Source organism: Mytilus trossulus, chromosome 1 (genome assembly GCF_036588685.1).
Source record: "Mytilus trossulus isolate FHL-02 chromosome 1, PNRI_Mtr1.1.1.hap1, whole genome shotgun sequence".
Taxonomy (NCBI): domain Eukaryota; kingdom Metazoa; phylum Mollusca; class Bivalvia; order Mytilida; family Mytilidae; genus Mytilus; species Mytilus trossulus.
The window spans coordinates 90,230,997-90,349,176 of record NC_086373.1 but is presented as its reverse complement, the minus strand read 5'-3'; the positions used below and the strand labels follow the sequence as shown (position 1 = coordinate 90,349,176).

The 118,180-nt window shown below is 31.2% G+C and overlaps 3 protein-coding genes across 7 annotated transcripts; 1 reads left to right on the top strand and 2 right to left on the bottom strand.

The window, feature by feature from the left end:
* Nucleotides 1–8,441: 8,441 nt before the first annotated feature.
* LOC134690044 (nipped-B-like protein A) lies at nucleotides 8,442–65,663 on the bottom strand. Of its 4 annotated transcripts, none has more exons than XM_063550019.1 (52): nucleotides 65,436–65,663; nucleotides 47,425–47,514; nucleotides 44,216–44,384; nucleotides 43,485–43,579; nucleotides 43,075–43,144; nucleotides 42,440–42,558; nucleotides 42,024–42,113; nucleotides 41,470–41,693; nucleotides 41,001–41,030; nucleotides 40,187–40,217; nucleotides 39,634–39,669; nucleotides 39,219–39,332; nucleotides 38,108–38,263; nucleotides 37,676–37,782; nucleotides 37,359–37,445; nucleotides 35,583–35,817; nucleotides 34,536–34,687; nucleotides 33,818–33,898; nucleotides 33,455–33,555; nucleotides 32,864–33,035; nucleotides 32,472–32,554; nucleotides 32,040–32,169; nucleotides 29,650–29,793; nucleotides 29,193–29,261; nucleotides 28,717–28,806; nucleotides 28,152–28,363; nucleotides 27,308–27,410; nucleotides 26,825–26,923; nucleotides 26,388–26,534; nucleotides 25,227–25,361; nucleotides 24,572–24,676; nucleotides 24,228–24,281; nucleotides 23,773–23,884; nucleotides 23,415–23,551; nucleotides 22,854–22,994; nucleotides 22,427–22,520; nucleotides 21,953–22,104; nucleotides 21,563–21,577; nucleotides 21,036–21,126; nucleotides 20,233–20,339; nucleotides 19,885–19,951; nucleotides 18,670–18,724; nucleotides 18,218–18,353; nucleotides 17,526–17,633; nucleotides 16,633–16,836; nucleotides 14,703–14,849; nucleotides 14,056–14,088; nucleotides 13,006–13,084; nucleotides 11,792–11,906; nucleotides 11,222–11,384; nucleotides 10,122–10,355; nucleotides 8,442–9,077 (listed from the first exon to the last, which is right to left on the bottom strand). In XM_063550019.1, the coding sequence occupies exons 2-52, from the start codon at nucleotides 47,486–47,488 to the stop codon at nucleotides 8,865–8,867; spliced, it is 5,907 nt and encodes a 1,968-aa protein (XP_063406089.1). In that variant the 5' UTR covers nucleotides 47,489–47,514; nucleotides 65,436–65,663; the 3' UTR covers nucleotides 8,442–8,864. The 4 variants fall into 4 exon arrangements, with proteins under 4 accessions (XP_063406089.1, XP_063406097.1, XP_063406104.1 ...); XM_063550027.1 differs by having other exon boundaries at nucleotides 42,036–42,113; XM_063550034.1 differs by lacking the exon at nucleotides 21,563–21,577 and having other exon boundaries at nucleotides 65,436–65,662.
* Nucleotides 65,664–65,809: 146 nt separating this feature from the next.
* LOC134690073 (sterol carrier protein 2-like) lies at nucleotides 65,810–97,260 on the top strand. Its single transcript, XM_063550050.1, has 18 exons — nucleotides 65,810–65,944; nucleotides 78,263–78,320; nucleotides 79,194–79,265; nucleotides 81,924–81,988; nucleotides 82,560–82,623; nucleotides 83,130–83,194; nucleotides 83,763–83,889; nucleotides 86,477–86,540; nucleotides 87,048–87,134; nucleotides 88,962–89,112; nucleotides 89,586–89,637; nucleotides 91,153–91,248; nucleotides 91,928–92,035; nucleotides 92,274–92,424; nucleotides 93,390–93,480; nucleotides 94,487–94,616; nucleotides 95,307–95,383; nucleotides 96,364–97,260. Exons 1-18 carry the CDS (start codon nucleotides 65,876–65,878, stop codon nucleotides 96,457–96,459), a joined length of 1,623 nt encoding a protein of 540 aa, XP_063406120.1. The 5' UTR covers nucleotides 65,810–65,875; the 3' UTR covers nucleotides 96,460–97,260.
* A 1,865-nt stretch (nucleotides 97,261–99,125) lies between these two features.
* LOC134690033 (uncharacterized) lies at nucleotides 99,126–110,002 on the bottom strand. Of its 2 annotated transcripts, XR_010101898.1 has the most exons (5): nucleotides 109,785–110,002; nucleotides 106,122–106,280; nucleotides 104,289–104,515; nucleotides 100,974–103,276; nucleotides 99,126–99,403 (listed from the first exon to the last, which is right to left on the bottom strand). XR_010101898.1 is itself a non-coding variant. In XM_063550006.1 (4 exons), the coding sequence occupies exons 1-4, from the start codon at nucleotides 109,915–109,917 to the stop codon at nucleotides 102,149–102,151; spliced, it is 1,647 nt and encodes a 548-aa protein (XP_063406076.1). In that variant the 5' UTR covers nucleotides 109,918–110,002; the 3' UTR covers nucleotides 100,677–102,148. The 2 variants fall into 2 exon arrangements, 1 of the variants encoding a protein (XP_063406076.1); XM_063550006.1 differs by lacking the exon at nucleotides 99,126–99,403 and having other exon boundaries at nucleotides 100,677–103,276.
* Between the last annotated feature and the right edge of the window lie 8,178 nt (nucleotides 110,003–118,180).

Sequence of the window (118,180 nt, the reverse complement as noted above, 5' to 3'; positions counted from 1 at the left end):
ATATAAGTCCATTTAACATGTTTAAAATAAAATACAGAAAAAATGGAGTTATCTTTTTACAAAATTTACTTCTGGATACTATCTTATGAACATAAATAAGCTTCTGTCCAAGTTTGGTACAAACCCACGATAGTTTAAGAAAGTAATTAAAATTTTAAAAACTTTAACCACAGAGTGAATATAATGTTTCCCCGCAGAAAAACTAAGTCCATTTAAAAGTAAAATACAGAAAAAATGGAATTTTATTTTTACAAAATTTACTTCTGGATACTATCTTGTGATCATAAACAAGCTTCTGTCCAAGTTTGGTAGAAATCCAGTATAGTTTAAGAAAGTTATTAAAATTTCAAAAACTTTAACCACAGAGTGAATATTTGTGGACGCCGCCGCCGACGACGACGGAAAGTAGGATCGCTTAGTCTCGCTTTTTTCGACTAAAGTCGAAGGCTCGACAAAAATCTAAGTACATGTTTAGATTCAGCATATCAAAGAAGCCCAAGAATTTAATTTTTGTTAAAATCAAACTTAGTTTAATTTTGGACCCTTTGGACCTTAATATAGACCAATTTGAAAACAGGACCAAAAATTAAGAATCAACATACACAGTTAGATTTGGCATATCAAAGAACCCCAATTATTAAATTTTTGATGAAATGATTTTGGACCCCATTTCGCACCAACTTGAAAACTGGGTCAATAATCAAAAATCTAAGTACATTTTTAGATTCAGCATATCAAAAAACCCAGAGGATTCAATTTTTGTTAAAATCAAACTAAGTTTAATTTTGAACCCTTTGGACCTTAATGTAGACCAATTTGAAAACTGGACCAAAAATTAAGAATCTACATACACAGTTAGATTCGACATATCAAAGAACCCCAATTATTAAATTTTTGATGAAATCAAACAAAGTTTAGTTTGGGACCCTTTGGGCCCCTTATTCCCAAACTGTTAGGACCAAAACTCCCAAAATCAATCCCAACCTTCCTTTTATGGTCATAAAACTTGTGTTTAAATTTCATAGATTTCTATTTACTTGTACTAAAGTTATGGTGCGAAAACCAAGAAAAGTGCTTATTTTGGCCTCTTTTTGGCCCCTTATTCCTAAACTGTTGGAATCTCAACTCCCAAAATCAATCCCAACCTTCCTTTTGTGTTCATAAACCTTGTGTTTAAAATTCATTGATTTCTATTCACTTATACTAAAGTTATTGTGCAAAAACCAAGAATAATGCTTATTTGGGTCCTTTTTTGGCCCGTAATTCCTACAGTTACAACTAAAACTCTTAAAATCAATCCTAACCTGCCTTTTGTTATCATAAACCTTGTGTCAAAATTTCATAGATTTCTATTTACTTAAACTAAAGTTATAGTGCGAAAACCAAGAAAATGCTTATTTGGGCCCTTTTTGGCCCCTAATTCCTAATCTGTTACGACCAAAACTTACAAAATCAATCCCAACCTTCCTTTTATGGTAATAAACCTTGTGTTTAAATTTCATAGATTTCTATTTACTTTAACTAAAGTATTAGTGTGAAAACCAAAAGTTTTCTTAAGACGACGCAGAGGACGACGCCAACGTGATACCAATATACAACCAAAAAAATTTTTTTTTGCGGTCGTATAAAAATTAGAACTTTGCTGTTTTTTAACAAACTTTTCCTTTAAATTTTATTTGTTATTAAATATTTGTATGTCTTATTTGTTATATATTTTATATTGTTATATTAGTCATATTTACCTTTTTATATCTACTGCTACTTTATGATAAAACTGTGATATGTATTTTAGTCCTTATATTCAATTATTAAATACATTTGATCAAGCCTAACTTTATGTCTGCTTTTGCATTATCATTATTAATCTTGCTTCAGATGTGAGAGCTAAGATAGGAACCGCTAGCACTTGTTTAAGTTATGGCCAGATAGAAAATACTCACCCCATCTACATATTCTATACAATCATTGAATGGAAATGACAAGATTTTGTGCATCAATTAAAAGACAAGATTTTGTGCATCAATTCATGACACAATATCACAACAAACCATTAAACAAGAGTACACATGCTGAAATGTCTCACCTTCCTTACTAATCATTGGTATATTATGTTGATGGTTCAAATACAAAGCTTTACTACAACAAACACATAAACTTAACATGATCCAAGAAAATGAGGTCAAGTCATTTCTTCTCTGACTGTTCATGACGTTTAAATTCTTAATCCCTGGGATGTGTTTTAGTTGATTTTAGTCTCTGATGCATGATTTTTTATTATTAATTGTTTTTGGCTTTTAACTAGCTGTCCGTAACTGTGAGTATAAATCTTAAAACTCTTAAATCGTATTTTCTTTTTAATTTCGATCTGTTGATACTTTTCATAATGTTTTTTTGTTATTATATATTAATATGGATCTTGTCTATATACCAGCTTTGATTATTTGGAATATCTACTATTTTTCACTTCTTCGTACTACATTTGTATGAACATCAAGATTGTTCTCCTGTACAGGGAAGTTTTAGCTAGCTCTAATTGTATAGTTTTATTGTTGATATTCACCCCAATTTGTGTCTAGTGTTAAATCATGTATTTAACTTTCTTGGTATTCCTAATTATTGGAAGAATTTTAAACACACAAGTAGTAAACCTAAAATGACAAAGTTATTTTTCATTTTGTAAAAGGACAAAGTTATTTTTCATTTACCTGTAGATATTATAACCAGATGCTCCGCAGGGCACAGCTTTATACGATCGCAGATGTTGAACCCTGAACGGTTGGGCAAGTATGGACACAACATTTAAGCTTGATACAGCTCTGAATTTGGATTGTGATTAAATAGTTGACACAACATAGGTTTCTTGGACAGAATGAATGTGGTCTAAGAACTTTAACTTAAAATTTTTAAATTGGACATTTACCTATTATGGTCCAATATCAAAAATCTAAATTCAGCAGATCATAGAACCCCAAGAATTCAATTTTTGATGAAATCAAATAATGTTCAATTTTATACCCTTTAGACCTCAATGTGGACCAATTTTATAACCAGGCCCATATATTAACAAGAGGCTGTCACAATGACAGCAAACCAGATTTATTAACATTTATTTGTATCCTGCCAATATCACAAGAACCATAACTGATGAACAGTAACAACATATTAAAATTTGAAAAGCTTTAATATTCGACCCTTTGGACCTTAATGTAGACCAATTTGAAAATGGGACAATACTGTGCAATTGAAGATTTCTTGCTATTGCGCAATACTGTGCAATCGAAAATTTCTTGCTATTACACACTACTTAATATAATAATTTTGGACTAACTTGAAAACTGGGCCCATAATCAAAAATCTAAGTACATGTTTAGATTCAGCATATCAAAGAAGCCCAAGAATTCAATTTTTGATAAAATCAAGCTAAGTTTTATTTTGGACCAACTTGAAAACGGGACCATAAATTAAGAATCTGAACACACGGTTAGATTTGGCATATCAAAGAACCCCAATAATTCATTTTTTGATGAAATCAAACTAAGTTTAATTTTGGACCCTAATTTGTTGGGACCAAATCTCTCAAAATCAATCCCAACCTTCTTTTTGTGATCATAAACCTTGTGTTAAAATTTCATAGATTTCTTTTAACTTATACTAAGGTTATTGTGCAAAAACCAAGAAAAATGCTTATTTGGGACCTTTTTTTAGCCTTAATTCAGAAACAGTTGGGACTAAAACTCCCAAAATCAATCCCAACCTTCTTTTTGTGGTCATAAACCTTTGCGTTCAAATTTCATGGATTTCTATTTACTTTTACTAAAGTTAGAGTGTGAAAGACAAATGTCTTCTGACGACAACAACGAAGATGCCAACGTGATACAAATATTTTTCAATTTTTGTGGTCTTCTAAAAACTGTTTTTTTCTTCAAAAGTGATTATTTTTGAAGGGCTAAATATTTCACAGTGGTGTTTTGCCATGGCTTTGTCTGGACTTTTTTGTTTGGTTTTTGGCCTTGTATGTTTGTCCCTAATATTTTATTAACTGTGCATTTGCATTCAGGTAAAGCAGATCAAATTTATTCGTTCACAGTGTGTTAATTTGTTTTTTTATTGAGTTAAGGATGTACTTGGGAGAGGTTTTGGAATTTGTGTCAAATGTTCGGACTCCTTGTTTTTTTCCATACAATACAATGTAAAATATTATGCCCCATAAAACTCAATTATTTGTTCATATAAGACTTAATAGCACATGAAAGGTCATTTATCAAAATTTTAGAAGATTCTTAATTTTTTTTCTTTTTTTTTTAGACTTTATAATACCAATGCAAATATAAGGTAAAAGTCCGAGTCAGCCTTTTCCCGCCATATTTTAAATATCTCAAAAAGGAGGTCCATGACCTATCAATATTTTTCGCTTATTTTTATCCTTTATTGATGCTCTACCAGCTTATAGTATCAATTTCAACTTCTTAATTTATTAATTTTCACCTAACCTCACCTAAGTACATCCTTAAGCCTTCCAATTGATATTAATCGTGTGGTTTTCTATGTTGTGATGTTACGCTATTGTTTCAGAAAAAGGGAGAAGGTTTGTTACCATTAAAACGTTTAATGCAGCTGCAAATGTTTGCACCTATCCTAAGTTAGGAATCTGGTGTCGATTTCACACAAACAACTTATGATTAAGATTGATCCTAAGTCATGAACAATTCAGTATATTTACGATCAATCTAAGTTGTAAGTTTTTTTGTATAACCGACTCCTGATGTACAGTAGTTGTCGTTTGTTTATGTAATTCATACTTGTTTCTCATTTTTTATATAGATATATTGTTTTTCCTTTTGAAAGGTTTCACACTAGTAATTTTGAGGCCCTTTATAGCTTTTGGTTCGGTGTGAGCCAAGGCTCCTTGTTGAGGGCGGTACATTGACCTATAATGGTTTACTTTTATAAATTGTTATTTGGATGGAGAGTTGTTTCATTGGCACTCACACCACATCTTCCTATATCTATCAAGGTCATATTAACTAAACAAGAAATACATGTACACCTTATAATCATTCAATACACTAAATATAGTTGACCTATTGCTTAAAACAATTAAAGAACCTTAGTGAGCACGCTCACATACCCCACGACCCCACATTGTCATTGGAGAAATTAAATAAGTGAAAGAAAAAAAAATTGTATAAGAAATATTAATTTCCTGCCAATATGCACATCTAAATAGTATGTCCTTATTATCTACAAAATTTCATGAAATTCTGTTGTGTGGTTTCAGAGGAGTTGAGATGACAAACTGTTGCAGTAGTTCACTATAGTAAATAAGTTCAAAGGGGCGACACTCCTAGAAAAAAAATTGAATCGCAATTTCCCGTCGATATGCAAAACTACATAGTATGTCCTTATTATCTGAAAAGGTTTCGTAAAATTCTGTTGTGTGGTTTGAGAGGAGTTGCGATGACAAACTGTTGCAGTAGTACATTGAAGCAAATAAGTTCAAAGGGGCGTAACTCCTAGAAAAAGAATTGAATCGCAATTTCCCGTCGATATGCACAACTACATAGTATGTCCTTATTATCTGAAAAGGTTTCGTGAAATTCTGTTGTGTGGTTTGAGAGGAGTTGCGATGACATACTGTTGCAGTAGTACATTATAGTAAATAAGTTCAAAGGGGCGTAACTCCTAGAAAAAAAATTGAATCGCAATTTCCCGTCGATATGCACAACTACATAGTATGTCCTTACTATCTGAAAAGGTTTCGTGAAATTCTGTTGTGTGGTTTGAGAGGAGTTGCAATGACAAACTGTTGCAGTAGTACATTATAGTAAATAAGTTCAAAGGGGCGTAACTCCTAGAAAAAAAATTGAATCGCAATTTCCTGTCGATATGCACAACTACATAGTATGTCCTTACTATCTGAAAAGGTTTCGTGAAATTCTGTTGTGTGGTTTGAGAGGAGTTGCGATGACAAGAAACAGGACTGACGGACGGACTGACAGACGGGTCAAAAACATTATACCCTCCGCAACTCGTTGCGTGGGGTATAAAAAGACTGAACCAAGAAAACTAAACATTGACCAATGAACCATAACTAGAGGCTCTCAAGAGCCTGTAGCGCTCACCTGATTCTTCTTGGGTTTTTGAAATCATATAAAAAAATATAAAATTTAACAAAAAGTAACAACACAACCTCATAAGGAAAGGAACATTCAGGCTATGTTTGATTTCATTCAAAAGTCCCCCCACTGGCAGCCATCTTGGATGATGGATTGGTTACAAAATAACAACACTTGGTCAGCACCTCATAAGGAACATTCATGACATGTTTGGTTTCATTCCATTCAGTGGTTCTCTAAAAGAAGTCATTTGTATGCATTTCCCTTAGGGTCCTATGTTAAACTAAGTCCCCCCCCCTGGCGGCCATCTTGGATGATGGATCGGCTACAAAGTAACAACACTTGGTCAGCACCTCATAAGGAACATTCATGCCATGTTTGTTTTCATTCCATTCAGTGGTTCTCTAGAAGAAGTTCAAAATATAACCAGATGCTCTGCAGGGCGTAGCTTTATACGACCGCAGAGGTTGAACCCTGAACGGTTGGGGCAAGTATGGACACAACATTCAAGCTGGATTCAGCTCTAAATTTGGATTGTGATTAAATAGTTGACACAGCATAGGTTTCTGACACAGAATGAATGTGTTCTAATGAACTTAAAATTTTTGTTTTCTCTTAGAGCAATTCACTATGCTGTTGAATATTAATCCTCTCAAAAAAATGTTTGAAGAATTTTTTTTTTTTTATTTATGAAATTTCAAATGAGAAAAATTGAACCCAATTTTTTAATCACATCCCCCTTTCCCTTATTCCAAAACTAATCTCAATTAAAATATTCTAATGGAGTTTGCAACAATAACTACTCATTTAAATACATCATAAATATTAAGATGTAAAAAAACTGCTTGTTATCACTGAATGGTAAAGATCATTTAAATTTATCAGTTGGTAGTAAAAAGTGAATATACATTGTATATTGTATATAACAAAGATTTAAGTTGATTCTGGACAAAGAAAGATAACTCCAATTAAAAAAAATTCTTGCAATAAGATATTTCTTGCTTACTATTCTGGACAAAGAAAGATAACTCTAATTTAAAAAAAAAATTGCTATTTCACAATATTGTGAAATTAGATACTTCTTGCCATTGCACAATACTGTGCAATTGAAAAGACTTGCTATTGCACAATACTTAATATAATAATTTTAGATCCTGATTTGGACCAACTTGAAAACTGGGCCCATAATCAAAAATCTAAGTACATGTTTAGATTCAGCATATCAAAGAGGCCCAAGAATTTAATTTTTGTTAAAATCAAACTTAGTTTAATTATGGACCCTTTGGACCTTAATGTAGGCCAATTTGAAAACGGGACCAAAAATGAAGAATCTACATACACAGTTAGATTTGGCATATCAACAAACCCCATTTATTCAATTTTTGATGAAATCAAATAAAGTTTAATTTTGGACCCAGATTTGGACCAACTTGAAAACTGGGCCAATAAAGTCGAAGGCTTGACAAAAATGAGATCAAGGTCAGATGAACCATGCCAGGCAGACATGTACAAATAACAATCCTTCCATACAACAAATATAGTTGACCTATTGCTTAAAGTTTAAGAAAAACAGACAAAAACAGAAATAAATACACTAATCAATGAACTGGAAAATGAGGTCAAGATCAATTAAAACCTGCAAGACTGACATGTACATCATAAAATATTTCAACCCAAAAACTTAACTTTGACCACTGAACCATGAAAATGAGGCCAATGTCAAATGACACCTGCCAGTTGGCCATAAACTATAGTCCTTCCATACGTCAAATATACTAGACCCATTCCTTATAGTATCTGAGATATAGACTTGACCACCAAAACTTAACCTTGTTCACTGATCCATGAAATGAGGTCGAGGTCAAGTGAAAACTGTTTTGACAGGCATGAGGACCTTGCAAGGTACTCACATACCAAATATAGTTACAATATTACTCATAATAAGAGAGAAAATAACATTACAAAAAAATCTTACTTTTTTTTTCAAGTAGTCACTGAACCATGAAAATGTAATTCAGTGTTTGTTGCGGTATGTCATATTGGTGTTACGTTTGTATTTGTACATAAATCAGGCTGTTTGATCTCTCATTAATATTGCTTTACATTAGTTTCAAACAAGCGACTCCTGTTTTGTTTTAAATTTGTTATGTCAGCGTCTTTTATAGCTTGCTATGCAGTTTGGTTTGTTGAAGGCCATACATATCATGACATCATTTAGTCTTGTTTGACAATCGTTAATGTCAGGATCAGATGTACATGTCTTTACAACTTGTACATCTTGCAATCATTCAACTTTCAGCTAACAACTAATAATAGAACAGTTAATCATTTTATATTTTTTAATTTCATCAAATAACTTTTTCTATTTTCTTCAAGTTCAAATGGCTGGGAATGGAAACATCACATATGACTGATTAATGTGTTGATAAATGTGTTGGCAATGAAACTGTATACAGGTTTTTCTTAAAAAATAAAATAAATACTTTTTCATTTACACAACAACATTTGTAAATAAGAACTGACGTCATGATTCTAAAAAAAAAGAAAGCAACGAACAATGTAAAACAATGAACTAGATACAGTGACAATAAAATGCAGCAGTTTTGATAAAGAGTTTTGTTTATGTACATGGTTTGTTTGATAAAACAGATGATTTCCTTCCTCACGACAACAATATAAAACAACAATAAAACAGCCATAAATGTATCATTCATCATTATTTCATCCATACATCATTATGATACATAACTAACATACAAAGTCTGGATCATCACTATTATCACTGTCACTATCACTACCATAACGTTTCCGTTTCTTCTTCTTTTTCTTTGAAACAGATTTTGGTGTAACACTTATAGTTTGTATTAACGTTCGTGAAGATTTCTTTTTATGGCTACTACTACTGTGATGAGAGTGATGGTGATGATGGTGATGCTTGGATGGTTTGGGGGTCCATTTCATCTGAAAATTAAATAGTAGTGTCAATTTATTTCAAATCAACATGTTTAAATAAAGAAGAATTTGTTAATGGGATACAAATGCCCCTGCTGGAAAATGTATGGCAAATTCACCATTTTTTTTTAAATAAAAGGACATAACTGGAGAAAGGTGAAAACAAAATACAACACCACCTTAATTTCAAACATGATAAGTATTAGATTTAAATATTCATTGTGTATAGATTTCATGACATTTGATAAAGGAAAAGTAAAGTTGAAGTGGGGAAACAGCAAATTCACCATTTTTTTTTAAAATAAAAGGACATAACTGGAGAAAGGTGAAAACAATATACAACACCACCTTAATTTCATACATGATAAGTATTAGATTTAAATATTTATTGTGTATAACTTTCATGACATTTGATAAAGGAAAAGTAAAGTTGAAGTGGGGAAACAGCAAATTCACCATTTTTGCAAATTATCAAGGGACATAACTCAAAAACATTGCAAGTTCATATAAATTGATCTCCTGTGTTTGGTGGTTAAATATTGTGTGTATAAGTTCTGTTAATATCTGGTTGATGCAAACTAAGTAAGAAAAGGTAAAGCAATTTCTAACCTATGTACAAGAGATGTTATGTTATGTAATTGTTTCCTGTTCTTTCGCACCCACTATTTGTAATGTAAAGTAACATTAGTGTTTGGTATCTATTTATCTTACGATCATAAAGCATCTCAACTAGTAAGATGTTACTTTCTTCCACAAGTATATCAAAGTTAATAACCCTCAAGATAAGCCTTAATGCCCATATTGATCAGCAGCGGAGGCATACAATCATTATTATCTATATAAAAATCTTACAGCACTAGGAAATGTTGTCACTTGAATCAATTGCTATAAGGAACTGAAAATGCTTAATACTTTAAAACAGCCAATGTTCTTTGTAAAGAAACTACTGTGGACTGTGTCATTCTTAAAAACTTTTTCTTTGCATGTAATGCCAATTGTACAATTTCCTTATTTTTGTATTTATGTACTATTGTGCAGTAGAATAAATCTTACAGAGTTATCTGCACCCTCTTCATTGTTTTCAACAATCATTTCTGTGTCTTCATTTTCTTTTGGTACTACAACACCGTCATCTCCAATACGGATTGTCATGGGAGGTACCCTTGGTGCTGTTCTTCCTGGAGTGGGGGTGTTACGTCCAGGGGTTGGTGTGTGGCGTCCTGTGCTCTTAGCCTCATCGCTTTCATCTTCATCAGGTGGGTCTATACTTAACATCAATTCCTTGAACTGAAATGATTATAATTAAAAGCTTTATAACATTTTTTAAAAATAAGACATTTTATATGTTGAATAACTTGAAAATGGAAATGAGGAATGTGTCAAAGAGACTACAACCCCAATGATGCAGAAAACATTTATATGGATTCATTATTATTTGTAGAGTCCTCATGTTTCACTGTTTTTTTTGGTTACAAGTCTACAAAATATTTTAAATTTTAAGGTAATTAAAAGGTGTGCATGGAAACTTTTGATGAATACAAAGCTTCACAACAACACAACTTTTCTTCAAACCACAAAATCTGGTACCCATGCAAACAAATAGATTCACAATATATTTTTCATATACATGTATTAGAATGAATGATACTTACTGAAATATAAAATATAATCTTGTTTGCACCAAATAATAATTGTTTAGAAATATTGGAATTTATCCCAATACACATTTAATTATTTATATATTATACACTTCTGTAACAATTGTTGTGTAAAAAAATTTTGAACTGGTGCCCAGTTTGAAAGCTGAACATTTTACTGTTGATACAGTGGAAATTGATAACACGCAAAACCCATCATTTTCTGTGTGTGTGTGTTAATCAATACATATTTGCATATATCTTTGTTAGCGTGTGTAATCTAATATATTTGTATATATCTGTTAATTCAATATATTTCAATTTACTGGAAATTTTAGTTCAAACTATATCTGTACTTTGCCATTTCTTTTTGTATCTAAAGCTCCAATTCATAAATTTTGTATTTACATATATTGTCTAAGAAGTAAAACTGATGCACAATTATCATTAAAGCTCTTTCACATTTTCAGATGTTATTTTTGTTTACTAATTTTTAATTAAAAATAAAGATTTTACCTCCACATAATCACTGACTAATTTCTCTCTGGCTTCTTCATCTGATAATTGAGAGGTTTGTAACTCTTTGAGAACAGTCTGTGGCTGGAATTTCAATACAGTTTTTCTATTCACTGGTTTATCATATGTTTTGGTCTCTGCTGGTGAGTAGTTGTGCACTTTACTATAAAAACACAGTAATAGATAAATAATACAGTATACACAAATTTATGTTTCAAACATTATTCTCATCTACAGATAAATTGGTATAACCATCTGTTGACACAGAAATATGTCTTGCCTTTCAGCATAAAGTTCAGAAAAAGAGATTAATCTGCTGGGCAGCAACATTGAAGACTGAAAGTAGTTGTCAAACTGATATGTGCATATAGTAATGCAACTTCATACAAATTATCATTGATTTATCACAAGAGGTTCATATCAAACTTAATCAAGCAGAAAAACTTTACATCTAAATTTGCAATCTCCTAAAAGAGCATTATTCTACACTATGTAAATCATTATTTCAATTTATTTGTTAACTTAGTAAACATAAAATCTGACTAAAATATAAGAAATACATGTAAATACCTGTCAGTGAATCCATATGTTTCTTTAAGATGTTGTTTTAAATGAAGGAGAAGAATACACCCCTGTGAGAGTTTAATGATATCCTGTAATGCGTCTATATACTCTGGTAGTCTTTCTGTAAACATTATCATTCTATTATGATTATATTCAGTCTTCACAAGTAAAGAGAATGTAAAAGAAAACATTCAGTCATATAGACATTCTGTAAAGGGACATAACTCTAGAAAGGTAAAAGTGATGCTACCCAAATTCAAACTTTGGTCTGTATTTTGTGGTAATTAGCATGTGTATAAATTTCATCAAATTATGTTGAGGTAAACTAAAGTTGGAGAATTGAAACCAATTTATGGATGTATGTTCAGTGGTACAGATGAAAAGGGTAAAACTTTGTTCCCGTCCGCAACAACACAAGTATAAAATACATTATGTCATGAAATTTATAACTAAGTTGAAGTTTATCAATGTTATATTACTACTCTGATCAAACATTCACTTATATAAAACCTGACTTGATTTCTTAAAAATAACATTAAGCTGTAGCAGTCACAGAGAACATGACCATGGGAAACAGATATTGCTTGATCTGACTTGATCTGAGTTTTGTTGAATAAGCATTCGTTTGAGGAAAACATAGGTTAGAGAACACAAAACCAAAATTGTGAAGTACATATGGCCAAGGGTACCGTAAATTCAAATTATTGCTATGTTTTTAATTAGTGTAAAAATTGTGACAGGGTTATAATTGCAATAATTTAAACTCGCAAAATTGATTTTTTTTATATGACTTAAACCGGATTGCTCTCAATATCGCAAAAAATGAAATCAAAAGTGACAAAATCGCAAAAATAAATACATGCAATAATTTCTGAATTTACAGCAACACTTAATGCTACTTTCTGTGAATAAGGGGGCATTAAAATAATGTTTAAGTCCCATAAGTTCTGCAAAAATTGTCAAATCAAAATGAGGATATAACATGGTCAAAACAATAAAACAAATAATCAACCCTTTTTGGAAGATTTTTGTAAACACACAGTCTCAGAGTAAAAGTTATGATTTGCATCGGACAATTACTTTGGACTGTATGGTGTTTTTTTCTGTTTGTCAGAAGAAAATTATTTGCTTAATTACCTTAATTTAACTTCTTTGAAAACAAGCAGACTTAGTGATAAGGCCTCATTTTGATAATACTAAAGTCATGAAATTATACTAACCTAACATGGCTTCGAAGTCGTCATCATCCTCATCATATGCTACTTTTCTTCCTTCTTCATGACCATTATTAATCATACTCTGCAAAAATTTGTCAAAGGTTAAAACTTCAGTTTTATTCAGATCTGTTTATACAAAACAATTTGCTCAAAAGTTGAAACAGTGACTCATGCAGTGTAAACTGCATTTAACTATGCTTTTTGCAACTTATTCTTATCTAAGAAGCAAACTAAATATGATATCAAATTTTGTTTCCAGATCCTTGAAAAAAAACATGGACAAATATTCCAAATATTTCAAACAATTACCATGCTATTAGTTAAATAATATATTTGTTTGGAAAATATATTTAAAATCTTTTAAGAAATTTTTTTAAATGTTTAATGAAAATAACTTGATCTTTTAGCTATCACTTGCAGTTTTAAAGTGGACGTAATTAACAACAAATATTTAAACAATTAGGTTCAACTCAACCATAATGTTTTTCTGGTTAGTTGTTTTTGTGGAAAATGTTTACAGCTTATCAGGCTTTCTTGTTTTCCTAATTTGGTATTATATTGGCAGTTTTTGGACAATTTTTACACGCACTTTGAATTTATTATGTCAGCACAATTAAAGTTAATTCTACCTGTTGAAATCTTATTTAACTTTTCTTTCATATTCTTGCTTTTCTTTAATTTACTATCTTGATCCTTTATCTGAATTTAATTCATTGCATCATTTATGTAATCTAAATTAGTACGATGACAAAGGTATACCATTTATTATACTTGAGCAAAATTCAAAACTAAAGAATTAAAATTAAACTAGTTTTAAAATCCATTGGAGTAAAACAAATTACTGATTTTTGTGCTTTTTGTTTTAAAAAACGAAAACAGGTTTTAACAAGCAATACTAAAAACCTCTATATAGTACAAACTGAAGAAGTCAATAAAGAAATCATGAGGAATTGATTTTTTTCACATTTAAGTGGTTTAAAATTCTCTAAGTAGAATGCATTTGGCAGAAAATAGGAATTTATAAAACAAATATAAAGCAGTAAATAATAGTACCATTGCTCTTGCCTTTTTACTAGGAAGCAGTTTCTACAATAAATAAAACACATTTTCAAAAATAAACTAAAAAGAATAATAAAAGCATGATCCTTAACCAAAATGAAAATTCTGCATGCAAGTGATCATTCTGTATATAGAAAAAAACATTGTCTACCCATTGGGCCATGCTGGGAATTGAATAACTAAACTAAACATAACAATGTAGTGGTGAGGAACTTGGCATATCAATTATACTATTTGTAAAATGCTTCTTTCAATGTGCCTGCTTCTTTACAAGTCAGAAAACCACAAAATTTTGGGATATTGGGTTAATGTCTTTGAAGAAAGTGTGCTATTTTGCTCTTCGTCCTTAAAATCATATCTGATATCTGCATAGGCCTGCAAAAGCACAGGCTAACATTTAAAACAACAAAAATACATAAAAAGCTACAGCTCTAAAAACATGCTTCTAAATATTCAAATTTCTAAAAAGGGAACAATCTTTCCACTCTATAGGTGTAAATAAAAATATAATATAAGCAACTACAATATACATAGCGATAATAGTTTTACATTCTAATAAAAGTTATTCCAAACTGTTCTCTCGATATCTTCCTTTAGAAGTCATGAAATATTCACTTGTGATATTTTATATAAAAACTTACCTCTTTGAAAGACTGTAACAAGTTGGAGCCTGAGACGGAGACAATGATATCAATTTGATTGATGATAAATAAAGGTTCATCCTGAGTGAGGTATGGGAAGTATGCTAAATTATCTGCTATGTACACTTGTTCTTGTAATGAAATTTTCTGTAAAAATAAAACATCTCATATTTAGGTAGAACTCTTATTTGCCATTTAGTATAGAAATTTCTTAATTTATAAAGAAGAGAAAACAAAAAAAACCAAGAGAATTCCAGTTTTCATGGCATAAATGTTTAGATTTTTTTTAAAAATATTGTTTCTAAATTTATCTGGATTTTGATTTCCTTAAAGCTGTTGACATGAAGTATGTGGCGGAAAGACAAGCTTTACACATAGAAAGTTTTCTTATATGGTATTTTTATCAAACTAAAATAACAATAAATAAGTGTATTTTACAAAACACCACGAAATGACATCATCAGTGCCCCCTTTTCAATCAAAGAGCTGAATATAGCTCTGAGGGGAAAGACGGCCCTTGTTTCTATTTAATTAGTTTTTTGAAGGGGGGGTGGGGGGTGGTGTCTTTATATAAAGAATAAAAAAAGAATAGCTAGAACATGCAGAAAGGTTGACAATATTGAAATCAATTGTTGTGTAATGTAATTTCGTTTCCTTAGTTTAGGATTCAATTTGGACCAATGGAATAGATCTGCATCTTCTATTAATAAATCTAAACATTTGATTTAAGTTGATAGTTAATTATCTAAAATTCAACTGAATTCTGTTATTTCACAACTACAATCTTTTTTGAAATCTTAATTGTGTTCCACTGAACTGCAGGCTAGGGCCATTTTCCATTTTTTGTGGCAGTACTCTTAGATTTTAAAGTTTTTTCTTGAGAAAGTTTGGACTGAAAAATCTAATCAGTTTTAAATTTCCATTGATAAAGTTCACAGTTACAAGAACTCTCATCACAGGGAAACAAGGACTAATAAAAAACAATATGATTGATGTAAACTGTGTGAAGCTTGTTTCCAAAATTTGAAATATTTGTAAATTTCATGAATAAATAGGTTTAAACTACAAAATGCAACATTTTTTTTAAATTTTATTTTTTTACCATTACAATGATTATGTTGGTACACAAAAATTTAGTTTAATTGGAAGACTACTAATCCAATGAAATGTCACTTTTTAAGTGTTTAGATACATAAACTTTTATTTTAGTGGATAATGACTCATCAATTGAGGTGCTTCTGAATTGGAGGAAGATTCTCAAAACAGAATTTTTACAGAAAAAAAATGAATAAAATCGTTTCTCTCCCCTATCTCATGTAATCCCACAATCTTTATTTACTTTGAAAGTTGTTGACCTACAAATTAAAGTATTGCATGTTGATGTTTGAATCATCTACAGCAAACATTATTATGTTTAAATTAAACAAATACCAATTTGAAATAAGTTCACTATCTCTGAGAATGATTTAAATAACCAGTGAAGGATATCCCTGCTTCTGCTTAGTGTGGCATTCCAAGAATGACGTCACTATAAATACAATGTAGGTTGGATATATTTAGAATATCTCGTCATACTGATTTTTATGGATTGTAAAAGATACGTAAATAGTGTAAAGGAGAGCTCAAGATACAATCATTTCGTGAGAAACAGAAGGGAAATGTGTAAAAAAGTGTTATAAAGTCAAGCTATTCATTTCTGGGTCTCCTTCTTTTCAATCTAAGTAAGATTTGTTGGGGGGTTTTCCACACTATAAAAACAAAATGAATGATGTGGGGGAATGTCACTCTGGTCAACCCCATTGGGGATTGACGGCTTGAAGCCGTCTTTCCCAAAAAAACTTCTGGATAATAAACAAATTTTACTGAAACAATTTCAGATAGATTTCTCCTGAAATGTATACCATTAAAACAGCATAAATATTATACCTACCGAAGAATCATCAAAAGTATTTAATAATGATGTCAATATAGCTCTCCGATGTGAACGATTAGTCCGCAACACAGAATAAAGTCGAGAATTTAAACTTTGAATATGGTCATTACAGTTTCTCATGCCACGCACTAACTCAGATTTATTGTTTATTAAGAACTCTTGTAGTTTATATGACATCTTTAATCCTTGTAAAGCTTTCATCTGAAATAAAAAGTAATGTCATAATAACACTAACTACTTATATAGATATAACGGTTTGCATCACAGTAATAGTATACTCAACCTTTTTTTATTGTTTTGATGAGACAAGTTATACATTGCATGTGCAAATTTCTTTAAAATGAAAGAGAAAAACTTCTGAAGGAACTTGGCAAAGAAACTATGATATCAACTTTATTAAACATACAAATTGAGAATAGCAACATTGACGAATTGTGAATTTAAATTTAACAACTTATTGTACACATTGCATAGATGTCATACTTCACTAGTAGATCACGAAAAGTAAACAACTTGTTTCATTTCTCTTTTTAGCGTATGGACTTATTTTATAGAGATAACAAATTGAATGACCAAAAAGGGACATGGTCAGCACAGTAAAATTACACACTGTTCCTTCTTTTCAGCCACATCAGGAAAACATCTGTTACTGCAGATTTATTGGACAAAATACAAAAAGAGATATAATGTGCAAAAGGAGGTAACTCATATTCAATAAAATCCTGGTGTTGTTAAAGTGGCTTCCATTCTCAATAAGCATTTTTTATTTGTAAACATATTTTCTTCACAGTTTTAATGCAAGTTTCAATATTAATTTGACAGCAAAACATAATCATTGGATGTAGTCATTGTTTCTTTTGTAGTGTTGTTAAAAAATAATGTGTACTCACATGAATAAAGCCAGGGTATTTTTTCTCTATCTCCTCTAACTGTGAATCAGCCTTTGCCCTTATCACATTATCACTATCTGTACAAAAACTGATTAAATATGGCACACACTGCAATTAAACAAAAGACATTATATTATGTTGTATTACTTTTTTAAACAGATTTTTTTTTGTACATGTGTATAATTTGTGTTATATTCTAAACAAGATAAATTTTTTCATGTTTGTTGTACAAAAATATACATTCAAAACATTTTCACAGAACATAGTATTGGTACATGCAATTTAGACTAAAAAAAGCAACTGCTTCAAACCTTTTTGTTGTCAGTAGAAGTTGAAATATAAAATTATTATGATAATAATCCTTGTGATTTTGTCAATAGTTTTAAGTAAATTTTAATTAACAGCATTGAATAAATCATGTGCTCTATAAATCATTGGTTAAAGACAATATTTGCATTCCTTTAGCTTTCCTGTCTAGTCATTGCGGTCGTATAAAAACTGTTGTATCATTTCATCGGAGACACAAATCACGATGATTCTTTGTATTTTACCATGTCAACCAGTCTTCTAAATATGACTACCATATTGCATAACGATATAGCAAATGTTTAAATAACTTTGCTTTATTACATTCATGCAATGTTAAAAAAATAAATGTAGAAATGATATAAAAGAAAAATTGATCAATTTACCTGCACAGGATGAATAAGACCTTGCCGTAGAACTAAACATATCACATTTAAAGCTGCTGTTCTGACTGCTGTTTGCTGATGGAAGAAGGATTCTAAGACTTGCTTTAAATAGATTTGCATAATAGTACTAGCCATCCTAAAAATAAGATATACAAAACATTAATATACATATAAATACACAGAGAAATCTTGGTTGTGTGGTATAGAATGTATTTGCATTTAAGGAGGTTTAGCCCTTAGTGTATACATATTGTATATGCCTAACAACTACATACCCGTAAACCAATATATTTGACAGTTAACAGATGCTATCATTTCTTTTTGTCAAGTATCCTCTGAAGAAATAATGTAGATCTATCATTTTTCTTTCAAACTATTTAGAACAGGACATTTTCCTTTTAAAATAAGATAATAAGTTCTAAATACAAATATTTCATTAACTGTTAACTCACCCTGATTGCACATCCCCCATTTCCTTCAAATCTTCTTGCTTTGCATGTTTCTTCCCTATAACGAAAGAAAATAAAATTTGCAACAAAAACTTATCATTTAAATCAGCTAGATGTTGATATGTAAATTCCTCTTATACTGATTTTGTTTTTTTTTATTTATCGATATTTAATTCTTATCCATTGATGAAATATAATTCCTCTTTGGCACAGCATTTAATCTCTGTCCCTTAAATATAGATTAAGTTAACAATAATTTGATCACTATCAATCCTAAAAGACCACCCAAAGACTTTTGGTTATTTGTGTCCTTGGGTGGCTGTCTGATTGAAAAATACCAAATATCTGTTAATCATATTCACTGAAATACTACCATTTCTGTATGAACTCTAGGTACTTAGAAATGAAACCTTAAAATAAAACTAAGATGGTTATATGTGCCTAAATTGTAAAGAAATAATCAAAATGTTGGTACATACAAATATTCCTGCTTGACTTACATTGGTTTAGATATTAAACTCAATCTGTCTTTTCTACTGAAATTGAATATCATGGTAAACCATTTTTTATGCCCCACCTACGATAGAAGGGCCATAATAAATAATAGGTTTGTTTGCCCACACGCTACCTACCCAGAAAAAAGCTGCCTTCTCAAATTCTTTTATTGTCCTGATTTGAAGAAGTTTTTTTTAATCAAATAGGCATGAAGACTAATAAACATCTGATACTTCAATTTCTTTTTTTGGAAAAAAAAAAAAAGAAAATGCCTACCTACCTACCCACTGTCTCAACCTTTCGGTAGGGTTTGGGCTAACCAAAATATTTTTAAATGTGGCCTAGAGGGGCATTATGTTTTCTGGTCTGTGGCTCCATTCGTTTGTTCGTCTGCAGGTTAAAGTTTTTGGTCAAGGTAGTTTTTGATGAAGCTGAAGTCCAATCAACTTGAAACTTAGTACACTTGCTGCTTATGATATGGTCTTTCTAATTTTAAAGCCAAATTGGACTTTTGACCCAATTTTACGGGCCATAGAACATGGAAAATGATAGTGCCAGTGGGGCATCCGTGTACTTTGGACACATTCTTGTTTCTAAGAGTTTTTGTTAGTATCAAAGATGAACACACTAAGAAAACTATTTCTATGATTTCAAGTAGCATATATATTGACATAAATTCAAGTTATTCCCTGTTACTATGTGTTAAAAATTTGAATATCTTACACTCCTGATCTGAAATCTGCATTCTAATTTCCTCTTCATTTAAATAATACTGGAGATTTTTCAAAACCTGAAATGTTCATAATTATTTTAGTACAGATATATAATAATATGGATTTTTATACTTGTGTGTTGTACACAAGAAAATTCAAAAATATAAAGCACCAAATTCACACAAACACATTGCTCTTATCATTATTATTCATTTTGCCACTTTAAATTTCAATTTGAAATCCTGTCATTCATTTTCCAATTGAACTTTAACAAAGCAAAATTCTGACTGATAAACTCCAAAACAAATAAGCATACCCTATCCAAACTGCAGAAACATAAAATAGATATAAAACATACTTGAATTTTGAGTCTAACAGGAGATTCTGTATTTGTAAGGAAGTCATAGTACATTTCTCTCATCACAGTGTGCATCATAAATTCATAATGCCGTACAACAAGGAAACCTACAAAGAAATATTTGTACTTTACTGTTAAAAATTTAAAATACTATAACTATTAAAATTTAACAGCCTTGTATTTCATCTGTAATGGCAGTCATCTCTCATTACAGGTAGGCAAGCCATATTAATACCATCTACAGATAAGCAATAATTATCTGTGACAATTACATTGAAACTAAACAATACATTTAAATATGCTCCATCTGAAGGTGTAATGTACTTTTGATAAAAATAAGATATATTATGTATCCCTGCCCATTTAAATATAAATCTCTCTGTAAAAATTCTCCTTTTATTCATGATTCACCAAAAAACAAAAAGAATTATTTTTCATTAACAATTAATTCTTACATCATGGATTGCGTAGTATGTGTAGTAATTGCAACTGAAAAACTGCACATCATCATTTACTTTTATTCAATTTCATGGATTTTTTTCAATAAAAAAAAAACTTCATCAGGTTTAAAGTATTAATGCATTGCGAAAAACAAATATTTCATCAAAGAAATTCCAGTCAGACATTTTCATGAATATCCTTTTTATATTAGATACAAATTTTAATAGGTATGATACAGATTTTTGTAGGCAAGACGTTTCAACTGAGGCACTACACAGGCGTCATTATGGAGTAAAGGGAGTGGTGTCAAAAGGTGTCATTATGGAGGAAAGGGTTAAGCATACACTAAGACATTAACATACCTAAACCTGCCAGAGCTTTCTCTTGCACATCTAAATCTTCATGAGAGACAAAATAATATAACACATCAAACACTTTCTCTCGGATTGAAACCTAAAAAATAAAATGTAATTCTAAATAATTTTTATTTTAAAATAACTATTGTAACAGGTTTTTTTGTATCATAGTAAATTTAATATAAGAAATAAAAATTATGAAATGCTATCTTAATCACTTCCACATAATTGTAGTAGAGTGTATAGGAATGTTTGATCAATTAATTTTTTTATTTGATAGTACCATCACACACTTTGCAACTGAAAGAGTAAACAAATTTGGTAACACAATCTTTTGCATAACCCAAAGGCTGATGTATTCTTTGAGTGAAAATCAAAACAAGTCAAAAACAGGAAAATGATATATTTGACAAGAATTAACTTTTTTAAATGTAAGTTTCATCACAATAACAGAGTAACCAAGAACTCTAATTTAAACAAAGTATAGAACTCAACATAACAAAAAGATTAAACATATAATATACACTCATCACCTCTTCTTCATTCTCCTGAAGTAAAAATCAATTCAATGAAATAAATTGTTACTAATTAAGTGGCCATTACATTTACCAAGTAAAAACTATGTAGTAATTCCAATTCTTCTTACTGTAATAAGTCTAAACTGATACATACAAATGACAGGAAAATGGTTTGATTGATTTGATTTCAGATTGGACTGTTATTTCACAGAAGTATATATTCAAGCCCACCTGTCGGTGTTTTGGCTCTAGCATGATATACCAATATAAATCTCTTCTTTTTAGAAAAGAAGATTCTATCTTCTTCAAACAAAACTTCATTTCCAAAAATTTCGGCCTGAAAATTCATTATAAAGAAAAAGTCATTAATTAGAATAATATGATAACACCATCACCAATAATTACCTTCGTTTCACCCATTTCTTTGGAATCAAAGTCAAAGTGTTTACAAAATAAACCAACTGTGAATAGAGATCTGTTGAGTGTAGGTTTTCTAGCATTCAGCGATGATTCCCTTGGATTTGACTTGTGGATAACCATCATCCGTGTTAGAAGACCTAAAACATATAAGAAATTCAAAATGAAAAAAGACATTTCTGGGGATTGATTATTTTTCTTTTGATACCAATTTTCTTGGGTTTCTTGGGTACAGTTGAACCACTTATTTATATGTTAATTGAATTACAATTTTTTATAGGCTTAGTACAAAGAAATCAGCAAAACCATGAATACAAACATCTATGAAAATGTAAATTTTCCACAAAAATAAATGACTCCACAGTATTGAAAAATGTATTTAAATCGTATATTTATAGAATATAGCTTAATACTTATTTTTAAATGTTTACAATTACATTCACTAGCATGAAAGATACTTACCAAAGAATTTCTGGAAGCAATCTTTAACCAAGGCAAAGTTATGACTAACACAATTCACAACAGCACCTAAACAACTGACACAGCTTTGTAGCACCTGAAGAAGAAAATAATAGAAACATGACCTAAAATGATACATGTATATATCCAAAATTTTAAAATTAAATATTATTATTATTCATTTCATTAAATCAATTAAGGCCATCTATGTCATTTCTTGAAGCCAAATGTATTAGCAATTTTTGTTTAAAGTAAAATTTGAAACCTATTGACTTCATAATTTGAGTATTAAAAGTTCTTTAAAACAAGCTATAACAATTTTACCAGCAGCCCAAACATTAACCTGATGCAAACTTACTGCAAAATAACACAAGACATTTGATTTACAGAAGCTGTGACCATTTTACTTAACAATTCTAAAATTATTTACCATCATGCCATGTTTAAGAATGAGTTTCATCATATCTTCTTCTAACTGTGCAAGGAATGATTCACTTGGATGCTCCATCAAGGGCACAACCAACTCTAGAATTTTGGCAATGTAATGCAGCACAAAATAATCTCCTTGTGCCTAAAATTGAAAAAAAATATGTTTACTTATATGATAAATTTTGCATATTTTACATTTGATATCTAAGATAATATACAATTTTCTTTTGAGATCCTCCTTCAATTGTAAAAGACATCTCATGGACTTATACTTTTTAGATAAACAAAATTTAGATAACAATTTAGATCACCAAATCTTTTTGATTCACAAGTGTGATTTACTTACTTAAAACTATGCATACAAAATCAAATTAATGCACTTACATGCCTTTTTTAAGTTTGGATTAAGTGAGAATGATTATAAAATTTTGAATGACTCAATTGAATGTACTGTTCAGGTGAAACATTTTTTCAATGCCATTTTGCATGAAAGTGATGTTCACTTTATTTTTTTTCAAATCTTAGTTGTAATATATGCACTATACAAAATTTAAGAACTCACACTGCATTTAATATCTAAATATGGTTGTAGTGTTTCTGCATGTTTCACCATTAAGTCAGGTTTGATTTTGCTGAACAAGTAAAGAGTTGAAAGGCAAGCTACTAGCCTCTGACTGCATCCTTTCCCTTCTTCTTGATCTACAAACAGAAATTTCATAATTATATCAAAGTTAAATTATAAGGAAGGTACGAAAAGGCAATTTCTAACCTCGGAAAACACGGCAATCCTTTTTTTTAAATTATCAATTCATACAAAGTACAAAATGCATTGCATCTATTTTTGCCAGATATCAAAGAAAATTATAAAAAAATCTCAATTGAATATATAATTTATTGACATAATAATCTATGACTCTCACCAACACTTTTCTCTTCTAATCTCAGTACATTTTCCACTAGACAGTCAACAATTTGTCTGCAAGATGTAACAGCATTTTTGTTGTAATGGCCATTTTCATCTTTCTTCAGCAACTGAAATATTAATACAAATAAATGAATTATCATAAAAAAATCCAAATGCATTATTTTCATTCTTTCTATTATAGAAAACAAGTTAAAAGAAAAAAGACAAAACCATTGGTTAAAAGAAAAAGAGGGAAAGAAAAGTATACTAAGCACAGCATAACTAAAGATTAACGAATAAAAAAACCAACCAAAAACCTTGTACCTGGATTGCAGATGTAACAGCTTACCACATAAATACAGATTTATACATGTTTAAAATTTTGTTTTATACATATTTATTTTTATATCACCCTTTTAACCAAAAAAAATATCTTCTGTTGGCAAAACATAAAACACTTATTCAACTTACATTTTCTAATAACTGTTCAAAGAATTCATAACCATTATCTTTGATGGCTGCAACCTATAAAGTATAACAATAAATATAACAGATAAATTCACATGCTACACTTTAATATAAAATTTCATCAAACAACCCAATAAAATGTGTCAATAAAGTTCATTATCACATTTCCATGTACAGTGCGTGAGAAATGTCATAAGAAATTTAAGGGTGCAAAAATTTTAAAGTTATCTATTGAGAACACAAAACTGAGAGATTGTAAAATAATTTGCCCTCAATCACCTATCATGTTGGTTTATCCTTTGGATTGGAAATAGAATTAACTGTACAGGAATTCTAAGGGTACTTACCACTTCTGTTATGTTAACAACTCTTTGTAACAACTTTGATGAATCTTTTTCTCTATTGCTAAGAGCTGTAAACCACATGGTCTGGAACACTTCATTTACCAGTTTCTAAATACACATGATAATGTAAGTTCAGAGAGCTCACAATAACCTGTGTTGTATTTTCTTGGTGCAATCACAGAAAAATATTGAATCATCTAGAATTTTTAAGTTACACACCTTAAAGAGATATAATACTTTAAAATTTGTCTAACTGCAGCCCTTGGGGATGGAGATTTTGTTCTGATTGGACATGTTTTGATATTACTTTATAATATATAACATGTTGTAGTGCCTTGGCCTTTTAAAACTTCTTATATAGTATATAGTATGGATTTTGCTCATTGTTGCAGGCTGTGTGGTGAACTTAGTTGCAAATATCTATGTCAATGGTGGGTAGTTCTCTCATAGGGGCAATCATACCACAAATCTATGTATCTATAATGTATTGTCTTGTTAACAAGTTTGTATTTACAAAATCTTAGTTAATACAAGTTTCTGGTTACAAAGGATCTAGTTGCATCTCAATGTTTTGAAATGAGTTTTTTACTGTACTTTTGCAAAAACAGAATATGAATATTGCTAAAATACATAATTCAACAACATAAGATGTACATACCTTTATTCCTTCCTCATCATTTACTCTCCGAATCATTTTGACACACATATCTGGTATTTTGGGAAAATCACTTTGTTCAATACAAATTTCTCTAAATATTTTTATCACCCGTTTTCTTACACTTATCCCTGTATCCTGAAATTTAAAGTAAATTACTGTAAATTCAGAAATCATTGTGATATTTTTATCAATGCAAAAAATGCGACAGGGTTATGTTGCAATAATTTAAACTCGCAGTAAGAAATTTTTTATTTGAATTAAACAGGATTTTCCTCAATAGTATATTGAGGCCAATAAGTTCAAAGGGGCTTAAATCATAGAAAAAAAATTGAATCTACATAGTATGTCCTTTTTATTTATTTTTTCACAAAATTCTGTTGTGTGGTTTCAGAGGAGTTGCGATGACAATTAAGAACAGGACCAAGAGAAGGACAGACAGACAGAAGAGGCAATAACATTATGCCCTCCAAAACTTTGTTGCATTGAGTATACAAATCTGGTGTGATATAAACAGATGAACTTAAAGAACCTTAGTGAGCACGCTCACATACCCCACGTCCCAACATTGTCATTGGAGAAATAAAATATGTGTAAGAAAAAAAATTGAATTGCAATTTCCCGTCGATATGCACAACTACATAGTATGTCCTTATTATCTGAAAAGGTTTCGTGAAATTCTGTTGTGTGGTTTGAGAGAAAGTTGCGATGACAAACTGTTGCAGTATTACATTAAAGTAAATAAGTTCAAAGGGGCGTAACTCCTAGAAAAAAATAATTCTCCGTCAATATGCACAACTACATAGTATGTACTTATTATCTGAAAAGGTTTCGTGAAATTCTGTTGTGTGGTTTCAGAGGAGTTGCGATGACAAACTGTTGCAGTAGTACATTAAAGTAAATAAGTTCAAAGGGTGTAACTCCTAGAAAAAAATTCAATCGCAATTTCCCGTCGATATGCACAACTACATAGTATGTCCTTATTATCTGAAAAGGTTTCGTGAAATTCTGTTGTGTGGTTTGAGAGGAGTTGCGCTGACAAGAAACAGGACTGACAGACAGACGGGTCAAAAACATTATACCCCCGCAACCCGTTGCGTGGGGTATAATAATGCACAGGTAACAATCCTATTCGTCTTACTTGTAGATATAAAGAGTATTTACCAGAATTCTGTCCGACAACATTTGGAAGTAATCAGGTATAAGTTCTGGACGGATAAGAATAAACCTTCCTACTAACTCTACTGCTGCCTCTCGTACAGATGTCGATTGGTCGAGGAATCTGCCATGGACACCTTTCTGCATGTCATTCTGAAATCATATAACAACATGATAAATTACTTTGCTCTTCATGGGCCCTTTAATTTGAATAAAAGTATCTTATCTTGTGAGTTACATTTTAGTTAGTCAATATTCATGACTTCTGTGTACAAGGGATAACATCAACATAGGTGATCTTAAAGTACAAAGTTCACCGCTTTTAAAAATCTTATACAAAGTTCCTCTACTATGCATGAACTGTAAGCTTAATTTGATTATTTGTTTTTTTTCTGAAAACACATTATACTTTTACATGCAAATAACTTGAATGAAAAACTTACTCTTGCTAAAATGCCTGGATCAGCTTCTACCACAGCGGTTAAACATTTCATTGCTTTTGTTCGTACAGCTACTGCATTTTCACTCAAAACTCTCAAAATCTGGAATACACAATTAAGATAATAATGCATAAAAAAATTCTGACAGGCAAGTTTCCATTTGATATTAATAATTTCGACCCAAGTATATTGTTTATCATACCTTCAGTATGATTGTTAAAATAACTTAACGAATTGACAGAGTTTGATGAATTTATATTACAGAAAATCTAACGAACTTGTATATTTCAAAGTAGCTTACTATAACATTTTATTGTCACAGATAAAACATGTCTATCAAAAATTAAGTTAATCAGTTATGATTTCTATCTTAATCATGTCAAATGAAAATGTATGTCTATAGGACATTATGTCTCATTCACACTGCTATATTGGGACTGGAAAACACATTCAACTGGTATTGTTAGAGGAGAATAAAAATCTTACCTGTGTTAAATAAATATCAAAGCTCTGTGCAAATGGTCTTTTGGATGAAAGGTATCTTGCTACTAAACCTGCATTGTCATCATCTAATTTGGAAGAAGGAGGTCTGAAAATGATAGAAATAGCATTAACAATCTAAAATAAATATCACATTATCAAGTTAACTCAAATGATGTTGCCATGAACTGGAGTGTTGTACATCATAAGCAACCTTTAAGGACGATACACTATTTACCTCCATTAAAAAGTATATCTAATAAAATTCACAATCAATCCATCATATCTGCATTTCATCATTTCAAAATCAACCTTCAAAGGCATTCTTGATATTCTAAATATTTATTAGTTAACATTTCATGCATTCAGCATGGTTAAAACATTTTTCCAGTATAAGACATCTGACAGTGGGCAACAGCTATACCAAGTATCATTAATTCACTACAAAGCATGGATTTAATTCTGACATGACTTTTTTCTATATGTAAAATTAAACTAAGTTATTAAACCATGTTTATATTCTCTGATGGTCGGAAAAAATTGTACACATCCTTCAAACTATTCAAAAGTTTTGAGATCAACATTAATTAGTATTTTTGAAATGTGGATTATCCAAATCATATCGAATTAAACTGAACTAGTTAACCTTGACTTTCTTATAATTTCATATCTTATAAGTCTGAAATAAATAGTACAGACAGACAAATTGACATGTATATAACTTACTAACTTCCTCTGCTGTAGGAAGATAGACAAAAATTATATAAAAATTTTGGATATCAAAAAGTAAAGTATCTCAGCTCAACTTAACATACATGTAGTAAGAAAGTATATAAAATATCTTGCATACCTAAAATTTAAATCTGAAGGTTGAATGCTATTTATCTGTGATAGAAGAAATTTCTTTCTTTTCTCCTGATTTTCCATTGTTTCTGTTTCTGTTGATATTTCTACCTCTGTTTCATCAAATTCATCCTCATGATCTCCACTGGCTTTCATTTTCTTCTCTGCTTCAACTGTTGTATCTCGATACCACTGGGCAATGTAGAAACTTCTGGCATGCTGCAAGTTAAATCAAAGTTTGTAAAATATAAAGAGTTAATACCAGAATAAAAGGCTGATTGTAGATTTTTATAGCTTGAAGGTTGAAAGAAAGTAATGTGTTTATTTGTGTGTTCAATGTCACCTGTCCATATTTTGGATTACTCTCCATCTTTTAATTTAGATTTCTCTTCTGTAATCATTACTTTGTCCTTTAACCAAAATATCAAATAACTCATACAAAATCAGCATGCAAGTGGACAATTTCAACAAAATAGTTAACTTCATTTTATATATATTTATAATTTATTCCATTTGTATCTCTTTAATATTCTACAGTAATTAATATCATTATAAGCAAGACATTTACATACCCAATAAGCTGGTTCATTTTCTGAGTTACTGGCTAGGAAATCTAACATGGATTCCTGAAGAGTCTGTGTAGGATCCTCTGATACTTCAGACTAAAAAAAAAAAAAATTCATTATATTTTATACAATTATTCTTTAATAAAGAAATGTCCATCATGACTAAAACTGTATGTGTCAGGACATAGTGTATGCCTCACCAGATTACTTGATTTGATGTAAATCTAATATATATATTTTAACTGCTGCTAGCCATAAACATTATTTCCAGTATTAATCTTTCATTAAGACCTCTGGAAATAATATCTTCCTTTTTAAATACTAAACTTTATTACCTATCTCTATAATATTCATTTTGGATGTCACATAGACATGAGAATTGTATACATGTTTTGAGGTATAATATTTGATTTACTAAACCCGACAGATTTGGACTACAAAAAAGAAAATTAACTAGAATATCATAATAAATTATTGTTTACCTTTTCCGTTTTTTTGTTTCCCCTTGTTGACCTGCTTGATTCTTCATCATCAGTATCATCTTCATTAACCTAAATGAGAAATGCAGTATGGAATAAACCTTAATAGGACATAAGTTTGGCCAAAAACAAAACTAAATGATTTCTATACTACTCACATTTAAATTTTTTGGAATCAAAAATTTGTATTATGGTTCTTTTTATGTAATATACCTAATGTGAGAATATAATACAATAGAAAAATCTCCTATCAAAAACTTTTTGACATTTAATAAAGAAACCAAAGAAAACTGCTGTTAACATTTGAATTTCTCTTTGGTCTTAAACATGTATACAATGGAACAATACATGTTATACATTTTTCTTCAAGACCCTCTGCCCCAAAAAACATATTTAAAAAAGAATTTTTACACTTCAAACCTTTGAAATAAAAAATATTAGCTGAATCAATATGACTTACTTTAGCTACTATTTCATCTATAGACTCTTGATTGAGTTGACTAGAAACTGCATCTTTACGTAATCTTGATGCAACAATACCAAGATATTCTAAAGACGCTACCCTGAGGGACATATCGACAGATTTATTACTAAACTGTTTCACCTACAAATAAAAAAAATAAATAAGTAAAACATCTACTTTTGATTTTTTTCATTTCATATGGCATCATAAACATGATTTTGTTATTAACACAATTTGGTATTGATGGCACATCTTTGATAGTAAATCAAATTTGAACACAGTTTTCCTTCACCTATAGTGATTAAGTCCAACATGTTGATACTTGTCTATAGTTGGCAACATAGATATCTCCTGGTTATGTAAGTGTCATTGTGTTGCTATTAATTGATGCACAACACACATCTTATTTTATTCAAACATAATTAATTTTGGATGTTACACGTCTTCTGGCTGTCTATTAGCTCATAGCAGGGGTTGAAACTAACTTTTGTAGGCACTAGCCCACAGGGCCAGTAAAAATTATATTCAACAAGCCCTGTTATGTGTCAGGTGGCCCGGTTCGTGGGCCAAGGCCCACGGAGTGAGCAGGCCATAGGCCTGTGAACAAGCTAGGGGGATTTGGGGGCATGCCCCCCCAAAATTTTTTGGAAATTTAGATGCAAAATCCTGCATTCTGAGGCCTTTTAAAAAGATGTTTTCAGTCTGAAAAATACCTATTTCATACTAGTTATATCTTCAAAACAAAAAAACAACAAAAAAAAATAATAATAATTACACCAAAAAAATCCAACGGCAGGAATTTGTTTGTCAAAACTTACTTTTTTATTGTAGATGAATTTATGATATATATCTATATTTATTGTGTTAACATTTTCAGTCAAACATTAACATTTTGTATATTCCAGACCTACTTTAAAAAAATAAATAGTTCCCAGATTAAAAATATAGACTTCAAAACCTTGACCAGGTTTATAGGGTGGTATTCAATTTACAAATATTCCTGCAGCATCAAATTAATTAATGACAATGTTGTACTGAGCTTGACAACTACATGTATCTCACAGTCTCCACCGCAAACATAACAATAGACCAACCACAAAGAAAGTGACAATCTACATTTACATCAAAACAAATATGTGTGTTAACTCATCAACTAAAATAATCAAATTAAAAAAAAACAACAATTTTTTTGTTTATTTTTATTTACATAAATAAGTTGACTTGTTCCCTTGCCCTATTTTACTTTTGGTTTCTGAAGCCGAGTTTTCATGTTCAAACTGATTTGGGTCATCCTGTTCTCGTTAATGCATTAAGACATGCATACATTTCAGTACGTGTAAAGAACGCTTTCTGATACCAATGGCTTAGTCTTGCTATCATCATCACCCCCCAGTTTTCAAAAAGAAGCTACATGTAATCACATGCACATTTAATATTATTACCGGAAATTTACTTTCGTTCCAGTCCATTGCAACTGTAATGATAAGTTCCGAGCAATACGAAATAATTATGACGACATGACAAACGCTAATTCGATAAAGGCAGAGAAGATCTAAAAGTTTTCCTCACCACGTGTACCTTTGGAGTAAAGGAAAATTTAAACAGGGAACCTTTTAACCCTCTATTTTAAGAACGAAAGGACATTTCCAATTTTAACTATTTACAATACGCGACGACTGTGTAATAGATAAGGGTAAAAATATGCACGCGATTTAACAGGATCTATGATATATCAATGTGATTAATAATAAAATACAATAAAACCAAAATGTATATGCAGTCTAATTAATATTTATTTCAAAATCTTGAAACGTAGTGCATTCTTTCTTTATCGGACGAGTAATCTTAGGCCGAGTTGACAGTATAAAGCGACTGGTTTACGGTAGAATTTTTACCCTCCAGTACCTGTATCTGTATGTAAATAAAGAGGTCGCGGAACCAGTGTAGACAATTTTCGACAAAGTTGTCAGATATGATCGGCGTTTGGACTCTACTTTGCCGAAAGTACAACAGTTTGATGTTCAATGACATATAAATTTACTAGCCCCTCTGGCTACCGCGCTACGGACATTTACTAGCCCGACACAAAAGTTACTAGTCTCGGGCTAGCGGGCTAGCGTTAGTGTCGAACCCTGCATAGATATTATTTTGTCATGTGACAGTGATGTCATCAATGTTTTTTCATGATTTACACCTCAAAAATGTAATTTATAATTAAATTATTAGGTATGACAGCAATTTTTTTTCAGAATATTTGAAATAACCTCAAAAGAATGATGAACACTTAAAAGTTATTCAATGTGCACCACACTTATAATTATTATATTTCTTCATAGACACAAAACATATTACAAACATTCCTTAAATATTAGAAATTTATAACATACCAATATTCTTCCTAATAAACTCAGCAGCAGTTCTGATGATGGCCATTCTGGTTTATTAACTGTAGAAAGCAGATCTTGTACAAAATTCTCAAATAATGGCCGGTAATCTTCCTCACCTTTTACTGTACATCTAGATAAATACAAATGTTTGCAATCAAGAGTGTTTCGGATTTTAAAGTTTTAATTAATTCTCTCATGCACGATGCAAATATTTAAGCACATTCCATCTTTAAAGAGAAAATGATATTTCTAGTATAATCAAATATATACGAATTCATGGCTGCGTTGCATTGTTGACATATTTTATTTCTTTTAATTTAAAATTTGTAATTTCTGACATGTATCACTAGAAAACATTGAATTACTATTTATAAATATATGTATCATCTTCTAAAAGCTTAACATTCAAAGCTAATTGATCTAATTACTTACTTTTGTAAGAAAACTGAGAGAAAATTGTGTGCTGTTCTCATTGCATTTTCAAATGAGGTAACAATAAGGAGATCTGTGTCAGTCTGAAATTAAATGTGCAAATATTCTGTTAAATATTCTTACAATTTCAATTGCTATTGGTATATATATATTTGAACAATTAAAGCTTTATAATCTCAACAAGATTTTTTTTCAGTTCAACTAAAAGATACTTAATCTATTAACTATGAACTGATTTGACTATATTTGCATTACCTTTCTAAATCTTGGAAGCAAAAAATGTTAAATCAAACAAATTCAATAAATATCTAAAGTAAAACATAATTTTATTGCATTTTTTGTCATTTGACTGAACATCACTATCACTCTATCTTAATTTCACCCAAGTTTACCTGGCCATGTTTGGCTTTTTGATTTGATTTGTTTTTCTTCGACACTGATACTTCCTCTTCTGAAACCTCTTCATTAGGGTTGTCACTTTTTGGCTGTGGTAAGGTAACAACACTCTGGATCAACTGCAATGCCAAAGCTGTCACCATCTGTATTGACTCTTCAGAGTTTAACCTAAAATCACATGTGTTTATTAAACATCAATTTATAAATCTCACAATAAGATCTGTAATATTTATCACAGAAATCATAAATGTGCTCATTTCTTTGTACTTCGGTTACGAACCGTTAAGATGAGTATCCCATTAAATCTTCTTTAAATGATTTTTTACTATTACATCAACTTTATTGTGCTTAGAAGCTTTTTCCAGTTGTGTCATTCTATGACTTAAACAAAATTTATAATTCATCTCCAACTTAACTTTTTTATAAGATTGACAATTATATGCTTAACTCCAGCTCAATCTTGTAATTAGATTTCCCCGTCTTTCCACACTGTAACTTAGTTTGGTGTTGGTGCTAAAAATAAAACCCTTATTAAGGATATTTAAGAAATGAAATGTATCTTTTTCAATCAATGTCACTGTATTTACCTGTAATTCCTGAGATTCCGTTTACTTGATGGTAATCGTGCTAAACTTGCAAAGATGTCTTCTAATATAAGCTGCCTATGTTTTTCATATCTTGAAAATACCTAAGAAAATAAAATAAGACATATGTTGTTATTAACAATACTTTTCTCAATTTTTTATCCAAAAAAATGTTACAATAAATTAAATAAATCAATGTTGACAAAAATATTTCAGACTCTAGTCCTTAATCAAGGCAGTGAAATTTTTTATGAAACATTTATATCCACATCATAATACTATGTAAGATAACAATCTTCAACTGATCTTTGTAACCATATGAAAATATAACTTTATTTCAGATTATAAACTACTTAATGTACTTACTGTAGTTACAAGTTTCATTGCATTTAACTGTATCTCGCTGATGTTTTCTACAAAGAAAGGTCCTACACCCAATGTAGAAACCTGAAATAAAGAAATAATTAGTCAATTAGTTTTTCCTTCATTATCGAATTAAGTTGTATTAACTTTTATGAAATCATTTAAAAGTTTAAATAGTATATTTTTGTTTATATTTTGGTTTAAAGGATCAGTGCTGATACATCATGTTTTTGGCTGGATATTGATTGCTGTTTGAGTGTATATAAATAGTATGTGGATGCCTTCTTTCAATCATATGTGATTCTATAATAAACAATTGTATTTTATTATTCTATTAACAACTCACACTTTTAAAACCATATTGAACTAACAGTTTTATAATTGGAATATCCTATCTAATATAATCACAAGTTGAACATGTATTTCTCATCTGTTTGTTGATGTTTCAGACAAACTAGTTATATTCAAATTGACATGAATAACTACTTGAATGAGAGAATATGTATTTGGTTTGTCCATCTTAAACTTTGTGCATTTTTTTTTTAAATATTTATCGTTCATTTTGTGAGTGTGAATTTATATAATTTCACAGCTGTAAATTTATACAACAGAAATTTCTACAATATCTAACAGTACATTACTGGGCATTTACCATACTTGTGCTGATATCATAAAGGTAATCTGAATAGTACTACTGAGAGAATACAAGAATTAAAATTACCTGTAGAATAGTTGTGTCTGTTAATTCTTGAATTTCTAAAATTTCTGATAAATTGCTGATCATTTCGGCCATTTTATTATACAAAGTTATTGATGATTTATGTTTTACTTGGCCAGCTCGAGCCCTTTTAGCTTTTGAACTTGTGTAGGCATCTAAAATACAAAAATATTTTAACATCTCTGTCTTCAATCTTAGACACAGCAAAGCAAATACAAACTTCATTTTTAAATGTAAACTATTTATATATTCATACATTAACATGATATTAACAGGTAAAATATTAATTCATCGCTTTATCAAGGTGACAATTCTGATGTGAAAAACCAGGATCCTCAAAATCAATTTTACAAGATACTTTGTTACAGTAAATAAAATGATTCACAAAATTGAGAATCGTTTCAACTATAGGAATTTTTTATTTTCAACTTTTTTAAAATTGTGCAAGGGTTTGCATGAACATAAATCTTTTCTTCCACATCTATCCTTTATAATAATGAATTTTCCTTAGTCGTTTCAACGTTTCTTCAAATAAGTTCTTGTTTTTATTCAAATCTTTCCACACTCTTTCCTGGAAAACCATTAATGAAATTTAAGATACTGTAAAACTTAACAGTAAATGTATATTGTGTAACTCTCGCTATGTTACATGTGATTTTGAGGTAACAGACAGCATCAATAATTTGTCTTTCTCACTTGCCCAATTGTTTAAAGCATAGGATATAAAAACACTTCTTAAACATTTGTACAATTTCTTGACAGTCGCTATGAAAAATCTGAATGATAATGTTACAAAAAACAATTCTTCGACACATATATATGATGATTTCAGGACATGTTATTTTGAAATGATTCGAACTTGGTTTGACCACCAACCATCATTCTTATCAATGATTGATAATTGGTAGTTAAACATCCTATGCGAAACATTCTATTACATTTAAAGTAAGATAATAGATATCAAAATTTTAATTAAGCTGAAGTGATTTGAACAGGTAGTCTTTGCCTATTAACAATTTCTATCACATGGGTAATAGTAGAAAAACTTACCTTTTTTCTTATCAATCCTGTATACTGGATCAAATTCTGGATATATTGAATTTAATAACTGAAATTTTCCAAACAATAATATCCTTTCTATCACATCTTCTATATACACTTGTTTTGGCATACTTTTTGCACTCATTATATAAGTGGCAGTGAGAGCAGCGTCCATACTTCGCATAACACGTTCCATTGTTAATTCTCTCCATAATCTCTGTTCATCTTCATCTTCCATGTCATTCTACAATATTATATTTATATTGAAGTGAGATTCAAAACTACATTGATCAAATTTAAATACATATATTCCATATCATTGAATATGAAATTTACTTTTTTTCTTATATTATTTTACCATTAAAGCTAGTCTTTTACAAGAAATATCTCAAAATGACTATTTTAATGATGCATAGTGACTATAACCTTTAACTTAGACCAAATATTTGCATTTGACATAGTCTTTTTAAAACACATATTATTTTTTTGGGGTTAATAAGTGTTATTTACATAATGCTGGAATTTTTGGTAGACAGGCATCTGGTAAGTTTGTCATTTCAACAATATATATTTTCTAATATAAATACTTAACATGTTTGTTGCAATGTGTTCATATGATCAATTATTCATATATGTAATCCGGAACACTGAAAACTTTCACTAACTGTGGTTAACTATATATTTCTCATAATATCTTGTTTAATAAATTTAAGTTGTAAGTAAGTCAAATATAACAAGTGAAACTGCGAGCTACTGCTCACTGATGATACCCCCGCCGCAAGTGGATAATATTAATAGTGTAAAAATATGCAAGTGTTCGGTAAACAGGAAGTTGTCGAGTGATGAATCTGAAAACGCATCACACGGTATAGCTGACTTATATAAATCCTGAAACCAAATTTCAGAAATCCTTGTATTGTGGTTCCTGAGAAAAATGTGACGAAATTTTTCAACTTGGCTATCATGTGTAAAATCATACAAGTGTTCGGTAAACAGGAAGTTGTCAAGTGATCAATCTCAAAACACATCACAGGGTATAGCTGACTTAGATAAACCCTGAAACCAAATTTCAGAAATCCTTGTATTGTAGTTCCTGAGAAAAATGTGACGAAAATTTTCAACTTGGCTATCATGTGTAAAATCATACAAGTGTTCGGTTAACAGGAAGTTGTCAAGTGATCAATCTGAAAACGCATCACACGGTATAGCTGACTTAGATAAACCCTAAAACCAAATTTCAGAAATCCTTGTATTGTAGTTCCTGAGAAAAATGTGACGAAAATTTTCAACTTGGCTATCATGTGTATAATCATACAAGTGTTCGGTCAACAGGAATTTGTCAAGCGATCAATCTGAAAACGCATCACACGGTATAGCTGACTTAGATAAACCCTGAAACCAAATTTCAGAAATCCTTGTATTGTAGTTCCTGAGAAAAATGTGACGAAAGTTTCATGGGACGGACTGACTGACGGACGGACAGACAGAGGTAAAACAGTATTCCCCCTCTTTTTTAAAGCGGGGGTATAATTATATATTTATTCAACAAGTAAAATTAGTTGAAACTTAATACAGTTCTCTGAAAATATCCTTACAGGTTAAAATATTTTAGGTTTCTGGACACTATATATCCTAACAGGTTAACACTTTTACATCTAAACTTTCTAATAAGATATTCAGAGATTTCAAAAAATTTCAAAATTTCATTCTGATAGGTTTTCACTGGATTTCATTTGCTTTGTGGAAAGCCCTTCCTGAATATGTCTTTATAACATTATAACTTACAGCACTAATGATAGGTGTAATCCTTGAACCATCTCTTACATTCCACTGAAGAATCGTTAATAACTTAATTAATGTTGCTGCTGGGACCTGAAAAGATAAAAATTTCATTTGAATTTAAATACCATTTTGTCTTTTAATGTATTTAAGTTTCAGGACGATGTATATTTCATTCATACACAATGTTTATTTGTCATACATGAAATCATATGATTTGACCAATGTTAGCATCAAAAAGTAAAAAAAAAAAATTGTAAACAGAATAAATGCTACATATCAGAATATCTTTGACTAATCCATTAAAAGTTTTTAAATCTCACCTGATTGAGGACTCCCATTGTCTTCAGCTTTGCTGCTTCACCACACAACTCTGCCAGTGTTGACTTGGCTATCAACGTTTCTTCTGGAATTTCAGTTTCTTCATCATCTATTTAACATCACAAATAACGTATCAGTGGCATTTATTTTTTTATATAAAGATGCAAAGAAAATATTGTTTATGAAATCAATCGCTTTATTAAGCTGATCTTTACATTTCTTTTCTATATCTTTTGCACAATATTCTTTTCAAGTAATGGCATTATTACTTACGACACTTTTGACAGATCTAATATCTTAGTAATTAATATTTCGCTGTATATAATATATATAACAGAATTAATTTCATATTACACTTGTTTAAAACAGTCTAGCCAGTTCAGTCCTTTTCATGCAAGATGTATGTATATGTTATCAACATTTAAACTACTTACTTGGATCTAAGGAACCAAAGTTGACATCTTCTGCAGAATCAAAAATGGTTTCTATGCATGAACTAAATTTTTTAAAGGTGGGACTATCTAATAATTCTTCTATTGATAATTCCTGTTGCATTCTATGTCTTCTTTTGTCCTTTTTCTTCTTTTTAACTGTATTAACAAACAAAATACAAATTAACTTATTTCATTAAAAAATTCTGGTTGAATGGCAATATTATGGGCCATCATGTTTTATAGTTACATTACTTGCTTGCTTCAAATATTAGCTCAGTCATACATGACATTGATTAAATACCAAATGCCATAGCAAAGGATAACTAGGATACCCCGATCAATACTTGAGTAACATCCAATACAGTACATCTCGTTTTTTTATTGGTGCAATGTGTTAACAAAATAGGCAGTTTAGGCTTCGAATTAGCTGTCAGTAACTGCAAGTACTGTCAGATATGTACTTTTTTTTTTTTTTATGCCTATATTGTCTGTGTTTTGGATATACATGTATGTCTCTCTGCTTTGTATTGATCCAATGAGTAACACTTTTCAACTGATTTTTATACTTAGTTCTTTTGTTGTACTGGTACACCACTGTCACAGGTTAGGGAAGGGTTGGCTTCTTCAAACTAATTTTACCCAGCAATATTCTGTCTATGCCTGTCCCTCATTCAGTGGTTGTTGTTTGTTTGCAGTATATCATATTTGTTTTTCTTTCATTGTTTTGTATATAAATCAGCCTGTCCATATTCTTGATTGAATAACATTTGTTATTTCTGGGCATTTTATAGCTAACTATGTGGTATGAGTTTTGCTCGTTGAAGGCCATATGGTGACCTTTAATTGTTAACTACTGTCATTTGATCTTATTTGGAAAGTTCTCATCGACAATCATACCACATCTTTTCATTTTTAGGTAAAATTTTCAGTGCATAATTTTTGTTATTTGTGAAAATACCTTGAGGAAATATAACTGTATTACAGAAAACAAACTTGATTGACTGTATATAATATTTGGTTTTCTATACCCAATCCAGTCATGATAATTACCCTATAGCAAATATCAATTCAGCTGTAAATGTATAAGTGTGCTAGTCTATACTATACAAACCTTCAACAGGACTAGGGGGTTCACTTTCTTCATCTGAATCATACTGTCGCCGTTTTTTCCGTCGATTTCTTCCATCGTCATCATCTGACTCTTCATAATATGACCTTTTATTGCCTGGTGACAGAAATCAATTATTTTGAATTTTCATTTTTTGTGATACAAATAAATCAAATAATTTTTTTTTAACCATTTAAAATGTGTGTTACTGTTCATTCAGATACAATCATATTTATTCAAGAGACAATCATACAGATCAATTAAATTATAATGTCATTAAATCTAATGCAAAATTCCTACTCTGCCACATTTCTCATTCCTGAAAAAAAACCATTTTAATAATTTAAAGATTCTAAAGTACAGTTTACAAATTTAGTATACTAATTGTTAGACAACCTAAAATAAATTTGAAACCTACCTGAACTATGTGAACGTCGATCTGATTTTGTTTTAACTGGAAAAGAAGATGCCATCAATTAGTGTTTTTGCTTGAATAATACTTCAGAAAATTTGTAAAATCTAACAATTGTATAAGCATATAAATGTATTCAAATCAAAAAGATGCTGTGTCGGTCATTCAATGTATCAAAAACAGGAAGTAGGTGTCTGACAGACTCTACCTATGCTCAAACAATATTACTAATCACTTTCAGGGTGCTGTACAATAGTTTCTAAGAGAAGTGATCGCAATATAGTTGGGGGTATAATATAATTATAAAGAAGAAGGATTTATAATTCTGTTTTATCTATGAGAACTGGACAATTTTATGAGGTGTAAGACTGTAGAAGCCATATGCAATCCTAGATTTTTTTAGAATTGGTTTGCTCAATGTTTGGTTTTCTTAGTATTGTTTGTTTGATGTCATAACTTTTATTTTGGTAATGGTAATGCTTGTTCTCATGATTTTGATTGTCCTTGTGTGTTTTTGTTCATCTTTTGAAATACTTAATTGCAAAATATGTATACATACCAGATCCACTAGACTGTAATGTTTTCAGTTGCTGAAAACAAAATTCAGAATGCAGAATATTTTTTTAATCAACACTATATCAGATTTGTATGTCTTTAAAAATTGATAATAAAGTTAACAGAACTTTCAATAAATTGTCATTTCAAGGATTAATTTTGCTAGAAAAATTCAAACCTTCAAGTGACATTATACCAATATTGCAGTTGCTCTCTCCCTCCAATAAACAAGATGTAAATAATCTTATAAACTATAAAATTTAAAGTCTGTTGTTCTTTATTTTTGACAGGCCTTAAAATCACTTTTCATTTTGTTTATCTTCTTTTAGAAAGCGTTAACAGTTGTCACTTGGAAATCATGGACCAAAAACTCATCTTTGGAATTGGTCAGATTTTTTCAAATTGATGATCCCTCAACAGCCATACAACAATAATCAATGCAACGCCTGGCTGGTTTTTTTTCTCAAGCCTCACAACTATGTTAAGCCATATAAATTTATATTTGCTTAAAAAGCAATTTGGAATCCTGACATACATATATTTTCTGTATAATAATATTCTCTCTTGTCTTTTTAGTGTTTTCATGATCTGTGTAATCACATTTTAATTATTGGTAAAATAGAATGTACAGCATGGGGTAAATTCACTTATCAACAATAAAAGTTTACTTTTGATGATCATTGTTGTATTACTGCAATTATAATTTGAAAGCAAATAACAAAAATAACAATAAACAGTAAAAAAAAACCCAATAATAAACAGATAAAACATGATTTATAAAAACCAATAACTTGCGAAAACTTTTTGGAATAAAATACCTTCTTATTCCCTTTTTTCTTCTTTTTTGGCTAAAATACAAAATTCATTGCAAACATATATTCCTTCTTCTTATACTTAAAATGGGTTCATTATTCTGGCCAATAATACCAAAGTATTAAAATACATTATACCTAAAGCATATTGAATTTCCACAGTTGTAGACTTATATATGGCCCATCATATTACAAACCAAGTTTATTGCAATTCAGCATTTCTCCACTTACTTACATTACTAATGTGATTTAAAAGTAAGATAAGGGATGGGTTAGCTTAAAATAAATAATTAAATAGTCGTGCACTAGATACTATTCGATTTAAAACTTGTCGATAAAATTCACCATTTGGCTAATATGTACAATTCTGCAACTGAAAGGATTCTAGCTTAAAACATATTGGACATGGAAAAAATTCCTACATGACTTTTAAATCTATTTCATTTAAAATCATGTCATGTGATCACACACTTACTTTTTCATCTAACATCTCTAATAAAACTACAGCCTTTGGTTCTTTTGGTGGTGGAGGTTTTAATGATGGTGATATAATTTGTGATTGAGATCCGAGAGGTTCTAAAACAACTCGAGGTTCTGGTCCCTTATCAAATATTTTGCGCCATTTTTCTGACATCTCCAATTCTTTACTATTCAGCCTAGTAACAGATTCGGCAACACTTCCCTGTGCTGGTGATACAACTGCAATGAAAATTTATAACTACATAGAATGTTGTTTCTTTTGCAAGTCTGATTCATAGAAATTAAAATAATATGACATTAATTTGCTTATTATGCATCAAGTTTAAAACCAAGGCACAAAAACAATCCCAAAAGCTCCATCTCAAGACAATAAAAAGCTAAGATTATTAAAACTTATTTAGCCAAATTCATTTTTGAAAAATATCTATTAAATTAACCCTTTATAAGATCTACACATTATTATAAAATGTTAAGTATGCAAACCATCCCATGCATACTCATTGAAATCAACAAATAAAGAAGCAAAGAATGTAATCCATATAGTCTAACCTTTTGGTGTACCTTTGGAGTTTTCATTTGAATTATGCCGCGTAGGATACTCGGCATGTTCTGTATCAGGATGTTCTCCATTCATAGCACCTACAATATCAAAGAGAATTAATAATTTGGTAAGCTGAATAAACTAATCAGTAAATCTTGATCTAAGGCATGGCAAGTGACTCCATAAACTAAATATAGTTAACCTAATAACTCAGACATGTAATAGAGAATTTCATGTGATAATTTTTTTTTTTTTTTAATCAGTTAACCATGAAAATGAGGCAAATTACAATATGGGTATATGACAGAGTGGCACTTTAAAGCAAAACAAGAAAATACTGAAATAGAATCCACTTTAATTGGACACAGTGGGAACAGAAAATTAAGAAAGACAAAATGCTTGAAATGCGAACAATTTTAATTACCTATATCATTTGTAGTCGAGGATTCTGTGAAATTAAGAAAAGAGTCTTGGAATTTATTAGACCCAGATCTTCGTTTAGCACTATCTTGACTTTTATTGCTGCCATGTTTCTGGTTAAATCTGAAATTAAAATGAGAATACATTTATTAAACTAGAAACTGCCACCATTGTAATACTAAAACTGAACTATACATTTTAAATCTGACACATTGACAAATACAAATTAATCAAGGAATAATTTGTCTTTTTGAATGAATATGACATTTGATCAGGAAGGCTCAAACACAAACACTTAAAATATTCAGCATTGGCAAAATTAACTAATGTCTGATTAATTTAGGTATACAAATCAGATTATGATCACCCAGGAAAACACCAATTTCACAATATTCTTAGATTTTGCTGCCTTTTTAAAGCTTATAGAAATGTATAACAAGACTGCAAGGTTTTTTTTCTTCATTTTTTCTGGATATATGTGGCAATATTTGTGCAAAATTGTGACTCATGTCCATTTGCTTGATATTTGGTGCTTATTTGTTCAACATGCACATTTATCAAATTGTCATATTAGATGGTAAGAATGTATGTTAAAGAGGTATATAGTTTGGTACTGGATATCATCTTATAAATACTTACTTTGGATGCTTTTGCTGCACAGAAATGTCATTGTTCTGCGGCGAATGCTTTTTAGAGTTACTTCTTGTGACTAAAATAAAGATTTATTTCATAAGAACAATGCAGTAAATGATTTCAATAACTTTTACATTTAGGTTAATGAAAGGTAGGGTGATTTTCTATTTTTTTTTACCTATGAACATCTGATACTTAAACAATTTTAATTAACACTATAGAAATTTAGTACTAATCTATTGAGCAAGTATTAGTGTCTAACATTATATGCTGAAGTAAAACAGACATTAATCATTTGTTTTTAAGTCAAAAGAGAATTCAAAGTTTCTTTCATTAGAAGACAAGATAATATATTTGCTAATATTACTATATTGTGAAAATTATAAGGGAAAAGGACAAATAATTGAAATAGTTACCTCTGAATACATGTGGATTTTGTGCCAAAACAGACCGCAGTAATGGCGGCACATCCCCCTCTATCCCATCTCCTGCATGGTTATCTTTGAGTAATCTAAAATCAAAATTAAATGTTATTAGATTTAAACATCCCATGCTGTTCAGAAGAATAATTATCCAATAATCTTTTGTATAACAAATTTAAATGATTTTGAACTATCTGATTGGTGTTTCTGTTAGTCAATTTTTGAAAATTGTAGAGTTTATCACCTTTCTTATTTCCATTTTTGGTCATCCATCATAGCATCATTATTTTTTTTGTAACAAGTATTTATCTACTTTAAGTTGTCATATACCTTATTTGACTTAATCCCGTTAGAGAGATTTAAGCATTCATTTTATGATCAACATCAAATTGTAGTCTAATAAAATTGGGAATGTGTCAAAGCAACAACAACCCGACCATAGAGCAGACAACAGCCGAAGGCCACCAATATATGCCTATACCTTTCATAACCTACAGAATGGGAAATGTCTTCTTTTTTTTTTTTTACCTCACCTCATGGGATTACTTGTCTTGTTAAATACTTTTGAAGTTGGATATAAAGGTTGTAAAATGCTCTTGAAACTTTTCAATGTCAGTCAATTGAAATAATGAGTTATTCATGTATATCAAATCACAAATCTGAAAACAGTACAAGGCAAAAAAAGAAGAATTATTTCAAGAAAATATAAATATTTTTTTTCTTACATTTCATCAGTTGTCGTCTGGCACAGAGTTCGACAGACATGTTTTGCTAGGAAATCATCTTTGGACTGTAATAATCTTTTGGCTCCTTCAGCAACTTTTGAATTATGTAAAAGGCTTCTGTTATTTACTGTAGATGGAATGGGAGTTGGTAGAGGTAATTCTGGCAATACTGTAAAAACAAAGAATGTGTATTGATACAATTATGAACTATCTGAGTGTAACAGGTTTCAAGATGATGTGAACACATGTTCATGAAATCTTTCTTACACCAAAACTTCAACCTGATATGGAATAAAACAATGTATAGATGAGAGATTAAGGAGAAAAAACCTAGAAATCTAAAGAACCACTCACATGAATCTATATCCAATGTCAATACATGTGTGTTAACCAGATTCCACATTTATCAAACCTTTGTGTTTATTAAAGCAACATTTAGCATTTGCGTTTATTACAACAACATTTAGCCTTTGCAGTTATTTATTACAGCAAAATTTAGCCCGTCTTAAAACACATTGTTTTTAGAAACTTACTATTGCATTTTTAGAATTGATCAGAATTCTAAATTCTGAGCTCACCACATCTGGCAAAGGAACATAATATTCTTCAATCTACAATATCAGATGTTGCCCCAAATATACAATTGTAGTTGACCTATTGCTTATAGTATTTGATAAACTAACAAAACCATGAAAATTGCACATTGAACAAAGAATCATGAAAATGAGGTTTAGTACGGTCAGATGCATCCTGTCAGACAGACATGTACACCAACCATTAATTACATACATCAAATATAGAGGTCCTACTGCTTACCATGCTTACAGCATTCAAGAAATAAAACAAACCACAAAAACTTTAAATTGTCCAATAAACCTGAAAAAAGGTCAAGGTCAACCTGCTAGAAAGACCCATAGACCTTACCATCACTCAACATATTCAAAACATCAAATACAACTATAAATCTATTAATTATAGAATCTGAGAAACAGAACAAACCTAAACAAGAGTGCACAAGCTGAAATGTATCTCCTTCCTTCCTGACCAATGATTTTATGTTGATAGTCCTCAATTTTAAAGCTTTACTACAACTAGCACATAAACTTAAAATGATCCAAGAAAATGAGGTCAAGGTCAGATAATTTATCATAAACCAAAATACATGTACACCTTACATTCAATCCATTTAAACTAAATAAGCTTAACTATAGTTGACCTTTTGCATATAGTATCTGAGAAACAAATTTAACCAGGAAAATTTAAAATTGGTCAATAAACCATGAAATTGAGGTCACTGTCAGATGAACCATGCCAGATAGATATATTTTATAGTGAATCTTTCTATGTTGTTATACTATTGCTTCAGAAAAGGAGAGGGTTTGGTACCATTAAAACTTTAAATCCCTCTGCAAATGTTTGCACCTGTCCTAAGTCAGGAATCTGATGTACAGTGGTTGTCCTCTGTTTTTGTAGTTTATGTGTGTTTCTCGTTTTTATATAGATTAGACCGCTTGTTTCCCCGTTTGAATGGTTTTACACTAGTAAATTTTGGGGGCCTTTATAGCTTGCTGTTCGGTGTGAGCCAAGGCTGTACCTTGACTTATAATGGTTTACTTTTTATAGATTTTTACTTGAAAGGGGAGTTGTCACATTGGCACTCATACCACATCTTCCTATATCTATGTACACCTTATAATCATTGCATTCTTTTAATATAGTAGACCTATTGTATATAGTATCTGAGCAACACACTTAACCAGGAACACTAAAGATTGACAAATGAACCATGAAAATGAGGTCATGATCAAAGGATAATTGCAAGACAGTCATGCATATACACCTCACAATAGATCCATATACCAAATAAAGTTGACCTATTGCTTATAGGAGTCGAAAATCAGATCAAACATGAAAAAAAACTTTTACCACTGAACCATGAAATGAAAATGGTGTCAAGGTCACATGCATGTGTAGGGGAGGGATTGTCTTATACAGATGTGCCACTGGAATGGGTCCCATTTTTGACACATCAAATATATCAATGGGTTGTGATTTCACCTACATGACCTAGGTAATATGTCAATGGGTCAATGTTTCATTTTTCGATTAGATTTTTGTATAAATGTTGTTTTATCATTTAGAATCAAGTCAAGATGTAAAAAAAAAAAATTAAGGAATGACTGTAATATTTTTTGTCTATGAAGAAGTAACATAAAAAAATGTGGTGCTCACCGAATAACCAGCATATAGGGTTATTTTTATGAATGGGTTTATATGATTTTGACACGAAATATTTTTATGGGTAAGGTTTTCACAAGACTACAATATACAAAATAGGAGTTGCACAGCTATACCCAAAAACCCAGGTTGAGACAAATATGCATACCAAGTTATCCTATTACTCATATTAAGAGAAAAAACAAAGAATACTAAAAATTTCTACAAGAAGTCAATGAACCATAAAAATTAGGTCTCTAAGACAACATCATATTTCAGACAGAAACTTCATTAGAGGTTACAGGGCTGGATTCCCAAATTACAAAGAGACATCATTGAGATGGGAGTCATCTCTGTGAGCCCTGCTGTAAATAACATGTAGTACAAAAATTGGAGCTTTTAAAATACAATAGTACATGGGGTTGTCAACTGAAACCAGTTTTTGGCCTTAACCTTTGACCTAGGAAGTTGTACATACATACACCCTCAGGTGTTGGTTAATATACATGTCAAGTATAAACTGGAAATCATAACTGTTTTCAAGATATAGGGCAGTCACAACCTTTACCATAGGACATGGGGTTGTCAACTAAAACCAAAGTTTTTGACCTTGAACTTTAACCTAGGAAGTTGTACAAATACTATGACACACTCTCTGATGTTGGTTAATATACATGACATCAAGTTTAAAGTATAAAACGGTTCTCATGCAGACACAATTTGTTACAGACGGACAGACAGACTGATCACTATAGACCAATTAGGACAACCTGCCACTATGTTGGGCCCTAATTAATGATATGACATTCAAGGTGCAGGTCTCCTATGGATGAAATCTCTGTTGAACTAGAAATGTCTAAATAAGGAAAGTAATAATATATGGTAAAGGTTTGGATCTAAACAATTTTTTGAAATAAACAATTTGCTTCAATTGACTCCCCTTTTTTCACTATAACATATATTCAATAAATTTAACATAATAAACAACTCACAATCTGTTAAACTACTGATCCCCGCAAGTGTTGTTATTGGAACACTGGGTACTTCACCATTCATGGTTTCTACTTTTTACATGGTCACATCTGAAAAATAATGGAAGTTTATAATATAACAATGCTCGAAGACTTGTGAAGTAATAGATAGGAGTGAAGAATGAACAGATATTCTAAACATTTTTTAACAATACTTATGCATGATGACCAAATATGTACTGTAATTTATACAAATTAACACAATTCTGTTGACGCACTTCCTCGCCATTTGGAATTCAGTGTATGACACAACATTCTGGATCAAATCAACAATTTTCTATTCAGCAAGGATCATTTTAAAGAAATTCAAATTGCACTTAATCTGACAATGATCATACATTATATATAAACTTCAAAAGTGGAACTGTATGATAATCATAATACTTAGACCTTGTTTGATGCATGAGCTACGTGTACAATTCACTTTTTTTGTGGAAGGGGGGACCCTGTACCAATTTCATGGATGTACAGGGATGCCCCACTGGCACTATCATTTTTCATGTTCCATGGACCGTGAAATTGGGGTCAAAAGTCTAATTTGACTTTAAAATTAGATAGATCATATCATAAGCAACAAGTGTACTAAGTTTCAAGTTGATTGGACTCTCTTCATCAAAAACTGCCTTGACCAAAAAATTTAACCTGCGGACGAACTAACGAAAGGACAAATGAACGAACAGAGCCACAGCCCAGTAAACATAATGCCCCTCTACTATCGTAGGTGGGGCATAAAAACAAGAATGTGTCCATAGTACATGGATGCCCTACTCAAACTATCATTTTCTATGTTAAGTGGACAGTGAAAATGGGGTCAAAACTTTAGTTTTGCATTCAAATTAGAAAGATCATATCATAGGGAACATGTGTACTAAGTTTCAAGTTGATGTAACTTTAACTTCATGAAAAACTACCTTGACCAAAAACTTTAACCTGAACTTTGCACTATCATTTTCTATGTTCAGTAGAAATATCATATCATGGGGAACATGTGTACTAAGTTTCAAGTTGATTGGACTTCAACTTCTTCATAAACTACCTTGACCAAAAACTTTAACCTGAAGCGAACGGACGCACAGACGGAAGGACGAACAAACTGAGGCACAGACCAGAAAACATAATGCCCCTCGACTATCGTAGGTGGGGCATAAAAATCACAATAATAACAATGAATCCACAGCATTCAGAGAGAGATAGAGACCAAAATAAGTAAGTTCTAAATACATGTGTGCATATAAAAGGGATTGTTATACTGTCAGGACCCAGTTGTTCATCTATTAGTCAAATTCTAATCCAGGATTAAATATTGTAACCCTTGGTTTAAATCTTACTCTGGGTTACGTGTTTTTTTTTTTTATCCTGCATTCAAATTTAACCTTTTGTTAAATCCTTGGTTAAATGATTCAGATTAAACCTTACTACCTGTTAACCAATGTTAATGAAGGACTACTGTTCCCAAAATATCCTTTTTTGGTAAAGCTGTTAAATCAAAATTATAACAAGATCTCAAAACGAGACTATTTCCACAATTTTACACCAAATTAAAGAAATTTGAAGCCTAATCAGTAATGATGCAAAAGTGAAATAAGTAATACAACTCAACAATCATAAAGTGATAGCTTGGACAAAACAAAACAACATACAGGCTATTGTTAAATTCCAAAAACCATATCCCCCCTCATGTTGTCTACTTTCTCTGCAATGTAAACACAAGTTGATAACTAAGTATTACAGAAACTGGTTTTCCTTATTTATATTATCTGGAAAAGCAAGTACTTGCACTTCAACTTAATATTTCTATTTATAAATCAAAATTCAATAGAGAATATATATGAACAGACTTTCTGTTTATAATGCCATTTAGAATTATGGCAATTATTGAAAGATGTATTGTATTTTAATATAAAGCTTGCAAATTTATAAACATGTAAAGATCTCTGATCTAGTGAAGTGATTATACATATTCAGTACAGTATTATTGTAAATATAGATTATACTGCATTATACAAGTTATCAATTAATGTATAGCATGTATAGAGGAGACTAATTACTGAAATATGTGATCAATGAAAATTAAACTTAAAACAAACATATTCATTTGCTTCAAATTCTTTTCTATAATTAAAAACTTATAATTTTGAAGAATTATTTTATTTATTCAAATCTCATTTTTTTTTAAAGAATAAATTAATATTGAAGTCTTATAGATTTGACACAAGTTAGATACATAAACAGATAAAGTACAGAAATAAAATACTCATATATACCCCAGTATATATCTAGATTTTATCTATACAATGTTTATTAACCACAGACCTGATAGTAAAGCTAAAACTACTTACAAAACAATGTAAAATAAAACAATACCAAAACACATAGACCCAAACACTTGCACATATAAATATAATATGCAAAATCTGTACTTTCTTATACAGCTATTACTGAATAAATTCAAATTGCATCCCAATTACACTAAAGAGGAAATGGTCACCATAAACATGGCATCTTTCTATCAATTTAATACTCGATTTCAAACTGAGTTTTAACCCAATAAACCATATGACATTCAACCACAAGGATCCAATAAACTAAAAGGTAATGTACCATGTGTAATTATTTTTAAACGACTCCCAGTTGCACCAACATGGGAGCAATAGTCAGCATGAAAATTCACTTCATATTCAACAAAAATCCAATATTTTTGAAAAAAATGAAAAAAGAAAATATATTTTTAACACTAAGCACACACATATAAAGGTTTACTGAAAACAAGAGGTATCATTTTTATTTTCAAATCATTTGGATCAAAAATCTTATGACTGATTTATCTCACTTAAAATCTAACACTGCACTGCTCAAAGAACAGAAAATCAATCAATAAAGGATAAATACATACATAGTAATATCATGTTCAACAAAGATCCATGTCATAGTGATACACATGTATATAGAAGTTAAATATTAAAGCTGAATTGAGTTTCCACAATATATAGCAGCTTAATTATTACAATTATTAGCATTTTTTCATTGATTTCATAAAATTGAAGAATTTTTTTTCATTTCTTGTATCATTTAGTTATGCTGACAGAACTGATATTTTTTACACTACAGTTTTTTTTTGTACATATACAAAACTGTTTTAAAGCAAACTCATAAATTCATCATCAGTTAGAGGGGTAGCCTTTAGCTTATATTATTATGGGAAAGAATAATACATTGTACTTACAAAATTCTCAATCCGTAATAAAGTTTGATAAATGTGATTACTTTATTTAGAATTCAGAAAAATCAGAAGTGTTATGCATCTTCTTAAAAAATAAAATATTCAGAAAAGTCGGAAGATTCATCTCTTAAAAAATAAAATATTTAGATGTTAGTTCAATAAGGACAGCATACCAAAGATCAATATTCTTTTAAACAGTACTTCTTTAACAAATCTTATAAGAAAACCTATATTTTAATTGTAGTTTTTTCTATATCCAATATTGCTCAGGCATTAAGATATTTGTCACACTTTTGATACATGTATATGGCAGATTTTACAATAAGAAGGAATTATTGTTTTTTTGTATCCATCAAAAAAGCAATTGCTGAAACTGTGAAACAGACTGTGTAATGGAGTAATGCATTATGTTAATGAATAAAATGTGTCTTTCTGACTAAATAAACATAAAAATTACTCTGTGTTTGTGTTTTATGTTAGAATTAGAGGGTTTTCAATTTCAAAATATTGGACATGGAATAGACATCATGACCTACTTTACTGACATCCAGCTTATTTGGAGTGGAATTTTGAAGCATTATTTATAAGTGGAGCCTAATAACATGGACTTATATTTTAAGAAAAAGTCTTCTTTTGTGTTTTAATCATTACTTTAAGGCAGATTTTTATTGGTAAAGGCTAAAAAAGGTAATTTAATAATATTGTTGCTAACGTCACGTCTTTTCCGTCCATTGTGATATGTCACGATCGCAATTTTCTTTTTGGTTCTCAGACAGCCCATTGTAGTTATTTTTATCCCGGGTTTTTTAAATAATTGAAAATAGCAATCATATTAAATTTGGATGACGTAAGGGGGTCAAAGGACTTGAGGAATCAATATCATTGGCTGTTTTAATTTTTGCGAACGTTACTGCTCGAGGTTTCCGTCCAAATCAGTGTCACATGAGCAACATATATTTAGATCTGTAACTCTCCTGTATAGGAGTTACGATATCGCCCTTTGCAGAAATAGATTCGGAGTCAGTTCCTTCACATGATGGGGAAGCAAAGAAGGTAAGTTGTATGTAATATTGTTACAAGAGGACCTTAAATGTATTCCGTCCATCAAAAAGACGTTAGCAACAAAACGTAATGTCATGATAGTAGATGTTGCTAATGTTACTATTACAAATTGGTTTCTTGTGTATTCCTTTGATATAAAGTACACCTGCAAATGACATTCTGTATATATTTAGAAATTCTAAACCAGACTGTACAATTTTATTACTCCAGGCATATATTAAACATCACTGTGTGCATACATTTTAACTTTTAGAGATGTTGTTGCTCATGTGACATGTCCAAATGTCGCTAACGTTACTCATTTTTTGGTTTCTTGTGTATTCATTTGATATAAAGTACACCTGCAAATGACATTCTGTATATTTAGAAATTCTAAACCAGACTGTATAATTTTATTACTCCAGGCATATATTAAACATCACTGTGTGCATACATTTTAACTTTTAAAGAAGTTGTTGCTCATGTGACATGTCCAAATGTCGCTAACGTTACTAATTTTTGTCTCCGTCACATTAGCAACATGAAAGTAGGAGACAGAACACAATACTGTAAAATCTGCCATATATAAATAATTGCTATACATTCTTATACACTGGGTTTTACTGGGTAAAAGGAGATGCATGGTATATGTCAATGAGACACCAATTAAATGCAAAGAGGGAAAAAAATATATATAGGGAAAACGGTAGTATTTATTCTGCCATAGGCGACAATACTAACATTTTCTAAATTTACCAGTTTTTATAATAAAAACTTGGATAAAACAGTTATGTGTGGTGTTTGTACTTTATTACTGTATTCTAAAAATTGAAGCCAAATAGTATCATGACCAATTTCCAACGGAGCTGGTTTATGTTATCCATGCCCACCGTCATTTTGCACCAAATTTATGAAATTTTGGAAGCCTTTTCAAATAATTCTCTAGAAAATATTTCAATAGGTTTTAAAATTTATATTGTAAATATACAAACTGCTGTTATTCATAGATAAATAAAAAATATATTGTACCCTTACATCCAATCACAGCGCTCATAAGTTGACTTCCTTCACCTGTCTTGGGTACACAAAAGGCCGCCCTAATGCTGGGAAAATGTAATACTACCGTTTTCCCTATAAAGGCCAACAATAGATTAATAGGTCAAGCTCTTAATCAATGCTTAGTATCAAAGACCTGCATTCAACACCTAATTCTACAATAATTTACAAAAATAAGATATGACCTAAAACCACAGAGAGAGCTGTGATGTAGTGGTTAGTGCATTGGACTACTAACACATTGGTTCCTGGTTTGATTCCCATTCTGGGATGAAAATTTCAGGGACTGAATTTTCAGCTCTCCCTTGACACCATTTATGAGTATGGTCTTGAGAAAACGATGATAGTCCGTTGGAAGGGGATGAAAATGGCTGACTCGTGTTAAGAGAGCCATATCTCTTGCACATTAAAGACACCCTTGTAGATTTCGAAAAAGAGTAGGCTAATGCCGCTACAAGGCAGCACTCGCACCCGCAAAGTGGAAAGGGATTAATATAAGTTACAAAACTTGTTTTCCAATCCACTATAAATAAATATGTTTAAACTAAACTAAATATCTCTTGCATATAAAAGACACGCTTGTAGATTTCGAAAAAAAGTAGACAAATGCTGCTACAAGACAGTATTTGCACCCACAAAGTGGAAAGGGATTAATATAAGTTGCAAAACTTATTTCCCAATCCACTATAAATAAATATGTTTAAACTAAAACAACATATCAGATCCTAAAATTGAGACAATGAAGTCAATCGTTCTTTATTTGCAAATTAAAATAACCTGTCATTGATGCAAAAACCTTTATTATAAATCTTTAGTTCTGATCAACTTGAAACATAATACAAAACAGAACAAATATGTGTTTCTTTTTCTTAACCAAATGTCACCAAAGCCATCAATCATGTTTGCTTTATGAATGAAATAAAAAATAGCCAAGACTTCCTGTTTCTAAGTTAATATCTTTTTTTTTCAAAAATCAGATTTAACTAATAATTTTGCAATAGCCCATTCCAAGATCATTACGGTAGACCATTTCGTAAGTGGATCTGTCTAGTAAGGCACTACAGCAAATTACCAAAGAGCACATACAACATTCTTAACTCAAAGATCCATGATGAATGAAATTAAGGTCAGATGAACCTTTCCTGACAGACATGAACAATACCATTAGTCTTATGCTTATAGAAACAACCTTTAACACTGTACAATTGACAAATGAACCATGAAAATGTGGTCTTAGTCATAGGAACCTTATTAAACAAACATGTACCCCATATAATCATTCCATACACCAAATATAGTGGATATAATGCTTATATTATCAGAGAAACAGACCTACACATGAAATCTGAACACTGACTGATGAAACACAAAACTGTGGTCAAGGTTAGATGATACCTGCAAGTCAGATGTGTTCATCTTACAATCATTCCATACACTAATTGTAGTTGACCTGATGCTTATAGTTGAAGAATTAAAAAAAGAGCTACACCATGAGTGCATGATGGGCCTGTCAATTTTTTGAAGATTTCAATATATAATAGAAACATATAAACGGTCACCAAAGGCAAAGTCTTGAAAACTCTTTTGAGTTATTGCCATTTAAATTAGTCCCCCACTGGAAATCCTCCTTTTCTTTTAAAAAAAATCAATAACTTGAAAACGTTAATAAAATTTACAAAAACTAAGAGCTTATTTCAATAGATATAAACAGTTCCTCAAAGTTGCAATAAAACTGCTCAAAGTATTTTTGATTTATTGTCCAAAAAACTGGAAAGTCTCCCTTTTTTAATGAATAAAACCCCATATACAGTAAATCAGAAAAGTAAACTTGAAAATTTATAAAAATCAAAAAGGAGCTCACTTCAATTTATATAAACATTTCACAGAAGTTTTATGCAAATTGGTCGATGTGTTTTCAAGTTATGGTCTAACATTGTGACAGACAGATGGGCAAATAGCAGGATACCATAACAAATTTCATAAACATATCGTAAATGCAGGTATAAAAACAAAACAACAGAAACTAAACATGGACCAATCAAACATGAAAATAGGGTCAAGGTCAAATGAACCCTGACAAATAAACATGCACACCTCACGATCATAGCATACACTAGTAATTTGTCAAGCACAGCTGGATAGGAATGCAGAGATCTAACCCGGAACAGTTGGGGCAAAAATGATTACAAAATTTGCGCTTGATACAGGTCTGAATTTGGATTGTATTTAAGTATTTGACACAGAATAACTGTAGTCAAAGAACTTAGAATTGGTTATATGACAGTCTTCTCGCTGAACTGCTTAATCTACAGGCCTGCAGCTCAATCTTTGAAATTTTTAGTTAAATTCTGTTGATCTGTAGGTCTGATTTTTACAGGCCCAAGAGCAATTTTACCAGCCTGGGCTGCCACTCGGCGTGAAGACTGATATGATGCACCCCCCCCCCCCCCCAAAAATTATTTTTTTAAAATAAATCCCTTTTTTTTGCTTTTGTGCAATACTCTTAGTAGGCTGTTGCTTATTGAACCCCCTATAAACAAGAATGTGTCCCCAGTACATGGATGCCCCACTGTTGTTTAATTTCGGAAATCTGTAATGAGAAACGACCCCTATTTTTGAAATAGATTATTTAAAAGCAGTGCAAAGGTGGTAATCCAACATTGTACATTTCGTTTTTAGAATACCTCCCTTACACTGCACTTAATTTGTCCATTAACCAGGAAACCCTTATTTTCCCCCTATTTTGTCTCTAATTCCTAAACAGTTTGAGCCATAACCCCTCAAAGCCAATCCAAACATCCCTTTGTGGTATGGAAACTTTATGTATATTTCCAGAGATCCATAAACTTACACACAAACTATTGTATGGAAACTAGAATCAGGTGCTCTGCAAGGAGCAGCTTTAAAAGACCACAGAAGTCGAACCCTGAACTGTTGGGGCAAGTATGGACAACATTAAAGCTAGATACAGCTCTGACTTTGGATTGCAATCAAATTTTGACATAATATGAGTATCTGACACAAAACAAATGTCAAGATCTTACAAATCTATTGCACAATTTTGTGCAATTAAAGATTTCTCCTTTTAACTTTTCCAAAATTTGGAATTTGTCAGAAAAATTTGAAAATTAAATTGAAAACAGCTTGTTGTAAAAATTTATAGAGACACTTAAACGCAACCCTGACCCTGGATCATTTTATTCAATTATGGAAAAAAAAATCCTGACCTACCAATCATGATTTATTTGCCTTGGCAGCAAGAAACAGACATATATTTTTTTTTTGGCCTTAGATAAAGCATTAATAAATATAAGTAAAATGGATAGCGCGGAATTTTTTTTTGAAACACTTAGGTTTACAGCCCAGGGTAGACCAGTGCTCCCCTGATCTCGGTCCTGTGAAACATTTCATGATCTGACGCCGATCAGAGAGATAAGCATAAGAGTGAACCAAGATCAATGGCCCTCACAAGAAAATACGGATAGATACCAAAGGATGGTATACATCAGACTAACAAAAGGCCATTGTCAGGAGGTCTATCACCTTCAAGTGGACATTGACCAAGTGAATATTAAGGCAGTTTCAAATAGGGCAACGGTTGTTTCCAAATGCAACGCGGCCAGTATTAAAACAGAATCTTGGTAAAGCACTCTTTATAACCATGCTGCCAGGTCTTGGTATGGGTTTTGGAATCAAAAAGCAAAGGTTACTGCTGAAGCAGAGGGTATTGCTGAAACAGAGGGTATTGCTGAAACAGAGGGTATTGCTGAAGCAGAGGGTATTGCTGAAGCAGAGGGTATTGCTGAAACAGAGGGTATTGCTGAAGCAGAGTGTATTGCTGAAACAGAGGGTATTGCTGAAACAGAGGGTATTGCTGAAGCAGAGGGTATTGCTGAAACAGAGGGAATTGCTGAAACAGAGAGTATTGCTGAAACAGAGGGTATTGCTGAAACAGAGGGTATTGCTGAAACAGAGGGTATTGCTGAGGCAGAGGGTTTTGCTGAGAAAGACTCCAGGAATACAAGAAGAGGTGCAATGTCTTGTGAATCTAGATAGGATTCGGGAGATTTACCAAGGACATTGGAGTTGGGCTTACTCCATAATATGAGGGCAACGTACCAAGGATTACCTTTGACGTCCCACAGACAATTCAGAGTTTGGGTTAACGAGACCGACCATGAACACGGTACTGATGAAATGACAAGTATTAAAAAAATTTTGGCATAAGCAATAAACCAAATTTTGAGCGTGATTATGACTAAGTTTAAATCATTCTGATATAAACTTACAACATACAAACTATTACAAAAAGAAACCAGCACTTTATGATGGGGAAACTAATTGGGAAGACTAGTTTGAATTAATTGCAGCAAATCATATATGGACTGACATAGAGAAAGCTTTGGAATTAGCTACAACTCAAAGTACAACCAGATGCTTCGCAGGGCGTAGCTTTATACGACCGCAGAGGTTGAACCCTGAACGGTTGGGGCAAGTATGGACACAACATTCAAGCTGGATTCAGCTCTTAATTTGGATTGTGATTAAATAGTTGACACAGCATAGGTTTCTGACACAGAATGAATGTGTTCTAATGAACTTAAAATTTTTGTTTTCTCTTAGAGCAATTCACTATGCTGTTCAATATTAATCCTCTCAAAATAGTGTTTGAAGAAATTTTCTTTTTATTTATGAAATTTCAAATGAGAAAAATTGAACCCAATTTTTTAATCACATCCCCCTTTCCCTTATTCCAAAACTAATCTCAATTAAAATATTCTAATGGAGTTTGCAACAATAACTACTCATTTAAATACATCATAAAATAAACTGTAAATAAAATGTAAAAAAACTGCTTGTTTTCACTGAATGGTAAAGATTATTTAAATTTATCAGTTGGTAGTAAAAAGTGAATATACATTGTATATTGTATATAACAAAGATTTAAGTTGATTCTGGACAAAGAAAGATAACTCCAATTAAAAAAAAATCTTGCAATAAGATATTTCTTGCTTACTATTTTGGACAAAGAAAGATAACTCTAATTAAAAACAAAATTGCTATTTCACAATATTGTGAAATTAGATATTTCTTGCCATTGCACAATACTGTGCAATTGAAAAGATTTGCTATTCCACAATACTTAATATAATAATTTTAGATCCTGATTTGGACCAACTTGAAAACTGGGCCCATAATCAAAAATCTAAGTTCATGTTTAGATTCAGCATATCAAAGAGGCCCAAATATCTAATTTTTGTTAAAATCAAACTTAGTTTAATTTTGGACTCTTTGGACCTTAATGTAGGCCAATTTGAAAACGGGACCAAAAATGAAGAATCTACATACACAGTTAGATTTGGCATATCAAAGAACCCCATTTATTCAATTTTTGATGAAATCAAAAAAGTTTAATTTGGACCCCGATTTGGGCCAACTTGAAAACTGGGCCAATAATAAAAAATCTAAGTTCATTTTTAGATTCAGCATATCAAAGAACCCCAAGGATTCAATTTTTGTTAAAATCAAACTAAGTTTAATTTTGGACTCTTTGGACCTTAATGTAGACCAATTTGAAAACGGGACCAAAAGTTAAGAATCTACATACACAGTTGGATTCGGCATATCAAAGAACCCCAATTATTCAATTTTGATGAAATCAAACAAAGTTTAATTTTAAACCCTTTGGGCCCCTTTTTCCTAAACTGTTGGGACCAAAACTCCCAAAATCAATACCAACTTTCCTTTTATGGTCATTAACCTTGTGTTTAAATTTCATTGATTTCTATTTACTTATACTAACGTTATGGTGCGAAAACCAAGAAAAATGCTTATTTGGGCCCTTTTTTGGCCCCTAATTCCTAAACTGTTAAAACCAAAACTCCCAAAATCAATCCCAACCTTTCTTTTGTGGTCATCAACCTTGTGTCAAAATTTCATAGATTTCTATTAACTTAAACTAAAGTTATAGTGCGAAAACCAAGAAAATGCTTATTTGGGCCCTTTTTGGCCCCTAATTCCTAAAATGTTGGGACCAAAACTCCCATAATCAATACCAACCTTCCTTTTATGGTCATAAACCTTGTGTTAAAATTTCATAGATTTCTATTCACTTTTACTAAAGTTAGAGTGCGAAAACTAAAAGTATTCGGACGACGACGACGACGACGACGACGACGACGACGACGACGACGACGACGCCAACGTGATAGCAATATACGACGAAATTTTTTTCAAAATTTGCGGTCGTATAAAAATGTAATATAACAGATTTAAGGCCAGAGATGCGGACCAATTTTGTTTAAGTGACTGCTGCTTTAGCGTCAGGTTTTCAACCAGAAAACCAATCAGATATATACAGGGCACAAATGAAAAGTAAAATATGCGGACGGAGTGAACAAATACCTGTATTAGGCCAAGACATAACAGTGTTCCAGCTAGGATTTCAAAAGGGCAGTGTGCCAATCCTGAAAAGGGCATTTAACGCGCGTTATGATAATATGAAAAGGGCATATTTTAATAAAAGATGTTAATCAAACATTGTGTTTATTCCTTGAATCACAGGTTATACAAGAACAACATCATTAGCCCATATAGAACTCTATCTTTCTACTTTTAAGGCTGACAAACTTGTCAAGCAGCTTGTCACACAAGTTTTTTTATCATTGCTTGGCACAGTTGAACTTTATAGACAATAGACAATATTTTATTCGCACAAACACATTTACATTAAATGGTTATGGCATACAAAATTAAGACAATATGCAGTATGTTTTGAAAGGTAACCTGTTTCATACTGTTTTTATGGTCTGCCACATTTGACCAGTTTCACCTTTCTACCCCTACTGTGCTTAATGGCAATACAGCACAAAACAGCTGTGCTCAGTAAATTTCACAACTTTAGAATATATAGCAACAGTGAAAAATTGCATCAAAAATAAAGAATACAGAAAAAGATGACCAAGGCACCCTACCAACACTGCTACTAAGACCCTCTTTAACTTTTCCCATAACTCAAAATAAATACCTAAACATATATATTCTTAAGCAAGAAGTATGTAGACATATTTTAGAATATGTAAATGGGTTACTCAATGCTAGGAAAAAAATCAGATTGAGTTATCTTCCTTTATTCGGGTGTGCTCCTCCTTTGGAGGATTATAAACAGCACGTAAATATGATCACAATATGGCGGCCGATTTTGTTATTTTTGTATCAAAAATGAAGGCAGTCAATGACAAATACTTCTGAATTTATTTTTTTTTTATGGAAAACAAGTAAAACAATGTCTTCAACAAGTTTATTATGGTTTTCAACTTTCTATCATTACGTTTCCTCCATGAAACTACGGCAAACATCCCAAATTGTGCCCAAGTTGGGACAACATCCCTAATGCGCCTTGAAATGAGGAACTCAAAAGTCATGTGTAAAGAAAAAATCTCTGTGTAGTGATATTGGACAAGTTTCTATTTTTAGCAAAGGACTGAACGTAATTATTTGTGGTGATTAGGAAAGTAGAGGAACATAGAATAAATGTGTAAAAACTATGGGGCTATTGGATGTGTTCAAAGTATTAAATTTTCAAAGAAATTAATGTGTTAAAATGGGGATATTTTACCACAAGGAGCCGCATCACAAAAGGATGTTCGGGGTTTGCTAATTTACGGAAAAAGTAATCTCACTTGGTACCCCGAAAATTTAACCCCATATGTTAAAATGTCACAGCTTTGAAACGAGCTATCATACATATCCAAGTTAACGATATGGACTGAGCTACAGGAAAAAACGTTATCATTACGGCCTATGGAAAAACAATTAAAGATTTTGACCCAGTTGTTGTACGCTCATTTCTAATTGCCGACTGACCGTTTCTATTTGAATGAATTAATGTTGATGATCACTAATGACCCATCCGATAAACGGATTACCTATAACAACAGATTATGACACCAGTTGTAACCGTTGATTAGTTTGGGGTCGTAAACAAAATCAAACTTTTCCCCAGGTAAAATTTAGTAATTAACGTATCATATCAATTATATACGAACAAATTAATATGCAATCGATCTTCAAAAAAGGCAGGGCGCCCTGGAAACTGTAAAAAGGGCACAGGGCGCCACTCGGAAAAGGGCGGGCGCCGCGCCCTCTGAAAACGGCCTAGCTGGAACACTGCATAAAACATCTAGTAAGATTAGTGTATCCATCAGCTCCAATGGAGGTTCAGGAACTTTTAACTTGTTTGCTCCTGGTGCTACAATGTTCGTTTTTTTATGTAATACAATGTGTCATATGCAGTCTTTTTGCTGAACTGCAACCCTGGCAGCCAAGGCTAGTAGAATTGCTCTCGGGCCTGTAAAAATCATATCTACAGGTCAACAGAATGTAACTAAAATATTTTAGATTGAATACTTCATCGTGAAGACTGTGATATGTACCATAATTTGGTATTCGGCCTTTGGTTTCTTTTTGTATCCTTTTTTATAAGTTCTAAAATTTTAACTTTTATTTTGTGGGTTGTGTTGGTGTTAGAATAGTATGAATGGAACAATTGAGTTTTTCGAGAAAAAAATAATACATTTTGATTCACCGTTTACGTGACATGAAACCAATCTTTATTTTCTTTATTTTGCACAATATAATTCACAAGGCAAAAATAAACACCATTACTAGTGTTACTTGCTTCATGTTAATATTTAAAATCTATTTTCAATGTTATATTATAGTTTTTTTTAAACCTGACAGGAAACCATAAGAAACCGAAAGCATTTTTTTAGTTTTATTTTATTGCAAAATCTGCTTAAAATAATCTGAACAGTATACTTTTTCTTAAAATCCATCTTAAATGTAACAGTATTATAAAACTCCTAAATATGTGCTTGTTTTGAAAACAATTAGTACAATTTATTCAGAATTTTCCATATTTTCTTCATTGATACAGGATACCATAATCGTTGTATCTTGATGTTTAAACCAAAAAAATGTATTTATATTTGGTTTTGATATTTCAGTTAAATACAATTTATTCCAAATCATTGGCAATGTAACATTCTTTAAATCCAGTAAAGAAAAAAACTATTAACTTGGAATTAAAATCTTTAAAATAGGCACAATGTGATACTTGTGACCTGTACACCATCTACATGGTTTCCACATTTTAACCTACTTTAGTGGGCTAAAATCAATAAAGTACTTCCTTTCAAGTCATGCATGGTAAAAGTTTACTTCTCCTTTGACAAGTTTATTGCGTTTCTGATAAGTGTTTGCAGAACATGAATAAAAAATATTAATTAAAAACTGTGACAAAGATGCCAACTTTGTACATTCCAAGTGTAACGGTATATTAACATGTATTTTTTATTAAATTATATTTATTCACCTAAAATATCCAGTAATATTTACTGCTGAAGTTAAATCAATCCAACGAGCATTGGTACAATGATAAGAGACGTAATTTCAATTGATTTTTCCAAGGACTCTTCATGTCATTATCAGGAAACGAAGTGTGTTCTAACGTCTGTCAAATATGAAATTGATTTTGTCTAGTCATTGGGCATTTATTTTCACACAGGATCGTATGTAACATTATGCACATAGGAAAAATAACAGACCACCGGCGAAAACAAGACAAAACAAGTCTACAGATTATGTTTGCTAACATCCCGTTGGAAATAAAAACAATGTTTAGACCTAGTATATTCGTACATCCGGCCGTTATGGCGTTATCACATGTTAGTCACATGTTTCACGTATGACTGGAAATGATTAGAACTTAAGGACAAAAACAATTTTAATAAATAACTGGACTTCTGTTTCGTGTGAAATGTAACGCATAACGATAACATCATTTTCTTACTTAATTATTACGAAGATCAAAACAAGAATGTAAATCATCTCTGATTTACCTGTTTGAACATCTCGCGAGAGTTCATATTTGCTTATTGTTTTTAAGAATTCTATTACAACAAAGCAGATTACATCATCTAAAATTTGCGTTACGAAATCGGACACAAAAGTCACGCCATTGTTCTTACATCTGCTACATAAATACTTATAGTTCTCTGCATTTTCTTCTCACTATTCTTATTGGTCGATGTTCTTTGTTATTTGATAGCAAAAGTTACGAATTTGCCGGTGACGATTATCTATAAATCAGTCAGCGTTATGCTCTTCGGAAGCAAAAAGTAACGCGAGAAACGACACAAAAATACGGTTGTAGAATCTTTGAAATTCGTATATTTTAAAAAAATTTCTAGGGAAGAGTAGTATACACTTGTATGTTGATAAAAATAATGGCATCTTTAGATGTAGTTACAACTTTTCTTACAGTAATTCACATTTTATCACTTTTCTATAGTCATAGGAAACGGAGCCCAATAGCAAATTATGGTCCATATGTACCTTCTTTTTTTGTATTGTTCAATTTGTACTGGGAATACAATAAAAGTTACAATTAAAATTCAAAGTTGTTGAATTTTTTTATATCTAGTTGCACAATCATGTAAGTCCTCTTGTTAGAAAAAAAAAACTTTTAAATTAAATATCTAGCAATAATTAAAAAAAGATTTTTTTCATATCAAATAAGGAAAAAAAAGTTGAGTGTATAAACTAAAGTAAAAAAAAAGTAAATTTAAAATGTACTCTGATATCATGTTTATGTCAATGAAATTCAGTGTTTCATTAAAAAGATATATAAATTTAACATAGGTAAGCTTGGACATTGTATAATAGTCTCAGAGATGAGCGATTTTAATTTATAAATAGAAACAATGCATATTCAATGAAATACACAACTGTATATACATTACTCAAGTAGATCTAACCCAAAATATGTTAATTCGCATGGAATACATAATTTTTTCCTTTATGAGATCAATATTCCTGTCAGCTAAGCCATTCATTCATCCGTAGTCAGTATGCTAAGAATCCGGATTTCGGTCATAGCTGGTCCGTCCGATCAGTAGTTTACAAATATTACAATGACTGATGACAAAAAAAATACAAAAAATAAATGATGTGTGACATGCTATTTAGGCCATGGAAAAATAATTGATGGTTTCCCCTAACCCGACCGGGTCATTAAATTTTATTGCAAAAAAATAATTATGCAAGTTTATAGTTCCACTATAGAAACAAAACATATAGAAATAAAATTATGCATGGTAACAAAAAAAAAAAAAAAAAAGCCTGCCTGCTGGGTCTTTAAAATTTTCCCATGTTAGGGGAAACCAACAATTAATTTTCCATGGCCTTAGAAAGGAATATATAAATTACCTTGACCTAAAACTTTAATTTGAAGCAGGATAGACAGACGGACGGACCGACACAGAGACCACAAAGTATTATGTCCATCAATGGGACATAAAAATTTGACCTAAATCACAATATGCAATTTCAAACAGATCATGATGAAATACATGTCATTTGGAAGGGGTATAAAAAAAATTGGCAAGCAACACACTTGCAATTGTATGCACTGGTAGATAACTGTTTTATTTAGAGCACCCAAAGAGATCTGCCAAGGGAGTGAGGGTACAGTTGTATCCATTTACACTTCCTATCAGGATCAAAAGATGCGTCTACAATGTGTACAATCAACCAACAATAGGGTGTTAGACCATAGGAAGGCAAGCCTGTTTTTAAGGTATAGGATTTCAAAGCTGAAGTTCTGATTGAGAACACCCAGGGTCCCTGGCACCTCTACAGGAAGAAACAAATTAATGAGGTATCTAAGATTGATCTCCAACCAAGGCGGCTTGACAGCCCCCTAAATGCTCATTCTAGTTTTAATTTCTGTCCTGGCATGAGGTGTGTGTGGACCATGAACCTACACATTTACAAAAAAATCATTGAAAGATGTCTTTTCAACAAAGAAACACATAGTTCAATATATATATAGTATTTCATATTACTAAATTTGCCATTTCCACCAAATCTATTTGAACCCAATTTGGATTGTGTGATCAAATATAGTATAATGTAACATATTACAGCCATTTTTTGTAACATGTTTACATTTTCAAAGAAAAGTTTTATAGCTTGAAAATGATCTTGCTTACTGAGTGAATATTGACAACCATTTTGTGGTCAAAGGGGAGGTAACTCATAATCCATGTTAGCCTGTCAAAAATACAAGCAACTTTGAAAATTCAAAATTATTGTGTCATCAGAAGTGTTTATATGTTTTCTAACAAATCACTTTATTTTATAACTGATATTTAAGCTATTTCTCCCAATGACAGGATTGACCTAAAAATTAAGAAGCCAATATTTTAGAATTTAAACTGTAATTTACATAGTCCAACAATCAAGTTCCTGGAGCAACATAGAACTTATACTATTGTAGGGTTTAGTTTCTAAATTGCAGTAAAATATGCATTTTCTTTCTGCTAATAAGTTTGTCTAAATACAATATAAATATAGTGGCATACCTTGAATGAAACAAATTCAAAGCATTTTAATTCGGCCATTCTTGATTTATTACTATAATATTGAATGTTTTTTGTGTACAATACAACCATTAAATGTGTAACTAATAGTTAAAGGCTGACCTTGATATCATAATGTTTAAAAATGATGCTTTCTATGGAAAGTTTTCTCACATTGATAGGTGATAAGTGCGAAAATATGAAATTGTTTGCCCTGAGACGAGCCTTACCTGTGCAGAATTTACATCGGTCTTTTGGTCTTTATCATAGATAATCGACACAATTTACAATATTTGTTAATTGATCAGTGAAGATTGATATGCACTGAATCCATACGTGATTAAAAGTTCTTCATGACAAGAAAAAAATAGGGAAAATTATTAAAGAATCACAACAATGACCCGCGCCAAAAATTACGATAGCCTTCTCACTGATCTTTCAAAAATACGTTCCAAGAAAAAGTACCAAAACATTATGAAAAATTGTAAAATAACATATCAAAGCAGTAAGATTTATAAAAGTACAATGTGTATCATAAAAAAAATCAACGCTTTTAATGTTCTGTTGTGGAATGCCATTTTTAATGTTTTCTATTTACTTTTCTTCGGAAGAATTTGCATTGAATGAGTCTGAAAATAGTTCTCATCCGGGGCACAGGGCATCTGTCAAAATGGCTTCTACAGGCGTAAACACAAGCACGAGACGACGTGTGTATGTTGTCGGTGTTGGAATGACAAAGGTGACAGTCTGTAATAATTGCAGCTTTGCTTTGCCATTACGTTTGTAGAAAAATTACAAACATTACAATACTGCAGCAATCATCTGTTTCCACAAGCAAAACATTTTTTTGTAATGAAATTGTGACCTTTGAACTGAGGCGAAATCGACGAAATCACATGTATTTTCATTAAGCGAAATATTCAGTTCAGTGTAATTATTTAAATTAGCAGAATAAATCAATGAAAAAGTCTCAAGATTTTGCAATTTTTAACATAATCTCCATGTATATATCTATTTGCATTTCTACTGATAATCAGATGCACTGAAGTTGATCACTGACACTTATACATGTCAAACAAAATACAATTTCATGTTTTCGTCACATGAAAAAACAATAATTTTTGTGCGCTTTTGACATATTATTTACCAGAGGGGATTGCCTGTATTCCTGCACTATTAACGTTAATCAAGAGTCTTGGAGATTGTCATACACCTTATCGCTATTAGTCTACTCGGCCGGCCGACCCGGCGGCCAAAGACCTTTTGATTCATACAACAATCACTTTTCCATAGTGGCGTCATATATTTTGTTTTATGACGTCAACATTTTACGGGAACCTGTGTGATATCCAGTAATGGCGGATAAATAGCGATAAGGTGTATTGTGCAGGATAAACTACTGAACTAGCAATAATGTTTGTTCCATATGTACGTAATCACATATTCCCTAATGATAGCAAGGCTGATTGTTAATTATGAGATTTCAATTTGCCAAATAATTCATGCAATGTAGCATCATAGTTTTCCAACCACTCGCTCATCATGGGAACAGATGTGTAACAAAACAAATATGTTTAAACTAAACTTAACTGTGGTACATGTGTAACAGAAGTGACAATGCCCCTATGCGCAGGAATGATTTTCACTAAAGTATTCGACGGAAATGCATCAAACTCAAAAGTTGTCTATTCAATTCACAGTCAGGGGACTTACTTAAACAAGTGATTTTCTAAATCACTGATTCAAGTAACATTATTTCCATAAAGGTTGGAAGTTAGAGTTGTCTTTCTTTAATAATCACCTATTTAAGTAGTACAAATTAATCACTAGAAGCAGTGATTTAATATTAGTGTAGCTTTAAAAATAGAATACTAATGATCCAGGGACTAATTATGTTTCTAAACTTATCAGAACCAACATCTGTGTTGTCTAGGATGACCAGGTCATTTCAGGTGATGACCTTGTAATGAATCTAGGATAATGACATAAAAATCACTTGTTTAAGTATCCAACCTCAATTTCCTTCCCAAAAATCACTTCTTTAAGTATCATTCTTTTAATAACCCCCACTAATTTCAACAACCCCGAACAGTGAAATTTTTATCGCGAACAGTAGAATTTTATTACATAATCTGAAAGATGAAACTTTGAACTTCACAGGAAAAATACTCCCACTGCTGTGAAAAATCTTTTAAGAAAGTATCAGTTCATTATGTTAAGCCATTATTATAGCATTTTTTCAACTAAAATAAAATTTTCAGGTAAATGATAGCATCAAAGGCATAAAACTTGCTACTTAAAAGAAGCAAAATTTTCATATTTTATAATTTTACTAATTAAAAGATGTTATTTAAACCTATGCGTTTAAAATTTTGAAAAAAACTATGAAATCCCAGTTTGTGACAAAACCTCGAATTTGCTACTCAAATAAGTGATTCAAAAATCACTTATTTCAGTAAGTCCCCTGACTGATTCAAAATTTTATTTATCCTTGTCTCTTTTGGTTCTATTAAGACTGCATTTGACATGCTTTCCATTGTAAAAGCATGCATAGTACAAATTCATTTGATGTAGGAAAACATGCTCTGACCAATAATGTCTCACCTAATGTGTAAAATTGCACCATACATTATGAAAGATACTTTTTTATGCCTCCACAGTAGTTGAGGGTTCATAAAGTTTTACCCTTGTTTGTCTGTATTTACGCAGCTAGATTACTCAGACTAAAACAAAATCGGAATATAACAAATTCGGATTATAACAAACTCGGCCTACCATTATTTATATGCAGAAATATATTGAACAAACTCGGACTACGATTAGTAGTTTGTTTGTTTTTTTACTTTAAAAAAACCAACTTTATATATTAAAATTATATACCTATATTCTTCTAGTAGTCCGTGTTTGTTATAGTCTGAGTTCGTTATAATCCGATTTTGGGAGGCCAATTATGTTATAGTTTGATTTTGTTATAGGATGAGATATCATGGATTCTGTATGTACATTCCATAGTTTGTCTTATATAGTTTTCCTCAACCAAATGTTATGAACTTATACACAATGTTTATTACCACTAAATACAGAAATTTTTTGTTTCCGTTCTCTTACTCAAAGACCAAACAGCCTATTCATTTCTACCAGTGATTTTCCCTTGCAATTTTGTGTGTTTTTTCATGAGTTAAGGACAAAATATGATGAAAAAAATTGGGGGTCACCGACTTAGTTTTGTCACTATAGCAACCTCAGTTTTGTGTTTTTCCGAATATTAACATAATATTTCTTGTTATCTAAACTCTAAAAAAAACTTTATATCAAACATACAAGCATAATTCTTGTTTCACGTTAAAACGTAGATTTGTATCTATCAAATAAAGATTCAAGAGTTTTAGACTCGTATTGTTTTGATCTTTAAAAACATGATTTATTTCATTCCAGCCAAAAAAAAATGAAAAATGAAAAACGTTTACAGTATTAATAAAAATCTACCAGTGATTTCTTCATAAAAATTTCAAGAAGGAAAGTGCCATGTGTACTCTTCAAAATAAAGCAGAAAAAAGTGTATGTCACCGACCTTTAAGAAAAGTAATGAGCAATTTTCATGTTTTTTTCTCAGTCGTTTTGAAGAAAAGAGTTGTCTTTCTTCAAATCATCATCTGACGTCATAGTACAAACATTCCTTGCTGGCGCACTATTTGAAAAAAAATCGCAAATTGGACGTTTGAAACTCACATGCATAATTAACAACTTTATTATTCGGTAATACAATAGATTAAATGCATGTATCAGGATGTTGTTGCCGCACAATATATTAACCTTCAGAAACACCATCCGTCTGAATGGAAAATTGTTTGAAATAACCTTTCACGTCGCTTTTGTTAGGAAAGTCTGTTTTTGTTCTCTGTCCCTCATTAGCAAAATTATTGAAAATAAAAAAAGAAATAAAAGATGGCACTGGCTAACTTACAAAGTATTTGACTATATCAGACTAGATGTGTCTTTTTTGTCAGAAGTATGCCGTAACAAATTCATTCGTGACTGTTGACAGACGGACATACAAAAGCATGGACTTCTTTATACCATAATTTTTCCAGACTAAGACGAACATATAGAAGTTATTCCATCTAGTTTGTGAATTCATTATTTCAAATTTAACTTTAAGGAAATTAAAATTATAGGTATAATATGGACCATAATTTGGTATTCGGCCTTTGGTTTCTTTTTGTATCCTTTTTTATAAGTTCTAAAATTTTAACTTTTATTTTGTGGGTTGTGTTGGTGTTAGAATAGTATGAATGGAACAATTGAGTTTTTCGAGAAAAAATTAATACATTTTGATTCACCGTTTACGTGACAGGAAACCAAACAGGAAACCAATCTTTATTTTCTTTATTTTGCACAATATAATTCAAAAGGCATAAATAAACTAGTGTTACTTGCTTCATGTTAATATTTAAAATCTATTTTCAATGTTATATTAAAGTTTTTTTTAAACGTAACAGGAAACCATAAGAAACCGAAAGCATTTTTTTAGTTTTATTTTATTGCAAAATCTGCTTAAAATAATCTGAACAGTATACTTCTTAAAATCCATCTTAAATGTAACAGTATTATAAAACTCCTAAATATGTGCTTGTTTTGAAAACAATTTAATAGTACAATTCATTCAGAATTTTCCATATTTTCTTCATTGATACAGGATACCATAATCGTTGTATCTTGATGTTTTGGCCAAAAAAATATATTTATATTTGGTTTTGAAATTCCAGTTATATAAAATTTATTCCAAATCATTGGCAATGTAAAATTCTTTAAATCCAGTAAAGAAAAAACCTTTTAACTTGCAATTAAAATCTTTAAAATAGGCAACATGTGATTTTGTGACCTGTACACAATCTACATGGTTTCCACATTTTAACCTACTTTAGTGGGCTAAAATCAATAAAGTACTTCCGTTCAAGTCATGCCTGGTAAAAGTTTACTTTTCCTTTGACAAGTTTATTGCGTTTCTGAAAAGTGTTTGCAGAACATGAATAAAAAAAATTAATTAAAAATTGTGACAAAGTTACCAACTTCATGAACTTTGTACATTCCAAGTGTAACGGTATATTAACATGCATTTTTCATTTAATTATCTTTATTCACCTAAAATATCCAGTAATATTTACTGCTGAAGCAAAATCAATCCAACGAACATCGGCACCATGATAAGAGACGTAATTTCAATTGAATTTTCCAAGGACCCTTTACATCGTTATTGGGAAACATAGTGTGTTTAAACGTCGGTCAAATCTGAAATCGATTTTGTCAAGTCATTGGGCATTTACCTTCACACAAGATCGTATGTAACATTATGCACATAGGAAAAATAATAGACCCCCCGCAATCTCTTTGAAAATTGTATTTTCCTTTTTAGCTCACCTGGCCCGAAGGGCCAAGTGAGCTTTTCTCATCACTTGGCGTCCGTCGTCGTCCGTCGTCGTTAACTTTTACAAAAATCTTCTCCTCTGAAACTGCTGGGCCAAATTTATCCAAACTTGGCCATAATCATCATTGGGGTGTCTAGTTTTAAAATTGTGTCCGGTGACCCCGCCAACCAACCAAGATGGCCGCCACGGCTAAAAATAGAACATAGGGGTAAAATGCAGTTTTTGGCTTATAACTCAAAAACCAAAGCATTTAGAGCAAATCTGACATGGGGTAAAAATGTTCATCAGGTCAAGATCTAACTGCCCTGAAATTTTCAGATGAATCAGACAACCTGTTGTTGGGTTGCTGCCCCTGAATTGGTAATTTTAGGGAAAATTTGCTGTTTTTTGTTATTATCTTGAATATTATTATAGATAGAGATAAACTGTAAACAGCAATAATGTTCAGCAAAGTAAAATCTACAAATAAGTCAACATAATCAAAATCAGTTGACCACTTTAGGAGTTATTGTCCTTTATAGTCCATTTTTAACCATTTTTCGTAAATCTTGGTAATCTTTTACAAAAATCTTCTCCTCTGAAACTACCAGGCCAAATTTAAACAAACTTGGCCGCAATCATCATTGGGGTATCTAGTTTAAAAATTGTGTGGCGTGACCCGGCCAACAAACGAAGATGGCCGCCATGGCTAAAAATAGAACATAGGGGTAAAATGCAGTTTTTTGCTTATAACTCAAAAACCAAAGCATTTAGAGCAAATCTAACAGGGAGTAAAATTGTTAATCAGGTCAAGATCTATTTGCCATGAAATTTTCAGATGGATTGGACAAACTGCTGTTAGGTTGCTGCCCCTGAATTAGTCATTTTAAGGAAATTTTGCTGTTTTTTGTTATTATCTTGAATATTATTATAGATAGAGATAAACTGTAAAGGGAAACAATGTACAGCAAAGTAACACCTAAAAATAAGTCAACATGACCTAAATGGTCAATTGACCCCATAAGGAGTTATTGCCCTTTATAGTCAATTTTTAACAATTTTCATAAAATTTGTAAATTTTAACTAACATTTTCCACTGAAGCTCTTAGGCCAAGTTCAATATAGATAGAATGATTGTAAGCAGCAATAATGTTCAGTAAAGTAAGATATACAAACACATCACCATCACCAAAACACAATTTTGTCATGAATTCAAATGCGTCCTTTGTTTTATATTCACATAGACCAAGGTGAGCGACACAGGCTCTTTGGAGCCTCTAGTTTAAACAAGTCGAAACAAGCCTACAGATTATGTTTGCTAACATCCCATTGGAAACAAAAACAATGTTTAGAACTAGTATATCGTATGTCCGGCTGTAAGGGCGTGATCACATGTTAGTCACATGTTTCACGTATGACCGGAAATGATTAGAACTTAAGGACAAAAACAATTTTAATAAATAACTGGACTTCTGTTTCGTGTGAAATGTAACGCATAACGATAACGTAATTTTCTTACTTAATTATTACGAAGATCAAAACAAGAATGTAAATCATCTCTGATTTACCTGTTTGAACATCTCGCGAGAGTTCATATTTGCATATTGTTTTTAAGAATTCTATTACAACAAAGCAGATTACATCATCTAAAATTTGCGTTACGAAATCGGACACAAAAATCACGCCACTGTTCTTACATCTGCTACATAAATACTTATAGTTCTCGGCATTTTCTTCTGACTATTCTTATTGGTCGATGTTCTTTGTTATTTGAAAGCAAAAGTTACGAATTTGCCGGTGACGATTATCTATAAATCAGTCAGCGTTATGCTCTTCGGAAGCAAAAAGTAACGCGAGAAACGACACAAAAATACGGTTGTAGAATCTTTGAAATTTGTATATTTCAATTTTTTTTCTAGGGAAGAGTAGCATACACTTGTATGTTGATAAAAATAATGGCATCTTTAGATGTAGTTACAACTTTTCTTACAGTAATTCACAATTTTATCACTTTTCTATAGTTATAGGAAACGAGCCCAATAGCAAATTATGGTACATATATGAATTTTTTATTCTAAAACGTTATACATCTACCATAAAATACAATCCCTGTTATTACTACCTCACATGTTTTTAATAAACCAGACAGTAAATATAAAATACAAAAAGATTTTAATTCAAAAATTAATTTAGAAATAATTTTCTGGTTGAAAACTACATTTAGTAAGACTTCTCCAACAAGATAAAATATTATAAATCTAAATTGCTCATTTTGGAAATTAAAACATTTTAGACAAGGTTGTTGCCGAGATTGAAAATCGAAATTTGTTTTCAATCTTTCATAGTTGTACAGCTAAATGAAGGGGGATATTTTATCCCTAAAATTTTATGTTGGATATTATTCTTGGGGCAATTCTTTTTGTCATAAGTTAAATTTACAACAATTTAGTTTTAAACACCGAAAATTTTGATTTTAATTTTCTTTCGCTGAGTATTAATTTTATTAACATGTTTTGCCTTACAACTAATTTCCTAATGCATGTAGGGTTAAACTTTGGTTGGCTTCCAGGGGTCGAAATTGGCGGTAGTCCGGGACTAGTACAATTTGCGTCGGACCAGAAGATTTTGTCAGCTGGTGGTCCGGCGGACCAGTAGAAATGTGTCGATAAAATCACTGATTGCATCGCAAACTCCGTTTGTTTACAAATTATTTACCTGTGAAATCAATTGCACGATACTGGGGGTATTATAATTGATCAAGTTAATTAATATATATCGGGTGAGCGATATTCACAACAATACAAAATGTGGAATTTTTTTGGAAGGAGTTAAACCGCCGGACAAAAAAAATAGATAATTTAATCCTGTCTCTTCCTGCTCATTCTGCTGATGCAGAAAGGGGGTTTCTGAGATGAAACTTGTAAGAATGATTGGCGATCAAAATTGCGTCCAACTATTTTATCAGATCTTTATTCATTATGTTTCACACAAGATATAGCATTATTTGATCAAGTCCCGGCTATTGAAATGTGAAATATTTCTGGACAGCGCTCACGACGACCCAGTCATGCACCCTATGGTCATCTTGAGGATTGCGATGACGCGGAAGACAATGTTGATATTTTTTCTGTACTTGATCCTGATTTTGATAAAGAAAATCATTGAGATTACCAAAGCCTTTATCAAAATCAGAATAAAGACTATTCCTTTGTAACTGTCTAACTTATGTAAACGAAAGTTAAAGTCAAAATTAAACATCTGTCATTTATATTAGTGTTTGTCAAATTAATGTCATTTTTGCAGGACCAGTAGATTTGGAGCCGGACAAGTAGAGTTTTCAGTCCACTGGTCCGGCTGGCCAGTACACAAAAAAGCTTAAATTCGACCCCTGTTGGCTTCCTTGCTTTGTTTGTATATATATTTTTATTCAAGCTTTGTAATGAAGATTGACATCTTCATATATAGGTATGCAAACCTGTTTATATATATATGATATTTAAATTCAATTGGATGTTATCAAAATATAATTATACAAAATATACAAACAAAGCAAGCAAGCTGACCAAAGTGTTGATATACATACATTAGGAAATTAGCTGTTAGCTTCAGTAAAATCAGGCAAAATGTTTATCATTTCTCCTTATAAGACAATTTGAAATGAAACAATTGACAAACGACAGTGACCCTTCGTCCTAATTTTATTTTAACTATAAGATTTTGTCAAATAAGCAGTATAAATAAATTGTAACTTTATTGCAAGATCGGATTTTATTTTACGAGAATCATCCAGCCATCAGTTACATGCATACGTTGCCAGTAATTGTCAAAACTTCTAGGAATAATTGTTTATTGGTCTGACCTTCTGAATACTTAACTTGACATTAAAATTAGAAAGATCATATCATAAGGAACATGTGTACTAAGTTTTAAGTTGATAGGACTTCAACTTCATCAAAAACTACCTTGACTAAAAACTTTAATCTGAAGCGGGACAGATGGACGAACAAACGGACGCAAGGACACACATACTAAATGAGGCATACAAATAATTTTTGCCTATCTAACCTATACACAAATGTGACAATCAGCGCAAATGAAAGACTAAATCTATGCAAGTGAAAGAATAAAATAAATAGATGCAGATTGGCGAAAATATAAGACAAAATCTACGCATTTGAAAGAATAGAATAAATAGATGCAGATCGGGGAAAATATAAGACAAAAACTATGCATTTGAAAGAATGAAAAAAAAATGCAGATCGGCGCAAATGCAAAAAGTCGAGATTCAAATTAATATTTTATTTAGAACAAAGGTTAAATATAGTGGAGCATCTTTTGTGTCCATTTGAGCTAAATTTCCATAAGATATCAACTGACGCTTAATTCCTATTTTCTTTAAGGACATATTTTTAAAGGCGCACCATGTTGGAATCTGTGAAAACGCTAAATAAGACGTTATAATTTGACATTTTTATACGACCACAAAATTGAAAAATTTTCGTCGTATATTGCTATCACGTTGGCGTAGTCGTCTGTGTCATTGTCGTCGTCTTCGTCAGAATACCTTTAGTCTTCGCACTCTAACTTTTGTAAAAGTGAATAGAAATCTAAGAAATTTTTAACGCAATGGTTATGATCACTAAAGGAAGGTTGGTATTGATTTTGGGAGTTTCGATCCCAACATTTTAGGAATTAGGGGCCAAAAAAGGGCCCAAATAAGCATTTTCTTGGTTTTCGCACAATAACTTTAGTTTAAGTAAATAGAAATCTATGAAATTTTGACACAAGGTTAATGACCACAAAAGGAAGGTTGTGATTGATTTTTGGAGTTTTGGTTTCAACAGTTTAGGAATTAGGGGCCAAAAAAGGGCTCAAATAAGCATTATTCTTGGTTTTTGCACAATAACTTTTAGTTTAAGTAAACAGAAATCAATGAAATTTAAACACAACATGCATGACCACAAAAGGAAGGTTGGTATTGATTTTGGGAGTTAAGGTCCCAACAGTTTAGGAAAAAGGGGCTCAAATAAGCATTTTTCTTGGTTTTACACCATAACTTTAGTATAAGTAAATAGAAATCTTTGAAATTTAAACACAAGGTTTATGACCATAAAAGGAAGGTTGGTATTGATTTTGGGAGGTTTGGTCCCATCAGTTTAGGAATAAGGGGCCCAAAGGGTCCAAAATTAAACTTTGTTTGATTTCATCATAAATTGAATAATTGGGGTTCTTTGATATGCCAAATCTACCTGTGTAAGTAGATTCTTAATTTTTGGTCCTGTTTTCAAATTGGTCTACATTAAAGACCAAAGGGTTCAAAATTAAACTTAGTTTGAGTTTAACAAAAATTGAATTCTTGGGGTTCATTGATATGTATAAAGCATCCAAACATGTACTTATATTTTTGATAATTGGCCCAGTTTTCTAGTTGGTCCAAATCAGGATCCAAAATTATTATATTAAGTATTGTGCAATAGCAAGAAATTTTCAATTGCACAGTACTCAGCAATAACAAGAAATTTTCAATTGCACAGTATTGTGCAATAGCAAGAAGTTTCAAATGCACAGTATTGAGCAATAGCAAGTATATTCAATTGCACAGTATTGCACAATAGCAAGAAATATCTAATTGCACAATATTGTGCAATAACAAGACATTTCAATTGGAGTTATCTTTCTTTGTCCAGAATAGTAGTTGAATCAACTTAAATCATTGTTTTATACAATATACAATGTATATCCACTTTTACTACCAACTGATAAATTAAAACAATCTTTACCTTTCAGTAATAACAAGCACTTTTTTTACATTTTAATATTTTATGATGTATTTAAATGAGTAATTATTGTTGCATTTCCATTAGAAATTTGAATTGAGATCCGTTTTGGAATAAAGGAAAGGGGGATGTAAAAAAAAAATTGGGGGGGGGGGGTCAATTTTTTCTCATTTGAAATTTCATAAATAAAAAGAAAATTTCTTCAAACATTTTTTTGAGAGGATTAATATTCAACAGCATAGTGAATTGCTCAAAGGCAAAACAAAAATTTTAAGTTAATAAGACCACATTCATTCTGTGTCAGAAACCTATGCTGTGTCAACTATTTAATCACAATCCAAATTTAGAGCTGAATCCAGCTTGAATGTTGTGTTGCCCCAACAGTTCAGGGTTCAACTTCTGCGGTCGTATAAAGCTCTGGCCTGCGGAGCATCTGGTTTTTATTGCTAGAAACAACGTCATAGAGCTTTTATGTCACTACCAAGTTGTGTTAGCTGATGCGCTTAAACAATAGGCTGTTTGGTCTTTAAATTTACCTCAATATTTTATGAAACTTATACACGATGCTTTTTACCATCTTTGTTCATGATTATAGTTGAATCAACTACATGTACAATCAATGCTTTATACAATGTAATGTTTAATTTTGCCTTCTACTGATAAATTAAAGCAATTTCTACCCTCTATTTCTAAAAAAATTTAAAGTCTTCTTTGAAAATTGGAGTTATCTTTCTTTGTCCAGAATGGTAGTTGAATCAACTTCAACCAATGCTTTATACAATGCAATATTCAATTTTAATTCCTACTGATAAATTGAAACAATATACCATTTAGTGCTTACAAGCACTTTTATGACCGTTCTAGGGTTATGTCCCTTTACAAACGAAAAATTGCTGAATTTATTCGTTTCTGTTGTCTAATTGAGTTTGTTTCAACTAAATGTAATGAAATGTTTACATAATGCTTTTTATCACAAAATTCAGTACAAGTCCATTTTTGGAAGTGTCACTTTTGCAGTTCTTAGTGATGTCCCTTTATAGCTAACAGGGGCATTATCTTGAGACTCTTTATTTTTGAGAGACGATAACAACTAAAATAACATGTATGTTCATTTTTAAGAAGAATAATATTAGAATTATTCAATATACCTTACTGCTATTTGGACGCCATTCCAAAGAGGTCATGGAGATATGATATTATTCTTGTTAAAATAAGATTTTTTTCTCTCAAAAAAATCTAAAAAAAAACATTATTATTTAATTAAATTTTGTTGAAACTGTTTGTTTTGGTTTATTGGAGTAAAAAATCCCACCATTGTACAACTGGAAATAGGCCTAGGGTACCACAATATCTACGGCATCAAACAGTCTCAACATTATTTGATAAATAATTTATTTTAGCAATTTTAATGTTATTTTAACTACAGAAATACTAACAGATATAGTTAAATTAATTATAATCTCCTGTACCTTGTGCTGGACATGTCAGATGCATACGATCACAACATGTCTTTTTACCCTACGTGTTATACAATTATAGCCTTTGTATGAGGTCAATGCAAGGATATTTAACGACCTGAAAGTATATGCCAGACTGAGGACAAAGTGCACAAATATAAAATTGTTCATACATCAACAGTTACATGTAGAAATGATAAACATGAACATTATGGAATAATCACTTTTCCTTCAAAATGTTACCTTGAAAATCTGACTTTGACGATCTTCAAACTGCAATAACATGTTAACATACTAAATGTGCATGCAAAATTTGTTGCTGGATGTTAACTGAAGCAGTGATCAGTCATACAAAAATTTCTACAATAGAACAAATAAGAAAGTAAATCACTAACTTCATTAATCTCCTTAATTTTAGTTTGAAAAGCCAGGCAGAAGAGATGATTTTGATTATCCACAGATGGCAAAAGAAGCAGGTAAAAAATAAAACATATTTGAGGCAAAATTGAGCTGGGAAAAGATATTTTTTTATTGGATGAACCAATTTGGAATAGTAAGAGTATGTAACTCTACACGTCAATATTCTTCTTACATGTACTAGGATTAGGGGATATTTTTAGTTATAAGTAAAATAATAGATATTTTTTTCTTTTTTAGCTCATCTGATATAAAGGGCAAATTAAGGTTTTATCATTGAGTATTCTTAAACATTTTGTTAAAGGTATTTTCCTCCAACATTTTGTCCAAGTCTTGTTTTCTCATTCAAACCAGTGTTGACATGGAAAATCATTATGCTGTCTTAATTGCAGACTTTTTAAATGTTGTTAAAATGGGCCCTGTCAACTAGTTGGTGTTTTCTGGTGCCCTAATAGTTATCTCTCTATTTGACTGTTTGGTTTTGGCAATCTTGATTTATAATCTGACATAGGGTCATAGGGTTAGATTATAAGTCAAGATACCCAAAACCAATTTCCATAATTTGTATGTACAAAAAAATAAATGAAAAACAAATCTGATAATCAGCAATCAAAACAACTGAATTACAGGCTATGTACTTGATATCAGCTTCAGTAACTTATTTTCAATAATATCAGTAATAATAATCCTTAAAATCATTTATGATCATTTAGATTTAAATAACTCCAGTTGATATCAAGCAATACCTGTATCTCGTATTCCTTGCTTGTATCAAATAAACAGAAACTAGGGGAAAACAATAGCTTTTACATGCAGGGCCTCTTTTTGAAATTTTGAAGCAGTGTACACTTTTTATCATATTTTAATTCAAATTAATACTATTCAGAATTAGAGTACAATTGTTATGAGTTTATTTTAATATATCTTTTCAGCAACAAAAGCAATGCAAGATGCAGGAGTGAGCTTTGAACAGATAGAACAAGCATGTATTGGTTATGTTTATGGTAAGTCATATAATTGAACTGTGTGGAGTTTAAATGTATTACTGCTTTAGAAGTTGTGGTGATATTGTGATTACATAATTTAATTTTTTCAATTATTTCTAATTATTTATACCAAACAGCATAACTTCATATTTGGTTAGCAGCTTAACAGTGATGAGTTGAAATGTGATTAAATTTTTGGGATGTTTCAGACACCAAACTCCCTGTTAGTTGATACTTTCATTTTTATACGACCGCAAATTTTGAAAAAATTTTCGTCGTATATTGCTATCACGTTGGCGTCGTCGTCGTCCGAATACTTTTAGTTTTCGCTCTCTAACTTTAGTAAAAGTGAATAGAAATCTATGAAATTTTAACACAAGGTTTATGACCATAAAAGGAAGGCTGGTATTGATTTTGGGAGTTTTGGTCCCAATATTTTAGGAATTGGGGGCCAAAAAGGGCCCAAATAAGCATTTTCTTGGTTTTCACACTATAACTTTAGTTTAAGTTAATAGAAATCTATGAAATTTTGACACAAGGTTTATGACCACAAAAGAAAGGTTGGGATTGATTTTGGGAGTTTTGGTTTCAACAGTTTAGGAATTAGGGGCCAAAAAAGGGCCCAAATAAGCATTATTCTTGGTTTTCGCACAATAACTTTAGTTAAAGTAAATAGAAATCAATGAAATTTAAACACAATGTTTATGACCACAAAAGGAAGGTTGGTATTGATTTTGGGAGTTTCGGTCCCAACAGTTTAGGAATTAGGGGCCAAAAAGGGACCCAAATAAGCATTTTTCTTGGTTTCGCACCATAGCGTTAGTATAAGTAAATAGAAATCTATGAAATTTAAACACAAGGTTTATGACTATAAAAGGAAGGTTGGTAATGATTTTGGGAGTTTTGGTCCCAACAGTTAAGGAAAAAGGGGCCCAAAGGGTCCAAAATTAAACTTTGTTTGATTTCATCAAAATTGAATAATTGGGGTTCTTTAATATGCCGAATCTAACTGTGTATGTAGATTCTTAATTTTTGGTCCCGTTTTCAAATTGGTTTACATTAAGGTCCTAAGGGTCCAAAATTAAACTTAGTTTGATTTTAACAAAAATTGAAACCTTGGGGTTCTTTGATATGCTGAATCTAAAAATGTACTTAGATTTTTGATTATTGGCCCAGTTTTCAAGTTGGCCCAAATCGAGGTCCAAAATTAAACATTGTTTGATTTCATCAAAAATTGAATAATTGGGGTTCTTTGATATGCCAAATCTAACTGTGTATGTAGATTCTTAATTTTTGGTCCAGTTTAAAATTGGTCTAAATTAAAGTGCAAAGGGTCCAAAATTAAACTAAGTTTGATTTTAACAAAAATCAAATTCTTGGGCCTCTTTGATATGCTGAATCTAAACATGTACTTAGATTTTTGATTATGGGCCCAGTTTTCAAGTTGGTCCAAATCAGGATCTAAAATTATTATATTAAGTATTGTGCAATAGCAAGTCTTTTCAATTGCACAGTATTGTGCAATGGCAAGAAATATCTTATTTCACAATATTGTGAAATAGCAATTTTTTTTTTAATTAAGAGTTATCTTTCTTTGTCCAGTAAAGTAAGCAAGAAATATCTGCAAGAATTTTTTTTAATTGGAGTTATCTTTCTTTGTCCAGAATCAACTTAAATCTTCGTTATATACAATATACAATGTATATTCACTTTTTACTACCAACTGATAAATTTAAATAATCTTTACCATTCAGTGATAACAAGCAGTTTTTTTTACATCTTAATATTTTATGATGTATTTAAATGAGTAGTAATTGTTGCAAACTCCATTAGAATATCTTAATTGAAATTAGTTTTGGAATAAGGGAAAGGGGGATGTGATTATAAAATTGGGTTCAATTTTTCTCATTTGAAATTTCATAAATAAAAAGAAAATTTCTTCAAACATTTTTTTGAGAGGATTAATATTCAACAGCATAGTGAATTGCTCTAAGAGAAAACAAAAATTTTAAGTTCATTTGAATACATTCATTCTGTGTCAGAAACCTATGCTGTGTCAACTATTTAATCACAATCCAAATTTAGAGCGGACTCCAGCTTGAATGTTGTGTCCATACTTGCCCCAACTGTTCAGGGTTCAACCTCTGCGGTCGTATAAAGCTACGCCCTGCGGAGCATCTGGTTCAATGTGTTGAAGAAACTGAAATATTTTAACACATATCAATAGTACTACTGAACAGAATGACTTATATTTGGTCTACAGCTTGACTTGTACATATAATACTCTATTAGTCGGCATGAATACCAGATCTGTCAGACACCTCTTTCATGTTATCTAGTATTTTGAATTACAGGTTGGGATATGGTTAGCATGACATAACTGTGGGGACGATATCTTACAATATAACTCTGATAAAATACACAACAGCTTTGTAGTTTGACGTTTACTAGTTACTAAGAGAAGATAAGGAGACATCACCATGTGACGTCGATCTTAGATACAATGTGACTTCTGATACGTTGCCGGTCCCGCGGTCTTCTCGACAATAACATACAATTTATGTGTTGATTCCTTTGGTTGGTTAATGTAATATTCTCATTGTTAGAATAAAGGGAGGAGGATCCTAAAGTTAATCTTGTAAAATCTATGTTCTTATATAATAAATCTAATTTAAGGTGATTCTACTTGTGGACAGAGAGCTGTGTATGAACTAGGACTAACAGGAATTCCAGTATTCAATGTAAGTTCTGTCATTGATTTACACTTACTCCTCTAAGGGTTATTCCAGGGGACAAAAATATGGAACAATCGAACAAAACATTTCCATAAAGCCAATCCCCAATTATTTTTATTTTCTATTGTAACAGAATTGTATTTGCTAGCACCACTACAACCCATAGACAAATATATCAAGTGGAGATTAACCCTCTCATACTTTTTACCTGGAAAGTCTTAAATAGATAAATCATATCCATCTAATTGATTAAGTGTAAGTTTATTTATTTTATGTTTCAGTTTTGAACAAAACAATATACTCACCATTCATAGTGTTTCTCATTATCATGTATTAATATTGGAAGTCTAATTAATATCAGAGGTCTACTAAAATGCTAAAGAGTCTGTGTACAGCATTTATTGAAAAAATAACTAACAAACTGAAAGAATAACAGATATGTTGTGCTTTTAGGATTTTGGATGCTACTTACAGGTTGCATTAGTGTTCTGTTAGATTGATTTGAGCACCTCTATTGTAGCACTTTAAACAGGAATAGTATTTATAATGTTAAACCGACAATATATAACTTTTGTAGGTTAACAACAACTGTGCTACAGGCTCTACTGCTCTCATTATGGGAAAACAGTTTATTGAAGGAGGTAAGATTGGGTTTTTGTTATAAGATTATTTTCCCCACTATAGGTGAACAATGCCTGTGCCTCTGTATCAATCCTGTTATGACAACTAAACAGTACATACATAGAGGTATAAACATTCTGTAGATACTATTAAATACGGGAATTACAGATGTTTAAAGGAGGAAAATTACTAATTATGGAAGGAATATAGAGGTCAGATAAGGAAATAGATTAACTAAAATGAACTGACAAATAGTCATACACTTGATTGTATTGCTATCTACCTCCTGGGTGCACTATTCTGACTCTGAGTCAACCATTTTTTTGTTACTCCAATTTTCAAATGCTGGGTCCAGAAATAATTAATTTATAAAAATGTCTACATTACATTTGTGTCAATAACTAGTTATAAGGAAAAAAGAAATAAGAACTGTATTCCAATCAGTTACATGCCTAACTGCCTGTTGTTCATTAACTGTATTTCAGGAAAAAATCTTTTTAGATATACTATTTTTTCTTTTATATAGGTTTGGCAAATTGTGTTTTGGCATTGGGGTTTGAAAAGATGAGCAGAGGTTCTTTGAAAACTACTGTAAGTATATTGAATTTATCCAGTTTGTAGTGTGTGGTTGTATTAATATGAGGGGTCTGTTTAGCTGGAGAACTGTAGCTTTTATGGTTCTTATGAAATTTTTATAACTATCTCAAAGAGAGTAAGAGCATTGGTTTTGCAGGTAGGTTCTTTTTTTTTCTGCAAAAATGAACTTTTATGCTCAAATAATTCTAAAATAGATTATTCATTACATAATTATGAAAATGAAAACTATGAGTAATATTGCTTACACAGTGCACAGAAATTGAGCGGTATGAATTCAGAATCTTTGGTTACATGTCTTGCCAGATAAACTATGAAATAGTAAGCAACTCTATTTACACAATGCATTAAACAGAAACTAAACTTCCATATTATTTTAACAGTTGTTTTAGATCTGCACCTATTCATAAAATCTATGTTGTTTTATAATTTCTATAAATATGTATAGCTTTTTAACATGGTTAAAATAAACAAATGAATGAATAGCTGTGACAGGGGACAACCATCTTTCATAAGACTCAAATAAATTATATGAATAGAATAAAAAAAACATTTTTTTTAACAGTTCCAGGATCGTACAAATCCAATGGACAAGCATGTAATGGTTATTGCAAACACATTTGGTATAGAAAAGGCTCCCATGGCTGCTCAGATGTTTGGTAATGCTGGCAGGGAACATATGGAAAAATATGGTATGCATCTAATTTTACAGTTATTAAACAAATGTTCTAATGACTATTTTTAACCGGATTTTTCTGATAAAAATGTCTGTTATTGAATTGGGGATGCTCGGCGGGCGGCAATCAAATGTTGTCCGTGCATTAACTCAAGAACCGTTCAACCAAAGCTTTTAAAATTTGAATATGTTGTTACTGACAACTAAATGAAGGTCAAGTTCAATAATGGCCATTTTGACTTTTACCGTTCAGGAGTTATGGTTCTTGAAAGATTGAAAAATGGCGTTTCCAGTCGTGTCCATGCATTTACGCATGAACAGTTCTACCAAAGCTTCCCAAATTTTAATATGTTGTTACTGGTGACAAAATGGAGGTGAAGTTCAATTATGACGATTTTGACTTCTACCGTTCAGGAGTTATGGTTCTTGAAAGATTGAAAAATGGCGTTTCCAGTCGTGTCCGTGCATTTACGCATGAACTGTTCTACCAAAGCTTCCCAAATTTTAATATGTTGTTACTGGTGACAAAATGGAGGTCAAGTTTAATAATGACGATTTTGACTTTTTCCGTTCAGGAGTTATGGTTCTTGAAAGATTGAAAAATGGTGTTTCCTTCATGTCCGTGCATTTTCTCATGAACCATTCAACCAAAGCTTTTCAAATTTTAATATGTTGTTACTGATGACAAAATAGAGGTCAAGTTCAATAATGACGATTTTGACTGTTACCGTTCAGGAGTTATGGTTCTTGAAAGATCGTAAAATGGTGTTTCCATTCACGTTGTTGCATTTACTCACAAACCATTCAATCTAAGCTTTTCAAATTTTAATATGTTGATACTGATGACAAAATAGAGGTCAAATTTGATATTGACAATTTTAACTTTCACCAATCATCAGTAATGGTTCTTGTGATATTGCCAGGACACAAATAAATGCTAATAAATCTGGTTTGCTGTCGTTGTGACAGCCTCTTGTATTATATTGTACCTGTTAAACAGTAAAATTAAATGAAACATGATATTTTGATTGTTGGCATTAAATGGAGCAAATCGAAGTAAATAACAGGGAATTTGTGTAAAATAAAGTACAAAAGAGAAAGGGCACTTTCAAATTAAAAATATTCAAGTAATATCTGTCATGTTTGACTCTGTGTTGATTTCCATGTAAAATGTTTATAGTACCAATATCATAAAGTTTGCACCTCAAAAACAGTTATTTCAGTTTGTTTTTTAATCGATTTCTATGGATTCTCATTTATATTAGAAATCATGGAATTATACATTTAATCTAAACATCGGATAACCTGACAGTATAAAATTTAGGGGTCATGAGGTAGGGCACATAATAGATATTGACTGAAAAACTATTTAGATAAATGTACAGTTGAAGGTTGCACTTTGTAAATACAGCTGTCTCTCAAACCACGCCTCTTTTGGGGAGATTTAGAATATTCATAGAAAATTAATTTTGTTTACATACTGGTTCCCAGTTATGATATCTGTGTTTCATCTCATAGAGACAAAACTTGGGAATGTTACCAGTAAATATACATGTGCAATTTCTCTATATTGAAATCTGTGGTAACCTTTTATTCAAGGTATGGGTTACCCGGTAGTTAGGAAAATTGGTGTTAGTTTAAACTGTGAGAAGTTCAGGGCATATAAACGTTGAAAATATGCCACACAGCCCTATATGTTGACCTTTGAAAAAAATGTAGTGCATATGAACTTTCAGTTCTAGGATAAGATTGTATTCAAAACTTCATAGTAAAAGTGGTACAGTTTTAGCTCTGAAAGGGGTTCTTATGGGAAATTACATTGTCAATATTTACAGAAATGCACCAGAAAAGAGAAAAAATGAAGTACTGAAAGGAGAAGTTAGATCAAGAATGAATTCAACATAAGAGAATACACTTGAATTAAATATAAGAGAATTTCACCTGAAACACTTGGAACATAGAGAAAGAGAATGGCACATACAAATACTATAAGCTTATATTTATAGCTTAAAAGAAATGCAATAATACTTATTTCCACTCAAAGTATTACCAATGTTATTTCAACTGATTGGGCGGAGCTAGGTTTAAATTTGCATAAGGACAGTCTATTTGAAGATGTGTGTGATGAGGATGATTGCCGTTATAATTGTTACTGATTTCTAATCACCTATCAGTGTCATCAAAGGAATTTACAAAAGAATTACTGTACACTTCATTGATGAGTTTATCCTAATACACCTATCTATAGATGGACTGGTTTATTATGAGCGAACCAGTTAAACTCCGCCCAGTCAAGTGAAATAAATCGAGTAATACTATGCAATTTTAACAATTAAGACAAAACATTTGAGTTGCTGCATTGCTTTTGTTGATTGCTTTAAAAAAAAAAAAATCATGAATAATAACTAAATATTAAACTGAAATGTATATTCTGTTTAGTTTAAAGTAGTTTCTTTGTTAAGATGTAACAATGTATGACTTCAATTTATGATAGCTTTACTAATACATCAAAGAAAACATGAAGATAATACATATAATTATTTGTTTTTAAGAGTCAGGTTAGTGAGGCAGGTTTCAAGAAAATTGTTTTTTAATGTTTTCAGGTACTAAGCCAATTCATTTTGCCAAAATTGCTCATAAAAACCACAAGCATTCAACAAATAACCCGTAAGTTTAGTTATTATTAATTAAAAATAGGATATAATAGGACATGAATACAACAAACCTGTAATCCAAACCCACTGAAAAACTAAAATCACATTTCAACAAATAACAAAAATTTCTGTCATGATACAAAAAAAATGCTCACAAAAGCTGCATTATTAGCAAGATTCTAATAGGTTTTAGGATGATGATTGATCATGCCTTCTTATATTGTAATCGATTTATCTCCTACAAGATTTTGAACAGTGAAGTTTAACAAATATGACTTATACAATGGCAAACTGTTTTGTGTACAAATTGAAATTTTGAGAGAAAAGAAAATTGTCATATTTTTATTTTTACTTGGTAAATTAACATTTTCTAATATTTTTCTATGTCATGTATGTATTAAACAATAGATTTAAAATGCCTTCAGTAATAAACAAAACCCATAGTGTTCAACTTGTTTCATTACATTCTTCTTTTGGAAGATGAAAATATCTTTATATCACTGTTCCTTTTTTATTCCAGTTATTCACAGTTTCAAGATGAATACACCCTAGAACAAATTATGAATTCTCCCAAGATTCACGATCCACTTACTAAGCTCCAGTGTTGGTAGGTATTGAAATAGAAAGATGATGTCACACAGTGTTCTCCCCAGGCCGTTTTAGCGTCGCGGTACCGCGACGCTATATTTTTTCACCGTGATGCTATAATAATTCCCGCGACGCTATAATTATTTTGAAGATGCTATTTTACTTGTCCTCAATTTTGAACTTTCATCTATTATCGATTATGATCATAAAAATTATATCACCTTTAATTGTAATCCCTTTAAGTCGGACACTTAAGGCAATTAAATGATTAAATAGCTAGGTGTTAATTGCCCTCAGGGTGATAACTGTTTGGATGCGAATATCCCAAGCTGACATTTGTGACATGACTAATATCACGTGTCTGCAATCGCCAATTTCGACATGGAAAAATGCAATCACAAACAATTCGAAATCTACGTTTTGTATTACGAAATTTCAAAGATTGAAACGATTTTTTTTTTTTTAAAAGGTCGTTTATTCATGTTATTTGTGCAACTCTCCAAAAATTACTTTCTTGCTCTTCCGGTAAATACGAGAGCGAGAATTTTGGTTTAGAGCTAAAATAAGTTTAATACTTCTTTAAAAAGTTATCATAATTGGCTTTAGTTTATGTTTAATCCATTTAATGCATTAAAAGCGTCTTATTCATTCACAATCTCTTGTCAAACAATGTTTATTCTCGGACTCATTTTCGTAAATTTTTCTACGACCGCCATTGCACATTTTTGTGTAAACTACGGATCAGAACCGGAACAGTATGACAAAAATCCGAATTTTCACGATAATGACAACAGATGGACAGTAGACAGAAAAAATATACCAAGAGAGAAAACTACGCATTAACAGACTATTTGTTAGATAACTTTGTTAAAAATACATATCATTTTGATGTAAAGATAAGAAACAATTGGGACTAATTCATTGAGTGCCATGAAACAATGAATTTCATAAACATGATAAAAAAAAGTTTTTAAATTGATTTTTTGTTTGCTACTTTATCTTTACTTGATATAATATAAAAAATAGTTAATTTTTGTGTACTATATATTTAGTTTTGTATATATACAGGTTGATCTATAATGAACCATTCATTCATTTGACTTATTGTTGGGTAACTGAAACCACATATTTATTTTTATTTGGCACAAGAGGAAACAAATAATTCTGTAACTATAAATGAATAAATAATTTAACATAAACTGAAACAACTGTTTTTGTGGTTATAGTTTAATTGTATTCTCAGTTATGAATTGAACAATATAAACTAAAACATATAAAGGAAATAGAGCATCAAGGCGACGCGACAAACGGCATTAAAAAAAATACAGTTATTTTTTTTACGCAAAATGTGATGCTATCCAAAATTTCTGGGGAGAACACTGGTCACAGTTACCTGTGAATAATTTATGTGGCCTTGATCTCAAAGACATTAAACAGAAAATTAGAACATTTCGATTTGAAACATGGGCATATTTCAGCAAAACACAAAAAATGAATGAATAAAAGGAAGTGTGGGGTATTTATATAAAATCATCAACAGCAATCCCGTTACTGAAAACAATCAAAAAATCTATCAAAGATTATCACCCTGAATACTCCTCTTCAGAGACATCCTGTATATGGCCAAGTTTATTCTTCTCACATGAATAAAAAGAGTTAAGGATTTAGTCCATTAGATAGAAACTCAATAACGCAAATTACCATAAGATATCTAAATAATGTATTCTAGAAAATGTAATAATCTCCCATATATTACATTGCCTATTAATCTTCATTTTGTATGAATGAGTTCAAATGTAACACAATACTGCTTTGTGATTAAATATTAGAATTTATTGAATTGTAGTCCAACAAGTGATGGTTCTGGTGCTGCTATTCTTGCAAGTGAAGAATTTGTCAGAAAACATGGACTAGAAAACCAAGCGATAGAAATAGTAGCAATGGAAATGGCTACTGATTTACCAAGTTCTTTCAAGGATGATAGTTGTATAAAGGCTGTAAGTATTTAAACCTCATATCGTTATTTTAAAATAATATTAATGAATATCAAATGTTAGTCTTATCTGCTTCTTGACAAATCAATATCTTTTGGCTTTACACTAAAACTTTAATTTGTCTTGGGTGAAAAATCTTCATCAATGTGCATTATTTTCTGTGATATGGACTGTATTTTAAAATCAAATTCAAAACATTTTTTAACCCATTTTGAAAGGATATATGTTATATAGTGATACCCGAACAAAAGGTTGAAAGTCTGTCTGTACATTAATTTTGTCTAGTAGTATTTAGAAGTGTTGGATCTGTGAATCATTTGCAAAAAATTCTATTAGCAGGATTTTGAGAATTTAATTCCAATTATAAAGAAGTATACTTTTTGAATTGTGGAACTTTTAGGTTGTTCTGTACATACCCTTTCATTGGTTCTGTTATAGTTGAATCCTATGGTATTAATTTATTAAAAATGTTTTAGGTTGGATATGACATGACAGCTAAAGCTGCAGACAGAGCATTCAAAAATGCAGGTACCGTATTCGGTCGTGTATTGTCCGCATTTGTGTATAGTCCGCACCCCTTCTTCATCCCGAAATATCGAGGAAAAAGTCTAGTTCGCTTGTATAGTCCGCGGCAACTTTTGACAAGATCGGGTCCGCGAACAATGACGGAAAATGCCGAATTTGCGGTATTTTTTTTTTTTTTTTGCCGAGATCGGCAATATAGTAAGTATTGTTGTTAAAGAGATGGATAGTCAGTTAAAACTTATGATAAGTTTCTGAATGGGATCTTCAAAGATATATTTTTAATCTTTGTTTAAGATTGCAACACACTAGGCATTGTGGTTAAAAGATCGATGATGAATATAAAATTATGATCAGTTTGTAAAAGAGGACTTAAAAGATATGTATTTAATCTATTTTAAAAGTCTTCAAAAGATTCTATTTAATTGCTTAATTAAATCGTCTTACAGACTATCATTCTTTACTAATTAATTTAAAGTCCCAAACAATGAAAGTAAGAACTGTATTCATGTAATAAATGTTAATTAATTCAATCATGTACATTTAACTATCGGCTTATCACTTTTGATATCATTGTAAGTGGTAGCTTGCCCAAGCCAATAAACTGTTTAAAATTCTAAAAATAAGTATTTGGTATGCTATCAAACAAAAGAAATTAACGATCAAACAGTTAAGATCGAAAATGAATTCAACTCAGCCTGTAAAAACCAAGCTTATCCCTTTTGGTATATTAAATTGTTATAACTCTTTAATCTTATCATTTCTTTTATTGATTTGAAGAACTGCCTCAGGTTATTGAATAACATTAAATTGATTTTTATTTTTTCTTGAGCTTGTTTATAGGTAAATAAATTGTTTTGTTCTATGAAAAAGGAAAGTAAAGAAAATAAAAGACAGTTGACCAGATAAGATGTATTTATTGGAGTTATTCTGAGATCCTGAGAATGTTTTCAACACTCCATAGTTTCTCAATTCTTTTACACATACAGAAAAGATGCTTGAAACTCCAAAACCATTTACTGTAAGAAACCTGCATCAATAAAACAGAAAATGATCCTTCCTTTTTAATGACAAATACCCCAAATATACTTTACAAAAAAGAAACAAGGAATTAAAAAACACCCTTTTTGTTTATTTCAAACCTTCTGACAATAGATTGAAAGTCTTCCTTTTTTACTGAAATTTCTAAAGGAAAATATAGGTAATTTGGTGATGTTTGGTGGTCAGGCAAGTGTCAGTGGAATAAATTGAAAACACTCAAAGGAAAGCTTTTCAAATATAGAGATGTTGCTTCCTCAGAATGTTGAGCAAGAACAAGGAAAAACTATGGCAATTATCACTTTACCAAATGGTATTTTTTTAGATTTATTTACCCTGTTCATTTCTTGAAACTTTATAACTTTTCAACCAATTTATATTGATTAAAATGTGTACCTTATATATTAAAAGAAAATTGAAAATCTTTAAAGGTAATGTTTAAAAACAAGTGATGATGAGTGTTAAAACTAATTGTTTATTCAGGTTTGAGCAGAGATGATGTGAATGTGGTAGAATTACATGATTGTTTCTCCTGTAATGAACTCATCACTTATGAAGCTCTCGGGTTGTGTCCTCCAGGTAAAAAAATATTAATTTTTGGTTTAATTTTCTGGCCTGTAGCCAGGAATTTCCAAAGGGGGGAGGGGGGGGGGGGGGGTTGTTGGACTCACAAACTCAACTTTAACAGTCACAATTCGAACAGAACTTTGACTTTAACAGTGGTTTTTTGTTTTCAAGGGGGGTTCAGACGAAGCCCCCCGGGCTATGGGTATGATTTTGATTTGTTAGGGTTGCTTGGTGCTTTGCCTTTGCACCAAAATGAAACAATAATACAGGTAAATATATGATCGGAATAAAACAGAAAATTGAATAACAATGCTGCAACATAGTTTTGATAGCATAATTCAACATTCATCAATAAACCGAAATGAAATCATTAAACACTGGTTATATTTTTAACCGTATTTACGAAGTAAAAATCAGTTATTGATTATGGGATGAAGGTCAAGCAGGCGGATGTCAAACAGTGTCAATGCATTTACTCATCAATCATGAACTAGATTTAATGGAATTCTGTTATAAACAACATGTAAATATAACATTAAAACAACTAAATGGCAATGAACAGTGCTTTGATACAATTGAAAATAATAAGAGCAGAATTTAAGGATAAATGTGTGGTCATCACATGGCCATTGTTTAATTTCATAACCTTTATTGTTTGAACTTTTTAACTTTAATGTTTTTGAAATTACAGGTAAAGCATCAGAATTAGTAGACTCTGGTAACAATACATATGGAGGGAAATATGTTATCAATCCTAGTGGTGGACTCATATCTAAAGGTCATCCTCTTGGTGCTACAGGTTGGTAAAAAATATCTAAAACAACAACTAGTACTTTTCTCATTTTACAGCTTATCTCAGTCAACAGCATGTATTGTCAAGATTAAGATAAAAGAATAGTTTTGAATTATGTATAAGGGTTCTTTACAATAAATACAAAAACATTCTGGCAGCTCTTTAAAAAGAAAGATACTTTGAAGACTTTGAATTAAATACTAAAACAACAGGCTAGTTAAGTACATAGTTTTCTTCTTATTAGGCCTTGCTCAGTGTGCTGAACTGTGTTGGCAGCTTAGAGGCATGGCTGACAAGAGACAAGTATCCAATGCAAAGGTTGCTCTCCAACACAATATAGGATTGGGAGGTGCAGCAGTTGTAGCATTATATAAAAAAGGATTTCCTAATCAGAGGTTAGTTATCTTATGTGTTATTATAAATGTATGTGGTATAAAATTCAGATTTTTTTAAAGTGTAAAATAGAATCATTTTTAGAAACCTTTAAATTAAAATGGACCATTTAATTTCTTATAAATATCTCTTTTAAGTGATTTTAGTGTTTATTTGTGTTCCCACTGTCTGTACCACTCTGCTCAGCTCCTCATAAAAATTACATATCAGGGCTTTGTGATGTCAAATACATTAACCCAGCTTAAATAAATTTTATCCGGATATATCATCAATGTCAAAACGAATGAACCGTTGTTAGTAAGTTTGACTGGTACTTATCAAGATATCTTCTGATTTGGTGGTTAAATACACAAATACAATGCAATAAATCTATTATCTGATTTTGATTATATTTATATTATCAAATCTCAGCTGGGTCGATATCTTTAATTGTTTTTACGTAGGCGGTAATGGTAACATTTTTTCCTGTTGCACAGTCCATATCTTAAACTTGGATATTTATGATAGCTCTTTTTCGAAGCTGTGACATTTTCACATGTGTGGTTAAATTTACGGGGTACGAAGTGAGATTACTTTTTTTTGTAAATTAGCATACCCCAAACATCTTTTCGTGATGCGACTAATCACCACAAATGGTTAAGCTCAGTCATTTGTAAAAAATAGAAACATGTCCAATATCACTTCACAGAGATTTTTTCTTTACACATGACTTTTTCCTCATTTCGAGGCGCTTTAGGGATGTTGTCCCAGCTGCTGGACACAATATGAAGCTTATGTGAATGAGCTTGCTCATCTCACTCGACAAAAAACTTTATAAACTGAAACTCACAGCTGATATTTTACAATGTCAATATGCAGACAACCTGATAGCTGTTACAAATTAAGAACTGTTTTGCCATACCATTTATTATTGCTGTTTAATCAAAGAAGTAAACTTTATGTATTTTTAAAAGTGTTTTTATTTCAGTCGAATTCAAGCATTTGCCACCAGTGCTTCTACAGAAGACAAATTCCAGTCAGCAGCAATTTTCAAAGAGATCAAAAGCAATCTTGATAAGGTATTTCATTTTATGCTGTCATATATTTTTATCTGCACTCAAAAATATGTTATTAAGGTAGATGGGGTGTCTAAATCATAATCCATAGATTTTTTTAATAATTTGCTAAAATATAGTTTATATCATGCTTTTTTTTTTTAAATATTTCATGAAGGGGTCACTGGCTTATTATCATGTTACAGGTTATTCAAAATTGACAGATTTTGTATAGATTGTGCATGGAAAACCCAATTTTCTGCAATAAAACGAAAACTGCACCTTAGAATTTTGAGATAAAATATGAGAAGAAAGCTTAAATAGTTTGTTTTTAGACAAGAAAAAGAAAAAATGAAGTCACCAGACCCGTTTTCTTGCTACATAATAAAATAAAGAAATTCCTAACACATTCTATTGTAAAAGTACCTTTAAATGATTATCTGCCTTTACATTTGAGTTGCCTCCCCTTATGTGGCAAAGTTTGAAATAGTTGAATAAAACAAAAGATTCTGGTTTTTTTTGAAAATACAACCATAAATATGATAAAACATCTCATTTTCTATATTAAAATGAAAATCTCTAAGCAAAAATTACCTACTACTCTCAAAATTTGCACATTCTATCAAAGATTGATACTGATGTTTTCTGGTATTTCAAAATCCAATATGGAGAAAGACCTAAAATGCTTTTTTTTCTTTGTCAGTTTCCAAATTTTTATTTTTTTTTAAATAAAAACACAACCTTATTTTGTTAATTTATATGACAAAATGCATTAACTGAAATTTTGTAGGAGTCAAAAATGCCTGGAATGTTAGTGCAGATAAAAAATAATAATCCACAAAAATTGAGGGGGGTTTAAATTGTTGAAAAAGCACATATACCTTAGTGAGCAACACAGTCTCTTAAGAGCCTCTAGTTTATTTTTATTTAAGTTAATGATTTAGTTCAATTTTTAACTTCAGTTTGCATGTTATTTTTAATAAAAATCACTATCTACTAATATTTAAAATATTTTGTTTACTTTGTTTAGGATGGAGCTGCATGGGTGAAAAAGATGAAGGGAGTTTTTTGTTTTAAAGTAAAGGCCAATGATGGAACAGAAGGTGTGTGGGTTGTTGATGCAAAGAATGGTAGTGGATCAGTTAAATTTGGTGTGGAACGTAAGTTTATCCAGATGTGTCTTAAATTGACCCTCTATAAAAGATACCCAAGTTATTACTATACTGAACTTTATATTGTAGTTATGGCAATAATTGATTGTTATCTTTTAAAAGCATTTGACAGCATTCTGAGGCCATGTCTCAGTGGGTATCAAAACCATGAAAGAGACAAAAATTTTGCTTGTTATATAAAGATAAAAAGATATTGTGAGATTGACAATGAAATATCTAACCATCAGACCAAATAATGAGGATTTAAACAACTACAGGTTACCATACAGCCTTCAACAATGAGCAAAATCTGTAGCGTAAATTTTAGTCAGCTATAAAAGGTCCCAGTAATGACAAAAAGGTTAAGCAATTCAAAAGAGAAAACATATTGTCTGATTTATGGTTTAGAAAATTATTGCAGATAACAACCAACAACAACCACAGAATGGCAGGTTCCTGACTTGGGACAGGCTTATAAAAAATGTTGGAAGGTTAATCATGTATGTAAGAACTTAACCCTCCTTTCCTCACAAGATTGATAGTTTTACAAATAAAAAAATATTTTGGATCTTAAAACTTAGGTAAACTTCCAAAAGACACCTGTTGATAGAGGGTTTGTTAAAGCTAGAATCAGTCATCAATTCCAAATTTGTTTTATTTTTTTGGAGTTTTTTATAATTTAAAAAATATTTCTTTCAGCCAAAGGTGATGTAACAATTAACATGAAAGATGATGATATGTTAAACTTAATGTTGGGAAAACTGAATCCTCAGCAGGTATGTAGTAAACTTGCTGAAAAGTAAGGTATTTATTGTAAACATTATCCACTAAAAAGTTATAGCTAATTTAAAGTTTTTGTAGTGCTGTTTATTAAATGTCAGCAAATCTGAAGTCTGTTCATATAGACTTACTGTTGTGGTAAAGGTGCATTTTTCCAAATCATTGGTAATATATCAATGATAATCAAACATTTTAACAGTCCTTTGTGGTTGTCTTGAATATAGGCCAAGAGACTTTAGAACATTGTGTTATGTAATTGTTTCCCATACTTTTGCGCACACTATTGAAATGTGCTGTAACTTTATTGATATGTATCTATTTATCTTAGGATCATAAAGCATCTCAACTAGCAAGACGTTATTTTCATCCAAAAGTATTACAAAGTTAACAAACACTCAAGATAGTGGTATTGTACCTTGCAGTACAATACAAGAGAAATCAATACACTTTAAAAACACAAGTTATTGCCTGGAAACTAGAAAAATGCTTGTTTTTACCCCCTTATTCCTACGTTTGGGGTAATTATTCTTATAGAAAACAGCCTTTTCTTTGTGATATGGAACCTTGTAGTACAATTTATGAGAGATCCAAACACTTTCACACAAGTTGTTGTCAGAAAACTACAAAAATGTTTGTTTTTGGTCCCTAATTCCTAGACTGTTTGTACCATAACCCCGAAAATCAATCTCAACCTTTCTTTTGTGGTATTGAACCTTCTGGAAAAAATTAATAGAGATCCATTTACTTTAACTAAAGTTGTTGTCCGGAAACCAAATGTGTCTTCAGACGATGCCGACATCATAGCATTATACACACACCAAAAAAATTGTGTGGTTTATCCATACAGGGAAATTAAGATTATTACTAGTGTAGGTTTGTGATGTTGTGAAATATATTTTAACTTAGCAGTTTGTTATATACTGTAATACAGATGAAAAAAGAAATATGAATGATGGATAACTATTTTATATTTCAGGCTTTTTTCCAAGGCAAACTAAAAATTCAAGGAAATATGGGACTTGCAATGAAGCTGAGAGAATTCCAGTCAGCAGCAGGAAAATCTAAACTTTAATGAGACTTATATAGAAGACTTGATAAAAAGATGTAACATTAGACTTAAAAATTAAACTTGAAAAATTAATTTTGAAGGTTTAACAAAAATTTATTTATGTGATTTGTCACAAAATTTAACAATGAAATTACAAATACTGTAAATTCAGAAATTAATGCAAGGTTTTTATTATTGTGAAAAATGCAATAGAGTTGCAAAGTCGATAATTTAAACGATCTTATATGAATTAACTAGGATTTTCCCCAAAATCGTAAAAATTTAAATCACAATAATAAATGCACACATTAATTTCTGAATTGACAGTATACAAATGACGGTTCTTAATATTTATCTGAATATGACTATTATATAAACAATATATATATGAAATTTAGATTGTTGGAATTCTGGTAACAATATTTGATGTGTATTATCTTTGATAATCTTTGATATTACACATTATAATGTTTTTATAAACAAAAAGTTTGATATATCTATTGACTAGTCACAATAATTAAAAGTTTATGTTGTACTCTGTATATGTTTGATAGGATGTATTTATCACCATGAGGAACATTAATTTATCATAAGTATGTGAAAACAAAATGAACAATGTATGAAATATGTGAAGTGATACTGATGTTTTATATGATTATTTATTTATACAGACTATTGATTTTTACAAGTTATTGGTCATCATTTTTTGTGATTTTGAAAGGTTTTTAATTTGTGTTTTGTAAGATTGCTAGAATGACATGATTGTTTTGGATGATAAATATTATATGTATTTATATAAAATTGTGATAAAATAATGAATAAGTAGTTGCTTTTGTTTCTTTATTTCGTAATACATTGTTATTTGTTGTTGAAAAGTTTAGAGCCCCTTAAGGTTAATTATTCAACTACTAGCGAAGTCTAAGGGGACTTTAGGTTTGCAATCCGTTTGTCTGTCTGTCCATCCATCATTCTGGCAAATCAGTTTTTCACACTTTTTTTCTTCATGCTTGAAGATATTGATTAGATATATTGATTTATCATGACAAGTGACAGATCAAGTTTGAAGTTTGTTCAGGTCTTGTGCTGAGTTCTGATCTTTGGACTTAAAAAAATTAATCAAATAATCAGTTTTCCACCCTTCATGTCATCATGCTTGAAGACATTGACTTGATATTTGTTATATAGTTTACACCATTAAAAGATATAGATCAAGTAAGCATATTGTTCCAGAACAATTAATTTTTAACTGGTAGACATGTAGGGGACTAATTGGTATATGGTTTTATCATAACAAGATACAGATCAATATGGAATTTTGTTCTGGTCTGATGATTTTGTGCACTTTTTTATGCCCCACCTAAGATAGAAGAGGGGCATTATGTTTTCTCGTCTGTTTGTCCGTTCGTTTGTTTGTCTGTCCTGCTTCAGGTTAAACTTTTTGGTCGAGGTAGTTTTTGATGAAGTTGAAGTCCAATCAACCTGAAACTTAGCATACATGTTCCTTATGATATGATCTTTCTAATTTTAATGCCAAATTAGAGTTCTGACCCCAATTTCACAGTCCACTGAACATAAAAAATTACTAATATTTGAACCATGAAAATGAGGTCAAGGTAAGATGAACCATGCCAGACAGACCTGGACAGCTAACCATTCTTCCATACACCAAATACAGTTGACCTATTGCATATAGTACTAGAAAAAAAGACCAAAACTCAGACTTAACTTTGACCGCTGAACCATGAAATTGAGGTCAAGATCAGATGACACCTGCCAGCTAGACATGTACACCTTATAACCATACCATACACCAAATATAGAATACCTATTGCCTAGAGTATAAGAAAAACAGACCAAAACACAAAAACTAAACTATAACCACTGGACCATTAAAATGAGGTCAAGGTCAGAAGACACCTGCCAGTTGGACATGTATATCTTAGTCCTTCCATACACCGAATATACTAGACCTATTGCTTATAGTATCTGAGATATAGACTTGACCACCAAAACTTAACTTTGTTCACTCATCCATGAAATGAGGTTCAGGTCAAGTGAAAACTGTCGGACAGGCATGAGAATCTTGAAAGGTATGCACATACCAAAAATAGTTATCCTATTATTTATAATAAGAGAGCATTTAACATTACAATAAATCTTAATTTTTTTTTCAAGTAGTCACTGAACCATTAAAATGAGGTCAAAGACACTGGACATGTGAGTGACGGAAACTTCAGAACATGAGACATCTATATACAAAGTATGAAGCATCCAGGTCTTCCCCCTTCTAAAATATAAAGCTTTAACCCTTTCCTCCATAATGACGCCACCCCCTTTACTCCATAATGACGCCTTTTGACGCCTGTGTAGTACCTCAGTTGAAACACTTCGACTACAAAGTGTCTGCAGTTGACTTAATAAAGTTTGTATCCAATATGAAAAGGAATATCATAGGAATATCTGACTTAAATTTATTTGATGAAATAGTTGTTTTTCACAATGCTTTAGTACTTCAAATCATAAGTTCAGCATTTTATCAAAAAAATCCTATGAGAATCAAGTATGCAAAAAAAAAAATTCAAAGGGGAAAGGGTAAAAGAAGTTAGCTAACGCCGCCGCTGCCAGATCACTATCCCTATGTCGATCACTCTGCAACAGTTGCAGACTCGACAAAAATCCTGGTGGCCACCATAGCTTTGTTGATATGCCCAAAAGAAAGATTAAGAAATGAAACAGGGTTCTAAATACTTGAGTGAATGCAGAAGTAGCCTTGTTTTAACTATGCACAAACAATAGCCTTTTAGTTAGGCACAAGTGGGAATAAATGTTCCCTGATTTGATGCAATTGCTTCAACAGGCTGCTTTGACATGTAATGTATTTTGTAAATTCATTTCACTGATTTTTGCTATCCATTTTATCAGAACTATTAGCGGGTTGGACTTGTATTAGCAACATAACAGGTGCAACCTGTGGAGCAGGATCTGCTGACCCTCCTGGAGCACCTGAGATCATCCCCAGTTTTTGGTTGGGTTTGTGTTGCTTAGTCTTTATTTTTCTATGTTGTGTTTTGAGTACTATTGTTTGCCTGTTTTGTCTTTTTCTCTTTTAAGCCATGGCGTTGTCAGTTTATTTTTCAATTTATGAGTTTGAATGTCCCTCTTGTTTCTTTTGCCCCTCTTAGATAATTGTTGCATTTAATGTTTCAATGATTGAAAACATTAAAGATGAAATCTTGTACACTTTAAAACATTTTAAAAAGTTTGAAAATCATATTTTATTTGTAAAAATAAACATTCAAATTGTATATAAAAGGAATGTATAGTATAGATATGTTATACAATGCATAGATGATATGTCTGGTATGATTACATAAACAATAAAGCAGTTATTCCAAGAAACAAAGTATGTCCATTTCATGGATAAGAACACTAGTGAAAGATAACAAAAAATATAAAAATGCTTAATTTAAATGTGTACAAATCTAATTGTGTGTAAAATTAATAAAATGACATCTTGCATATAATTATCTACATAATAAACAGTTCAGAATAAGTGTAACATAAATAGTATTGTCTTAAACACAGAAATAGTGTATATATAAATAATCATTTGATACAGGCATACAAAGACGCAAAAGATCTATCCCAACAAAAAAACAACCTTTCTATGTAAATTATATTTAACAAATCCTTATCATAATAAAAATGTACACATCATTACAATATTGCTGTATTCTTTTTGTACTTATTTCAAAGTCCAAGTATTAAATATATGGCTTAGTTATATATGGCATCAAAACTAGTAAATGATCTAACATTCTTAGAAAAAAATAAACAATTACAAAAACACCAATGTCCAAATTATGATTACTAGTACACAATAAATTTATTTACACTGTCATTATGCATTGTTATGAATTACAGTATGACCAATCAAATGTTTGGCCGCAATATAAGAAATAAAAAATATGAAAAGCATCTGCTTAGTTCATCTGTCAAATGATAATTAAGTTATTCTAAAATACTCTGTTTCAGTTAAGCTGTGGGGTCAAAAAAGATCTATGCAAGTGCAAAAATTGCCTGGTTTTGATAACTCCTCATTATAATTTATATAAGAGAAATCCAGTACCAAAAGATAACAATTTCTCCAAAAGTATCTACTATCATGCATAAATTAACTTGTTCTATGGTGAAATATGTATATTACAATAAACTAGTGATATAACTTTGACATGATCTAAATCAATTCTTACTGCATTACAAATCCATCCCTTTGTTCAAGTTTGTATATATATGTACATGTTTAAAGATTCAAAGTCCATCACTTTTATATTTATAAGCAACAACAACAAAAAATAGTTAAAAATAAATTGAATTGTTTGTTTTCCATATTTCAGCTGACATAGTATTGTTACTTCTTCACCAGTTTGCATGATCCTATTTAATAATCAATTTGACCTTTTCTTTATTGATAGATGTTTGCTTAACGCTGCATCAGTGCAAAAAGGCTATATCGATGCCAGAGCTTATTCAAGTACTTTACAATTTAAAGGACTTTTTTTATGTTGTGGGACTAGCTAATGGGAATGCTTATTTATAAAGTTTTAGCAACAAAAAGGTAAATGCTTGTTCTTTGAAGGAGACAATTTTCCACTAAAAATATGGTACATGTACATGATATATTGCACTTTGGTTAGTGAATAACAATATATAATGCATAATCAAGCTTTCTTACCATAAAAAAAAATATTCTAAATTGAGTGAAAAATTTAAATCACATGCATACTGTGTGTTAGTCCTAAGATGCACAATATTTGAAAGTCCCATTGGAAAATGAAACAAGTACATATAAGCTGGATAAAACTTGTGTTCTAAATCATAATTTAGGCTAAGCCTGGTGAAGACAAACAATTCCAATTACATGTACAAAAAGTTGAGTGAACAAAAAAGTTTTACATCTAGGTTTCAAAATAAAAAGAAACTTATAATCAATATAACAACTACTTCTATACTTCAAGTGAGGGATTGATTGACTTGTATATGTAAACACATGATACAGATTTCTTGTGTGACAGCATGTGTGAGGCTATGGACAGGGCAACTGGAAAACAAGACTGCAGTCAGTGTATGAAAAGTGTTCAATTTTTTTTTTCAAAATAGGAGTTTCAGTCTGACTTCCCAATTTTTTTTGTTTGTTTGTTAAATTTTAACAAAAAACAAATTGAAGTTAAGAAGTAGTATGTAACTGTTGATATAAAAAAAATCACTTTTGTAAAGTTTACAAAATCCTGCATCTCAGCATGAAAGCTTTATTTTATCAATAAAACAGAGCATTATACTCATACATGTTTATCAGAGTTTTGCGTGAGGGAGATTCCTTAATTTGTAATTATTTCCATATAAATGTTGTAACAGCAAATTGTATTAACACAATGTCAATATTCTCATGCCACTACCAAAGGCATGCACAAATATGCAATAATGTAGTCCAAATAAAACCAAAGATAAAAACTTTAACATATTTGTTCAGTCATCATTTGCAAAGAGCAGGGAAAATTTCAAAAGGTATCATTGTCAAACACCATGTTTTGTATAAGTAGTAATGGGAATAATCTCCACTTTCAACTAAGTTCTTAACTAGAAGAGAACAATTTGAACAAAACCAAAAGACTAAAAAATTTATAAAAATATAAAGATCTAAAATAGAATGACTTCAGCTCATTTTAACATTGACTGGTTCACGTTTTGGATTATATTCTAAATGTAATTCATCAATAACAGCATATCTATTACTATCTTCTAATTTAACAATGAATGGATGCATCTCATCACCAATATCTCTAGGGACAGGAACTCTTAAAACAGCATGTTTACCTCTTTCACGCTTAACACTTTGGAAAGTTTCACAATCATTCAGGATATCAACAGTAAATATAATTTCATGACCTGCATCTGAAACACTGAATCCATAACAATCTGTTGAACTCAGAGAAAATCTCTGATGACCTTTTTTTATCGGAGGAGTTATTCCACGACTGTCAACTCTCATTTGTCCATCCATGCCTAGGAAACAGAATATACCATTAATATGTTCAAAATCATTATATTTTGAAGATCGTACTACTATATTGAGACCTGTTTCTCCTTGTTCGACTGGTCTGTTCTTTCTATTTATAAACATAACTCGTCCATGCAAGATATTGTGAGGTGACGGACGATATTTACCTTTAGTTAAAACAAAAACAGCTTTACTGGTAAGAACAAGAGCCTCTTCACTACCTAGAACTGAATGCTGCTGAACATGAAGTCCCATCTTTAACCATTGCATGGGCCTGAAAGCAACATTATCTCTCATGTGAACTAACGGATCTAACTCGTTTTTGGATAGATGACGATTCTTATTGAGATATTCATCCAGATCTGGGTTACTGATATCCCAAAAAGATGTTGCTGGATCAAACCTATAAGCTATATGCATGAGCTCCTTATTCACATGTTGTTTGTCCTCCTCTGGTTGATATACCAATATAGAACCTCTAGTGTTGTCGGTCAGCCATTTTAACTGAGGTACAGAGTTTCTTATCAATGAAGCTCTAACAGTAAATACAATGGGAGGTTCAATCTCATGGGCATGTACAAAATGATACATGTCAAGGGTCATATTCCATGTGTATCCTATCTGACTTAAGTCTGTATGAGTTCCTGTTGTCCATCCTAATGAAAGTGTACATTCAGGAAACAATCTTTGGACATGTTTGATGAATCTAATGCCATCGACTCTTGGTTCATGGCCGAGAGGACCTTTTATAATATTTGCATGTAACCACACTGGAACTTGTAGCTAAAACAATAAATAATAATGTTGTTAAATAAACTAATTTGATAAAATATATATTCCCTATGATCTTTTCTGTACCAGTATAAAAACATGAATCAATTTAAGCCTTTAGCTAACTCATACTTTCATGATCTTCATTAAATTCATATATTGCTCAGGTCATTTTTTTCAATATTTCATTTGACACTTTCCTACAACCCATCTAGAGGAACTGAAATGAGTAAACCAAATACAAGATCACAAACTAAACTATATAAACTTAAAGCCAAGTATTATATGTATGACCTTTATCCTTTCAGTGATTTCGGTTAAGCTTTAGTAGAAATTTGACCGACCAGTTGTAAGGAAGTGAGTGAACACCAGTGTAAGTTTGGTTGTTCTTATTCATAAAATGTCAAGTTGTAATGAAAACAATTGAAATTTAGAATAATACCCTATATTCATCTCTTCTCATCATCATCTAAACACATTTAATCACATTACTTCTATGTATTCCGTATTCGTATATTTCTTCTGCACCATTCTAATTAAAATACAAACTCAGGTCACTCCTATTTCTGATATGTTGCTACATTGTATATATACATATCAATATACATAATAATATAAGTCTGAGAATCAAACACAGCTTATATGCATATTCATATTGTATTTTCAAAGACCAGAAGAATTTAAATGGAGACTAAGTTTTTAGTGGTTCATAAACTGAAAATGTTTCTATGTAAATCTTGTAACAGCATACTTCCTGTTTTACTATACATGTTTTGAAAATCAGTTGCAAATGGCTTACTGTAATAGATCACATCTTCCCTAGCCAAGGAATAGGACCCATTCCCCTCCTCTCAATGGCTAGCAAAGATGAAAAGATTGGTTCAAAGTACAAAAATTCTTTCTTCCTTTTTAACAACTTTATCCAAATTTCATTTTATTTTTATTTTACCAAACTCTTATATTCCTGAGTAAAAATTAAATAAATAAATGCATCAGCAAAATATCTATCTTTAAATAATCTTACTTTATGTTTGACTGCCTTCAGTTTCTCCAAAGTAATTTCTACAGCATCTGTTGACTGGAAGTCTAACTTAAATCCTTTCTTTTTGGTAGTAACAAATAATGCTAACCATTCCTCCAGGTTTATATCACTAGTAGTATCAGGTAACTTAGCCATGATTGGTTCTAAACTCTGTTTATCTGTACCTTGACCTTGAAGCATCACATCAGCTTCCACCATTTGTGCTTCACCTATCCCATATCAAAAACATGCTTTATTATAAATGCTTTTAGTTTATACCATCAGCAATACAATGAAATGCAATTAAAACACTTTTTATTTTAATTTTTTGCCCAAATATCACAATATTTACTGATAAAATATAGCATTCAACAAAAAATGGATAGAAACTGCATCTTTTACGAGTTTAAACATGAGAAAATAGCAAATTATTCTCAATATCAAATAATATACAATTATTATCTTAAACCAAATACTTACCGAAACACAAGACAATGATTGCTTTATTTCATATTGAATTTCATAGTGAGATCCCCAAGAAATGTACGTAATGACTATTAGTTTCCACTAGTTATTTTGGAGCCCTTTATAGCTTGTTGTTCGATGTGAGCCAAGGTTCTGTGTTGAAGGCCGTACATTGACCTATAATGGTTTACTTTTATAAATTGTTATTTGGATGGAGAGTTGTCTCATTGGCACTCATACCACATCTTCCTATATCTAGTTACCAAAACCAAAAACCTTCCATGATTTTAACATAATAAAACATATAACAGCATGCAATGTTTTGCATGGTGAAAAACCCTTTTCCACAGATGAATATGCTTATTATTAATTCAAAATCCCATTCATAAAGAAAACCCTTAGCAATTGCTTTCAATATGGAATAATATGTATGATATTGTTCACATGATGCATCTGAAATAGGTCAGTCAAATATCAGAAATAATGCATTTGAGATTTTTTATCATATATTTGCTTAAGTTATTCAAGTATATTGCATTAAGGTAGCACAATACAAAGATTTTATAACTCTAACTTCCAAGTTTTAAAATGCTGTAACTTTCTTAATAATACTTGAAAATTTATAAAAGTGGTAGTTTTGGATAGCTAACAGAATACTCTTTCAAATTAATGCAATGTTAGTATTATGCAACGATTATGTAGCCAATTATAATGTTAACTGTGTCTAAAATATTTTTCACCAAATTTCCACTTTCAAATGAAATTAGCTTCTGCATAGGTATCCCTAGAGGGTTGATTTTATTATATGTTGTTCCTATGGCCATTATCTACAAAAGGGTGTCTCAGATTTCAGATAGAATGTATAGAACAAATTTTACACCTAATTAAACATTATCTTCTTTTATGTGGTTAGGATGTTTACACTAATTAGAGATTTATGAGAGAATTGAATACCATAGAGACAATCTGAGACACCCTTTTGAAGCCCATGATGTGTTGATTAAGATTTCGTTAAAATTTTCTGTATAGTTAAAGAGATGATAGAGCTAAATTCATTCAAGTGAACCTACCCAGATTTTGCCACTAATTACATAATAATTGATTACATAATGATTGCATAATAAAAATATTGCATTCATTTAACCGATTAATCTTTTATCTATCTATATATACCTCTTTTATTATTTTCTATGCATTCATAAGAAAGTTACAGCATTTCAAAGGTTAGTGATTGGAAGTAAAAAAATCTTTGTATTGTGCTACCTTAATTAGAAAATTGCTAAATTTGCTTAATTTTTAAGATATTCCAAACAGGGTTTGAGCACAAGCAATACTATTCCTTAAACATGTTTAAATACAAATGTTTCATACCTTTCATTGCCTTACGTAACGTAAGTCTGCTGTTAGCTCCATGAAACCATTTAATATTGACACCATCATTTTCTGCATTGGTGAAATAATACAATGTTGGTGTCCCTGGACCTATCTTCAAAAGTGGTATCTTGTTGATAAGAAAAAAAGGTATTATGCCTGTAAAAGAAGATTAGTAAATTTAATTTCCAAAGTTTGAAGTTTGATGATAAATTGAAACACAATATTCAGAGACGTCAACAACCCCATGAGGAAAAAAAAAATAGATAATGATATAATAAACCTACATACAATTGTTGACCATAATCTTTCTTGCTTTACATTTGTTGGTCAGGTGACATTCCACTGACAAAACTGGTATTGAGGAGGGTTATATGGGCTAGGGATCATATTTGGGTAATAAGCTACATATAAGGATATTTTTGGTCCAAATGTTGAAAATTATATAGGAAAGACCAAAAAGATTAGTCAAAACATGTCATTAGTTTATTCAGTTGAAATATAACTAACAGATGTTTTGCAAATATTGCTTAACACAGCTTATACCATGTATAGATCATTTCAACTGCATATCAATATATATTATTATATATCAAAACCAACAGTATAAGTTTTGCTTGTATGAAACAAAACAACTCATGCATATTTCTTTTTGAAAGGTGGAAACTTCTTTTTTGGTTAATTATACATGTAGTTTGGGTTGTATTTGAGAAATTTAAGTCATTATCAAAACTGGATGGTACAATAAACAATGTTTACAACATAAACAACAAATAAAAGCAGGTAACATATATAAAAATGTATTATAAAAACATGCTTCAACTTATATATGAAGCTTTTTAGGTAGATAATTGAATGAACATACAAAAAATATGGTCATTTTAGAACAATAATGAATATGAACAAAATAAATTGATTTCTTATTAATTTTAACTCTTTTTTTATTACTGGGTCAACAATTACCGTTTTTAAGTGACAAATTCAACCTCTCTGTCTTGTCCTATTTTTCATATATAGATTGCTGTCTAATATCAAGCCAATATACATGTAAATCAACTTTATTTTTCATTCACATACTCTTGTATTCATAATGTATATAGTCTGAATTTTAATGTGCGTATTGTTATACATTTACTTTTCTACATTGGCTAGAGGTATAGGGGAGGGTTGAGATCTCACAAACATGTTTAACCCCGCCGCATTTTTGCGCCTGTCCCAAGTCAGGAGCCTCTGGCCTTTGTTAGTCTTGTATTATTTTAATTTTAGTTTCTTGTGTACAATTTGGAAATTAGTAAGGCGTTCATTATCACTGAACTAGTATATATTTGTTTAGGGGCCAGCTGAAGGACGCCTCCGGGTGCGGGAATTTCTCGCTACATTGAAGACCTGTTGGTGACCTTCTCCTGTTGTTTTTTTATTTGGTCGGGTTGTTGTCTCTTTGACACATTCCCCATTTCCCATCTCAATTTTATTGTAATTGAAAAAATAAAAATAAAAACAAACATAATTGCATGCTTGACGTAAGGGTACCCAAATTGCACGGAGTACCCAAATTGCACCTATTCAGAAAAAATAGCAACTGATACCTTATAAGGTTTTCTACAGACTAAACAGTTTGTATCTTTATGATTTGATACTATGCACGTCTTTCAACATAGGTAAACATATTTAGATATACACAAAACGTTCACAGTATTTATCAACAGATGGCTGTTTACTGAAAAAGCAAAATGTACGAAAACATCACCATGTGACGTCATCAAAACGTCATCTTTTTAAAATTAGCAAATACAATATATTATAAGTATTAATTTCATAAAATATGAAAAGTAAGCATGGACTAATATCCAATTGTTCAAAATATTTGAAGAAATTAAACAGAAGCTCGGTTATTAGACTTTTGACGATGTGAATTTAAGCATGGATGCAATTTGGGTACTCCTCATTACAGAATCATGGATAGTTTGGAGGTTGATTCAAACCCATTTTTTTATGACTCAATATGGATTAAAAATCAAACTGGTATACCTATACAATAAAGAAGGATAGGGCTTCAAAATAAACACAGTATGGACATTTTTTTCTTGATCATATAAAAACTTGGGTGAAAAAACTGTCAAAATAGGTGCAATTTGGGTACCGTCACGTTGGGCTTTGAGAGAAATGTATCATCATACATTGTTAGTCCTAGATTCTGTTACAAAGTAAATTTTATCGAAAAATCAAATAGCATTTTATTAATGATTATTTATTAGGAAATGTCAATTCATTTTTCCTGGACCAGGGGAAAACATTAGGGGAAAGGGGGAGGGGAGTAAAACAAATTGATTTCCCTTCAAAATAAGAGGGGAATGAAATATGATGTTCCATTTAAAAAAAATATCTTGTAAGTTATCAAAAAATAAATAGTTTAATTTGTTGCTGAATAAATTCACAAACAGACAGTTTTGAAAAAAAAACGTACATTTATAGGAAATGTTATTGTGATTACTGTATTTTGAGAAGGGTAGGACCTTTATCAGGACTCCAGGATCAGTTGTTTTAAGCTCGGGATTTCGGGATTAACCATTTTGGGATCCGGGAATTCTTTTTTCGAATTTCGGAATGGAGGGATTTAAATTTGTAACCTCGGGATTTCGTGTTTTAAAGTCCGGGATTTCGGGATCAGGACACCTCCTACCCTCCCCCCCTAATTTTTGAATGAAGAGATACCCAAAAATAGATGTATACCAACATTATCGACATTCTTCAAATACAAGTGTCACCTGGTAATCGATCGTCAGTCAGTATTGTATTATAAACCAATACAAATTTGTACTATTCCAATCAACATGTAAATATATTTTACATAAAAGCTTTTGTATAGAGGCATTACACACAGGTGCCAATATTAACACACCCACCGATAAGTTGTCATAAATCATGCATGTGGACGCTGGTATTAATTAACGGCCAGTTTAAGAAGTCTAATCAAGCTGTGACAATTTGCGCACTAGATAAGAAGTTTTAGTAGCAATAAAATTATGTTAGAAAAACATTTTGGTGACCTGAACTGGGGGGGCACGTGCCCCTGTGCCCCCCGGTAAAAACGCACAAATGATGTTCACTAAAACCAGAGTTTTTGACGGAAATGCACCAAACTGGAAAGTATGACCAGAAAACATTATATTTTCTGTATTACACACATGATACATAAATGTAGCAATTAGATCTAGGTTAAAAAAAATGTGTGATGCTTTATTACTTTAAATATTGACTGAATAAATTGATATTCACTTTCTTGTCGCTTAATTTGTTTTCTTGTCCCTATATAGTCTTCTTGTCATTTAATTATTCCTCTTGTCACTTCTTGTTGCTAAAATACTTCCTGTCGCTTAATAGCGAGACTGCTTAAGCTTTAAGCCATAGAGGTATGGTTACAATGTAGGTTAGGGCACTTGTTTTTATTTGCCGAGGTTTACTATTCATGGAACCCTGGAAGATATTTTTAGGTTAGGGGATGGTCAAGTTAGGTTCAATGTTATAAGATAAGGATGGTTTATGATAGCTTTTATATTGGTTTGGACCCTGAGCTACAGTAAAACTATTAAAAGGAAGCGAAACATAGCACTTTCTGGTCGAGCGAGATGAACCGATTTCTTCTTTTGAGGTTTCTGGACTTACCGCCATTTACTCTGTAGTATATCAGAAAGAGTACTATGCCTAGTATGACATGACAAACAATATACTGTTTGAATTTTTTCGGACCAGGAAATTGACCCATTCTATTCATAAATTGAGCTGAGCGAGCTGCCATAGCGTTGATTCATACGGACTGGTCACAAATTCTAATGGACAACAGAGAGCCAACGTACAGGGGACAGTAAACCAGATTAAAAGAATAAACAACGGTTTCGATTGGAATATCCGGACAGTTGTGATAGTCGAGTCGACCCCAAATCAAACCGGCCACAATTTTAAAATATTTATAAGCGATAATTGGTCTCGCAAGTCTTTATTCAAAACAACGTTCAAACCTAAGTGTGGGATAAAAACTGCAATTTGTAGACGTGTTTCAAAATAACCAAATTTTCGAGCACAAACAAATTTAAAACATTTTCCAAAGACCAAAAAAAGTGAAAAAGTATATTTTAACTAACAGTTCGAACAACTTATGTTCTTATGAAAAGCAAAATTCTGACCCGGATGAGATTTCATCCGGCGGAAAAAAATGTCAAAGAAGTTGTGGCTATTTTTTTATCGGGAGGAAAATATTTTCCATAGTCGACGGTGAAGTTCTCAGTGTCTGGGAAGTTCAAATTTTGACTGATAGTTAATAAGAAAAAAAACTTAATCTTTGGAAATACTATGGACTTATAATAGTGTATTTCAGTATAAGTTCAATAAGTAAAGTAAAAAAACAAATAATGGATGTTTATGGAAAATAATTTCACAGATTATATTCGAAAATAATATCATGAATTATTAAAGTAAATGTCATTCTTCTAAAAGACAATTATCATGAAACAAAACCAGAAGTAAGTTCTCAGATCTTAATTGTGTATACTGAGTCCGCTTTTGTTTATGGTCCCCCTTTCATAAACATCTTCTTTCCGACTGTGTCTAATAGGCCTAGCATGGTCAATACTTAAGAAGAAAAGGGATGAGTGTCATCATCACACTGTACAACGGAAAACTATGTCCATTTTATCCTTTTTGCTCTCTTTCTTCACTGTGTCGATGGAAGCATTCTTGAAGCCGAAAATACGGACCATGACTGTATGTAGTGTTATTCAGAGAATTAGATTATAATTGCGAACACGGGAAATTGTATGATTGATATTGAAATAACAATAACCCAAATTACGGTTCGTGAAAATTTTTTCTTCAGATTTTTTCTAGCTGATCATTTTTGTTCTGTTCAAGTTTTCAAAAGAATGGTTAAACAACAACAACAAAAATCGATTTAATAGCAATTACTGCTGTCATAGAAATTTAGTTTGATTATTCAGTCTTGAAATTTAAACCATCAAAATACCCAGTTTGACAATTCAAGCTCAAATTTTGTGCTCTCGAGTGCTGAATTGCCCGAAAGCCTTGATTTTTGAAAAATCATTTTCGATAGTTAGAGGTTTCAGGCGCGGATCTAGAGGGGGTGGCCGGCGGTTGAAACACCTTTTTTTGGACGATCAATGCATTTGAATTCCAAACTATTTAGAAGAAATTTTTCATTTTACTGATAATCAAAACTATAACTTACGTTCAGCTGATGAATAACTATTAAATCTTCCAAAACCAAAAACATTTTTTTTAAAGAAAACATTTACATAATTTCAGGTTCTCAAATATGGAACAGTTTACCAAATGAAATCAAAATGAGTGATACACTTGTATCTTTTAATTAATGAATGGCTATTATTTATTTTAATAAAATCAAAATAAATCATTGCCATTCATTATAAATAAATTTCTTTCAAAAATCAGGCTCAATGAACTTTTTATATTATTTATATTAACAATAACAAGCGTACACACATGTTGGCGTATGAATACACAGCGTCAGAGTGGGCGTGTCGCCATCAAAATTGACAACATTGAAAATAAAACTAATAATTTTAACCAATCAGAAGACAGTAAAAACACCAAATTTATTTATAACAAAATGCTACAAATTTTTCATCAATTGTGCAAATTAATATGTCTTTTCATTATTATTTCAATACAGTTGTATATTGTGTATAATATAACTTTATAATACTGTGTGTACTTATAACTATGTTATTATTATTTTGAGGAATCTCAGGAAGATTAGTTTTAACTAATGGGATCATCCTCTTGAAATAAAGATCATTTATTTATTTATTTATGGGGACATGTAGTTGGACCACCCCCCTTTTGTCCTGGGTTAGGAACCCCCTTTTAAAAATTACTGGATCCGACCCTGTCTGGATTTGTCTCAGCTGGCGGACTTTAAAACTGCAACACACATTTAGTTGATTTTTTCTAACCACAAACACGTGAGTACACAGACACGTGTGGATAGTATGTTTGGATGTTTGACAGTGTTTTCTGACAAAAAAAGTTTTAGTTTAAACATATTTTATTTGTTTAAAATAAGACACAAGTCACACAGACTGTCGTATAAAGTCTTCTCCATTTAACATTTATAGCAATATAATACAAAAATATATGTATGAGCATGCTTGTATAGAATGGTATATCTATTTAGTATTTAAAATTAAAGAAAAAAGAAAATAATAATACAGATTTTTATTTTTTTAAATAAAAAAATAAACGAATATTTAGAAAGCAGAAACACAAAAAATACAAAATTAAAAAACAAAAATAAGAATGTCAAAAAAAGTGGGGAATAACTTTACTTAGATTATGATGTGTGTGTGATCATGGTTTGCTATCTAGACAATTTGAAATCTCTTGAAAAATAGTTCTCTGCCCCTATGTTCTATCATGGAAGTATATATTACCAATATGATACTTCCATGGTTCTATGCATGTTTTATGTTAAACTGTTTTCCACAGCGACAGCTAACCTATAGCAAACACTATAAATAAGCAATGCCGTTTATTTAAGATCTGGTTTTAATGTTCATCTAGGACTATCGTGGAGGAGACACCAATTTGGATTAGTGCCGACCGTTCATACATTTTATTAAGCTAGGTATTGCTTTTAATATCTAATCTAAATCTTGGCGACGTATGTATCATGTTTCGTGTATATGATATGTGCATTCTTTGCGCATGTGTGGAAGATTTCTTTTCAACATTTTATGTATTTTTTATCAAATCATGATTGATCCTTATAAGATTATTACCATACTTCTTTCTGGTTAGAAAAGTGCAATCCAAGTACGGTCATTCCAATCAGGAATACATTGACAACTTCAAGAATGTTGGCTTATTTTATGTATTCTTCGGGGACGCAGTAGGCGTATAATTCATTAAATCATACATTTCATAGTTTAAAATTTCTTCCTGATCATATTTTATGTCTCAGTTTCTCACTTTTGGTAAAAGTTTTCAAGAGATCTATAGATGGTGAGAAATATACTGTAGATCACTATGGGCAACAAAAGTAATGATACACATGTTTGAACTCCAATTTGACATAAAATATAATAAATAAGAAAAACTGTAAAATTACAAAATAAAAAAAAACATTCATTTGCACGGCAAATGCATGAGATAAAAAAAATCTAACCAAATTGGAAAGTTAGAAAATACTGTGTGATTGAACACAAGGGATACATTTATTTTGCGGGAAATGATGACAAAGTCGGCATTTAATTTCGAAGATTAGAAATTTAGTAGTCAAATATCTGCAAAGGCATTCAAAATTTGAAGCTGACCATAATTAATGTAAAAAGGAATTGAGTTCTGATATCGATTTTTTAATTTTGGGGTGAAAATATGATTTTTAAACCATCAAAAATTGCTTAAATCAATAGTTTTGATGAGAAAATAGCAATCTGTAAATATTAGACCAATTTAAGCCTCGGTCATATCTTACCGGAAAGCTCGAACGGACGCCTAAACGGATAACTTTTTTACAATCCGTTCGTGTCCGTTAGACGTCCGTCCATATCCGTTGCATGACCGGTAATGGTGTGACCGACGCAAACTCCACAAAAAAATGTGGTGATCTTAGATACCCTGGAAGGGAAAGCAGAACATGCTTCGCGTGTTGCAAACTCGGTTAGAACATATCCATAGTCATCTGTAAAACATATATTTCATAACGGAATGTTGCTACATAGAAATGGAAATTTCACAATTGGAAAGATAGAATTATCTCTTTTGTTGTAAAGTTTTGTTTTCAACCGTCCCACATTGCCAATTTCTAGATACAAGTCAAGATATGAGGCAACCTTTATCTGTAGTATCCTCCTTTAATTTCGAGCTCGATAGGATAGGTGTGTTCAACATATAAAGTCACCAAATTTTGAATTACAAGTTTAAAGAAAGAACGGACTGATTATTTTTTCAACATAACTTTGGTATTCCTGAGACATATTATACAAGAGTATAGTCGTTTGGACTTCCAAGATAATTGGCAAAACCATTGCAAAATTCGGTAAATATACAACTAGCTGGTTAAAGTCGCAGAATAACTTGCCATTAAGAATTATTCCAATAAGCAATCATCTAATCACATTTACATGTATAGAATTGATATGTTCGTAGATCTGAATATTCTGAGCATTGCTGACCCGTATAGATGCTTTACTGTATCATACCTGTTACCTGTTACCTGTCTGGTAGGTTCACCCTTTCTAAGGGTCACTCCCAATGGGATTTATTTAGGTTAGTAAATTAAATATGTATTTACAGTTGTACATTTAAACTTTTAAAGAATTATACCTGTACAGTAACACCATAAACCAAGAAACTCCTACTTTCACTTGATAGACTGATATTGTTCATTTAGTCAAATTTAACTCTTGTTCAACAGGGTTGTTCGTTTTGAATGTAGACCATAGCATAATGTTCGTGTGATATTCTCAATGTCTCTGATATTTTGATGTTTGATTTTAACTATTTCCTTGATCTTTTTAGATGATGAGTCCAGAATAAACTGCACCATTTGTCCTTCATTCATAATTTTATCGAATATCTTGTTGCCTATATTGTTTTTCACATATGATATAAGTGTTGTTAAATGTTTATCTCTTTCGGTTTTCAGTGCATTGCATTCCAGCATAAAATGTTCTGTATCTTCTGTAGCTGAATTACATAATTGGCACATATCCTGCTCCACATTTCTGCTAAACTTGGCTCTATCTACTTGGAGTGTATAAGTCCTTGTTATAAGTTTTGCTTTTATTTCTGCTTTTTTTTTACCTCTAAGGTGTTATTTGAAGTGAATTTCCATATTTGGTGAGCATTTCCAATTGGCCTTGCTTTAATGTCAAGGTACTTCATTGTTGATTTTTTCAATTTTTCCATCTCCCATTTCTCTGCCCAATAATCTTGAATTGCACACTTGACAGTTGTTTTCCATTTTTCTCTAGTTGGTTTGACTAATAGCAGTTCTTGAGCTTTTGGCAGTTTGTACTTTGATAGAGCAGTTTCCAATCTACTTATGAACGTGTTTGCAGTTTGTTTTGACATTACAAGTTGTCTTTCTATAATTCTGTACCCTATGCTGGTATTGTCTTGAATAATGCCTCCAAAGAAATTGAGAAGCAGTCGGTCCACAGTTGACTGTATTGGTTCTATACCAAGTAGACAATAGTTGGCAGCACTAACAACTCTTTTTGGCAGTCCTTGTATCTGTCTGCAGATTTGTAGTTGCAGTCTCTCCAATTTTGTGATGTCAGACTTTGTATAGTTTAGGACTTCCATACCATACAGGCTCCTTGGCAAGGCGTAAGTTTGCCAGAGTCGTGCCGAGACGATTGGTGACATTCCTTTTCTGGCACTCAGTCCAGGACCAAGCATAGCATATATTGTACGACGTGCCACTTTTAATCGGTCTTCTATATTCACTTTGTTCTTAATAGTTCTAATAAGACCCAGATGTTTAACCTCGTTCTTTTCGTCGATTTTTTTATCTCCTACTGTTGTTGAACTTTTGTTAACGGCACAATTTCCGATTTTGCAGGATTGATTGCCACGAAGTCTTTGTTTGTCATATCATTGACTATATCAAGTAAAGCCTGAACCTCATGCTCTTTGCTGGCAAGTATGGCAATGTCATCTGCACAAGTTGGAGCGACAACGTTAATGTTGCCTATTCGTGCACCGATATTAGATCGCTCTAATGCTTCTAAGATGTTGTTGTTATAGCGTTTGTATAGTACAGTTGATAACTTTGCACCTTGTCTTACACCTATTTCTTGCGTAAACTTATCTGAAATGCTGTTATTCCACTTGACCTTTACAGTTACATTCCTGTACATATTTCTTAGTAGTAACCACATATTTCCCACAATTCCATCATGGTACATTTTGTTAAAAAGGATTTCGTGATGTAGTTTATCGAAAGCTTTTTGAGCATCTAATGTTAGCAATATGAGTTCTTCTAGGATCTCCTTGTAAAAGTTTGCTGCTGCAGATACAATAAAGGCGGTATTCAATGACGATGTTTTTTCTGTGAAGCCTCTTTGTAGCTTACTTTGAACTTTCAGTAATTTTGGTTCTAACCGGTCTTTTAAAATTCCTTCTATTAGAGTAGAAAAAGTATTGGTTACTGTAATACCTCTATAATTTTCTGGATGTAGTTTATCTTTCCCACTCTTGTGTACAGGAGAAACAACTCCTTCTTTTGTTTCTTGTGGCAGATCTTTATCCTTAAATATAAGGTTCACTATTTGCACTATGTATGTTAATAGTTCTTCTGGCATTAGTTTGAAATGCTCTGCTGACAGTCCATCGGGACCAGGACTTTTTCCAGTTTTGAGTGCTTTAATTACTTCCTGTACTTCCAAAACATTAGTATTGTCAATTTCCATATTTCTTTCTGTTTCTAGTTCTTCTATTATTTTGTTTTGTACCTCTATCACTCTAAGTTTTTCTGTACAAAAATTTTGGTTATTGTTGAGATTGTCAAGCTTGTATAGATTTTCAAAATAATCTTTCCATCCACTCATCATAAGTTCTGGATCTGATTCCTCAATACCCTTAAAAACCATAGTATCAGTTAAATTTTTGTTACATTTTCTTTGGCCATTTACGAGTTTGTGGAATAACTTTGAGTCATTTTGAGATGCCTGCATAATTTTCTCAGTTAGCGTATTTCTTTTCGAAGCATGTGCACGCCTTTGTGCACTTCTCAGTACTTAACGTGCCTTGTTCATTCCTTTATACTTGATATCATCTAGCCTATCATTTTTCCATTCAAAGAAAGCCAACTTTGACAGTTTTGATGCATTGCTTATTTCTTTATTCCAGATCCCTCTACCAACTGTCTTTACAGTGATTGTTTCTCTGTAGTTTGGTATTGATTTTTTACCTGCACTATGAAGTAAGTCTATTAATTTTGAGATTTCATTTGACGCATTATCTAGGTTGACAGTGTCTATATTTGTCACCGATTCTCTGATTGCATCCTGATATTTCACCTTATCACATCGTGCCCAGTTTGGCCTTTTTATAATTTGTTTTTTACCAACACTACTCTGTGAGGCCTTTATTACTCCATGTATTCTTGCTGTTAGAAGCGTGTGATCCGATACATTCAGAGGATTTCTATCTTCTACCTTGACTGTATATATAAAGTTGACATCACAATCTTTGTGTAAGATATAGTCGATCTGAGAAGACATCACTCCGTTATGATGATAAAATGTTGGAGCCTTTGGGTAATTGTCTGTTAAGCACAAGCCATTGTTTTCAATAAAGCATTTAAAGCGTTTATCTCTTGATCTATCATCCCGAAAGAGGGAAGCATTCATATCTCCGCATAAAATAACTTGGTATCCAGTATGATGGTACTTTTCTATTATCTCTTCTATTTGAGAGAGAATGTCAATATAAAGTTCATCTCCATGTTTATTATGAGACGGCATGTAAACACCAATAAGACACAATGGGTTATTTGAAATGTTAAAAGTTAAAACAACAATACGGTCATTTCCATCAGATGTAAATTTCACAGCTCTATCAATATCTTTTCTCCAAAAGACAGCAGTCCCACCATATCCTCTATTTCTTACGAGTATCTCTGTATCTAAATCATCATCTACGGATTTTGCCTCACATACATGTGTATCATTTACCTCCTGTAGTTTATGCTTATCACACGAATATAGCCAGTGTTCTTGTACAAATAATATGTCACATTTTTTTAGTACATTGACAAGGTAGAGTTGATTTGATAGAGCATTCTGTACATCATATATTGTTTAAAATGTTGGACAATTACTTATTATTCCAATAACTTCTCCTGACAAAAAGACGGGCGTACATAATGGGCACTTGGTCTGTTGGTCCGAAATTAAGAAATGATTTCCTAATGATAAATCATGAGAGTTCCTATTGGCTAGTTGGAACGAAGTTTACGGATATGTATATGGAAGATCTTCAATTCTTATTCTTTATGAATGAAAACCATCAACGTT

Coding starts and splice junctions, on each gene's coding strand:
- LOC134690044 (XM_063550019.1), bottom strand. CDS start 47,488: ATGAATGGTGAAGTACCCAGTGTTCCAATAACAACACTTGCGGGGATC. Junction 24,677..25,226: donor ATGATGAGGAAGGAATAAAG/GTATGTACATCT, acceptor ATGTGTATTTAG/AAACTGGTAAATGAAGTGTT. Junction 17,634..18,217: donor GTCTTATTCATCCTGTGCAG/GTAAATTGATCA, acceptor GTTTAATTGCAG/TGTGTGCCATATTTAATCAG.
- LOC134690073 (XM_063550050.1), top strand. CDS start 65,876: ATGGCTTCTACAGGCGTAAACACAAGCACGAGACGACGTGTGTATGTT. Junction 91,249..91,927: donor TCTCGGGTTGTGTCCTCCAG/GTAAAAAAATAT, acceptor TTGAAATTACAG/GTAAAGCATCAGAATTAGTA. Junction 92,425..93,389: donor AAAGGATTTCCTAATCAGAG/GTTAGTTATCTT, acceptor TTTTTATTTCAG/TCGAATTCAAGCATTTGCCA.
- LOC134690033 (XM_063550006.1), bottom strand. CDS start 109,917: ATGGCAGCTCGCTCAGCTCAATTTATGAATAGAATGGGTCAATTTCCT. Junction 106,281..109,784: donor ATACTACAGAGTAAATGGCG/GTAAGTCCAGAA, acceptor CTTCTTTTACAG/GCATAATACCTTTTTTTCTT. Junction 103,277..104,288: donor TGAAGGCAGTCAAACATAAA/GTAAGATTATTT, acceptor TTATTGTTTTAG/CTACAAGTTCCAGTGTGGTT.